This window comes from Phodopus roborovskii, unplaced genomic scaffold (genome assembly GCF_943737965.1).
Source record: "Phodopus roborovskii unplaced genomic scaffold, PHOROB, whole genome shotgun sequence".
Classification (NCBI taxonomy): domain Eukaryota; kingdom Metazoa; phylum Chordata; class Mammalia; order Rodentia; family Cricetidae; genus Phodopus; species Phodopus roborovskii.
Window position 1 is genome coordinate 37269919 of NW_026126517.1, and position 144179 is coordinate 37414097.

General features: G+C 43.6%; 1 protein-coding gene across 2 annotated transcripts; it reads left to right on the forward strand.

Moving 5' to 3' along the window:
* Positions 1 to 33026: 33026 nt before the first annotated feature.
* Uaca (uveal autoantigen with coiled-coil domains and ankyrin repeats) lies at positions 33027 to 115448 on the forward strand. 2 transcript variants are annotated; one of them, XM_051197676.1, is made up of 19 exons: positions 33027 to 33163; positions 78073 to 78206; positions 83263 to 83351; positions 85699 to 85763; positions 86514 to 86571; positions 88218 to 88288; positions 88389 to 88495; positions 91302 to 91483; positions 93289 to 93326; positions 96274 to 96345; positions 98152 to 98259; positions 100050 to 100082; positions 101019 to 101117; positions 103680 to 103716; positions 104695 to 104747; positions 106777 to 109494; positions 111014 to 111166; positions 112821 to 112886; positions 115259 to 115448. In XM_051197676.1, exons 1-19 carry the CDS (start codon positions 33080 to 33082, stop codon positions 115328 to 115330), a joined length of 4239 nt encoding a protein of 1412 aa, XP_051053633.1. In that variant the 5' UTR covers positions 33027 to 33079; the 3' UTR covers positions 115331 to 115448. The 2 variants fall into 2 exon arrangements, with proteins under 2 accessions (XP_051053633.1, XP_051053634.1); XM_051197677.1 differs by lacking the exon at positions 33027 to 33163 and adding an exon at positions 74975 to 75418.
* Positions 115449 to 144179: the final 28731 nt, after the last annotated feature.

Consider the following 144179-nt stretch of genomic DNA (forward strand, 5'->3'; position numbering starts at 1 on the left):
GTGCTTATTTTGGAAGCAAGTGACTTTCTCTTTGGTTGTATGTGTGTGTGTGTGTGTGTGTGTGTGTGTGTGTGTGTGTGTATGAGGAGGGGGAAGAGAGAGGGAAAGAGACAGGCAGAGACAGAGATTTTGCTCACTGTAGTCTTTGAGTATGATTGTCCATTACAGCCTGTGAAGCAAGGCCCTGGGAAAAGGCATGAACTGAAAAGGTTGGCCGCTCACATGTTGATCTCCCAAAGCAGAGACCATGGATCATTTAACAAGAAGCCAGAATCTGGGCCAGGTGGGGAAAGGAATACAATCTTCATGCCCTTTCCTTGTTAATCATTCAGATTCCTGGGCCTGACCCTCCCACCTTATGAATGCAAGTCTTAGGAACAGGCTCCAGGAATCTGCACAGTCATGAAGCACCAAGATTCTGTTGCGCTGGTGTGAGCCCCCTGACCAGGTGCTTCGGGAGCTGGAGGCCTCCAGGCATTCAACCCCAAGCATATGCATTCAGTGGCTGCTTTACAGCTCTTGTCGGTACATCCAGTCCTTGGTGTTACTGGCACACACATCATTCCCTCTGAAAGACACTTTCCTCTCTCCCCTACTGTGCCTCCACACATGTGTTCCTGGTGTCTGCCTCAGCCCTTAGCCCCTCCTTCCCTCAAGCTGTATCTGGCACTTCCTCCATGGGCCCTTTTGCTCTTGGACTTTCTCCTGGATCCTGTCCTTGACTTTGCCCTTGACGTTCTGTCCCCAGCCCATGGTTTCCACCCCCACATGGTCAAGCTGATGGTGTCAAAACTGACATTTCCAGTGTGGTTGTTCTCCTTGGCCTCCTGCCTAGGCACACTCTGCCTTCCCAAGCTCTCCCCAGCATGAGTTCAGGCATTTCTGTTCTGTGTATCTTCCTCCTTCACTTCTTGTGTCTGAGGGAGGCACCCACTTGGCACTGACCTGGACACCCAAGAGTCACTGCCACCCTTGCCACTCATTAGCTGCATCACCTAGAACAAGCTACTCCTCTCTCAGGGTCTCCATTTTCCTAACTGAAATATGGACACAGTGGCAGTACCCACCTCAATGGGTTGTGAGGAGTATAAAGCCCATAAAGTACCTAGAATGACCGCATGCTGAAAGTGGGTGATGAACGCCAGCCCTGAATAACCCTGAGCCTGACACTAATACTTAGTTGTTGATAATAGTATGTATTAACATGGTCTCTTCCTCCTCCATTGTATCTGCCTTTAACATCCCTTCTACTCTGTAACCCACCCCTCCTCCCTATCACCTCTGCTCTCCCATTCCTCATTTATTTCTTCAACTATTCCAGGTCTGACCTCTCACCCGGATTCCTGAACCCTTTATCACCTTAAGAGACTTCCTAAAGCTTCAACTGAGTGCAAATCAAGATTGACTGATGAAATAGATGACATAGGATGAGTAATTTTTAGATGGACGGGTAGATGGATGGATGGATGGATGGGTGGGTGGGTGGGTGGGTGGATGGATGGATGGGTGGGTGGGTGGGTGGATGAATAGATGACAAGAGTAGGCATTACCAGTGGTCACTGGACTAGTTGTTTCCAGATCCTTAGCATCTTATTCAGAGAACTGAAGAAATCTTTGGGATACTCATTGCTAATTTCATTTTAACAGAATCTAGAATTACCCTGAAAGAGAATCTCAGTGAGGGATTGTATACATCAGTGGCTTTCAACCACTGTAATTATAGTTGTTGCTACTTTATAACTGTAATTTTGCTCCTGGTGTGACTCGTAATGTAAATATCTGATATGCATGATAACTGATATGCAACCCCTGTGAGGGGCCACAGCCCACAGGATGAGAACCACTGGTCTAGATCAAGTTAGCCTGTGGGCACATCTGTGGAAGATTAACTTGATTGTGTTAAGTGAGATAGGACAATCTGCCCATTATGGGTGGCAACATTCCCTGGGCAGAGGATTCTGAACTTTATGAGAGTGAGATTTAACTGAACACTAGTGTTCATACATTGATTCCTTCCTATCTGCTTTTGATTGTGAAGTTTCTGTCACCTTGTCTTTTCTACCAGTGATGGACTACAACCTAGAAGTGTGAGCCAAATAATCCCTTTCTCCTTGAAGGTGTTTTTGTCAGGGTATTTTATCACACCATGAGATGACAAAGACTCAAACATAGCAATGTAGCAAGGGATTTTATTCAAAGGCAAGGTGAAAGCACATACTAGTATAACCTAAGGGAACAGTAGGCTACATACAGAGAGAGAGAGAGAGATCTCAATAAAAAGAAAGCCTCCAAGAAAGCACTACCAATCGAAATTGAAAGATACAATATGACATGTGTCCTTAAAAACTACCATTGATGTTTTTCACAGAAGCAGCATCTCAATGATTTATTATTATATAATATACCAAATCTTGGCAGCTTAAAATTATACTTCAAGTTATTCATATTTGTGGGTTATCTCTCTCTCTCTCTCTCTCTCTCTCTCTCTGTGTGTGTGTGTGTGTGTGTGTGTGTAAATTTATTTTTGTATCCCAGGCTAGCCTACTACTCACAATCTCCCAGCCTTAGCCTCCAAGTGTTCCAGGCTGGCCAGTTTGCTCATGATTCTAGGGGCAGCCTATTGCTGGGCTAAACAATTCTTCTGCTAATGTTGCCTGCCCCCAAGCATTAAGTATCTTTATGGAGTCTGGAGGATGTCAAGTGGTCTCTCATGTGAATGATCTTTATAGCTGTCTGTTGACTGGGCCAGGGGTCTCTAGCAGCTTCTTGGGCTTCTTCCCATGAGACATCCCAATGGGTAAGTGCTTTTCTAGCTTTTTCTTTTTCTCTTCTTTCCTTCATTCGTTCGTTCATTTGTTCGTTCGTTCGTTCCTTCCTTCCTTTCTTTCATATTTACAAAGGACTCATTGGCAAAGCCCATCATCAACATATAAAGGATAACACAAGAACAGGGATTCTCATTGGAAGCCAATATACCCTACTCAGGGTGCTATTTGGTGTATCAAAAACTCCCTGGGTATTTAATGTGAGCCACACCCAATTTGGTGATGCACACAAGGAAACCAAGTAACCAAGCAGAACTGTAAAGACTGGACAGGCTCTGATGTGCTAGGAAGACAGAAGAAGGACTCCCCAAACACATCGAAACCCCTGTCCAGGCAACTATGGATGACACATGCTGGTGTGTCAGTGTGTCCTTGTCTTATCATCTGCTAGACAAAAGCTACATGCAGTTGAAGCTCAGTAAACAACCATTGCTTCTCCATCAATAAGACTCCTTCTAGGCTTTTCTTCAGACTCTAAAACACTAAAAGAAGTGTATGTTCCGTGACCACAAAGAGCTACTTGAGTTTTGTGTTTTTTTTTTTTTTTTTTTTTTTTTTTTTTTTTTTCTGGAAGCCTGGCCAACCCTGAGCTGGAGGCCTTTGCTTGCTGACTCTGATATTTCCTCCCTCCCCACATTCCTGCCACCCACAGCTGCTCCAGTTGAGAGCAAAAGTTCAGAGGTCAAATACTTATGACCCAAACAGCTTCTCCAGAGTGATGGCAAAGAGACAGCTCACCCGGAATAAATAGCCATAGCTCCTGCAATACTGGTCTTGGGCCTTATGACATACACTCAGGTCCCTGTTAGATCACCCCACTAGCCCTTATAGCTGGGCAGGGTGTAACAGACAGGGAAACTAAGGCTGGGAATGGAGATTGACTTCCTCACTGACTGACAAAGTTGGAAGAAGAGCTCTGACTCTCTGATTCCAGATCCTGGCTCAACATCAACAGGAATGCATGCTACCACGTCTAGGAAGGCTGCCCTTCGGGCCCTTCCTGAGTTTTCTGCTCCCCACTGTGCAGTTCCACTGATAGCCACTTTTAAACTTGCTTTCCTGCATGTTTCTGTGCATGCACACATCAAACATCTCAGGTGCTGAATTCTCAGTCCATTCTCTTCAGACAAGTGTGCATTCTCTTTGCAGGGTCAACTTCCATCCTGTGAAAGAGTCAGCCAAGTTCTTCCTGCTGGAAAAAGAGAGGCTCACCATTACTCAAAAGAAAACGTGGAACAGTGGAGAAGTTCAAAGCACCTTCAAAGGCTGCTTTGGAGGAGGCAAGCCACCAAAGCAGGAAAGAATGAAGCCATCCTACCTTTGTGCTGGCAGGCATATATCTGTATGCATGTGTGTGCACGAGTGCATGAGCACATATACATGCAGAGGTCAGAGGTCAGTAGCAGCTATCTTCCTCAGTCTCTTTTTGCATTAATTTTTATTTATTCATTTATTTATTTGTATTTTTTTGAGTCAGCATTTCTCTGTGTAGCTTTGTAGACCACGCTGGCCAGGAACTTATAGAGATCCTCCAGCCTCTGCCTCACGAGTGCTGGGATTAAAGTTGTGCACCAACACCACCCTATGGCATTGTTTTTTGAAACGGGGTAATTCACCAAAACCAGAGCTCACTGATTGGGGTAGGCTGGCAGGCCAGCAAGTCCCAGTGATCCTTCTGTGTCGCCCCTGATCCTGTTGGTGTGTGCCTTTGTGTTTCTCATTTAAACAACTGTGAAGATCAAATCTTGACTGGCTGTCTCTCCAGAGAGTTAACATGGGATCAGTTGCTGGGGACCTATCTCTATGATTCTGCAATTGCTAAACAGTGTGAAAAGTCAGAAAAGAAGTTCCAGAACCATACTGTAGAAATCTCATAGTATGAACAAGGAAGCAACAGAGAAGCCAGAGAAAGTTGGTGGCTCATCTTTAAATTAAAAACTAGAATCAGAGAGGGAAAGCAACTTCCTCACAGTCCATATTGGCACAATAGCAAGCCAGTGCCCTCACCCTGAGACTGTTAGGAGAAGTTTTCCCACTAGCCTGGTCCTAGAGCCGCATCAGCCCCAAATAACACACAGAGACACTGTATTAGATATAAAGCTGTTGGCCTGTTATTAGCATTTCTTATTGACTAGCTCTGTCTTAAATATTAACCCATTTCTATTAATCTAGGTGTTTCCACGTGGTCTTATCTTACTGGAGAGAGGGTCCAGACTTCTCTCGTCTCTACATCTTGACTCTCCTACATCTCCCAGAATCTTCCTTGTCTCCTAGTTCCATCTATCATGCCTTCCTATTTGCCAACAGTGCTTTATTCATTAGCCAATAAGAGAAACATATTTACAGAATGACATCTCCCATCACGAGGCCAGCACTTTCTCAGTTTCATTGCACTCCTTCTTGTTCTTTTATACCGTAATGCATTCCCTCCTCAAACCTGCCTCCTGCCCCGGCAACTCTTGGCCAACCTTGGGAGCTCTCTCCTTGAGAAGGGCTATTAGTTTCTAGATTTAGTGACCAAGTGTCTTGATTTAATTTTTTTAAAGATTTATTTTATTTCAATTATATGTTTTGTATATGTCTCTCTGTGTGCACATGTGTGTGCCTAGTGCCCACAGAGGCCAGAAGATAGTGTCAGATTCCCCTGGAACTGGAGCTCCAAGCTTTTGTGAGTCATATAACATAGGGAATCAAACTCTGGTTCTCAGCAAGAGCACTGAGCACTCTTACCTCCTGAGCCATCTCTCCAGCCCTTGTATATCTCAATTTAATTTGAGCTGCTAAGATAGGATTGGGGGAATCCTCCCTTGCTTCCTAATAAGTATGGTAATTGATGCTTTCTTCTTATAAGGCCATTGGATTGTTCCCCCAAATACCTTCAGAGCAGAAATGTTAGGTGAAAAGTAATCTTGTGCAATAATGAATGAGTCTGGAAAGTCCCATAAAACTTTTCTGTCCCAATCCACCTGGAGTCCTAGATGAAAGGAAGGTCTGGAGACACAGATTCCATGCATTCTGATGGTGAGTGAGTGCAGGAAGGCTGACAGTGCGCACAAATTCCAAGAGCATCTCAAACCCAAGGCTCCAGCAGATGAGCGATTCCTGACAAGGGAATCAATTAGAAGCCTCACTTCTGAGAAGCTGAATTATCACTGTGGCCGCCAGTCCCACTGATGGTCTTTTTCTGATTGTCACATGTGAATACAGAGGTCATTTCCTTACCTTGAATGGTGCAAACAGCAGTAGATACGTGGAGTTCATTGGTTTGAGTCATCTATCACCACCTCCCCCATACCAGTCTTTTGATGTTTATGTCATTCTTTAAGCTGATCTCTGAGTTGAATTTTCCTAACATGAGATAAAAGAGCTTCAGCAATTCTGAGACTGGATGATCAGTTGATACTGGCTGGTCCTTGAACACCAGGCACCTGTCTGTCTCTACATGGCCAGTGCTGAGATTACAAATACATGCCACCATGTCTTGCTTTTTATGTGGGCACTGGGGCTGGACTTCAGGTCCTCATGCTTTTGAGACATTCTGCTGACTGAACCATTTCCCTGGCCAATATTACAACATTTAGAGGAAAAGTTGCCTATCAAAGATGGAATCACTCTGCAATATTTCAAGTGATAGACAACTGGAAAGCTGTCAGAATGATACTGAGAAATGTGTCCATAGCAACAGGAGCTGGTCAACCAAAGAGGTAACCGTTGCAACATCATTACAGGGTGATCCTGTACATTTGTGTATATTTTGTATTATATGTGCACAAACATACATATTTATGCATATATATATGTATATATGCAAGCGTGTAATTTAAAAATTGAATGGAATATTCTGATAATCTAACATGGTATTGACTGTGATTATTTAAATAAGTGTAATGGCAGGTCTTTGAACATTTATTTCTTTCTTTTTCCCCCTGAGACAGGGTTTCTACCCTGGCTGTTCTTGAACTTGTTCATTCTGTATACCAGGCTGGCCTTGAACTCACAGAGATCTGTCTGCCTCTGCCTCTGCCTCCTGAGTGCTGGAATTAAAGGTGTGTGCCGCCAACACCCAGCCATTTCTCTTTTTACTTGTGTATATTTTCTGTGATGAGCAGTAGCACTTTTTAATATAAAGAAGCAACTATTTATGCTTAACTTTTTAATTTTCTTCATTCTACACTGTTCAATCAATACCATTGTGGGAAAAAAAAAACAATTTTACAAAACATACACATTGAAAAAGGAGGGGGTTGACAGTGCTCATTAGACTTCAGTCAAGCTCAAGCATTCTGCAAGGATGGTCTTCCTCAGAGCACCAGGGGGCTGGAAGAGAACAGGAACAGCAGCGGGAGAAGAAACCTTCAGCTTTGCAGGTATGCGCTCCAAAAATGCCCTGGCCACCTGCACACTGGCCACCTGCATGCTCACCACCTGCACACCCTCCCAGCTACATCCTGTCTTATTTTGACTTTTACTCCTCAGACATCATTTCACAGGAATGTCTCTTTAACCACAGCACCCACATAAAAATCCTACAAAAACTCCATTTTAACTTAGTCCCAGCTGACTTAGCCTGGGAAGCACACTGGTTCCCCATCAAATGGAGCAGAGGTAGCTGATTGGCTTGATCAGCTAGGAGGTAAACTCCATCCCCTACCACCTACCCCATGAAGCTAGGCAGCAAGTGATTACATATCTGCACCTTTGTTAGATTCCCACTGTGGACTGGTTGTTGGGCTTAGATCCCGGTGTGCTTTGTCTCTCTCTACTCAAGGAAAAGCACCAAATATTTGTGTATATTTTTAAAATGACCAAAGGCTGTAGATTAACATTGTATGTAGGTAACTACCTACCCTCAGCAGTGGGAGGTAGATTGCACTATCATGGCCCCTCTTCTTTGAAAGCTGATTTTCTTTTTTGTTTATCTTTCCTCTCAGAACATACACACACACACACACATACACACACACACACACACACACACACACACACACACACACACACACACACGTAGCTCTCTCATCCTTCTCCACGCTCAGCAGTTTGTGTGGGCTTCCACATTCCCATTGGTTGGCCCCTGGGAAATGCCTTGATGTGCTGTTATTTTTCCTTTTATGTTGAGGTCTCCTGGGGTTCCCTTGACTCTTGCAGTTGGTTAGAGTCCAAGCATGGACTCATCTGCCTGTGACCAGAGGCAGAGCAGTAGGATAAGGTTGGTGGGAATTGGGGAGAGGGGGCTTTTCCACATTTTAAAAGATAATATAATAACATGGTTGAGGTTGACATAGACATTCTTCAGAGAAAGCATGGCTGTGAGACAGAGAGAAAAAAGCAGATCCCACCATCCCACCAACTGGAGGCTGGTAGGGGACTCTGCTTTCCCTGACTCCAAGACCAGACACCCTTCCAGACTGAGAAAGGCTAAGTTGTGGACTGGATCATGGGTTGGAAGCTGCCTGCCAGGAGGAAGTTAGAAAAGTGCCTATATGAACAAAATTGGGGTTCCTTTAACATCAGAGGGACATGGTTGTGATGGGAAAGGCAGGTAATGCCATCCTGTCTCTTCCTAGGAGATGTCCCTGTGAGACTTCCCCAGGGCCCTGTTTGATGACATCCACCTTGCCCAGCTCCTTGTCAATCACATATTCATGAATCAGAGATGCCCTGGGTCCAAAGTGTGGAAACACAGGCACAGAGCAACATCTCCTACAAGGAAGTAGAAGAAGCTGGAAAGCGCATGTGACTCACACTTCGGGGCTTTTTCTCTTCAGTTGGTTGTGAGAAGACAGATGATTGCCCAGGTGTTTCCTGGGTTCTGTTCCTGCTGCCTGCAAATGTTGTCCCTAAGGATCTGACTTCATAACAGCTGGGGTCTGCCAGCCTCAGGAGCAAAGAAGACCCTCACTGTCTCAAGTGGGGTCACCTGCATATGTGTCTCAACTGATTCCTGCTGAGGGTTCACAGGCAGGGCAGTCATGGAGACTGCCTCACCTCCCATCCCCAGGACCAACAACAGTGCAGCAACAGCTGGCTGAGATGTTTGGAAGGATGTTTCTATTCAATAGCACAGTCCGGATTTAAGATCTTGAGACTTCCTGAGAGGCCACCCCTTTAGAGCTTTAATCCTTCCTCCCAGTGTCCTTCCTGCCACCTGTAGTCTAAACTTAGTGACAAGCATGTCTTCTCCAACCACTTTGGCAAGCCATCTTGCTGCTAATGAGCAAGCACACGATCCCTCATCAGGGATGCCTTGAGAGGGCAAGTTTGCGTGGGAGCCCATGACAATAATCTTCCTGTGAGTTTTAATTCTATAAATAATATACAGTTGGAAAAATGTATCTCTATATGTTCATATATATATATATATATATATATATATATATATATATATATATATGAAAATAAATAGCATCCTCCCCCCTCTTACTGAAAGGCCTCACTGCCAATGTTTTCATCCAGGCTTCTGTATATTTGTATTTAAATACAGTTTTTAATTCTTACAGCAATAAAAGTTTACCAATAAAAACATTAGATAGAAATGAACAAGAGAGATTCTAAAACCCAGAAGTAACAGTTAACATTTTACAAGGTTTATTTTCAATAGTTATAGTCTTTCTTTCTTCTTTTCTTTTTTTCTTTCTTTTTTCTTTCTTTCTTTATTCTTTCCTTTCTCCTTTTTTTTTTTTTTCCTATTGAATTGAAATCATGCCTTTCTCCCTCCCTCCTCCTCAACCTCCATTCATTTTGGGAAATAATAAGTCACTACATTTCAATTCCAAACCGTTTCTGTCATTTCTCAACACAATATTCCATGGTTTCAATGAACTGTAACTTTGCTATTCTTTTGTTGTGGGCAGTTAGATTAGAATGATTGCATTTCCCACCCACTCCCCAGTGGTGTACATTCTTATCCTTGACTATATTTAGAATTACTTCCTTAAGATTGGTGTGTGGGGTTGGGACTGTAGCTCAATTGATAGAATGCTTTCCTAAAGCCCTGAACCCCAGGCTCAACCCTCAGCACCTCATAAACTATGTGCACTCAGGAGGCAGGTAGATCAAAAGTTCAGAGTCCTGCAAGATGACTTAGTATGTAAGGGCCCTTGTCACCAAGAGGGTGCTTGTCAGCAAGCCTGACCACTGAGTTCCATCCCTGGGTCCTACACGACTGAAAGAGAGAACCACTTCCTGAAAATTGTCTAACTTCTATGTGCACATTATGTACACACATGTAAATACACATACACTAAATGGTAATATAATATTTTTTAAAGCTTAAGTTCATCCTTGGTTATATAAAATGTTTGAGGCCAATCTGGCTAAATAAAAAAAAAAATTAAAGATTGATTTCTAAAAAAAAAAAAAAAAAGATTGATTTCTAGATATAGGATTGATAATGTGGTAAAAGGCAATGAATATTTTTAATCACTATTGTCCTTTATATGAAATATTTCCAAAAGAGCTTGAGACATTTTACATGCTTCCTTCCCTGAGGTTTAAGGAGTGGATGGATAGCATTCTTGATGTGAGTGAACACGAATTCAAAGATAGAAAAGAAATTGGGATGAGAGGAGAGCTAAGGTCTAAAGTGATAAGTCAGAAGCGAGAAGGTAAGGTTCTTCCTCCTGCAGAGGAAGATTCTTTAAGCCAGGGTTATGGGAATGCCAGCCTCTTGGGGCTCTTCCCCAGATTTAGTGGGGAAACAACCCCCTCCTCTTTGTCTCTTCCTGAGCAGCTAACTCCTTCTACCCACATCTCTGAGGACACAGGATGGGAGCAGTTATACGAGTCAGCCCTTGAGATAGAATGGCTTGCCTTAATCACTGTCACCATCTGAAATATGGGAGCAGAGCAAAACACACTAGGAGCAGGGGACCTGCAGGATCCTGTAGCTAAGTCACAACAAAGCCTCCAGAAGGAAAGCAACTTGTCTAAGAAGTGACTCACAGGGAGTTTGTGTTCTCCTCTCCATCCTTGTGTGATGATAAATACAAATGACTGGGTGTAATTTGAAGGTACAAACCTTCCAGACATGATTCTTTGTGTACACGTGTTCTGTGTTGTATGCCCTCTCTAAGTGTCGAGGGTGTGGCTGGTGCTGCACAGCAGCCTACAGCACTTAGACAATTGCAAAAATCTGACACAGAAGGCTTTGGTTCCTGCCTCTCAGGTATTACCAGGGTGAACTGTTTCTCACGTCTTTACTGATTTTCTGGATGCAGTCAAAAGAAATTAATTAACTGGAGGTCTCCACCCACCTGGGCTCCAATTGTGTGCTCCCAAATCTCAAAGTATTGTGACCCACTAGAGAGAGAACTGTAGCATCTAGATATGAAATTGGAGGTGTCCCCCACCCCCCTCTCCTGTGTGGGTGTATAATGACACCCAAAGACTGGGAGTCCTTCTGCATTTATTTACAGTGAAGCACAGGTTCCTAATGCTGCTTGTGTTGGCTCTGAACTCCTTAAGATGGACATTTTCATCCAATCATACTGAATCTTCCCCAAGATCAGGGATGTCCACTTACATGCTTTCATATTTTTTATTTCGTTTTTGTCTTTTGAGACAGGGTTTGTCTGTGTAGCCGAGGCTGTCCTGAAATTCGATCTAGAGATCAAGGGGGCCTCTGTCTCCCAAGTGCTGGGATCAAAACGGCATGAGCCACAACCAGGCTAGCATTGCTTTTATTTATTTATTTATTTATTTATTTATTTATTTATTTATTTTGGTGGAGAAGTGTATTTTTGAGCCAAATTTCATATTATAGCCAAGCTTTGGCCTCCTGGGCACTGGGACTATAGGGGTGAGTCACCACTCCCAACCCACTTCTGTGGGTTTGTATATTCAGTGCCAATGGATTGATGAGTTAAAGACCATAACTGAACACCAAGCACTAGCCATGTGCAGTCTGTAGATTCAGACCCCGGGGAGATACAAAGAGCTAGTGGAATGGTTACCCTCCACATCCTGTGATCTAGTTACAGACACCTGGCAGTGCCTTTAGAACACAAAGCACATTCACAGGGTTTAGCAAAATCTAATGGATTGCATCTATGTTGGAAGAGAGTAAAGGAGATTAATTTCAAATGAGTTGAATGGGCACTAACTGTTGTGGGTAGTGTTGCTAAAATTCCTTCCTAGGGGGAGACATAAGTGACATCTACCCCTTCTCATAAAGTCTCCACAGCAAACTAAGGCACTATTCTGCCACGCTCCCTCTAGGGAAGGAGTGGGTTTATTGAGCTTCCTTACAGAGCATGGGTGAAGGGTTACTTAAAGAATGTAACCACCACACCTGGAAAGCTTTACCCAACAGGGGTGGGGGTAGCTTCATAGAAGAAGCCCCCAGTCCCCCAATCTTCCCAGCCTACATACTCCAGTCTCTTCCTCCTTGAGACCACATGTTATTAAGGCAGAGCTGCCTATGCTGGACATCGGAAGTGGCTATACACTCAGGTGAGGTCTCATGACCTCTCACCCCCATGAGGGGGATATGGAGAGTCATCAAGACAGCTGGGATGATCCTTTTGAAGGTGATACAGCTGAATTTCCCAAGATGGTGGTTGTTTGCCTTGGAGGACAGTCACTCAAGACAGGTTATAAAAAGAAAGTTAACCACGCACCTGAACTGAAAAGCTTCCAGGTAAGGGTCACATTGTGAGTCTGAAATATCACTAAGACTTTTTCCAGCCCCTGGACAGTGCTCTGAAAAGCAATGAGTGGATGAAGGAAGACGTTTATAGAATAAAACCCTCCTTTTAAATTTTTTAATTGAATGTATCTACTGCTCTTGCAGAGGACCCAGTTTGAGATCCCAGCACCCACATGATGGTTCACAAACATCTTGAACTCCTGCTCCAAGAGTATTTGATGCCCTCTTCTGGTCTTTGGGGACACTGCATTCATGTGGCATACATGTACATGTAGGCAAAGCATTCCTGCACACATAAAATAAAATAAACAAATCTTTTTAAAAAAGAATTACTTCCACCAGTGGTGGCACACACCTTTAATCCCAGAACCTGGGAAGCAGAGGCAGGCTGATCTCTGTGAGTTCGAGACCAGCCTGGTCTGTAAGAGCTAGTTCCAAGACAGCCTCCAAAGCCACAGAGAAACCCTGTCTCGAAAAACAAAAACAAACAAAAATAATTACTTCAAAATAAACCCAATGATTAGGATGGCCTTTTACCTTAACACCTTAATCATGTTTACATATTAATGTTTTAGATCTTATTGTATGATTAGAAATTCATTACTTAGTAACATCTACACCAAAGGCAGAGATTACTCTATTTCCAAAGATACGAACAAAAGACATCAGGGCTATCAATATACTCCCTAAGACAGCAGCTATCTTGAAGAACTCCTTCTGTTTCTGTTTCTTGTTATAACAGAGCGTCTGATGCCTGGCAATGAAGAAAAACCTTGTAACCACAGGGTCTCAGAAGCGCAGCACCAACATGGTGAGTGCTTTCTTGATTGTCATGACATGGGAAAGAATGAGAAAGGAAATGGCTATTCATGAAAAGGGCATGTATACAAGGAGGAAGCCAGAGAGATGTGGGGGTGGTGTTGGGTTCTCTTATTACAACACACACTCATGATCCAGGAAAAGATCCAGGATTAACCTTAAAGACTCAGTCATGTCTGACTGGTCCTGACTTTTTAAAGGTTCTCTTAACCTCAATACTGCACTGGGGCCAAACTTCCCTCAGCACAACCACACTGGGGCCAAGTGTCCTTTGGTACTAACATACTGGGAGCCAAGCTTTCTGGCACACACAGCTTTGGGGAGACAAACCATAGTAGTGGAGAAATGAGATCAAGTGATATTAATATCAGCCTGCACACTACCGAATCTCACCATTCTATTGCTCTGAAGAGACACCATGACCAAGGCAACTCATAAAAGGAGGCATTTAATTGGGGGATTGCTCACAGTTTTAGAGGATCAGCCCATGATCATCATGATGGGAAGCAGGCGGGCATGGTGCTGGAGCATCAGCTGAGAGATTTACATCCTGATCCACGGGCAGCAGGCCAAAAGATAGAGACTGAGCCTGCAATGGACTCTTGAAATCTCAAAGCTCAACCCCTAGTGACACCTGTCCTCCAAAAAGCCACACCTCCTACCCCTTCCCAAGCAATTCCACTAACTGGAGATGAAGCATTCAAACATATGAGACTATGAAGGCCATTTTCATTCAAACCACCACGTGGCAGATGAGTGGCAGAAAGCCTGTGCCAAACACTTCTGGGAGGAAAAAGATCCATGGGTCACAGTGACCAAGGAAAGCTTCCCACACTCCCACCCTCTCTTTTTTCCTCCCTACCTCCCAAATAGTTGTATTCAAGCCTGCAAATGGCCAAAGTGCAAAAGGTGCCTCTCCCTCTGTCCTCCCCTTGCTGAAGAGCCCTCAGAGGACTGACTGAGGAGTGCTCTGGGCATGGAGGAGCAGAGTTGTATGAGGCTGACTAAAGAAAAGGTGATCGTTGACTTCTGTCCAGATCACTTGCCCTGAGTATTGGCTGCCATCTGGCCTCTGTGACCTTGGAGCTGTTGGTTTTTCCTCTTCCTCTCTCTGCTGCTCTCAAACCTCTGTCCTAGGCTGTGTCCTGCCCATTTCCTGTACTTGGCCTGTGCATTCCTATGGCTCACCATCCCTTCTACTGATATCCAATCCTTTATCTTCAGCCCCAGACCCACTCATCTTCCTGGATGCCGGATGTAGCTCAGGTTTCTCTAGTCTAACAGTCCAAACAAAACCTTTCCTGTCTTACAAACACGTTGATCTGTGAGGGTTCACTTTTAGTCAAAGAACATTATCCATTATCGATAGGGGTGTAGTTCAGTAGTAGGGAACTTGCCCAAGCCTGTGTGAAAGCCTGGATTCCATGCCCAGTGCTGTAACAAAAACAAAAACCCCATGACATTATTCACTCATGTATTCAAGTTTAAAACTGGGAAGTCAGCCTTGACTTTGCATCTTTCACTACTCTATCTGAATGGAGCGTTCCAATTTAATATCTGTGGCTGTGATAAAATATCCTAACAAACAACTTACGGGATGAAGGACTTGTTTGGCTTACAGATTTAAGTTATGGTTTATTACTAAAGGAAAGTCAAGGAAGGAATGCAAAGTGTCACTTCCACAGTCAAGGGTAGAGAGTAAATGCAGCTCCCAGAAAGCTTTGTTCTCACTTATACTGTCCAGTAACTCCTGCCTAGGGAATGGGGCCACCCACAATGGGCTGGTCTTCCACAGACATGCCAAGAGGCCAACCTGGTCTATATATTTCCTTAATTGAGGCTCTCCTCTCTAGTGATTCTACACTATGTCAAGTTAACACAGCACAAAGGCCATCAGAGTCTATCAATTATACCTCAGAATCTCTTAAGTCCACCTCCACTTGAGTTCCTGTGAGGTAACCTTTAACCAGCATGACTACAGCAATAGAATACCACTTTTTGTTTGTCAACATTAAAAAAAAAACACTAACAAAACTGGAAAATTAGTGATTTTGTAACATAAAGTGCCACCCCACATTCTGGCTCTGGTATTTTTAGGAAAGACTGATGTCCTCTCAGATCCATTTATTCATGGACTATGTCATGGGGCTCTAACAAGTAACCATGAGGCAGTGATCGTGTATCAATCCACACATCACATAGTAATAAAACTGAATTTATTTCTCGTGTGTAGGAAAACAATTAAGTAGAAATAGAAATTTTAGTATTTTCTTCCTTGTTTCAAACAGTTGTTTTAGTGACTCTAGGGGACATTACTTTACTTTGTGGACCACTAGTCCCTTCTATAAATTGTCCCCTAAAAAATATGTTCAGGCTAGAGAGAGCTCAGTGGATAAAACCTTCCATTGTAAGCATGAGTACCTTAGTTTGTTCCCTGAGTCAATGTTTTAAAAATAAAAGCCAGGCATGGTGGTGTGCCTGTAATCCCAGAATAGGGGAGGCAGAGGCAGAATAATTCTAAGGGCTCCTTGTCCGCCAGCTTAGCTCTCAAGAAACAAAGTGGATAATTACTGAGGAACCACACCTGAGGTTGTCATCTGGCCTCCATAACCAGGCACATGAGCATGAGAAACACAGAGGGGGGGGGGGAGAGAGAAATATGTTTGGCTCTAACTCTTACTGTGCATGCCCTTGTGTGGAAAACAGCATCATTGTGGATATTGTGGATGTAACTAATTAAGCCTTGGAACCTGTGAGTGTGCCCTTGTGTGGAAAGAGGGTCATTGTGGATGTAACTAGTTAGGGTGAGGTCATACTTGAGTAGGGTGAGTCCATAACTCACTCTGACTGGTCTCTTAATGAGGAGCCGTGTGGGTATGTTTAGAAAAACTAGTGTTTGGAGACCTACAGCAAGAAGGCAGGCAAGAGATGACCTTGCCTAGGCTGGAGCTTAGCGATACATCTAGAAGAACTGGGGAACCTCAGAGGCTATGAGAGGCCTCGGAGGAGTCTCTCCTCAGGCTGGTAGAGGGAATGCAGCTTTGCCGCCACCTGAGTTTCAGACCTTTGGTCTGGGAGATGGCCTTTGCTTAGCACATTGATTGTGACTATCATTATGGCAGCTGTAGCTATCCCATGTAGGAGGGGTCCAGAAAATGAGTGGAGAGAGAGTTCAGAGAGACAGCAGGAGGACCAAAAGGTTGAGGTGATCCATGTGCCTGGAAAGGAGAGAGCTCAGAAAGACAAAGGCTTCAGATGACGACAGAGGGAGCTGGAGGATGTGAGCAAAAGCCTTGGAATGTGTTGCCTAGGCTCTGAGCTGACCTAGGAAACACCTGTCACTGTGGAGGTATCCCAAGGAGAGCCAAATGCCTCTGGGTAAGGCATGCAGGGCAGGGTAGCTGACATTTCTCCAGGTACCTATCCCTTCTGCTTTTCTGAGCTTCAATTCCCTTCTCTGGTACCTGAGTCTTTCTGGTCCCCCCCCACCCCCCCACCCCCCCCCCTAGTCATTTTGGTGACTCTCTGCCTAAAATTTGACTTCACTGGAGTCTCTATCACAAGGCCCTTCAAATGAAGGTTTAATTAATTGCCAGAGCTCCCTTAATGGCACACAAAGCAGCTGTTGAAACTACTGGTATTGCTAAGTAAAAAGAAAGGACAATTCCATTTTTTATATGCACAATAAACTGTACATGCAGAGTATTCCTGTTAGATTATAGCCCCTTCTCCCCAGAACAAAAGCCAAAGAAATAAACTATTGAGGCTAACTTGCTTCTCAACATATGCACTACATACTCAAATTAAATACTCATATTACCTATTTGCATTATTTTATTTTTAAAGTCTTTACATGTCTGTATTCATTGGTAGAAGGGAGAAGCCATGGCAAGAGTGTGGAGATTGAAGGACAACTTGAAGGTATCAGTGTTCTCCTTCCACCATGTATGCCCAAGGGATTGAACTCAGGTAGTCAGGCTTGGCAGCAAGCAACTTTACCCATGGAGCCATCTCACTAACTAACCCTCAAATTACTTAGAACATTAAATACTAATTCTTCTGGTGGGGATGCCATGGCCAGTTTCACATAGTGCATAGCATGAACTCACTGGAGCTTGGGGGAAGAGATGCATCAAAGGTGGAGTCAGATGTGGGAGCTGGATGGGAAGGGAAGATGACTGCGTTCTCTGAAGGGGAGCCCCATTGGGCCAGGCTTTGTCTGCTGTACTTACAGAAGAGATCTCTGCTATAAAGTTCACTTGGAAGACTAGGTCTGTCTTCATCTGTTCAGCTGATATTTATGGTGTGTTAGCTTTATGCCGTTCCCTACCAGGAAAACAGTAAAATAAAGGGAAACACTTAAAAATAAAAATGTCATCATGAAAACCATATAGAATTTGTGTTCCAAGCATTTGCACATCATTCATTGCATTTGATAGGCAGACTGATGGCTCACCTAGGAAGAGGTGGCCTTACATGACAATAAAAGTCTTTTAAACATGACTGAATCTGAGTCCCTGGTGTGGAAATTATCTTAGATAATCCAGGTGGACTAACCATACTTTTTAACTATACTAACCTTACATTCTAACCATACTTTTCTGTAACAGAGAACCTTTATGGCTGAGTTCAGAATCAGAGGGAGACACCACAATGGAGATGTGCCACAAGATGGTTTTCCAGGATAGGAGGAGCCATAAGCTAAGGAATATGACCTTGCCTCCAGAAATTGGGAAAAAGTGACCATTTCACCACACCTTGAATTCAGCTGTGTGAACCTGTGTGAGACTTCTGATTTACAGAGTTGAGTTATTTTGGGCACTAAATTTTTGGTAATTTATTTAGCTGTGGTGGAAAGAATGCTTCATGTTTGCCTGTCAGGTTGAATAAAACAAAATCTCTGTCTTGAAGAGCTTATATCTTACCAGGGCCTTTTCAAGTGGCAATATTTGTTCATTTGTTTGTTAAAGTGTGTGTGTGTGTGTGTGTGTGTGTGTGTGTGTGTGTGTCCAAGTTTATGTCTGTACACCACGTGCATGCAGGTGCCTGAGGAGACCAATAGAAGACGTCAGATCCCCTGGAACTAAAATGACAGGCAGTTGTGATTTGCCAGGTATGAGTTCTGGTAACCAAACCTGAAACCCCTGCAAGAACACTAAGTGCTCTTAACATCTGAGCCCTCTCTCCAGCCCCTAGTTGGAGATGTGTAAAGAATATAGTAGAATTGCTAAGGGGAGGGTGTTTACAAAGAGCTATGTTCATAAAATTCACCTGGGACATTCTGCTCATATCTCCCATCTTGGAAAAATCACACCAGCATCATTGCTCATACTTCTTCATTCCCTGTTCCAGTATGATTCTTTGAAGCACTCACCTAATCATAGCCTGGATTCTTCTAGAATTTCCTCTTAAAGTTAAGCTTAGCTTGCCTTTTGTGTCCACTGCTCCATCAATATTACCTCCCTGGTCTGGGTGGCAAATGACCTCCAGTGAAAGCTATAGTGGTTGTCAGTCCTTACCCAGCACACAGAGAGCAGCATGGATACAGCTGGCCACACTTTTCCTTGATGGAGGATCCCAGCCCCTTCATTTGACTTCCAGGACCCATTCCTTAGTTCTCCTCCTTTATTTCTCCACCTGCTTTGTACGTTTCTTGTCTTTTCCTTGGTGTCTTTTATTTACATTTCCTTCACTGGTAACCTCATGAAGTCTTGTACCAATTGTATGCTGATGACCTCTAAATTTATCAGTCCATTTCAGACTTCATCTATGGCTTCAAGAAGAATAGCTCTAACCTGCTACATACAAGGACGAGGTAAATATGGGAGTCCAGTCATCCTGGCTCCTCTCTAACACCTGCTCCACCTAGAATCTTCCCCATCCACAATTCTTTCATTTTAGCTCATTAGATTTACCATTGGCTTCCCCCCCTCCCCAAAAAACTGGGTTTTACTGTGTAGTTTTGTAGATCAGGCTGGCCTCGAACTCATAGAGATCTGCCTGCCTCTGTCTCATCAGTGCTGTGATTAAAGGTGTATGCCGCCACCACCCAGTCATTAGAACTTCGACTATCTTCTGTGTCCAGAATTCAATCACGTCTACTGCAGTAACTCTGTCTTTGGTTCTTTTGCTGTGATAAAGACAATACATAACAAAAGCAACTGGGGGTTTATTTTATCTTGTACTTCCAGTCATAGTCCTTCATCAAAGCAAGTCAGGACAGGGACCTGGAATCAGGAACTAAAGCAGAGACCATGGAGGGGTGCTGCTAACTAATTTGGCCCCCACCCAGTGATTGCTCAGCCTGCTTTCTTATACAGCTCAGAGCACATGTCTAGAGACAGCACTGTGCAAAGTGGGCTGGGCGCTCTCACAATTGTTAATCAAGAAAATGCTCCGGAGGCTTGCACACAAGCCAGTCTGGTGGGAAATTTTCTCAGCTGACGTCTCTTCTTCCACAATGATTATAGCTTGTGACAAGTTGACCAAAACAAAACAAAACACCTAACCAGCACACCAATCTAATCACCAATACCCCCTTACAAAGCCCTGATGCCCCCACCAAGTGCATACTGTATCCCACTCGGCAGGCTTTTCGTGATCTAGACACCAGCCCCACCTTGCATCTCCCAAGGCTACTCCCCCATGCTCATTCTGCTCCAGTTCACTAGCATGACTTAATTACTGTTTGTGCTCTACTGAACATGCTTAGGATTGTGTCAGAAGGAGGCATGACAGTGCTGTGAGCATCACTTTGGTGCTCTGATGTGGCAGGGATGAGAACAAAGGCTAGGCCAACGTGGGACGCAATGAAAAGTGGGTATTTGAAGAGGAAGAGAAGGGCCAGGGAAAGCCCTACTCCCTTGGCTACAGTGGTGAACTTTAAGTATTCCAGACAGTATTAGGTGCAGAGTAAGAACTCAGTAAATGTTTAGTGAGTTAATGAATAAAGTTTTGGTCACAAATTCTCAAATGGCCCAATTTTCTCTATTTTGAAGAACGCAGTTTGTAATGTTACTTGCTTGTTTGTTTATTAATATGTAGGGTTTTAATTGAAGTGAAAACAGACTGTAGTGAGAAAGCTCAGCAGCTAAGGGTGCTCGCTTGAAGCCTGAGGGGCCAAGTTCATTCCCTGTGGCCCACAGAGTGGAAGGAGAGAACCAACCCTCTTCAGCCGTACTCTGACCTCCTCGTGCATGCCATGGTGTGGTGCACCCCTGCCCCCACCACACATGCAAGTAAATAGAAAGAAGAAGATTGTAATGTTCATGTGACAGCAGGGACACTGATACTAGGAAGTAGTAGAGAGGACAGGTTTAAAAGGAAACACAGCTAAAGTTTTAAGTCCAGAATCTTGTTGTGACATGAATCATACATGAAACTGGGAGGACACTGTTCTAAAAGTTCACCTTCCAGTCACCCATGGCTCTATGAATGCTCCTCTCCCTAAGCTGGGAGCCGGACCATCAACGACTCTTTGTTTAGATGGAATTAAGCTAAGTCTCTTTGAGCGAATTGTTTTTATACAGAAAACGCAGCCGCTTACATGGTTGGCTAAATTGACAGCAGTGTCTCAGGCTCCTACACAGGAAAGCTGTGACAGCCATCGTTCAAGAACATGGGCCTGGAGTCATACACACACACACACACACACACACACACACACACACACACACACACACACACACACACGTGCACACGCACACCCACACTCACACACATTACACACTGGAAGCCATCAGTCTGAAAATCTCTATATTGAATCTTTGTTCAGCTGTTGTCTTGTTTACATGACCTTCTCAGGACTTTGTGGGTAAGGAAAATGAAAGAGCAGGACTGAAATATGATTGGCTACCATACCCCTTCCCTACTCTAATATCAGCGATGCATTCAAACACTTTCATTCACACCCGATGTTCCCTTTTTTGTTTCATTAACTCCCTCTGTGAAAGTTGGGTGTGTGTGTGACTGGAGACAGCGGTTCTATAATCTCAAACTTACCCTCTCATCCTCACTAGATACCCCAGAAAACTTCCCTGGTGGTCTTATGTCTCATCCTGGGTTCTTTTATTGCTGGGCTGGAGCTGACTCATAGAGAAGTTTCCAAGAATTTTAGTGAAATGGTTGAGGTCACCTCCAGGATGGAAGTACTTACACCCTGGAAACTGGCAATGACTGAGGTGACTCAGGCCTCTTCCCACTCAGCTGCAAAAAGCCAGTTGTTAAACAACTTACAAGCACACTTCTGGTTGAGTCTTCTAGCACCAGGTTTGATGACGTTGGAGTTCTCTTTTCAATAGGGGATAGATTTCTGCCTGAATATTAACGTATAGCATATCATGTGTATGTGCAAGTTGTTTGGTTTACATCTTAGGTCTGCATTTTCACGTATGTATAAACTATTTCCAGGCATGAATATTGCTTCCAGTTGGGTTTGGCGCCCATTTACACTCTTGGTGCTCAACGGCATGACCTGATTCATAATTGCTAACTCTCCATCCTTCTCCTGGACAACTCTAATGTGATATAATTTAGCAGTGTAAGCTCCTGGTCCATTACTTAATAAAACTGGGATATTATTATAGAATATACTACCCATTTAGTTGCTGGGAGTATTCAAATAATGCTTGTAAAGAATTTAGCACAGTGCTTGACACTTATCAATGTTTTAATAAATGTTAGTTACAGTGTTTGTAGTGTAGGGGGCACAGAATGATGGAATATAGTATGCTATCCACAAATATTACAATCAGTCCCTTCTAGCTTTTGAATGCAAATAAACTGTGCACCTGATGGCTCAGCTGTTGGGAGCCTGGTGTGTACTGCCCCTGGAAAGACACCAGCCAAGAAATTGTTTCCTTTCTAGGAAGAACACTAGCTATTTCTGAAACCAGGCATAGCTCCCTGATATTCAGGGACTCTGAGCCTTTACATCAGATCTCCCCACCTCTTTTCAAGTTTTCCTAAGTTGTTGTTCCCAGTGATGCAGTGGCTCATGAGAAACCTCTTCCTTCTATGTGCCAGCCTGTTCATACCAGTACCTGTAGCTTTCACCTTCATCCCCTAAACATGCCAAAGCTTCTAAAGGCTTACTCCCTTCCTCGCCTTCTTAAGGACTTGACTCCTACAGATGACTGTTGCTGTTTCCCAAGCTGCCCCACTGAGGGACCATTCTCTTCCCAGCCTGTAGAGAAGTCATAATAGCTCCCACCTCTGAATGGCAAACTTCCCACAGATGCTCCACCACTCTCTAGATACTCTTGAGTTTTTCTGCTCCCTCCATACCACAATCTCTACCTTCCCATTTTCCATTCTCTCTAAAATCTACTCTAACCAACCTTCCCTCCCCTAAATGGTTGCTAACTTTTACCAAGGCTGTTAGTAACACCTGCAAAATGAATCTTATTGGCTGCTCTCCATCTTTTGGAGGTATCTGACAGCCTTGATTTTTGAAAACCCACCTTCTCTTGGCTGCTGCTCATTCCGTTCTTTGGTCTGTAGTTGCTCTCCAGTCATTCTCTGCGAGCCTCTTTTGCTGGTACCTTCTCTCTGCTTGATTTCTAAACAACACAGAACCTACACCACAGCCCAGGGTCTTCCCCCATGAAATATCTCTCCTGCTTCCACGGTTTTGAGGGCTACTCCTATGTTCTGTCCATGAATCTTAAATCTATATCTCCAACCCCACCTTTCCAATGATTTGCTGCACTTCCTTCTTACGGCCTCACTCAGCAGCTCAGTGGTCAGCCTGGGCCAATATGGCTGAAGAGAATGCTCATTCTTCAGCTCAAAACATCATCATTCCCACCCACTCAGGGTCACTATCTACCTGTTTGCCTGATGGTTCCTGTTGAGGCTCTATCAGTGTCTTACACATCAGCTGTGACAAACCTATAATCACTGTAGGAATGGATGGATGCCCAACAAAGACATTTCTTATAGCTGAGGCTGCCTCTCACAATGCTCCCTGTCCTGCATGTAAAGCCTCCCCTTGCATGACATTTATTTCAGAATGCTGCATCATAACTGCTGAGAACCGGTTGTCTTTCTCTTCTGATGTGACAACTGTCACATGTAGTTTTGTTTATTAGGAGTCTGAATATCATCTTCCAAACTCAAAAGCTGCAGTTATGGGTTCTCCAATTTGGAACATGCTCTCTCTTCCCTTGTTTTTTGTCTTCTTTTTTTTTTTTAAATGACAATTATGGTAATGAAATATGATTCCAGTCTTCTGTTGGGGGGAGAAATCTGACTTAGGGGAGACAGAAAGGAGGGATGTTGGTCCTGTTATAATTAGATAGAAAAAGGAACTTCTGGTATCCTATTGAATAGTAGGCAGACTGTAGATAATGATGTACTGTGTGTTGTTTTTTTTTAATATAGAAGAAAGGATTTTGAATCATTGAATAAATCAATGATAGATATTTGAAAAGAGGTTTACCTGGTTTGAAGATTGCACATGTATATAGAAACATACCACAGCTCTCCTTAACTATACACTGTATTCATATAGTAGTCAACAATTGAAAATTTGAAATGGGAATTAAATAGAACCATTGAAAACAGGGAGCAGTCTGCTACTTGTTGTAGATGCGGACTTGGACCAGTGTGACGCTGATGGGAGTTTTCTGGTTGGAAGGGTTTATGTGACAGTGTGAGCAATCTTCACTGTAGTCAGTGATGTTCTGAGATCCACATTTGGGGATTTCCCAAGATGACTCTAGTTACAGATTGATTTGCTACTAAGATGACTCTAGTTACAGGTTGATTTGCTACTAAGAACACACCCACCTGAGGGTGAGGGGTCTAGACTCATTTGCATTTTTGACTTGACTTGTCCCTGGAAAGTCATGAGCCAATAACCTGACAGATTCCAGGCATCTCTTGTTCTCTCAGTCCCCTGTCCCAGAGGTGAGAGAAGGTGTATCTTTTAGTTAGCTTTAGAATGCTATGCCTTGATCTTGGATAAATGCAAGGCTACACCCTTCTGAAGTTCAAAGGAACGATGCTTAATTGCTGTTTAGCCCAAGGATGGTTTTGAAGTTTATGGCGCATAATAGATACATACTTCTTCTTGGCATAATGAAATTAAATTGTAACTCGTTTGAAGTCCAGGGTGTGTTGGTGTCATAGTTTATTTGTTATTCTTGTATATATTCACTTGTGGCAACAGCAATAGGAAAAATGTAATCAGTTCATTGTAGCTGAATATTTGTTGATATTTATGCTAAACAAACATAAGTGATATAAAGAATTTACCATGATTAAGTCATGAAAGCAGATAGCAGACAAAACTCTCAGAATAAAACATCCATTGAGAAGCAGTACTGATGTCCCCAGTGTAAGGTGGAACAATGAACAGAAGTGTGACATGGAGCAAGGTCCCAGATGCAAGGCTATTACCTTGATTTAGAATTACCTCCCCTGAAGCACGGGAAGCAACAATTACTTAGCAATTGTATTTTATTTTATATTTTAATTTTCAATGAAAAACATTGTATTACTGTAGACAGGTTTATAGAAGAGGTACACGGGGGGGGGGGGGGAGATAATCACTAACCATTCTCTTCCAGAGAGCAAAAGTCTGTCTTTTCATAATCAAACTAAACATCATCAGTGAATCATGTATCATACAAAAAATAATTTTTTAAGATTAATCTTTGTGTGTGTGTGTATGCTCATGCATGCTTGTGCACATAGGGAGACAAGAGGTCAGTGCGAATGTGTTCCTCCATCATTCTTGCTTTATTATTTGAACCTGGAACTCAGCCGCACTGACTGACCAGCAAGCCCCAGGGATGCCTTGCTCTGCCTCCCAGTGATGGAATTACAAGGGTGTCCCATTGCGCCAGCTTTCACATGGGTGCTGGGTCCTCATGCTTGTCCAGCAAGCCTTTTGTCAACTCTGCCATCTTCTCTGTTCCCAGCATTAATCTTTTGCAATATACATTTTGTCTAGACTTAATATTTTACATAAAAAACAAGATGTATATACAGATGTCTTCATTTATCAGCATATTCCATGAAAGAAGTCAAAATAGCACATTAGAACAGCCATGCGATGGTGGTGCACATCTTTAATCTACAAAGGGAGTTGCAGGACAGCCAGGACACAGAGCAACCCTGTCTTGAAAAACCAAACAACCAAACAACAACAACATATGAAGTCTTACATGTGATCTCATAAAGTATTCTTTCATGTATAGTAAATGATACAGTGTATGACAATGTTTACATATGGTTTTCATCAGAACATGGGTTCATGTGGTGCCTGCCCACAGAACTTAATACAGTCAACAGTGAATTCAGTTTAAGTGACTAGAAGACTGTAAGGTCATTGTCGATTGTGAATGCTAATTAGGTTGTTTCTTAAATGTGTTAGAAAGTGAGAGGAAACTTGATATATATATATTTTTAACAGTGTCTTGCTATGTAGCCCAGGCTAGCCTTGAACTTGTGATCCTCTTGCCCCATCCTCCCGTGAGCTATGATTGTAGACTTATACCACCATATCCATCTTTAGTTTGCCATATTCATTGTCTTTACATTTATTTTATTTGTGTGAGTGTGTGTGTGTTGCGTGTATATGCATGTGTGTGGGTATGTTTCTGCCATAGTATTCCTGTGTAGGTCAGAGGACATCTTGTAGGAGACTCTCTTTTTCCTATCATGTGGGTTTCAGGAATCAAACTCAGTTGTCAGGCTTGGCAGTGAGTGCCTTCACTGGCTGAACCATCCACCAGGCATAGCTTGACTTATTCTTCCTGTAGTGTTCTTCATTGGTTGGTGGAGCAGCAAGTGGCATGGAATTGGCTGCACTATGTGCTGGTAATTTAATCATCCAGTCAGGAATAGTTTTTGAAAAGTACCAGAACTTTAAGAGGTCCCTTGGAGATCTGGAAGGGAAAAACAAAAACAAACCCACAAAAACATAGTCAGAATAGGTAAATTTACTACTTTAAGATCTGTGGAGACAGACTTCGCCAGCTTTTCCAATTCAAAATTAAAACCCTTTTCTATTATCTCATAAAGCTCCCTGCTGGGCTTATCCTGATAGCCCAGCTAAGATAAGAAAACTTCAAGGTCCAGAAACACTTCCTTAGATTCATATGAGTACTGATCCCTGAACCGAATTCCTGGGTTATCTTCACTCTGGGTTACATCACCTTGCTTTGAAAGGGGTAATGAAGAGCTTCAGCTTTGAGCCTGGACTCACAGGGCCATAAGTCATCTCCTTAAAGGGAAGACTGAGGCATTTCTGGAGCTTTAAGTTCACAAGACTGATAACAAAGGTTCATTTTCACAACTGAAACCGCTTGGATTTTCTTACTGAATTCAATGAATTAAGCCTGTCTCTGCTGCTGTTCTCAGGTATATGGCCAGCATATTCTCTCTCTCTCTCTCTCTCTCTCTCTCTCTCTCTCTGTGTGTGTGTGTGTGTGTGTGTGTGTGTGTGTGTCTGTCTGTCTGTCTGTCTTTGATCTGGACTGTGACACTCCCCTCTCCCCCTTTGCTACCTCTTTCCATAGTGAAACTAATGACAGGCTGTGTCACAAATCAATGACAGTTTGTAAATGTGGAGGAGCCAAGGGTGACAGACAGGAAGCAGACCTTTCTGTGAGATAACTGGTAAACAGAAGCCATCATTACACTAAATACCAGAAGCCTCAGCAGGCAGGGGAGAGAAGAGAGGCTGGTTCTGAGGCTAGAGAAATGGCTCAGTGGGTAAAATGCTTGCCTGAATATGCTACTCAGAACCTATGTAACGAATGAATGAATGAATGAATGAATGAATGAATGAATGAATACTGGGCAGTGCCTTTCCATAGCCCCAGCATTAGGGAGGCATGCCCTGCTGGACAGTCTACTTGGTGAGTTTTAGACTACTAAGAGACTTTGTCTCAAGACAGCGACTGATAGCTGTGCTCTGGCCTCCACGTACACCTGCATACATACCCCTGCTCACCCATGAGCTCCTTCATGCGTCTTTATTTTTCAAAAAGTTGTTTCTGTAAGATGGAATCCATAGGCCTAGACTAGAAGTTTTAGTGCAAACTCACACAAGGGTCAGAGGTTATATGGGACAGGAGCCATCTCCTTGGCACACATTCTAAGTTTTCCAAGATGGAGTCACCTCCAAACACAGATGGTTTTACAATTAAGGCCAAAGACTAGCCATTTATTATTTTTTTTAAAGCTCACATATGCAGTGGATTTTAGTTTTGAATGTAGTGAGGGAGGAGGGTATGAGGACTGCCTTGGGGCTCTCATCCTGGGGCAGAGATCTGCATCAGGTTTCCTTCTTCATGACCCCGTGCCTGGGGGCCTTTGCCAGCAATCTGACCTGGCATCAGAACTAGGAGAGGATGAATGCTGTCCTGGCCATTGGGGCTGGACATAGGGTTGTTGACTGATGCCTTTGGACAGGATCACTGAGACAGTCGGCCACTGGGATGTGTGATGCCTGAGGCTTGCTTGGAGGACAATGGTCCTGTTTGGAGAGGCATGTTTGGGATGTAAAGGTTAGGTTTACTATGTTTGTTGTTTATTCCCCTCCTCCTGAGAGACCATCTCTGTCTTCATCATCATCTGGGCATCTTTCACTTATACACTCTTCCTGGGGTTGTTTGTTTGTTTGTTTTGTTTTTTGTTTGCAGGTCCCCTGGCTATTCTGGTGTTCTGCTTCTCATGCATGCCTCTTCAAGAGATGGATATCCACCTTAGGTTGTTCTCTCCTTGCAGGGTTATCTTCTAATTGTTTCCCTCTCTGAACATGGGCCACATCTGCAACCCTGCTGTACCTTTTAGGAAGTAGAAGCCTGATTGAGCTATGTAGGATGGCTCTGTTCCCTTGTCTAGTACACCCATTTCTTGACAGGAGGTCAAAGAAATAGGATAGTAAAGCAGTGTGAACCCTTTGTAGTGCTGAGATGTCTTTGTTAGCTTGTTGCTTATGTAGATATACCACCACCACCACCATCACCACCATCACCACCACCATGTGTGTATACTGTGGCATACTAAAACTTTTTTTTCCCCTGAGATACAGTTTTTCTGAGTAGTCCTGGATGTCCTGGAATTCATTCTGCAAACCAGGCTGACCTTAGATTCAGAGATCAGCCTGCCTCTGCCTCCTGAGTGCTGGAATTAAAGGTGTGCACCACTATTACCTGGCAACAAAAACACTTTTTAAAGTGCATTACTAATGGGGCTAGAGAGATGACTTTGTGGTTAAGAAGACTTGCAGCTTTTCCAGAGGGCCCAAGTTCAATTCCCAGCACCTGTGTTGTACAGCTCACACCATCTGTAGCTGCAGCTAGCCCTCTTCTAGCTTCCTTGGGAACATGCATACATACCTACACATAACTAAAAAAATAAAAATCAAGTGTGTTGTCCTTTCTGTTTGCGTATGTTGCTCAAAAGAAAAACAAAAGCAAAACTTAAAACTGGTTTCTGTAGACTCAGCTTGGTAAGAAAGAAAATTTATTTAAGTGTTCTCCAAAGAGATGGTAAAACGATTTTTTGTAAAGTGAGACTAATGAACCAAATCAAACTAAGCTTGTCTGGCTAAATGTTGATAGATGACTTGACTTCACACAGGGTGCTTTTAGATTGGCACAGAATGCTGGGCCACACATTCCCTGTGTGTTCTCTACTTAGTTGCTCTGAAATGAGAATGAGCAGACATCAGCTATCAAGTTTCTGGACTGGAAGAATCCAAAAAGGCGACTGGACATAGACACCATGTGGACATCATGCAGACAGTTCATAAAAATAACTTGCCCAACATTTTTGGAGCCTGATGCAAACTATACTTGTGGCTGTGGCTGTTTCCTTTGCTTTATCCAGTAACAAACAAAAAGAAGCCAGTCACCCAGGCTACAATAACTCGGATGACCCAGGAGATACCAATACAGAGTAAGGCCACAATTAACTTGACAGCCAGTTATGCAGGAGAAACATGCTACTGAAGGCAACACATACAAGATCCAGTCAGGGGACCAGAATGAAGGGGACAGGGCACACATCTCAAGTCCCTTCCATAGGGGTTGAGTATTTGAGCAGCAACATAGCCCCTGAACTATCCCAACTGTGTTTAACAGCTGACAGGGTCCCAATTAAACAGCACCTGGAAACTCAGAAAGAACAACCACAATTCACTCGAAAAGCACAAACAACAGATAAATCCATTCAGAAGTATTTATTGAATGTCCATCACAATAGCATTCCAGAACACTCAAATATACAACTGTTGGGCCTGGGGAGAAGACTCAGTAAAGTACCCATGTAGAAAGCCAGACAGGACAGGCTGTGAGCTGTGTAATTCCAGCTCTGGAAGGTGCAGATGGGCAGATTCCCAGAGCTTTCTAATTTGGCTGAGTCACAGAGCTGCAGGTTCAGTTAAAGACCCTTCCTTGAAACAAACAAACAAACAAACAAAACAAAAAAACATGAAGAAAGGTAACCTGATGTTAACACTGCACTTCTCCTACACCCATGTATGTACACAAACACACACAAATGCATATTAAAAATGATGTTATTTCTTATGTTAAGGAATGAAGGTCAACAGCAGTGATGTAGGAGAGTTACAGTGACTATGCAGAAGGGTGGGGTCAGCAGAGGAGTGAACTGCACCCAGGTATGCAACCAGGGAAGCTATTGTTAGAGGACCATACTTTGGAAGGACTCCTGCTTTATTTTTTAAAATCACCTTTTAATTGAAGCACAGCCCAGTGATCTGGGTGTGGTGGAGCATCACATCTGTAATCCCAGTGCTCAGGAGACGGGCAGGAAGATGGTGAGTTCCTGGCCAGTCTGGCCTACATATCACAATTGGCCTCAAAACAAACAAGCAAGCTAAGAAACTAACACCCAAGAGTGCACAAGTCCCTGAATTGTGACGAATTGAATACACTGTGTGACAATCGCTTATGTAAGGGGGTGCAGCCCTTCAGAGCACTCCTGTATCTTCAGTCCTTTCCAACCACTCTCAGAGAAGAGAATGTTGCCAAGCGAATGCAGACAGGTTCCTTAGAAGAGTGCTTAGTCTTTGTGAAGATGTAGACACTGGTAGTCATGGGCCCTGACTGAAGAATGGGCCCAGGCTAGTTTGCGTCCAGAGCTGGGTGAGGAATCTTAGTCTGTGCTGTAAAGCCTTGGGTGCCAAGTGGTCAGATTCTATTCACAAGCTTCGGAAGGGTTCCTGTCTGTATTTCCAGTTAGTCTTTGTTTCTTCTCCTTCTCCTCTTTTTTTTCTAGCTCCTTTCTCTCCTGCTCCCATCACGCCTTCTTTAACACTGTCTTGCCATGTGCCTGGCCTTGAGCTCACACTTCTCCAGCCTTAGTTGTCTGTGGCAGACATTTGAATATTTGAATACATGGTCCCCGTTTGGTGGCAGTTTGAGGAGGATTAAGGGGCATGGTCTTTCTGGAGGAAGCACATTGTTGGGGGAATGGTTAGAGGTTTCAAGACTCTAGCCATCTGAAACAGCTCTTTGCTTCCTGTTGTTGTTCCAGATGTGAGTTCTCAGTTGCTGCTCCAGACTTCATGTCTGCCTGCTGCCTGATACCTCTGCTATACCTTCAAGGACTCCAGCCCTCTGGAACCATAAGCCCCTGATAAACTCTTCTCCTGTAAGTTGCCATAGCTATAATGTTTTATCAGCAACAAAAAAGTAACTAAGGCACCATCCCCAGTGCTGGGATACAAGCACATACCACCACTGGGATATCCCACCAGAGGAGTTTCCAGCAAAGGTTCCTGTGTAAGCCTTTTTGTTGGTGGTTACTTTTACAGTTTTTTGTTTGTTTGTTTGTTTTTCCTGTGGCAAAACAAGATGAGGAAGAAAGAGTTTATTTGGCTTACAGGTTATAGTCCATCATCTAGGGAGGTCAAGGCAGGAACTAAAGATAAAATCCAGGGGCGAAAACTGAACCAGAGGCCATGGAGGAGCTCTGCTCACTGGCTTACTTTCAGGCTCATGTATTCTACCTTTCTTATACAGCCCAGGCCCACCTGCCTAGGTATGATCCTGCCCACCATCGGCCAGGCCCTCCTATGTCAACTAGGAACCAAGAAAATGCCCTGCAGACATGCTCACATGCTAGTGTCATGGGGGCAGTTCCTCAGCTGAGGTTGCCTCTTCCCAGGTATGTCAAACTGACAACCAAGATGAGCCATCAGTTAGTCACTTGTTGTGATGGACAAGGTGAGAACCGGGAACTGGGACAATGTCTGGGAAGCTCTTCTGGAGTCCAGCATGAGATAATGCTGGCTTTCTCTACAGCAGTGAAGACAGGAACCCGCCACCCACAGACAGTTGGATGGAAGATGGCTAAGTCAGAACAGCTGTGGATCTTTCCAGAGAGGGGAGGCAAGAGTCCCTAAGTCTAACCAAGAGAAAACTAACCATCTTCTCAGGTGCTTGTTACTGACTTCTGCTGAGGACTAAGGGGCTCTGAGTACTGAATCTTCAGGAGAGCTCTGAAGATTTTCTCAGGCTTTTGGAACAAAATCTGGAACCATTCTGAGGGAAAGCAGAAGGAAGAAACCACCCTTGGAGAGAAAAAGGGCCTGTGTGAGAATCACAGGATGTTTGTCTTTTCATGTGGATGTATGTGAGAATAAACATTAGGCTGGGGAAATTTCATTCCAAGGAAAATTCTTGAAGCTGTCCTGTTAACAGGACATCACTGGGAGTTGGTCACCAGTATTTTCAGCCTCCCCTTAGATGGCTTTGAGTAATTCAGACTTCTGAGTTGGATGAGATGATGATGCCTTGTGATACGTCTGTGCATCTACAAAAAGGACAGGACACTCTTAAAATGTAATATTTTACATTTATTCTTTGAGATTTTCACATATAATATGTTCCAGTTGCATTTACCTCAACTCCTCTTGGACAGTTTCTTTTATCACGTTGGCTACATTTGAAGTTTATCGATCCCTTTCCATCTTTCTCTCCACAGCAGCACATTAACACATACCTTGAATTATTCTATTAAGTGTAAGTGTGCATCACCCACGGAGGCTAGAAGAGGGTATCGAGCTCTTGGGATTGGGGAATAAAGATGTTCGTGAGGTCCTGAGAATCGAACCCAGCTCCTCCACAAGCACAGCCAGTACTCTTAACTGCTAAGCCATCTCTCCAACCACAAGACATTCCCATCTGCCTAAACAGCTCCTTTTTCTTACAAGCTTGTTTGTCCCAGAGTTTCCCATGTGTTTGGCTGTGAGATTTGTGGTCCCAGGGTTCGTGTCCTCATAAAGATCCTGAATGGGAAGTTGCTTGAAAGGTGGTTTGTGTGTTCCCCCTGATGGGAGGAACAAAAAATTTACCCCGATAAGGGGCTCGCGAATGGGAAGACGAGGGAGCCTAGGGAGATAAGAGCCGGTCTAGGCTGGATCTCTCTAACTTTAGACCACCCAAGTGTGCAGGTACCACAGGCCAGGAGCCGGCGTGCGCCTCTGCTCACCCAGCAGCCCAACTCCAAGCGAGGCAGGGCTGAAGTTCCCTAACTTTTCCTCCAGAGGGGAGAGGAAGGGTGTTATGAAGTTTAAAAGGGAAGTCCCGCCCCCTTCCCGGTTTCCAATAGGTCGGGGCCGACCCCACCCTAGCCAGGCACCGAGTCTGATTGGCTACCGGAGGGACCGCGTTGAGCGAGGCCCCCAGGGCCCCAGGTGGCAGGTGGGGCGGGCCCCGCGAGCTTCAGGGCGTCCGCTGCTCCGGCCCTCGCGCTCGCAGACAAGCAGCCTGTGGCGACCGGGACTCTGAGAACTGTGGCCATGAAGAGCCTCAAGTCCCGGCTGTGGAAGCAGGACGCGCCCGGCCCCACGTCGCCCTCATCGCCCACCGCGGTGGCCAGCACGGTGAGCAGCGGGGACCCTGGGGACCCTTCCTGCTGCGCCCCTCACCGGGGAGCTGAGCTTCTCGGAGGAGCGCCAGGCTCCCTTCTCACTTTGGCTTTTGCGGGGTACCCCTTTCCCATCTCTTTCCGCGGCGGGGACCCCCTCTCTGCTCTCCCGTGGGGCCACCCTGTTCTTCGCGTGTCCCCGTCGTGCTCCGTGCCCGCGATGCCGGGATCCAGGTGGCACCAGTCTCACACCCGGTGCCGCTCCGTGCGGACTCCGGACCCGCCTGGCTCCGCGGCTTCTAGCCCTTGCAAGAGTTGGGAGAGACGTTGTGTGTCCTCCGCTGAGGCTGTCACAGGGGAAGTCTGGTTCTCAGCCAGGCTGGGCGAGAATAGGGATCTCGAATGCAGACAAAGCCCCGCTTGTGTTTAACCCTGGGGATGGCGAAGTCAGGAAGGTCCTGTTGGCAGAGTAAATCCCTCCTGTGGGGCAGGTGGGTGCGGGAAATGGGTGCCAAACTGAAGCCTGGCTAGTGTGCGGGCGGAGGAAAATGGAACTGTGTGACTTCTCCGTGAGTTGGCAGAGACAACAGAAATCTTGGGAAACATCCTGACTGCAGATGTTGGAACTTGGATAATTTGGCAGGTTAGAAAGGCCGTATCATCAAAATTCTGTTATTAAGGGCGTTCTATTTAAAAAGTCTTACAGAGTCAAACTGTCCGCTTACCTGGTGATCGTAATTAAAAATGGATCTTTATAATTTTATACAGATGTCACCGAGGGATTGTATGCTTTTTATGAGAATACAAATTAATCTGTGCCGGGTTTTTGATTAATTCAGATCAGTCAGTGTCTTTCTAAAGGATTACCCTTACTTCAGTTGGACTTAAACGGGAGAAAACTAGACTTAAAAAAGTATAGGAAAATGATTGGGGTCTGGGTGTGGTGTTGCCTGTCTGTGATCCCAGCACTTGGGAGGCAGAGTCAGGAGGATCACTAGTTCAAGGGTAGTCTGGACTATACAAGGAGTTGGAATCCAGCCTGGATTATATGAGAACCTGACTCAAAAACAAACAAACAAGGGGAGGGGGGATAATTGATTCAGACGGCTTGGGCTTTGATGTTTGATCACACCTGGATATGTTTTGAAAATTCACAGGAAGGGGTTTTTGGGTTTTTTTTTTTTTTTTTTTTTTTTTTGCTTGACTTAAAAAATATTTGGCAGACAAACGTAGTGTATTGGAGGTAGCCATGGTTACAGATCGGCCTTTTTCCCTGTGCTAGCAGAAGATCCCTTTTTTTCTCCAGCCTTACAGCTGTATTTCTCCCAGGTTGGTTTGCACCAAGGATTTATGTTCCCACTTGGAGGTTTGTGTCCCTTCTTTTCACTCCGGTTTTCCGGAAGCCCAGAGGTTGTAGCTGCTGCTGGTGTTCTCACTGTGCATCCTGGCTAAAAACACTTGGAACATGAATCTCTTGAGTTTGTCTTTAGCATGCAATAAACTGAGCATTCTGCCATTTCTTAATGTCATAAAAACTAAATGCATGGTGTGAAAACTTCTCTCTGAAGCAATACACATTTCTCAGTTTGTTAACTAAGGCACAGAATCTATTTTGTAGGAGTTTTAAAATGAAAGTAGCTGGATGTGGTCCACTTAGTAGAAGCCAGCCAAGCGTCGATCGGTAGGATAATGTGGGTGAACAGGGAGGACAGCTTTTCAGGCTATATAACCCAGAATCTGATTTGATCTCGTGTGTGTGTGTGTGTGTGTGTGTGTGTGCGCGCGCATACACAGGCTGCACAGGCGCGAGCTCGCACGCTCACTCTTCATCTTCATCTCTCCTTTTACCCATAAGCCTCTCTGAATAGATCCAGCACATGCCTTAATGTTTACCAGGAACAACATTGTTTTCAACAGATTGTCAGTCTGTCATCTTTCCTTTCGCCCCACCTTCCTTAGAAGCCACTGAGGTTATTATTTGCCTTCATGCCCCTCCAGAGGAAGTGCATCCCAGCTGTTATGAACACACACAACACAGACACCCACACACCCACACACACTTTATAGAAAAAGCAGAGCTATGTCTGATAGGTAAGATACAGTATCTCAGGGTGCTTTAATTTTTTAATTACACTTTGTTTGTTTGTGTATGTATTTGCTTGTGTATTGGCACATTTGTGCCATAGTGTGTATGTAGGGATCAAGGGACAACTAATTGTCTGCCCTCTACTTCCATGTGGGTCCTGGGGATTGAACTCAGGTCATGCTTGGTGGCAAACCCCTTTATGGACTGAGTCTCACAGACCTTCAGGATACTTTAGATCTGTATTTCCCTGATGAGTGAACTTGATCCTCTGTAACTAAGGTTGTGTCCTTCTGAGCCCTTGTATCTTTGCTAGGAACAGTTTGTTTATTGTGTGTGGAGTTGATTTTTGTGTGTTTTTCTTGTCGAGGAAACCCAGACCTTTCACACAAACATCTAAGATGAATTCTTAGCTATTTGTTGTGATTCTTGATGTCATTAGTATTCCCTATGTAGAAAGTGGTTGTTTGTACACAATTTAACCTTTGATTTTGTGACTTTTTGTTACATGTTGGTCTTTTCAAGCTACAATGTTGAACAACAGAACCCTCTCAAATTTCTTTTAGTGTGCTTTTTTTTTTCTTTCTTTCAAGACAGTGTTTCTCTGTATTGCTTTGGAGCCTGTCCTGGAGCTAGCTCTGTAGACCAGGCTGGCCTTGAACTCACTGAGATCCGCCTGCCTCTGCCTTCTGAGTGCTGGGATTAAAGGTGTGGGCCACCAACGCCCAGCTTTAGTGTGCATTTTTTTTTTTTTATTTCTTTGTTTTGTACATTTCTTTAGGCAGTGTCTCACTTTGTAGCCCTGGCTGCCCTGTTACTCACTACAGAGACCAGGCTATTCTCACAGACCCTCCTGCCTCTGTCTCTCTCGAATTCAGGGATTAGAGGTGTGGGCCACTCTGCCTAGCTCAGTTTCATTTTTTTAAACATTTATTCCCTGTAATGTAAGAGGATGTACAGCTTAGTTTCCTTTCTCTCCCTTTCCAAGTTTCAAATCTCCTAATGTGAGCCTTAAAACACTCATTTAATTTTCACGGAAATCATCGTAATTTACTATGAACAACTTCAATATGTTTATATCATAGCTGTCTTGGCTTATATCGCAGCTTAATCAGCTGAGCCACAGACTGGGAGATGTAGACATGGGAGTATTTTATGATGGTGTGTGTAGCACACACCGTCATCACCTGCAAAGTTATGGTTATATGTAGAAGCAAGTTTAAGTGGTCTGAACAGCAGCAGTTAGTTAGATCAAGGTGGGGGGGGGAGGTAGAGCTCAGTGAATGAGGATGTGTTTATACACATCTAAATAAGTGCCCTTCACAGACGTAAACATTGGTGGTATATATTTGATTTTTTTTTGTTTGTTTGTTTTTCAAGACAGGGTTTCTCTGCATATCCCTGGCTGTCATGGAACTGAGGCTGTAGAACAGGCAGAGATCCTCCTGCCTCTGCCTCCCCAGTGCTAGCATTAAAGGCATACACCACTATACCTGGCTGCTAGTATATATTTGAAGGCTGATCATCTACTGCTCAAATTTGGAGATAGCTGCATCTATTAATCCCAAATTTGGAAATCTTTGTGTTATATTTGTTTGCTTTGAGATGAGGTCCCACATGATATCCCAGGCTGGCTGGGAACTCACTGTATATACCAGGCAGGCCTCCAATTCATGAAGGTCCCCCTGCCTTCAGCCTCACAAATGTTGAATGAACAGGTGTGAGCTGCCACCCCTGAATACATTTATTCCTAATTGCTAAATTGTAGCTTTATATTCCCAGTGGGATCATTAAATGACTGGAAGTATTAGATCAGATCTTTATCAGTTATATGATGCATGGTAATAGTAGGCTTGCTTGTTTTCATGGAGTTAAGATTAGGACATTTGAGCAATAAAATGAAGGGGTTGTATTTCAGGATAAAGTAGAGGTGCTGCAAACAAATATTGTAAGCAGTTTTTGGCAGGGCTCTCCCCTTTAAGTCACACCTATGCTTATTGTTGTAACTTATTTAAGCTCCTTTAAAAAAATTGTGTGTGTGTGTGTGTGTGTGTGTGTGTGTGTGTGTGTGTGTGTGTGTGTGTGTGTTGCCTGTAGATGCCAGAAGAGGGTGTCAAATCCCCTGGAACTGGAGTTATGAGCATCTCACGTAGGTGCTGGGATTGGAAGTTGGGTGCTGGGATGGGAAGTTGGGTCCCCTGCAAGACCATCAAGTGCTCTCACCTGCTGAGCTGCAGCCTGGTTTATTAAGTTCTTGAATGTAGCCATCATTTTGTTTGCTCTTTCTCTACTTGTTCCATAGAACAGTGGATTTTATAAGTTAATGAAACCTCTACTGAAGCATCTTGTTAATCTCCACACCTGACAAAAATACTGATGTTTCTAAAGGATTAAAGTTTCAAATAGAGCAACTGGGGGAAAAACAAACAAGCAAAATCCCAAACCCACTTTTTGTTCCCACCAGGGACATTATATACTACATGTTAGAATGTGTAAAGGTTTAAGCATGAGTCTGTTTTAGTTGTTCTGAGAATGAAAGCAAGTTTTAGCTCCAGGATTTGAGTGTGTTTCATAGGATGCTAATGTTATCACAGCAGTGACTGGGGGATCATGTGAATAATTAAGAGCACAAATTGTTACGCTTATTCTAAACTTGGGATACGTTACTAAGCACAGTTTACTGTTGTTATTGAAGAGCCCAATCCTTAATTAAAAACGTTTACCTAATTAATGCTTTGTTTAGACAGCTTCTTATTGTTATCCTGTGTTCTTTTCTTGTGGCCCTAGGAGGGAGGTTACACATGAAGAGACTTCTTTTATAGAGATGGCTCAGTTAGAAAAATGCTTGCTTTACAGGCATGAGGACCCAGAGTCCCAGAACCTGGTGGGGAAAGCTGGTGTGGTGCCATGCTTATAATCCCAGCGCAGAGAGGCGGAGGCTGGAGATCCCTGGGCAGTGCTGACTTGCAGTGCTAGCTTACTTAGGAACTCTAGGCCAGTGAGAGACCCTGTCTCAGAACAAGGGGGACTGTTGCTTCTGAGGAATGACATTCTAGGTTGCCCTCTGACTTTCATATGTGATGCTAAGTGTGTGCACCCACAGAGTTCTCTTTTTATACTTCAACTTCAGCCTTAAGGCTGCATTGGGTTCGCTTGGAAATGGAAGTACATCCAAACTTATACTATCTTTTCCCTACAGTGTTCAAGCTTTTTAAAATTTTATTTTTAAGATTTACTTTTAATTATATGTGTGCCTGTGTGTGTGTGTATGTATGTATGTATGTATCTATATATGTATGTATTCTTTGAAAATTTCATACATGTATACAATGTATCTTAGTTGCATTCACTTCTCATCCCTTCAACTCTGCCCACAACTTCCCAATATCTCTCCCTCCTTCAATATGTCTCCCAACCCACTTCATATCTTTTCCCCACATAGTCCATAGACTTGAGTGATAGGATTTTAATTACCTTATTAGGCATCATATACTCCCTCCCCCAATATTAGTTTAGAAACTGGAATAGTCACGTTATTTTATTTATTTATTTTGGTTTTTCAAGACAAGCTTTGAACTCACAGAGATTTACCTTCCTTTGCCTCCCAAGTGCTGGGATTAAAGGCATATGCAACCACCACCTGACTTATTTTATTTTTTAAATTTATACATTAGTGTGTGTTCGCATTATGTGAGGGTACATGTGTGAGTGTGTGTGCTCATGCATGTGGAGGACAGAGGACAACTTCAGTTGTCATCTTCAGGAATACACCTTTGAGACAAGGACTCTTATTAGCTGAGTACATCAATTAAACTAGCTCTGTTAGCTAACAAGTCCCAGCAATCCTGCTGCCTCCACTTTCCTAGGGCTGGGATTATAAGCAAATGCTATTCTGCCTTTCTGTATAGATCCAGGAGCTCAAATTTAGTTTCTCAGGCTTGCAAGGTAAGCACTTAACCACATAGTCCTCTCTTCAGCCTCACAGGTGCCTTAACTAGTCTTAAAACTATGGAAAACGTAAATTGGGCTCAACAATGGGTTAATAATTATACCCTCTTTGGAGAACTAGACAATTCCAAGGCAGGGGTAGAGAAAGCAAGGCCTGTAATCACTTTTCATACTGTATGGAAGAATGCTATCAAAGATTGGACTTTGAAACCACAGTGAAGAGGCCCTCCTCCCTAGCAGGAATGGGGCTTTTTAAACATCAGTAAAGATAATGCCAATGGACTGCACTCTACTAATGATTGAGAATAGAAATCATTTGGAAGAATAGAAACCTTTGGAAGATGTTTGGGCATGGATGCATTCTCTTAAGCTTGGGAAAAGGAAGACTTCCTTCCTTGTGTGAACTGTATCTCAGCATAACAGAATCACTGGAAGGGAAAGCTCTGACAATAGATGAAGAAGGGCTGCGCTAGTACATCACAGGATCTGTTCTAGCTAATGAAGGGGCAATGGGGTTCATATCTGTGGGTTTTATAGCTCTGAATGAGTTAATGGATTGAGACTCTGGACAGAGTGAACCTTAGAGGTGGCCAATGTCTCAATAAGGAAAGACAGACTTCATTTATTCATGGTCCTTGCCACATTAGAGCTCTTATAAGAAGAGTCACCCCCAAACACAGAAGCCCTTCACATTCATAACCAGTGCTTTTAGAAATACAGAAGAACCCAGGAAGTAGTCACCAAAGTCTGGTTGTAGGAAGCTCTAAGATGATACAGTGTGTTTAAAAGCAGGAAGAGACGGAGAAGGAACCTAGAGCTCTCAGGAGAGTGAAGGGTTTAGAAGCCATTAACCATTCAAAATTGGGGACTCTTCTGATTCCCTGGATAAATAGCTGTAAAATATACAAGCTACTAAAACAATTGTGGAAACAGAACCAGCAGTTATAAACTCAACATGGAATTATTCAATAGATTTTAGTGTGATGGCTATGGGACTGTTTATGAAGAATATCTCCCAGTGGAATATTTAGAAGAGCACTGACAGATGAAATGATATGAAGTCTGGGACTTGCTTTAGAATGTCCTAGGGTGGTGAGAGGGGATACAGTCGAAATAGGATTGGTCATGAGTTCATAACTGTAGCTTGGTGCTCACAATGCATTTGCTTTAATAGTCTTACTGAATTTAGCCAGTGTCTTAAATGTTAGGTCTCAAAGAAACCCAGGACAAGCCTCACTCAGTTCCTGTGGCTCCTTCCAGCACTTCTCACCTCATCCCCTACCCCAAACCTTTCCCTCCCAGAGCCTGGGTTTCTGCTTCCTGTTCCTCCTAGCCTCTCTTTCCTGTGTATCTCAGCCATTTTGGTTATGCTCTGTCTGTCCTCTTGGTCTGTTTGCTCCCATCTCTCCAGTCTCACTCCCCACCTCATGACCTAGTTCAGTCTGCTGGCCATTTTCAGTCTGGACCCTCCAGGTGCCTTTGGCTAAATTCTCCCTCATATCTACAGTAAACCTTCTCCCCAACCGTACCTTGGGGCAGTTATGTCCTCATTTTTCCTTCACCAAAATTTCTATAATAAATATCTAATCACAGCCTCCAAGAATTTGAAGAGAATTAGATCTAAAACCCTAACAAGAAATAGAATGAGAACCGTGATAGAGGTCTGTATAAATGAGGAGCGCAGAAGGTGGCTTAGCAGTGAGGTGCCCTGTAAGCATGAAGACCTGAGTTTGATTTCCAACCCTGGTGTTATAGTCCATGCACTAGGAGGCAGAGCCAAGGGGAGCTCTGGGGCAAGCTGACCAGCCAGCACAGCCTGCTTGGTGAGTCCAAGACCTCTGAGAGCCTCCTTTTCAAGCAAGTAGGTGGAAGACCTGAGGAAGGTCAACTGAGGTGGTCATCTGCTTTCTGCACGTGCACATATGAAAATCTGCACACACTCTCACACACAGTCTGTGCACAAGAGGTCTGTCTAGATTGCTGTAGGACCACAGATGGGAGTAGGTTGGGGTCAGAGGAAAGATAGGAAGCTTAACAATTAGAATGGCCTTCAAGGCACAAAAACAGTGTTTGTGTGTGTATGTGTGTGTGTGTAAAAGGCATACATGTATTTTTTGGAGATGACATATTTTGACTGTGTTGATCAATTGTTGAGACTGACATTTTCTTTCTAGTCTTTCCTTTTCATATGTGTGCAGTGGATAATCACTGTCAATGTGACTGGGTTAGAATCACCTAGGAGATTGGTGAGGCACACCTCTGGTGTGCTCATGAAGGCATTTCAGAGAGGATTGAGAAAACCCAAGTGAATGTGGATGGCACCATCCCATGGCTGGGGTCTGGACAGAATAAGGTAGGTGAGGAACCCAGTAGAGAATCCTCCTCTCTGTGTGTGCTGCTTTGTTTCTGTCAACCTGACACAAGCAAAAGTCATCTGAGCTGAGGGAACCTCCAATGAGAAATGCCTCCTTCAGAGTGGCTTGTGGGCAGGTCTGTGGGGGCATCTTCTTGATTAATAATTGATGCAGGAGCACCCAGCCTGCTATGGGCAGGACCACCCCTGGGCAGGTGGTCCTGGGCTGTACAAGAAAACAAGAACAAGCCATGGGGAACAGGCCAGTGAATAGTGTTCTTCTGTGGTCCCTGCTTCAGCTCTTGTCTCCAGGTTCCTGTAGCTAGGTTCCTGCTTGAGTTACTGCCCTGACTTTCCCCAGTGATGGGCTGTAGTCTGGAAGTATAAGCCAAGTGAGCCTTTTTCTTCCCAAAGTTACGTATAGTCGTGGAGTTTAACCACAACAGTAGAAAGCCAACTGAGATGCTGTGCTTCCTGGTGGAGGCCTCCTCTTCTTCCTCCCCCACCCTCTCTCCTTCTCCACACATGCCATGCAGATGCCCTAGCCACTGAGCTACATTTAGCCCCACAGGAATGCTTTGTAAACCAGTGAGAGTATAACATTCTTCCTTCTTTATTTGGCTGCTTCTTGGTTTTCTCATTGCAGGGGAACTACTCAGCAGAGGGTGGGGTGTTTTGAAAGTGACTCTGGGGGATCCTCTGAGGGAGGTTCTGCTAAAGCATGTACACTACTGAGTTTAGGAGGGTCCTTAACAAAACACTTGCTGCTGCTTTACGGAGGGTTTAGGCTGAGTCTCTAACTATGTAGGGAAAATGGAAAATGGAAGCTAATAACTGTTTTGCCAAGTAGTTGGGAGGATGAAGTGAGATAAGGTATGATCAGTGCTTTACCATAATTGTGACTCCTGTCCTGTGGCTGCCTCCTTGAGAGACCTTGTCACAGTTATATGTTGTGGTTTAATAAGGATCAAGAGAAACAAATAGGCCAAATAGATGTTTATTCAGGGAGAAATAACTTACAACATAGACAGATGAACACTAGCAGGTTCCTGGTCCCAAGGATGCCTCCAGATGCTCTCCTGTCTCTGTGCTGCAAGCAAGAGAGTGCTCCTGGGCTCCTCCTCAGACCTAGTTCCTCTAGGTAACTTCTGCCCCTGTCTCCACCCCCAATGGTTGTGGTCAATGCCACAGATCTGGACGAAGTGAATATCTCACTACAGTCATCAGCTGCACCAACTTGGCTCTGTTGCCTTCCCATTTGTGCATCCACAACAGATTTTTCAACCTTTGCATTTCTAAAGAATATAAGCACTTGTAAGTTCCTATTTAGCCTAGATTTGGAAAATTCATCCACATCTGCCTCTGGTAGGTGACCCAAGAGAGATGACTGCAGTCTCTATTTGTCAATGATAGGAAAGCAATATTTCTCCTAGCTTGAGCACCAGGAGATGAGAGGCTCTCCATTTTGTGGAGGAGCTCTATCAATATAAAGTAGCAGGTGTGTGATATGAAGCTACTGACCCGGTAGGCAGTGTGTGATACAGTGCAAGCTACTGACAAATAGGGATTGTATGACACTGTGCAAACTATTGACCCAGTAGGGATTGTGGGATACAGTGCAAGCTCCTGGCCTAGTAGGGAATGTGTAATACAGTGCAAGCTACTGGCTTAGAAGGGATTGTGGGATAGAGTGCAAGCTACTGATCCAGGGTGAGCCGAGGCATGGGGAGTTTGGAGTCAGCCAGTTGTCTATCTTGAACTGAACTGTTCACTGACTCTCAGTGCACTTTCAATGCTATCAAATGCCACTTTTATCTACTTAGTTATGTCCCTCTCCCCAGAAGAAAGCCACACACCCATTAAGCAGTCTCTTCCCACTTTCTCTTCCCCTGTCCCCTGGCAACCACCCATCTGCTGAGTGAGCTGCTTAATCTGAAGCTTAAAGGAGGTGGGTGGAAATCATCCAGGAAAGGGCAAAAAGCATTCAGAGGGAGAGGCAGGGTCATAGAGAGGAGAAGTAGAGTGGAGGGAGGAAGCTGGTGCCTAGAACGGCAGCTCAGCATTGTTGAATCCTAGAATAATATCTGGGAGGTTGGGTGGGAAGTAGGCATGAAGAGGAAGTCAAATGTCTTAAAAATGTCATCTTTAAGATTGTTGCACTAGGGTCTGAAAAGATGGATAAGTTGCTAAGAGAGCACTGGCTGTTCAGTTCCCATCACTCATATGACAGCTCACAAATGTCTATAACTCCAAACTCAGGAGAACTGACAGATCTTCTGGCTCCATGGGCATCTTTCCTAGCATGCGTGTGGTGCACAGGCATACATGCAGGCAAAATACCCATACACATGAATATTTATCTATATATTGCATGTCTATCTATCTATCATCCATCCATCTATCTATCCATACAAACATACATATGTATACACACATTTATATATATATATATGTATACATATATATATTATATATACACATATATTTAAAATAGAGAGTTGGGCTTGCACTGTGAATGCAGAGGTGTGAGTTCAAGTGTGGTTTCTTGGAAGCTCTGGTGGGAACAGATTTGAGAAGCTCAAGCTTGAAGCAATCCTAGCCCCTGCAACAGTGCAGGCTGGAGCTACCAAAGGCCCAGAGCATGCAGAGACAAGCACCCAAGACCCACACAAGTAACCTGCCAAAGTCATCCAGTCAACAGATTGTCAGAGTCCCACACACTCCTAGCCTGAGAGATCCCCACAAATGCTGTGTTTAAAGCTAGTCTGTGACTACCTGGTAATTATGCTTTTAGCGAGGTAGAGACCTCTGCTTGTCTATCTCCAAGCATTAGCTGCCCTGGTGGTTGTTTAAATATTCTTATCTATAGTCAGTTGGGATGAATGGCTCAGCGTGCTGTTGGAGTTTGGAAAATACCCCTGGCAGCTGAACTAAACAATCACTGTCAGCACAGATTTTTAGCAGATATGTGACTGATTTCTCTTGTTTTTTCTTTCTTTCTTTCTTTCTTTTTTTTTTTGATGGAAAAATTGAAACACGATTCAAGAGATTAACATAGTGAACTAGGATGAGCCTACCCATTAGATTCAGAAGCTGATGTTTGATCATATTTTCTCTTAAATTTTGTTTTGCATCGTGTGTGTGTGTGTGTGTGTGTGTGTGTGTGTGTGTGTGTGTGTGTGTATACTTGAAGGAGGTAGTTCTCTCCTTCCACATGAGTTTAAGGGATTAAACTCAAGTCATCAAGCTTGGCACCAAGTGCTTTACATGCTGAGCCATCTCAAAGCCCTGGCTATATTTTCCCTACATTTGAATATGTATACAAAATATACAGCGTTTATATACTGATATCTGATATCTTTCACTGGTCCATTTGACAGAAAGTTGTAGATTATATTTCAGCTTAAATACTACAGCACATGTCACTTAAGAAAGGACAGCTTTAGTTGGAGAAATGGCTCATCAGTTAAGAGCACTGGGTGTTCTTCTAGGAGACCTGGGTTTAATTCCCAACACTCACATGGCAGTTCAGAATTCCTGAAACTTCAGTTTCAGGGGATCTGGTGCCCTCTTCTAGGTTTTGTGAGCATTGCATACATATAGTGTAAAGGCATATATGCAGACAGACCCATACACCCATATACATAAAGCAAAATCTTTAAGAAGAAACAGAACAGGATATCCTAAATATCTCCAGTGTAATGTATTGTGTGAATCTACAACTCAAAGATAAGGAAGTGGAAGGGTGATCTAAATAAGAACCTAAAGACATAGTGAATTTTCTTCTCTTGGGCTATGGTTGAGTTTGGCCATGTTAAGGCATGATAAGATATTTCTGTCATACTCCTGAAACACTCATGCTAATTAGTAATATGTTTTTATATTGTTTGCCTTAATATAAATACCAGGATGCCCATTTTGACAGGACACTTTGTGTTGGCCATTAGGTGAAAGGGTGCTGCTGATGTCCCCGAAGCTACAGGGGACATGATTACTGATAGGGACTAGTGAAGGGAGGGTGTTGGTGTCAAGTATCCAGCCTCATGCTATGTGTGAGTTTGGTGCTGGTTCCTGTTGGGCCTTTTTTTGTTTTTTTCTAATCTCATGCTCCAGACCCCATTCCCGCTCACCCTGAGTGATCTGAAGCTTCAGGTAGAATCTCCAGGAGACTGTTGCCTGAGAACCATATAAACACCACTCTCAGAGGCTCTGTTCCTTCGCTCCATGATCAGTAAATGCTTTCCCGTGTGTGGGCTGATTGTGTTGTGTGTGTCTATGTGTGGTTGGATGTCCTTCCATGAGGTTACACACCTTGTGTTTTGGTTCAGGTCTCTCACTGGACTTGGAACTCACTTATCCAGTAGCAAATTACCTGCCCTCCCGAGATGTACATGGCACTACCTGGCTTTTTTTGTTTTCAAGATTTATTTACATTTGTGTGTGTGTGTGTGTTGCCTCGGGAATATAAACAAAAAATTTTGGTGTATGTCTAAATGTCTAAAGCTTTTTTTTTTTTTTGAGTCTTTTTTTCTTTAAAATTAGGCTCATTTAAGGGTATAGTGTTATTTTCAAATAGCTACAACAAACTATTAAAATATTCAGAATAGCTCACATGATTTTGGAAAGCAGAATATACATTTTCTAGTTTAAATTTTAGCCAACAATAGCTCATTTTCTGTTGGTTTAAGTGGGAATTTTAGAAAAATAAATTTTTCTATAAATTGATCTAAATTATTCTATTACGGTGCTCTTTTAAAGATTTACTTTATGTGTATGAACATATACCCCATGAGTGCCTGGGAGATAGGGTGGTGATGAGCCGCCATGTAGGTGCTAGGAATCGAGCCCAGGTTCTCTACAAAACCAACAGAGCTCTTAACTGCTGAGCCATCTCCTTAGCCTCTACTTTGCCTTTTTTGTTTGTTTCTTTGTGGAAATTTTGCTTTGGGTTCTAGCGCTGCACCTAAAACACTTGGATCTGGAACAAAGCACTTTACCTCCATGAGCTTCAAATGTTTATCTGGTATGTGACCAGAAATTTTAAGGTCTGCAAAAGAAAATGTTTTGGAAGCTGAGCAACAATATGTAGAGAGATTTAAGCATTGGCCGCTAATCTGTCAACTATTGGTTTTTTTGTCAGGTATGTCTGAAGCCTTAGTTCTGGAAGTAGAAAATGGTCTCACCCTGAGGTAAAGAGTGAAGTTCATGGCCTAGACCCCCAAGGAAAGGGTCTCCAGGATTTCAATCATTATTCATGTTGGTTCCACGAGATGAAAATAGTATAATTTTTGTTTCTCTGAAGAGAAGATTTGAGTGGTTAGCCGAACAAAGCACGCTTGACATGGAACAATCTTCATAAAGGTGACAAAGGGCACATTTTTCCTTCAGCTAACTTTCAGCACAGAATGGAGCACTATATTTGATGAAGGGTTTTATACTTAGGACCGTCTGAGTGTCACATTCCATGGTGTCATTCATAGTTGTCAATGTGTTCTTTCAACTGGTTGACTGACACTAATGGGTACAATCCAGGCTCATTTTATTGAGAATGAGTCATTTGAGCGTCTTGAGATTTTCCAGTGTTCAAGTTATAGTTACTGTGAGAGTAGTAATTCCAGCAAAGATTGCTCAGTGGGTGAGGCACTTGCTGCCAAGCATGAGGACCTGTATTGGGTCCCCAGCACCCAGGTGAAAAATGCTGAGCAGTGTGCTTGTAACTGAGGCAGAGATGGCGGGATCCCCGAGGCGCACTGGCCAGCCAGCCTAACTGAATCAATGAGCTTTAGGTTCAGCAAGGGACCCCATCTCAAAAACTAAAGGTGGAGGGCCATAGAGGAAAGACACCCAATGTCACCGCAATCTCCACCCACATGCACACATATGCATAGACCCCTAAATATTCACACACCCACACTAATAACCACAAACATAGCACCACACACCCACACAGGTAAAACATTTAGCAAAAGTCAGTTCTTATAGCTTTTTGTTTCTTTTAAAATCTGGGCTCCTTATTGCCTACTCCCATGTTCTCCTGTTCCTGGGGACTATTGTTACTCAGCCCCCTTGTAGACCTTGCAGACTGCCTCTCTCTGGATATCTCTGGATATTGGTGTTTTTTTTTTTTTTCTCTCTCATTGGCAGCTCTGTCTGACCGTGAAACTCCTGACAGCTGTAATGGTATTTATGGTCTACTATTATATAATGTCTTTGTGCAGCATGTATATACCATCCACTGTATGCCAGGAGTCTGTGGTGGCTTGAATAGGCATGGCCCCCAGAGGCTCATATGTTTGAATGTTTGGTCATTAGAAGTGGGGTTACTTGACAGGGATTAGAAGGCGTGGTCTTGTTAGAGAAAGCGTGTTACTAGGGGTGAACTTTGGCCTCAAATGCTCAAGCCAGGTCCAGTGTGTCTCTTCTTGCTACCTGCCAATCCAGATATAGAGTTCTTGGCTACTTTTCCAGTACCATGTGTAACCCCCAGTGCTGGGATGCACATCTGTAACCCCAGCATCAGAAATTCTAAAGCACCCTTGGCTACATAGAGCTAAATTCCAGGAAGACCCTGCTTTAAAGAAAGAAATGAGTGGATAAATAAGTATATGTATGCATGTTCCTATTTGCCCCAGCATCCTTTTAAATTTAGATCAATTTATTCCTTTCCCATTCTTAAAACAACCCTACATTCTACCTCTTTAATGTATTTGTTAAATGTTTACAGTCTTAAGATTTAAAGGGACCTTACAATTTTCTAGTGCTGTGGCTAGGTGACCTTTGTGACTTTTGACTGTAGCCTCCAGGGTGTGATCCAAAGGTGACTGGCAGAATTCCAGACTTTCATCCCTATGGCCTAGGACCTGGAATGCTCTAAGGAAATGTGCTCATGGCTATGCAGTGATGTAGGGCCACACTACTGCAGACATAGTGAAGGTTCCCAGTCATTTCCTTCCCAGTGAGAGGCTCTTAGCTCTGCTCAGATAAAGGTTTATGGACTGGGCTGATAGACTGGTACTTTCAAGCCATGAAACTGCAGACTAACTGGTTTAGAGGCTTACTGCTCCATGTGACAGTTGCCTGAAACTCTGTACGCTGCAACAATCAACAGCAGCAGTCAGTGCCTGCTAGCATTTCTGCTCTTAGCTTTGGTTGCTGGGACCCTTAAGGGCAGGCACCCCCCACCCCCATCCTCCAATGCAGGATCTTTGGCTTTTAAGACTTTGCAGCCTCTTGGAGCCTTCCAGTGGCTGAGGCCTGCAGTCGCTCCTCACCTCTGCCTTTGGCAGTCTTAACTCTGGGTGCTTGCATTTTCTTTGTATTCTACTGTCCTGTATTGTACCTGCCATCTTTGCCCAGGTTGACCCCTGTGGCAGCCACTGTCTCTGTGGCTCATTTGCATAGTGTTACTAGTTAGGCCTGCACTGTTTAGGATAGTAATCACAAACAGACAAGAAGTAATCATTCCACAGAAACCTTTTTTTGGGGGTGGAATGTTGTGATATCTAGGGCAGCATGGGAGGGTGTCTCCTGCTAATCCCCGCTCCCCCCAAGTAAAAAGAGAGTGAAATGGGAAGCACAGCATGGGTGGGGCATGCAAATGAAGTGCTAATGGTACCAATCACTGGCCTCTGCTGAGTAAGTCAGAAAATGCTCTCCCCCCTCTCCCCCCAGCTTGAGGGAGAATTGTTTCAGGGTTATCTGTAGTTCACAAAGGCCTGCTTTGCCTGGTGTTGCCTTTCCAGGCTTCTTGGGTGGTCTGGACCAGTTGTGACTTGGGTGTGGTCTCCTGGAGGAGGAGTCACAACTTCATTTGCTGTGGTCCTTACTGCAGGAATACTCTTCATGACATCAGAGTGCCCCAATCAGCCAGGGAAGTATGGGTCTGATGCTATCTAAAAGTCTGGTTGGCTCATGCTGGGCAGTTTTGCTCATTCATAGAAAACCAACCAAACAAACAAAAAAATAGGAGGAAAAAAAAAAAAAAGCCATTATAGGGAGCTTACAATAAAGACTTAATGAGAGCCCATTATAAAACTAACATTCTCAGCTTCCCCCCTCCCCCTATCCAATTTTTGTCCCCAACCCTCTGAGCTGAGTATCTCTGGTCTATCACAACAATGTTAATGTAGCCTAAAGGGATATTAGCCAGGTGGGTCTCTTCTAACTATACCAGCCCTTTAAAAAGCAATTCAGGGGATGGAGAGATGGCCCTGTGGTTTAAAGCACTTGCTGCTCTTCCAGAGGACCTGGCTTTGGTTCCCAGCATCCTTGTCAGGTGAATCACAAGTGTCTGTAACTCCAGCTCCAGGGGATCCCTCTTTTGGCCAGCTCGGACACTTGACACATGTGCACATTTGTACACAGACATGCTCGTGTACACATGACAATAAAATAAAAGGGGTTGTGGAAACGGCTCAGCAATTAAGACTGCTTACTCTTCTTGCAGAGGACCCTTAGTTCAAGCACATTCATGACTCTCCCCAACCCCCAGTAATTCCAGTTCTAGTAGATCTTGGTCCCCTCTTGCCTCAGGCACCTACACACACATAAACACATGCACATGCATACATGTACACAAAAATAAATGAATCCTTTTTCCATGTAAAAGGCAGGCTGGTCTTCCCTGCCTCAAAATAGACCAGCAAGTCAGAGAGCTGTGAAGGGCAGAAAGGAGTTGAACTGTTCTTAAGGGCTTTACAGTGGCAGGAGCATGGGACAGGGAATGAATGTGGCCCTCAAGTGGCTGAGAGAGTTTCCTGGATCACAGTAAAGAAGCAAAGACCTTGGTTCTACAGCTGTGGGGCCTCTGTTCTGCCAGTGACCAAGTGAGCCCTGGTGGATTCTTCTGGACAGGCATTCTTCCTCACTGCATCTTTTTAGCCTTCGGGAGACCAGACCTGAGCAGAGAGTGTAGTCGGTCCCACCCAGAGTCTGACCTGCAGACTTCATTACATATTTGTAGTGATTTGTTGCACAGCATGAAAATTAATATGGGGAACTTTTATGTGAGTATATAGGGAGGTCTGTAAAGAAATAGAAATCTTTTAAGTGAAAAAAAAAACCGGGGTAAAAGAAGGTATAGTTATAATTAAGAGTCAGGAAAATATTTCCCATGGGCAAAGGCCTGAACAGACCCACAGATGATCAGAGAGGGTGTGGCAGGGTTAGAAAAACATAAAGATTTTCTATTTCTTTGTTATAGTGCATTTATAATTAAAATAGATTTCTGTTAGTATAATAAACATTTATATAATGCTGAAAATGCGTGAAACACTTGCTAGAGGTACATATGACTTAATTTTTTAAATTATCAATAAGATAATTGGTGTCAAAATCTGTAGGTAATAAAAACCTTGCATTCTAGAACATGGGCCAGTTATTCGTCTTCCAATGAGATATCTTTAAACACATTTTAGTACATTAAATAATTTTTATTTTATATGTATGTATGTATATATGTATGTATCTTATATGTATGTATATGCTCCTGTGTGACAGTCCATGTGACACATGTCAGAATGCAACTTACACAAATTGGGTCTCTCCTTCTACCATGTGGGTCTTGGAGATTGAATTCAGGTCCTCAGGCTTGGCTGCAAGCACCTTTATCCACTGAGCTGTCTCTCCAGCCCCTGATGACATGGCTTTACCCCCCAGTGTTGGTAAAGAAGGTACACAGGCCTGTACCTATTTTAAAAAGAGGGCATGTAGGGGTGTGAGTGTCAGCTGGCAAAGTTCATTTCAGGTTGGCCCTTTCATGGTGGGGTTAAAGGATCCGTATCTCTTGTCACTGTAGCTTAAGGTCCACTCCATTGCTCACGGTGTTTTCCCTGTGTCCAGCAGAGGGTGTGGAATGGGAGGTTGCTCTGCATTGATTGCATTCTAGCTGCACATTATGGGTGAGGCTGAGTCAGGAAGAGGAAGGAATTGCACTTAGGACCTATTACAGACTCTTTAGGGTGTGGTAGTGTGTACACCCAATAAATTTCATTGTCTCACTTAAGCACTAAGGCTGTCCTGCAGTTTAGTTTGGTTCCTTTGGCTCTAATTTGGGAGATATACTTGTGCTTTCTTCTGACTGCTTAGAACTGAGGATGCTCCTTAAGAGGACCATGCTCAGGGAAGCAATGCTATTGTGCTCAGTTTTGCATGAGACTTACTAATTAAAACATTTCTGGGGCAGGAAAAATGGCTTAGTGGTTAAGGACACTTGCTGTTCATCCAGAGACCTAGAATTCATGTTTTAGTTCCCACAACAAGTGGCTCACAGCCCTCTGTCACTCCAGGGGATCCAACACCCTCTTCTGGCCTCCCCAGGTTACCACCCCCCCACACACACACAGAGAAGACAGGGGAGAAAGAGAGAGAGAGAGAGAGGGGAGAGAGAGAGAATAAAGCTTAAATAAAGCAGTCTACAATTTGAGTTTGTATAATTACTTCTTAATGGTGAGATTTAGGTAAATATTAGTGAAAAGGATATTAGCAACCAGAAGGTTTTAAACAAAATGTGGCATGCTTTGGATTAGGCTTAAGAAAACATTACACTTGAACTCTGTGAGTTTAAGGCCAGCCTGGTCTACAGAGTGAGTTCCAGGACAGGCTCCAAAGCTAGAGAAACCCTATCTCAAAAAACCAAAAAGCGCAGCTGTTTAGAGCCCTTATTGTTCTTGCAGAGGACCTGGGTTCTATTCCCAGCACCCACATGTGGCTCACAGCTATCCATAACCCTAGTTCCAGCAGACCCTCCATTTCTACCAGGGACATACATGGTGCACATACACGCAGGCAAAAAACATCTAAACGTTTTTATAAAAAGAAAGGGAAACATTTGACAGTATGTAGAATTAACCTGTGGAGCTAAGGGAGAAATAGGGGATCAGTTAGCCATCAGTGTAGTCCAAGGGCAGACACCAGAAGACGACATGAGCTATTGCCATGCTTGCTTACTGTTGTTTGATAATATGTTAGTTTTTTTCTAGGCTATTTTTAAAATGTTCATTTGCATATTTCCATATATTTTCACTTGAAGTAATGAAAACAGTTGAGATGGTGATTAAAAATAATATACATACAAGTTTATTTAAAAACTCATTTCTCATCATTGGTGCGAAGTCTAAAGGAACAGAAAGCAACTCTCTAATTTAATGTATATTATATGCTAATATAAATACATTATAACACTGCTTCCTGAGTCTCCCAGGATACTGAACCCTATGGTGTAGCTATGGATCTACTGTTTCAGAATGGTAATAATATAAAAATACACAACTGTTTGGAAACAGATTTGATCATTATTAAATGTGTTCCTTAAACTGGATATTGAAAAGGAAAAAAAAAAAAAAGTAAGTCTAGGCACATGGTAGCTCAACGCCTATAATTACCCAGAGGCAGAGGTGGGAAGATCTTGTGAATTGGAGGACATCCTGGTCTATATAGTGAGTTCCAGGTCAGCCATGGCTACATTAGTGAGATCCAGCCTTTAAAATATACATACATACATACATACATACATACATACATACATACATATATTAAAACGCTGAATAGAAAATAATAACATGGTGGATATGAAATCTAGCCATACCTCTTGACAACACCGGAATGTTATTAGTGAATATGTAAGAATGAGTATGCTAAAACTCCTGTTACACAGAGTACCCAGTGCCTCACAATCAATCAGCTGAGATCATGACACTGTCACCATCAGTCAAGAGGTTACGGCATTTATGTACTGCTGTCATGATACTCATATCAATATAGGTAACTGCAAGTTTACATTAAAATAACAAAGATATTAAACTGTAGGCTTCATAATTTTTCAGGTGCAGAAAATAGCAGTTTGAAAATAGATTGACTTCTTTGGCATTCTCTGCTCCTCTTTGTATACACTATTTTGTTCTAATTATGTAGTAGAATATAGAATAGTTTGATAGGAGCAAGAAGCTGACCAGGATGCTGAGCCACTTTATATCACACTCAAGCTCTTCAATTTTATCTGCAGATTCCCTCCCGATCAGGATGTTAGTTACTTTCCGTGTCCCAAAGCACGAAAGGGAAGGTTTCAGTCTGAGCTGTTGGACTGTGTTCACTTGCGCATCTCTGAGAAATGCGAGGAAGTGTGTGCTCCCAGCTCTGAGCTGCCTGAGGGGGACAGCGAGCACTTACTCAGCAGCTGTCTTCCTGACCACTAAACTCACTTCTTGTTTCACTGTTTTTTGAGACCTGGTCTCTCTGTCACCCAGGTACTCCTGGACCTCGCCATCTAGCCTAGGTTGGCCTTGCACTAGTGTCAGTCCTGCCTCACCCCCAAGTGATGGTTTCACAGGTGTGTGCTGCCAGGCTTGTGTGGAGCCAAACTTACAGTCTGTAGTTTGGATAGAGACAGGGTGAGGGGTTCACAGTAAGAGTGGAGGAACACATGTGCCTTCAAGTTAAGCAGGGAGCGTGGCAGGAGCTGGGGACAGCCCTACAAGGCCTCTTCTGAGCCGCCTCGTCTCAGCTCTCTGGCCACCCTATAGCTCCAGACTTAGGGCTCAATGCCATGGTGGCTCCTACCATTAGCTTTCTGCAAGATTGTTTGTGTCTAAGGTGAATCCTGTTCTTACATTAATTGATTAGTTACTTTTTCCTTCCTAGTTAAGGAGCCTGGACAGAGCATTGCTCACTGTAGATAGTAAGGAAAACCCAGAGAGTCTAAGGAGAATGGACCTCTTGTCCCACACCTTACAGTGGGGAACCGGATGTTGTATTGTTTTGTGGAGTGCTTGTATATTAAAATTGAGGTCCTAACTGCCCTTTCAGTGTGCCAGGCTCTGTGATCTTATTCCTAGTCCGGATGAAAAGGAAACTGGAGCCAAGTGAAACGGAATTGGAGAAACTACTTGGCAAATCTGTATTTTAAGATCTGAATTTTGAAGAGATTTGCTTATATGATAAAAGGAAGGTGGAGAGAAACTGGAAGAGGCTTCCAAGTAGAGACCAGGAAGACAGGACACGCTGGTGTTCTTTGGTAAGATAAGGCATGTAGCAATACATAGATTAGTAGTTATGGGTTAATAATTGAGAGATAGCTAGCCAATAAGAAGCCCTAGCCATCGGCCAACAGTTTTATAAGTAATATAGCATCTGTGTGTTTCTTTGGGGCTGACAGCTGTGGGACCACACTGGGAAAAAAAAAAAAAAAAACTGCAGCTACAAAGAACAACAGAGAATTTGCTTCTAAGCTTTTGAGAAAAATCAGTCCTGCTTGTAGTTTTCAGTTTTCTCTGCTTCTCATATATTTGAAAACGTTTTAAGTGTTTTACTAGGAGACACGCAGTGGTCGCCAGGGGAAGGCTGTTGGCCCCTTTAATAAATTCATCCTTGTTTTGTTTAATCAGAGACTCAGGCCTGGCTGTGTTTTGAAGTGCAGCATCTCACTGAATTTGCTGATACGTTAAACTTCATCTTATTAATATGTAATGAGAACCGAATACCTGGCCAGTGGGTGGTACTTCTGTCTAGAGTCTCCCAGCTGGAAGCAAGATCAGCAGTGAGGTTGAATCACAACCTGGTAACAAGTGAGAGTCAAGTCTGTACAGTGGCCCTGAATTGGAAGTGAGGTCTCTCCTCCATTGTCCTTTGTCTCTACATGGCTGGTATCAGAGTCCCTGAAAATTGTCTTGACTGTCCCTCTCTTCCTATCCAGGTGCAGTCAGTTGTGTGCGTGCTGTTGTGCTGTTGGTCTTCTTGGTTAAATGATAATTCAGGAAGTCCATTGTCAGGTCAGAGTCCCTCCATCTGCACAGAGAGTGCCGACTTCGCTCTATCACAGAGGTCCTTGTTCAGGTTGGAAGGGCAGTGTGAAAGGTGATGGATTCTTCCCATGAAGCTGTTGGCACCTCCTCACACAGCCGTCAGCAGCATGTGTTCTCCTGTGACGATTTAAAGGGCGTGCATTTCTTACATTTCTGACTCTTCTGCCATGTCTTCAGAAGCTAGGGAGGTCTCAGAGGAGTCAGTGCTGAGACTGAATTATCTGTTTTTCCATGGGAGGGGCCCGCACATTTACCACAGACCAGATGATTCCCTAGAACACCCCACTTCTATCAGTAATAAATATGAGCTCCATTTAAAAAGCCAATGTCCTTTAACAGAACAGGGGAAATTTCTCAGATATTCTATGCATCACTCTGTATCTTATGGGGAAAAATAATTACTGATTGAAGTCATTAAATTGGCTAAAAATTCATCAGATAGAGATGTGTTATCCTAGCAACACTTTAATGAAAGAATTTTGTGGGAGACTTGTAGCTTTTTGAAACTGAGGGCTTTAGGCCTCCTTTCTCAGACACATCCTCTTGTATGTGTATATGATATGAATGCTTGTGTCTGGGTACATGGTGCGTGTGTCGGGTACACCTGCATATGTATGCATGCAGAGGACCAAAGCTGGTATTGGCATCTTCTCTGATCATTCCCCACTTTATTTACTCTCCATGAACCTGAAAGTTACCAGCTTTAGTCAGCTTGTGCTGGGGGCAAGCCCCTCCTGTCCCCAGTGCTGGGATTATAGGTAGAAGCCATGCCTCTTTGGGTTTTTACTTGGGTTCTGAGGATTGGAACTCTGGACCTTATGCTTACACAGCAAGTGCTTTATCCACTGAGCCATCTCCCTTTCTCAGGAGTAATGGTTTAAACAAGCAGAAGGAAAGTTATTCGGGGCCACACTTACTGTCTGCTTGGGAATGTATACTATATAGAGAAAATATGAAATATATAGGAATCATACCTTGAGGCAGCTCTGGGTATGCCTCAGTTTAATGCAGGCCACATATCTTCTTCCATGATGCTCCGAGGCAGAGCATCCAGCTGGGTATTGGTGCTCGTGCTGACTCGCGGCAGAGCAGTGTATCTGAAGGGAGCACTCCAGTACAGCACAGCTATAAACCACTGTTCGCAGTGGGATGTTTTATCATAAGAGACATACTGTGTGCACCACTCAGACAGGTAAATAGTGATGGTAGAGGGTGTGTGTTTAGGTTCTCTGCTCCGAAAGATTCTTCTCTGCAGTCTGCAGATGGGACTTTTTCCCATGGGGGTATGGGTAGACTGGACTTGTGTCATTTTCTGCCAGCCTTCATGGACACTACCTAGCCTGGGAAGAAATACAAAGCATAACATTTGGAATATTATAGCATTTATCTGAAGGAATCAGGTTTAAGTTCAGTACCTGTGGGTTTTAGTTGATTCGGCGGTTCAACAAATATTTAAATTCTGGGGCCGAGGGTGGTGAGCAGGACATGACAGACAAGTGGGGAGGATGGAAACACAGTGCAGGCTTCAGCTCGGTGGGGCAAGCCTCTCTGAAAGGTGCTCCACACCTGTAAGAGGGAGGCTAGCTTTAGTCTGTGAAGCCAGAATAAAATGAGTCTGAAAAGGATGAGTTAGTTGGCAGTGAGTTAGAGATGAACTGCAGACAGGAAGGGAACTCAGGAACTCTGTGCAGGAGCACAGTGCTTTTGAAAATCTCACTGTGAAAGACTGTGGGGCTGCAGGGATGGCTCAGTGGTTAAGAACACTTGCTACTCTTGCAGAGGACCCGAGTTTGGTTCCCAGCACCCACATGGTGGATTGCAACTGTCTATAATTCCAGGGGATCTGATGCATTTTCTGGCATTTGAAGGTACTGCATAAACTCGCACAGACACACACACACACACACACACACACCTACACACACACCTACACATAGACACAGACATACATACATATTCACACACACACACACATACACACACACACTTAGAGACAGAGAGAGATTGGGCAGGGCGATTGAAGGGTTGGAGGATACCAAGCTTTAAGCTCACACTTAGAGGTCAAGAAGCCCAACCATAAAGAAGCACTGGGGTCATGTGAAGGGTTTTGGTCTTAAGAGTGGTAAGAGGCCATTACAAGATTTTGAGGCCTGTGAATTTACACTCGAGAAAGAGGTCCTTCTATTTGGGTGTGGGATCTGGGCAGTAACCCTTTGTGCTGCCTAGTGATCCCCTATTCCATCTAGTGTGCCTTTCCCCCATGTCATGTTGGAGCAGCTGAAATACAGATATATTCCCTGCAGTTCTTCTAACTAGTTCCATTTTATAGACCTGGACACTGGTGCCCTGAGGATTCAGTGATTTGACCTGAGTCAATGACAGTGGTTTAACTGAGAATTTGATACAGGTACTGCCAAATTTGTGTTGCAAAATAAGAATATTCACTCAAAAACTATCTATTGCACACAGCCTGTCTAATGTATGCACCTGGATAATTCATGCAGATGTCCTTTAGCAACATAACTAGTCCTTTCTTGGATCATTTTGATTTCTCCTAGTGGCCACCAGAGGGAGCCAGAGAGATTGATATTTTGATAAAACTGACATTTTCAAGTAGGTAATATTTATCTATCAGCACTTCTGTCATATTAAGATTAATTACTTAAGTGAACTAGGTCCCATTTTGAGTCAAAGGTTTAATGTGTATCTAGATATTGAAAACTCTGGAAAAATTGGTAACAAAAATATAACATTAATGTGATCTTTAAAAAAGATTTATTTTTAATTGTGTGTATGTAGGTAAATGTAGGTATGTGCATGTGAGCAGAGTTCTCACAGAGGCCAGAGTCATGAGTTCCTTCTGGAGCTGGAATTGCAAGCAGTTGTAAGCTGCCTGAGGTGGGTACTGGGAACTGAACTCGGGTCCTCTGTAATAGCTTACACATTCTTAATGGCTGGGACATCTCTCCAGCCCCTTCTGTTGTGCTTTAAATGGCAATTTTCCTTTTTCCCTTTCTTGCCCTTCACCATCTGATTTGGAATATATGTTAGTATTTGCTTGTTTTCCCTCCTGTGAGCACACTGCGGTATAACAAAACAACCCTTATGTGTAGTTTGGAGATGGAGTTTGAAGGCTTCCAGATGACTTATGGGAGTATTTGAAATGCCTGAGATGCATCACCCATTATTTTGATTTATCATTAGTTTCCTCAGAATTGATTTTCATTTTGAAAAGTTATATGCTGAGGATGTCACTTACGTGAATCTGCAGAGCCTGAATCACTGTGTCATAAACTGTAGATTTATTGAGTAGAGAAAAAAGATATATTGTTTTAGAGTCTTGGCTGTTGCATCTATAAGAACCATCAGAGTATTATTTTTTTAAAAAAATGTGATGGGACTGGAGAGATGGCTCAGTGGGTAAGAGCACTGGCTGCTCTTCCAGAGGTGCTGAGTTAATTCCAAGAACCACACACATGGTGGCTTATAACCATCTATGGTGGGATCTGATGCCCTCTTTTGGAGTAAAGTCATACATGCAGATAGAGCACTCATATATAAAATAAATAAATATATCTTTTTAAAAATCTATGATGAATAATATGTTTATTCAACAGAATTCAGCCTTAGAGCTGAGTTTTAGGGTATGAACAATCTCCTGTATTTATCATTATCACACTTACTAAATGTCATAAATACAAGTAACTCCTTTGTGTGTCTGTCCATGGTGTGCTTGTGTGTGGGGGGGCACATGTGTGCTTGGAAAGGCTAAAGGTTGACTTGGGTGTCTTCCCCAGCCCCTCTTCATTTGCTGAGGCAAGGTCTTTTGCCAAAGGTTTACCATCAGCTCACCTGGCTAACCGGCTTGCCCTGGGATCTGTAGTCTTTAGGCGGGTAACCAATCCATCCACCTGCTTGTTTGTCAACTACTTTATCCCCTGAGTCATCTTTCCAGCTCCCACGTAGCCACTTTTATGGAGCAATTAGTAAATCTTTACCCTGTTTTGACAGCATGACATAGGAAAAAGGAACTTGAGGACTAGCTGGGTCAGAGTTTTAGCTGGCATCTGGCAGCTGTGCAATGCTGACGGTCACTGAACTGTGGTGAGATTCTTTTCTTGGAACCAGCTGAGAACTTGGTTACAGTTGAGAACTATGTGAGGCACTGCCTCGGTAAACACTGATGGTTTATTGTCCTTTCCTGTCTTTGTGATTAAAAACAAAACAAAACAAACAAACAAACAAACAAAAACACTGACTAAAGCAACTTGAGGGAAAAGAGGTTGATACTGTCCTTATGGTGGGAAATTCAGGAAGATACTGAGAGCTGGAAGTAGCTAGTCTGTTCCATCCACAGTCAGAAGAGAGAGAGTGATGGATGCTTGCATGCTAGCTTCATCCCTACATAGTCTAGGATGCTGCTCAGGGGAATGGTGCCACCCACAGTGGGCAAGTCTTCTTACCTCAATCATCATAATCCAGAAGCTTCCCAAAAGACATGCCCTGAGGCCCGTCTCCCAACTTCTGTCCTTAATGACTGACACTAACCATCTAGGCCATCTTGGATTACTTTTGATGAGGGCCTCACTTCCAGCAACCAATTGAACCGATTTACCCTTTAAAGAACCTGCATTTACCCAGTCTTCCCTTTCTCTTTGGCTTCATCTATTTTGGTGCTGAAGAAAGCAGTAGCCCCAAATCCTGGAGAGTTCTCACCATATTCTGGCTCATGTAGGCTTTTGGTGTTGTGCAGAATGGCTAAGGCCCTATGATGTGGGTGCTGGAGAAAGGTTGCCCATCTGTGAAGGACTGAGCGGGTGAGCATTACCTTTGTACCCTTGGGGAAAGAGGGAGGAGTACTTTTTCCTTACAATTTCATCCCTGTAATACATTATTACAAATGACTTAAAATGTGTCTGTTTCCCTTCTTTTAAGATAGTGAAAGGGTTGGGTGTGGGTGGGGCTGAGAGAGAGCTTGGTGGGTAGGAGCAAGCGCTGCTGTGTGTGACTGAGGACCTGAGTCTGGTGCCTAGCACCCATGTTGTAGTGCTCCTAGTTGCCTGCAACTCTGTCACAAGGAAACCCGATGCCCTCTCCTGGCCTCCACAGGAAACTTAAAACAGCCACTTTATTTGCTGCTGAGTGTGTAGGTCATTGTTTGGACTGGACTCTGTTACCTGGTTGTTGTCTGGGCAACTCTTGTGGCTACTACAGGAGTGCAGTGGGACCACTAGGACTAGGTGACTTAACATGGTGGCACTGATACTTTTGACACTTTGAAGTGCTGCTTGGCTGGGTAACTTACATGGCTGGGTGGCTGCTAAGCTTCTTTTCTTTCATGATCTCCCATCGTCAAGGAGCCATCCTTGTCTGGTGAGCTGGTGGTAGTCTTACATGGCAACAGTGGCAGCCGCAGGTGTCGTGAGGCCTGACTTCAGAGTTGTGCAGGTTGCTTCTGCTGCATTCTGTTGGCCAGGTAAAACAAGTTCCCAGGCCAGCTCACCCTCAGTGGATGAGGAAGTGTATGCCAGACCCTGGAGGGAGGAGTGGGGAAGTCACTCTTCAAATGGATTAGCTTACCCAAGTGGGAGGAACAATTGTGTGTCACAGTCCACCACTGTAAATATCTCATTTACTAGGGAGAAAAGAGCAATAGAGCCCAAGCTGAGGGGCTTGTTTCAAAGTTCGGCAATTGTGTGTGCACTTTTGAAGAAGAGAGCTGTACTTTTAAGATAGGTATAAATATACAGCAGGCCATGAACTTTAATTTTCTTAAGTATTTTTGTGAATGTGTGTATGTATTCATGTGTACACATGTGTGGAAGTGTGTGTGCATGTGTGTTCATGTGCATGTGGAAATCAGAGGTGAGCGTAAAGGTGCTGTCTTCAGTTTTCTACCTTATTTTATTTTAGTGTTTTGAAAAGGTCTCTTTCTGAATCTGTTGTTTGCTAGTTAGCGAGGCCTGCTGGCCAGCAAAACCAAGGATTCCTCTGCCCCTGCCTCCCCAGCATGGGGATTACAGACTCAGCACCCAGCTTTTTTTTTTTTTTTTTTCTTTTTTTTATGTGGATCTAAGGATCTGAACTCAGGTCTTCATGCTTGCCCAACAAACACTTTACTGGCAAAGCTGTCTTTCCAGCCCTGTCACATACATTTAAATATGTGAAGCATATGCTAAGGCTCACTGGGATGAATCCTCTGCAAAACAACTACGTTAAACATTTGTGTAGAAATATTATTGACTTAATGTATGAGGAGAAAAAAAACATTTTCTTACAACCATTTCTTTTCCTGTGATGCTTTTAATATTTCTCATTTTAAATAAAAACATTGACAGTAATTGTAAAGTTTGCTTTTAGCTTTATTCTTCTTGTTTTTTAAGAATTTATTTTTAATTATGTTTGTGTGTATATTTCTGAAAGAGGGTATGTGCATGTGAGTGCAATGCTCATGGAGTCCAGAAGGGGGCATCCAGTTCTTTATAGCTGCAGTTTCAGGTGGTTGAGAGCTGCCTGTCTTGGGAGCTGGCAACTGAACTTGGGTCTTCTGCAAGAGCAGGGCAGGATCTTAACTGCTGATCCATCTTTTGAGTTCTTGGGATTGTATTTGTATTTCATTGATATTTCTTTGCAAACTGTAGCAAAAAATAGCAGTGAAAGATCTAGATATGGAAATAGCTTTTTTTATTTTTACTGTGATTCAGCTTGAGGCTCTTTAGCTAGTGTATAGGTTTTGCTTTTTATTTGGTGTTTCCTAAAACTGGCCAGTATTTGACAATGGCAAAACATTTTTTAAAATGATCCATATATCTTTGTCTGGTGTGTGTGGGAGCAGAAAGCTTTCAAAGTCCCTCTTTGGTTTTTATCTCTATATTTAAAAAATACTCATAGTATTTAGGCATTTTAAAAACTCTAGTCTGAATACATTTTCTAAAACTATTCAGGAGTTTACTTTTTTCAGTTAACAATTGCTAAACATTTTAAAAGGGACAGAATGAAATCTGACCAGCCCAAGAACTCTGTCCTGTGCACCATAGTTAGTTGTGTTTAAGATGCATGAGGGTATCTGCCTGGAAATTTTTGGTGCATTTTCTTTTTTGGAGAGGTGAAGTAAGAAAACAAACAAACAGGCACTTATTTGAATTGCAGAGATGCTGTGCTGGCTAATTTTATGTCACTTCACACAAGCTAGGGTCATCAGAAAAGAGGGAGCATCAACTGAGAAATGCCTCCAGAATATCTAGCTGTAGGCAAGCCTGTAGGGCATTTTCCTTATTGGTGATTAATGGAGGAGGGCTCAGCCCATTGTGGTACCACCTCTGGGCTGGTGGTCCTTAGATATAAGACCAAGCAGGTTGAGCAAGCCACAGCAGCAAACCAATAAGCAGCACCCCCACCCCCACCCCATGGCCTCTGCATCAGCTCCTTCCTCCAGGTTTCTGCCCTGTTTTGAGTTCCTGTCCTGACTTCCTTCGTTGATGAACAGTGGTATGGAAGCTTATGCCGAATAAACCTTCTCTCCCCAAGTTGTTTTGGTCATGGTGCTGTATCACAGCAACAGTAACTCTACCTAAAACAGGCACCTTCCAGTCTTGATTGGTCTCCCCTTCCATCTCTATTTTGAACCAATGGCCTCACACACCCTAACTGAGTGCTCTAGGCTAAGCTAGTCTCCCGCCTTCTTCCTATTTTTTGTTTTGGAGTATAGTCTAAGTTGCCCTGGGTGGCCTTAAATTCACTCCGTAGCCTATGTTGGCCTTGAACTTGTGATCCTCCTGGCTCAGCCTCCAAGGAGCTATGTTTACAGGGCTGTGCACCAGCCTGGCTGCTCTATATTTTTAATGAGCTTTTTTGAATGCTCAAACAGTGCTAATAAAGGAGCACACGCCTGCCTTAGTTAGGGCAGGACAGTCTGGTATGTAAGCAGCAGCCTAGAATAGAATCGAGCTGGGAGGCCAGGGACTCTTGGCAGAGCATTGCCTTTTCTTGCTTCTAGTTCTTTAAAAAGGTTTTCTCCCAGATTTTATGGCCACTTGAGATCCTGAAGTCAAGTTTATTATTTAAATATTTTTTGTCTTTGACATTTTGTCTCTAATTCTATGTACATGTGCAAAGGTGGGTTGGTGCACATGTACATGTGTGTACACATGCATTCACATTTATTCTTCTTGTGTGGGGGATAGAGGCTGATGTCAAATGTCTTCCTTAGTTGCCTTCTGTGCAAGCTAGTTTTAGATCAACTTATCAGAGAAGAGGGAACCACCATTGATAAAATATCTCCATAATATGATTGGCTGGTAGGCAATTCTGTGGGGTATTGTCTTGATTGATTATTGATGTGGGAGGCCCCATCCCACAGGGGGTGGTGCACCCCTGGGCAGGTGGTCCTAGATACTATTAGAACCAACAGGCTGAGCAGGCCACAGGAGCCAGCCAGTAAGCAGCACCCCCCCCCCCGGGGGGGGGGGGGCTCTGTGTCAATCAGTTCATCACGTTTGAGTTCCTACACCGACTTTCCTCAGTGATGGACTATGATGTGAAACTCTAAGCTAAAATAAACCCTTTCTCCCCAAGTTACTTTTGGTCACAGTGCTTTATCACAGCAATAGAGATCTCAACTAGGATGCTGTCTACCCTGCCTTTAAGGCAGGGTCTCTCACTGAAGCTGAAGGTCACTGATTTGACTGACTGGCCTGTGCTGGGACCTGGGATGACAGGCATGCTGCCTTCCTTGGTGTCTTACCTGGCTGCTGGGGCCCTGAAGGAAGATCCTCATGATTGCATGCAAGCACTTCCCCCACTGAGCCATTCGCAGCCTGTTCTAGACACTAGAAGTAGGCAGAGAAAGTCAGTAAAGTGGGACGAAATCTCCTAGTGCCTTCATCAGAGGGGAGATGAATACTCTCCCTTCCCTCTGTTCCAGTGAGACCTAGTGGCATGCTTTCTGAGCATACAGTGGTGGGGTAGATAGCGAGTTAGTTATGGGGCTCAGGTAGACAAGCAGGGGCACGGAAATAATCATGGGGAAGAGTCGGCCTGAGGCACAGAGGCTGGCTGTACAGCACTTGTTTTCTTAGCTCATTCTTCTCTTCCTCTTTGGTTATGTCAGCTGTTATATAAGAGGGGGACTGGATGACCTGGGCTGAATGGAACCCAGGAAATCTTACTAACCACCACCAGCCCAGTGAGCTGTGGAGCAGGTCTGATGTGCAGCCTAAGCTGTGAGGAATGCCCACACCTGTGAGCTTTGCTCTCTGGCTGCTTGTTTCTAAGCAGGGGTGGAACCTGCGCTGGGTTTTATTAATGAGGCGTATTGGTAATAACAGGGTTCTGTAGAAGCCTGTTGTGCTGCGTTTTAATCAGACTCTTGGAATTTGCCTATACTCACACATTATTTAGCATGCTCATATAGTTTTCCACTGGGGAAGATTTAATTTAGTTGTGTCTATAGTTTTCTCCCCTCAGAAAGGCTTTTGTCTTGAGATTGTGAGCTGCTGATTTTAATTAAAATATTTATTTATTTATAGAAAGGGTCTTACTATGTAGCTCTAGGGGGCCCAGAACTCAGAGGTTTGCCTGCTTCTGTCTCATGCATGCTAGGAATAAAGGCATGTGCGACTGTGCCACATTTGTTTGCATGATGGAGGGACTGGGGCATGCATGTATCATGGAGCATGTGGAGGGCAGAGGACAGCATGCAGGAGCTTCTTCTCCTCTTCCACCATTGGATCCTGGGGAGCAAACTCAAGTTGTTGGGTTTGGTAGTCTCTTTACCTGTTGAACCGTCTCGCTGGCCCAAATTGTTATTTTTTCTTAAGTGTAGTTGAAAATTTTGTTTGTATTTTTAGGTTTGAAGTAGATTATGATATCTGGCAGTTTCTAGTAATGACTTGGCTTTATAAACATTGCAGTGGTTATTCAATATAAAGTCTTGGAAGTGTAAAAAACTTTGGTGTGTAGTACAGGTGCATATATGTAATGTATGATGTGTGCACGCTTGTGTATGATGTATGTGTATTGTGTGGTGTAATGTATGTATATGTGTGTAGTGTATGTGCATGTGTGTGTGGTGTGTGCATGTGTGTGTGGTGTGTGCATGTGTGTGTGGTGTATGCACTGAACCTGGAGCTAGGCTGACAATAGCAAGCCTCACCTGTGCTTCTATCTGCCTCCACTCCACCCCCACAGTGTTACGGTTTTAGGCATGTGAGGTCACACCTATTTTATGTGGTACTGGGGATTCAAACCCAGGTCCTCATGCCCTCAATATCCTCCCCTATGCCCCCTCCTCAGCCAGAGGATGAAATGTTTTTAAACATGTCCACAGAGTCTCTTAAAGGCTGTCACCCCAGTCTCTGATGACATTCCTTTGGAAATGCTAAAACTAGGAATCCATGTTTTTGATCTGGGGGCGTCTGCCTTGGCCTCCAGTATGTATCTCCCCTGTAATACCATCAGCTTTCTTTGGAATATACCAGGGTCCTTCCAGCAGTGGTTCACTGTCTGGGATGGAAACCCTCATGGCTGGTCCCCATCACTCACAGCTCCCTCTCTGCTCTCCTGCAAGCTTCACTGCTGCCTTTCCTGATCACCAGGCTTGACTCCTGCTGGCTCATCACCTCATCTTCCCCATGCTTACTTGACAGTATCCTGGTTTCCCCTTTGTCCTTCTCCATTAGAGCATCTCATTCTAATTGGAGGGAGATTTGGGCTTAGCATTCCCAGGACTATCCCTTTGAACAGTACATATTTCAGACAGTACATACTACTTATACAAATGTTAGTGTTTTCTTTCTTTTGCTGTAAAGAACATCACATCTAGATGAAGATGATGATTGATGATGATGATTTTGAGACAGGTTCTCACTATGTTGCTTGGCTAGCCTGCAACTATGTAGATCAGGTTGGCCTCAAATGCACAAAGAGCTGTCTGCCTTTGCCTTCTGAGTGCTGGGATTATCAAAGGCATGTGTCTACACAAGGCTTAAATATATAAGACCTATTTGTATTTCTACATCAGAATATTTTTTTTTTCATTTGCTCAGAGAAGTGGATATAACTCAGCTAGTAGAAAGAATACTGACCAAAAAGTTGTAAAGGCTTCTAAGTGTTTGTAGCCTTAGAGCAGATGGGATCCTCTGGGGAGAACAGAGGGCCTGAAGGATGGTTGACAGTCTCCATAGAAACTGGAAAGGATAGGGCTGGGAGAGCTTCCTGGAGGGTACACCCCAGGATATGAGCCTGCCCTTTCAACTCTTTACTCTGATTATTTATCTATACACCTGGCACTTCTATATTAAATGAGCTAGTGTGTTCAAAGGGTGACCACTCTGGGCTGCTCTGGCAGACTGACCAAGTAGAGGAAGGGATTGTGGGAAAATGGTTGGTAACCAGCCTGTCAGGAACACAGCTGACAGCCTTGGAATGGCAGTTGGCATCTGTCTTAGTCTGTTTCTCTGTGGCTATAGCAGAATACCCGAGACATGGTGATTTATAAAACAAAAGAATTTCCTTTTGACTCACTTCTAGAGGCAAGGGAGTTCAAGAACATGGAGTCAGGATATTTTTCACTTCTGGGCAGGGCATCCTAACACGGAAGACGCTCAAGTGCACAGGTGTGGTGCCCTTACCTCTTAACCCAGTCCTTCAAGAAAAGCTTAGTCCCTGTCACAGTGAAGATCAAGTTCAGGGTAAATAGTTAAGCCTGTTTAAATCACAGTGTCTTAGAGGTGGGGGTCTCTGGGCTCTCAACCTGGGAGAGTGACAACTACCTCCCAAGTAAGAGTTCAGCTAGGGGACATCCAAGTGTCACCTGCTTGGCATGTGGGAAACTCTGCATGCATCTGATCATAGAAGTGTTCTGTGAGGTTGAGTGGTGGAGGAGGTTAGCTTTGCAGGTCTCACAGAGTAGGGCTTTAAAGTGAGGGCCATTTGTTTTAATCTGATTGTTAAAATGGATGCTTGGCACCTGTGAATGTGCGTGAGTATGCTGTGGCATTCGTGGGGAGCAGGGCAGTGAGAAAAGCTTACAGGAGTCATTCTGGGAGCAAACCAGACTGTCAGTCAGCCTTGACAGACAGTGTCTTCACCAGCCGAGCCCTCTCACTGGCCCTTTAAGGCCTTCTTATTTCTTTACATCTATAAGCTTTTTCTCAGGACTTTCTATCTTAAATAGTAAGTGAGTTCACAGCCAATGTTGAAATCACACAGATTTTTTTTTTTTTTTTAAAAGTCTGGATTAGACTGTAACAAAGCACAAAGTATTTACTAATGGTCATTTCTGATGTCAGGTATGCTGGCTCCCTTTCTCTGTGACAAAACACCTGACGCTGTCAACTTATGAGTATTCTATGACCAGATACCTGGGGGACTCTCCACAGACCAAAGAATGTTTCAGAAACCAACAGTTGTGTATCCTGTAATTTGACTCAACTCGACACTATTTACTTGAGACAGTACTAGATCCTGCAGGGAAAGATAACTGGCTTAGGCATTTGGGCTCAGATTTGGAGTTTTGTGTCATGGCTGGCCCTATCACTTTAACGTGGTGATGAGGCAGGTGCTGTTTTGGTAGGGGTGAGTGGTGGAGGAGGGCACTCATCTTGGTACATCCAGAAACGAGAGGGGTGTTGGGGAAGAGAAAGAGGACCAGGATTATCAGTGCCTTTAAAGAGGCTTCCCTCATGATCCCTTTCCTCCATTGACCTGCCTGAAGTGTCCCCTGCCTCTAGAAATACCCGTATATATTCATTAGTGGATGAATCAAATCATGAGGCCAGAGCCCTTGGGATCCAGTCACCTCTCAAAAGTCCCACTCCAAGGACTACTGTGCTGTGGCCCAAGCATCTAAGCACATAAGCCTTTATGGACATTTCAGTACCAAACTGTAGTGGGGAGATTATTTTCATTTGTAAGCATGAGTATAACTTAGGTCTTTCGCTGCTGTTTTGTTTTTGAAACGGCGTCTCACTGTAGCTCTGATTGTCCTGGAACTCACTATATAGATCAGGCTGGTTTTAAACTCACAGAGCTCTGCCTCTGCCTTTAAAGGTGTGCATGACTACACCTGGCCAAACACACATTACTCTAAATTTTTAAAAATTTTACATAATTTCTGAAAAGGTTATGGATTAACAATTGGTATGAGTGAGGTGCCCATGTTAAGGCCGGGGAGTTGCTTCCTTGGTGTTGGTTTAGCACTTGTGTTAGTCATTTTCTCTTTTGCTGTAATAAAATGCCAGGAGCTAAAGTGACTTGTGGAAGGAAGGGTTTATTGGGCTCACAGCTCCAGAGGGACAGTCCATGATGGCAGGGGAAACGTGGCAGCAGGCAGCTGGAGCCGGGAGCTGAGAGATCACATTCCCATCCACCCACACTTAGAAAGCCCAGGGTGTGAACTGGAAGTGGGGCGAGGCTATACACACTAAAAGCCTGCCCCCAGGGACTTGCTTCCTTCAGCAAGGATCCCATTCCAAATGGTCTATAACCTCCCCAAACAACACTGCCAACTGGGGACAAAATTTTCAAATGCCCAAACTTTTGGGGGCCGTTCCTCATTCAAGCCACTACAGGGTTTAAAGCTGTCATCCAGTTAGACCCACCTAGTGAAATAGCTGTTCTGTGTTAGAATGTTGTATTTATTCTTTAGAAATAGCTGTAATTTGACTTTACCATAGGTATTTTGGATTGCTGCATTTGGAGTTGATTATCTCCTTTTCAAGCCAGTGTAGTAACTAACCAGGGAACTATCTTTGCTGGAGGATGGCTCATTTGGGAAAACTCTTGCCTTATAATCACAAAGACCTGACCTTAACCCCCAGAGCCGTTGAAGAAATGCTGGGTGGTGTGGCATGGACCTGTAATCCCAACCCTAGAGAGTCAGCAAGAGGAGGGTCCCTGGGGTTCCCTGGCCAGCCAGTCTAGGAGGTAGATAGGTAGTGTTCCCGAGGATGACCTGGAGGCTATCCTCCAGCTTCCAGACACAAGTATACACGTGCATCTGCATATGTACAAACACATACACAAACACATATGTAAATACACCTAAAGTTTAAAAACAAGTGCATTCATTATCTGATGCTTCTCAACAGAGATGGATTGCTTGCTTTCCGGAGTGTCTTGGGGTTTGTCTTGCTGTGATAAAGACCATGACCAAAAGCAACTTGGGGAGGAAAGGGTTTATTTCAGTGTACAGTACACATCACAGTCCAGCTCTGTGTCTTGTGACCTTTCTTTAAATCCACACAGCCTGAGACTAGTGGTTTCTAGTCCCCCACCTCCCACCCCCAGTACAGTGGTGCCATCTTAGAACCCAGGTGTCTTAATTAGGATTGTTGCAATGAAACACAATGACATAAAGCAAGTTGGGGAGGAAAGGATTTATTTCCCTCACTGCTCCATATAACAGCTCATCATCAAAAGTAGTCAGGGCAGGAACTCAAGCAGGGTGGGAACCAGAGGCAGGAGCTGATGCAGAGGCAATGAATGATACTGCTCACTGGCTTCCTCCCTGTGGCTTTTCTCAGCCTGCTTTCTTATAGAACCCAGGTGTACCAGCCTAGAAGGTGGCACCACCCACAATGAGCTGGGCTTTCCCAAGCCAATTATCAGCTGAGAAAATGCATCACAGGCTTGCCTGCAGGCCACTCTGGTGGGGCATTTTCTCAGTTGATGTTACTTGCTCCAAAATGACTCTATTTTGTGTCAAGCTGACCTAAAACTAGTCAGCACAAGAAGGCTTGTATTTGCTCCTGCATGGCTTGCGTTAAGGGTCTGAATGCTACTTGCCAAGCAAGATACTCAGGTGTTCATAGCAGGTGGTTCATAAAGGACTGCAGGGGGAAGGTGGGCTGTTGCTTCTGCTGGTGGTGATGCAGTAGAGGGCCTACCTGATAACCCGGGTCATGCAATTTAAGATGTTCTCCATCCAAAAAAAAAAGAAAAAAAGAAAAGAAAGGAAAAAAAAGTTCTCCATCAGGTGGGCTGAACCATGTGTGAGCAGGAATGTCAGAGGTGGAAAGGTGGAACAGCTGACTCAGCAGCATCCCCTCACCCCGCCAACCCCCCACACCCCCACCCAACCCTGCCAGAGAACCTGCACGAAGCTTTAATAGTTACTATCAGGTGACGGCCACCCTCACCTGCCTTGGTGTTTTAAAAAGCTGTAAGTTTCTGTTAATTGTTTTAATGGTATCATAAGATAGCACATTTATTTTGGAAATTTTTGCTGGGCTGAAAATCCTAGCTAATATGAAATCAATCCACTATAAACTGTAGCACAGAATCATGGCATTGTTGAGTGTAGGGTTGAGTGATTGTGTTCACAGCATCCAGGAGCTGATCTATAGAACTTCTTCAGCCTACAGGACTGAAATGGGGACTCCCCTTTTCTTTCCTTTTCTTGATTTATTTACTTATTTTATGAGTGCTCTATCTGCATGTACAATTTTATGCCAGAAGAGGGCATCCGATCCCACTATAGATGGCTGTGAGCCATCTATAGTGTGGTTGCTGGGAATAGAACTCAAGACCACTGGAAGAGCAGCTCTTTGAGCACTGAGCCACTTCTCCAGCCTGGAATTCCACCTTTTCAGGCACTGTCAGCGACAACGCCCATTCTGTATTTTTGGTTGTTTCTATGAATTTAACTACTTGAGATTCCTATGAAGGTGACATTATACAGTGTGTGTGTGTGTGTGTGTGTGTGTGTGTGTGTGTGTGTGTGTGTGTGAGAGAGAGAGAGAGAGAGAGAGAGAGAGAGAGAGAGAGAAGGAGTCGGGGGAGGGGGAGACAGAAATAGAAGGAGGAGGTTAACTTATTTTACTTAGCACAGGGTTCCCATGGGATATGATTGCCTTCATTATTAAGAACTGCATACTATTCCATTGTTTATTCATCAAGTATTATCTGGGTTGCTTCTGCTCTCTGCTGTTGGGAGGAATGTTGCAGAGGGCATGGGGATTCTTTGGAATGGATGCCCAAGGGTAGAGGCTTATGCTCTCTAACATCTAATTTTTCTTTTTTTTTGATAGTAGTTACTTTAATGAGTATAAGATCACATCTTAACAATCATTGCTGAGAAAACTGGTTATCTACCCACAAAAGAATGAAGTTAGCCTCTTCTATTACATCCAGTTAAAGCCAGCTGCCTTCACATGCTTACAGACCTAGACTGAGGCCTTATTACTGTAAAATCAGAAGAAACACAGGAGAAGCAGTCGCCATGGTGGAATTCTTACATAGGACACCAAAGCAAAAACTACCCCAGAGTTACCTCCAGTGTGAACACTTCCACCCAGCCCAAGAAGCAGTCAGTCCAGTGAAAAGGCAGGATAATTATCTACTCATAAAGGGCAAGATGTGGAAGATAAATGTATTTTCAAATCTTTTGTTGTATTTTTATTTTGTATGCATGTGTGTGCATGCCACAGTTCACATGTGGAGGTCAGATGACAACTTACAGAGATCTGGTCTCTCCTCTGTCACGTGGGTTCTGGGATTGGACTCAGATGTTTCTCTGCTGAGCCATTTTGTCAGCCCAATTGTCTCTGTAGTCATGGAAGGCTGTCAAAGCTTACCAAATAGTATTTCTGCATCAGTTGTCCTCTGCCCAGGTCTCTTGGTGTATGATGTTGATTGATTTTCATATCATGATCCCTCCTGGAGTTCTACAGATGGGTTCTGTCAGTATTTCATTTTTTTTCATATGTCCTTTTGAATTTGATATGCGCTGATTATTTTGATTATGTTCAAAGCATGTAATAAACATATGATTGTATCAGAACACGATATAATATGTAGTTTTTTAAAAATAGGGCTTGAAAATTATACACAAACATTATCATGCCTGCACCTTCCATTTTTTTTTTAAATACTTGCTTAATGCTCTTAAGTATCCAGTCAGTAGTCACGCTCCTAAAAGAATCTGTTTGCTCAGGCACTGATGTTCACTGCTTGTGTGTTTGGCTGTTAAAAGTCCCTTGTCCCTTTTAATCTATCCGCTTCCATTTTTCTTTCTTGCTGGTTTTTTTTTTTTTTTTTTTTGTAGATTTTATTTTATGTGTATGAAGTTTTGCCTGCACATATGTATTTGTATATAGTGTCCATGGAAGCCAGAAGAGGGTTCAGATTCCTAAGGAGCTACAATTGTGAGCTGCCATGCTGCCGTGTGGGTGCTGGGAATTGAACACGGTCCTCTGTAAGAGCAGCAAGTGCTATTAACCACTGAGCCATCTCTCCAGCCCATTCTTGCTGGGTTTTTTGTTTGTTTTGTTTTGTTTTGTTTTTGTTTTTGTTTTTAAGAAACCATAATTTTCTCTGTGCTAAATTTTTCTTTTTTTAATTTTTATTTCTGCACATCATGCAATACATCTATGGTTTATTATATTCCTCTTTCCCATTATGTTTCTTGTAAATTATTAGATCCAAAGATTTTTGTTTTTATGTTTTTGCTTAGACCTCTTCAAAGGTGGTGGTGGTATGCTCGGCCACTAGATGATGTAGTCACCTTTGTGTGATATCAGCAGTCAAGAAGGCTCCTGGCCCAGAGACACTGAGTAAAGACTGAAAAGAAAGTTTCTTTTCTGTCCCCAATTCCTTTCTAAGGATAATCTTAAGGGCTCCTTTGGGAGAATGTCTGCCTGTTGTGCAAGGAGCTCCGAGTTAGACACTCAGTGCCCTACTAACTGGGTATAAAGTGCTCCATTGGTGCATACAGCAGGGGGTTGCAAGCTGAGCTCTGAGGGGAGGTTGGTCCAGCCCTGAAGCTCCTTAAACTACTGCTGACAGTGCTACTAGCCCTGACACCCACAGCTTCCCCCCTAGTTAATGGGGAGTGTGGGAGAGAGCAGACTCGGGGACTGAAATTCTTCCTACCCAGCGGCTACCAGATTACTTGTTTAAAAGTCAGTTTCGTGACTTCAAGACAGAGAACAAAGACTCTGCTGTGTAGTAGGGGTCATGGGGTGGGGTGGGGGGTGGTGGATGTAAAGTATAAAGGCAGACATGTCTAGCCGCAGTGTGAAGAAGGGTCCCTCAGAACCAGATAGAGGAATGGGGTGGAGTGATGGGAGCATGCTCAGGTAGAGGGGTCTGTGAGGCCTCTGGGGACATGACACTTTGAGAGTCATCCAAGTGGAAGCTAGGGAATATCCTACCAGATCCAGAGGCAGCAGAGCCAGGACTCTGGTTCTTAGGGAGCCTCTGTGGAGAGGGTATGAATTAGGGCTGGGATGGTGGCTTCTGGTGCAGCCATCTGCATGAAGGCACAAGCCATCTCCTGAGCTGAGAGTTCCTCATGTGACTTCGGAGAGTCTGTCTAGCCTCCCCTCTTCTTTTATTTATTTATTTTTTCTGCCTTTGTTGGCCTATTTCTAGGGGAACAAGAAAAAGTGCTTGATTTGTTACCCCAGAAGAAGAATGACTAGGCTGGATGGAGTTCTCTGAGGTCATGTGATCCCTTGGTATCTCATGTGGTCTGGGAGGAAAGCACCTCATTGTTTTCAAAACAATTCATCAGGGTGTGTGACCATATATGCTTTATAATTAGAATATGGGCCTCACGGTTTACATTGCAACTGGAGGGAACCAGTTCCTTGTTGGAGTTCATGCAGCGTTTTCAATAGGCAGCTTGATCTATGGTGGAACAGTCACCTCCTTCCTCTAAGCCTTGCTTGGAATGTATCACATTCCCACCAAGCAGTTTTCCTGAGTAAGTCTTTTTAGCAAATATATAAATTATTCTCATGCATGCATGAGCACACACACACACAGATGCACGCATACACACATGCACGCACACAGGCACGCATGCACATACACACACATACCAAAAGCAATGTGGAAAACCTTGGTATTGTAGGGAGTATGAGTACAGAGGGATTGTTGCCTTTCTCTCTCCATACTCCCCACATAGCTGTGCTTTTTACAATGAAGCTTGGTTTGGGGGATAGGTTTGCTTCCTTCAGTCTTAATCAGTTTATTTCACTGTGATTTGCTTTTATCCACGAATCGAGATCATTCGTCTTTCCACTGATGTAGTATGTACTCAGGCTAACAGGCAGGGCACTTAGCTTGGAAATGCAGAGCACTGAGTTAAATTTAAATTTTTAAATTAAAATTTGTGGCACAGTCTTCTCCATGATACTGTCTTGGTAGTGCCCTTGTCCCTTCTTGTGTGACATGTGAGGAGACAGACTGGCAGACTGTAAACTGAAACCTGGTTGTATGCAGAACAGGCCTGCCAGGGGTCCTAAAATTCAAAGTGGGGTGATTGTGAGAGTGTGTGTGTGTGTGTGTGTGTGTGCGTGTGTGTGTGTTTCCTTAAATGAAAGCATGACATATTTGCTTTAAATAGGATTGTGTATCCTGTTTGTCTAGGCTAGTGAAACTCCATGACAGATGACCCTGAGATTGAAACCAGCTTTAAATACTGTTTTTCTTTTTGTTGAATAACCAGATTTGTCTGTGCACCTCCTGGTCACATCGGCACACACTTGCACTAATTTGTACTGACGTGGTCAGCACGTTTCACAATGTGCTTGAGTCATTTCCCCAGGAGACTTGGGTTTGATTACTCAGAGGGAAGGCATGCATTGACAACAAGTTCCTGGCCCCTTTCTATCACCCAGCTGTCAGGTCCTATGGAATCTAAAATAGAACTGTGCTAATGGTTCCAGGCCACACACTGTTTACCGGTCACTTCGGAGGCAGCCATTCTCATGTACAGTGGCATCTGGGCTGCTGGGTGGATGAAGCAGGATGTGGGGTTTCTCCCAATGGGGTCCCTGAAAGGGGACGGCTCTGAAAGCCAGCTCACAAGAAAGGAAGAAAGAGGAGGAGTTACGTACCTGACTCTGGGCAGCTCTGCATCCAGTGCCTGGCAGCAAGGGGAGCCGTTTTTCAGCCTTAGGAAGGCGGAGAAGGATCCGGAAGATGAAGAAAGTAAATCTGCAGATTCAAGCTACGTGCAGCCCAGCATGTGAGGAGCCAGGTCCCTTGCAAGGAGTCTGCAGAGATTTGTAACTTAATGCAACACGAACCGGAAGCCTGGCTATGATGAACTGTTGGCTCTCTTGCGCTCCTAAGCACACAGTAGGTATCTTGTGGAACAGAGATGTGCCCACAGGCTTCCCGTGTGTCCTGTCTTATTGGCAGCACAGCCAGTCTCTGTGCTGATGATTTTTCTTTCTGCTTTTCCACAGTATCTACAGCAGCTGACAAAGCTTTTGCTTTTCGGGCTTTAAAAGGACAGGACAGAATGTTAGTATCTGGGCAGTGGAACTGTTAACTGACATTGAGCCAGACTGAAATGGTGCTTGAGGAAGTTGGGCTTAAAATTACTCACTGGCATGAGACTTTAATCACATTGAATTATCTTTCTTCTTCCTTTTGTGAAAGCCTTCCTTTGGAGTTTGCAATGGTCTGTGGGCTATGCAGTGCGTTTTTCTACCCAGCAAGTTTCCTTGGGGATCAGGGCCATTTTAAGTCTAAAGATAAACTAATCAGTTTAGGGCAGGTATTTGTGTGGTAAGCATGACCTAATCCTTTGGACATTTGACAGCCCAGTGTCTCTTCTGTCTGAATTCGCTGCTGCTCTCCTAACCAAGCGCTAGATTGTTTTGCTCTGTCTGCAGAGAGAGAAGTGATGCCTAAGCTGTAGTTTAGGTTTTACATCAGGAGGTAGGCTTCAGTCACATGTTTGGACTTTTGAAGTTAGAGGAGATGGGCTGATCAACCTCAGTACATCATTTCTGAAGTCTGTAGGTGCTGAAACCAGGGTCCGTTAAACTAAATCTCAAGAGTGAGTCAGAAATTGAAGTTTTACATCTGTCTTCACAGTCAGATATTTCATTTTTTCTTTCAAGTACTTCATGAGTCAATTGGTAGATTTACGATAGAAGTTTAGGAAGTTAGTGATTTTTTTTTTCCTTGTTAAACATTGTGGGCAGAGGGTTGACTGACTTTGCCAATTATGTGAAAATGCGTAGGTCTTGTAGAGTTACAGAAATAACACTGATTTAGCATGAAATTTAGCAGTAAGTTAACATAATATTTTATTACATTTTTAAAAAAGCTTTATGTGTGCATGCATGAGAGTGTGCACATGTCTTACATAGCTCTTGTGCCCCAGAGGACAACTTATGGATGTCAGTCTTCCCCTTTACCATGTAGATGTAGGGATCAAACTCAGGTTATCAGACTTGGTGGCAAGGACCTTTAGTCTCTGAGCCATCTCTCGAGCCTCAATGTGATATTTTAAAGGTTAAATCTTTTGTGCTTAAAAACACTTATCTTGTCACACAATATTAACTCTTTCTTGGTCCTCCTTTGTAAATGTTATACCATACCTACACTAGATGTTCACATATGTGTAAGCATAGATGCTTATATTTTCTTTAAAAATAATTTATTTTTATTTTATGTGCATTGGTGTTTTGTCTAGATGTGTGTCTGTGTGTGTGTGTGGGGGGGGGGTGGTCGTCACATCCTCTGGAACTGAACAGTTGTGAGCCACAATGTAGTTGCTGGGTATTGAACCTGGGTCCTCTGGAAGAGCAGCCAGTGTTCTTAACTGCTGAGCCATCACTCTAGCCCCAGGTGTTTATATTTTCATTCCTTGTTCTGGCACATCTATGTACTAAGAAGAGATTCAAGTTACTGACCTCACAGTACGCTCTCTGCTCAAAGCTGATATAGTCTTTATGTGATTGAAATATATATTGTATGCTACTTCCTCCTGGGTTTGAAATCACCTTCATCTTTCCTTTAATTATATGTGTGCTGGGTTTTTGAAACAATACAAAAACCTGCTGGCAATGGTGGTATGTGCTTTGGTAGACTGAGACAGGAGGATGGCCTCAGTTTGAGGCTAACATGGACTCTATAGGGAGAGCCTGTCTGTTTAAAGCAATGGCTTTAGAGTCTTTCTTCTGTAGTTTTTTTTTTTTTTTTTTTTTTTTTTTGCATAAAGAATTTTTTTATCCTAATGTGTAGGCATTCATTCCTTATTCTATTGAATATTGTATGTACATAGTTATATTCTCACAATGCCATTGAAATAGGAGACAGTATAGTGTTTTACAGTGCACACAACATTCCACTGCACATAAGGGTGCTGGGAGATGATAACTAGGAGTAGCTGGGGAAAGTTGAGCCCTAGGGGGACAGGGAGCAGTCAGAGCCAAGGTCTGGCTACACGACTCAAGTCATCTAATGCTGGGAGTGGGACTCCTCTCTTCTGTTACAAGGATCTCATAATTGTCACCCTCTGGGTGGCTTGAGGCAGGTATTCAGTAACTGTTTGTTTTCTTTGCCCCAAAGACAGTTAACAGGATATTGAACACTCAAAACATACTTTTTCTCCTAAGTTTAAGGTAAATAGACTTCTCACAACTCATGTGTTCAGGAAGGTTTTATATACCTTTAATCCCAGCAAGAAGAAGGCAGAAGCAGGTGGATCCCTGTGAGTTCAAGGCCAGCCTGGTCTACATAGTAAGTTCTAGGCCAGCCAGGGTTACATAGAGGAAACCCTGTCTCCAATAAATTAGTAAGTAAACAAGTAAATAAATAAATAAATAAATAAATAAATAAATAATCTGCTATTCTGGTAAAACACAGAAGTTTGGTATAGAGCTTGAAATAGAACAACACTCTTCAGGGCCTTCTCCCCCTTTCTTCCCTTCCTTCTTTGAGAGAGCTACTAATATAGTATGTTATGTTTCCTTTGTCTCCTTTTTTTCTTGTAGCATTCAGCAGAGTGGAATAAATATGATGACCGATTGATGAAGGCTGCTGAAAGGGGGGATGTGGAGAAAGTGTCTTCCATCCTTGCCAAAAAGGGTGTCCATCCAGGCAAGCTAGATGTGGAAGGGAGATCGGCGTGAGTATTGCCCTGTCACTAAGGCCTGGGTGAGCCTTGGGATCCAAATGCTGCTGTGTCTTTAAGGAGCCAAGTAGAAGAAGCAGTTTAAAGTAGCTTGTTCTGACCTCTGGAGTTCCCCAGCTGGGAGGAGGACCCCAACTTTCTGCCTTTCACAAATTCTGTAAAGGACACTGCCCTTTCTCCCAAGCCTCAATCTGAGTTTTTAATTTAGATCATTAGTTTCAACAAGACTGAGTGGAGCAGCGAGGATATCTGCAATACGTGGTGTGCCTTGGGTAGACACGCTGGGAGAGCCCACCCGCTGCATGTTTGTGAACTGACTCCCAGCATGCTGTGTGGCTCTAAGCAAATGTCTCCCCCACCCACCCAGACCTGCAGCATTTCCCTCTGGTTGAGGAGCAGAAGCAGCTGGGTTAAAGGGTAGATCCTGACTCTGTTAAGACTCTAATTAAAGCCTCTGCAGCCTTAGCTGGGAGCCCTTCCAGCAGCACAGGTGAAAAGTCCCATTTCCTAAAATCCTGTCTTAGCCTTTCGGGAGATTTTCTTTTCTTTCAAAAACTTATAATTGGAAGCTGATGCTAAATATAGACGTGAATATTAGGAAGTTAATCATTAATGTTTGATGTAGATTATGACTTTGGAATGTATAATATTTCAGTAGAGCAAAGTGTGACTGCAAATTCAGAAGGTTTTAGCAGCAATAAAGCGTTCATAGTCAGTTTTATCCAGCAGGATTCTGGTTTTTGTTTGTTTGCTTGCTTGTTTTCACTGAGACAGGGTCTGTCCATGTAGCTTTAGCTGGCTTCACCAAAATGTAGACCAGGCTAGCCTTGAACTCATGGAGACCTGCTGTCTCAGCCTCTTGAGTGTTGGGATTAAAGGTGTGTGCCACCACAAACTTTAACTACAGGGAATAAGTTATTGTTATTTTTAGTTCTTTTCCTATTTTTTTTTTAATTTTATGCTGTTTGATGTGGCTCATGGTACAGATTGTAAAATGTAATCTCTACAAGCAGTGTCTTTCTAGTCTCGCCTTTCACCAGTGCTAAGATGTTAATAGGTGAAGCCGGTAGAGCTACCATATTCCTTGCAGTATTTGAAATGGTTGCTTGAGAGTCTGCTGGGCTCTCTCTGAGGTTATCTGTACTGACACAGCCATATAGAATCAGTGGCACCTGGGAAACCTTGAGTCCTGTCAGTCTTCCAGGTCTTTGTAGGAAGGAGCCTTCATGGTACTCACAGGGCGAAATTTTTTTTTATTAATATGTGTGAACTACGTATTCTTTCTTAACGAAAATATTTTATATTTAGTGTGTGTTACAGATGTATGTTTTATATTATCTAGTGGCAAAACAATTTTAATTTGAAATACGTTATTTTCAACTTTGAAATTGTAAAAGACAGTTTTATTTTGAAAATTTTTTGATTTTAGTTTTTACTTTTGAAAATATTTATTTTTATGAGTATATTCATGTGTGTATGTACCTGCGTGTGTGTGTGTGTGTGTGTGTGTGTGTGTGTATGTGCACCACAGGGATGCAGGAGCCCACAGAGGTAGAAAAGTCATTGGATTCCCTGAAATTGGAGGTATAGACAGTTGTTAGCCACCGTGTGTGCTGAGAAGTAAGCTGAGTCTTCTACAGGAGCAACCGGTATTCATAATTAAAAAGCCATCTCTCTAGTCCCAAGGTTTTGAAATTTTGCTAAGGAAAAAAAAAAAAGAGCAACAAGTACTTGAATTCACTGTGGTTCCAAAAAAGAACTAGAGATGCGGTGATGGTGGTAGATGCCACGTTCAGTAGACAAGAATGTCAATTCACTTAACAGTGGTGGTGCATACTTTTAATCACAGCACTTAGGAGGCAGGGGCAGGTGGATCTCTGTGAGTTTGAGGCCAGTCTGGTCTATGGAGTGAGTTCAGGACAGCCAGAGCTGTTTGTTACACAGAGAAACCCTGTCTCAGAAAACAAAACAAGAAAACCAAAAACCAAAAAATAAAGAATATCCATGTCAGATAGCACACAACCTCCTGTAACTCCAACTCCCGGGGACCCAGCATTCTCTTCTGGCCTCCAGATACCCTCAAGCACATGGGCAAACACACACAGACATACACACATGAACACATATAGATATACACATACAGATATATACACAGGCACACACACACTTATATACAGATATACACACATACACACACATACAGATATACATGTACAGACATATCCATACAGATGTACAGACACACACACACTACATATACGTAAAAAGAAGAGGTTTTCTTATTTGCAAAGGAGTATTTCTGTAAAGCGCTTTCTCATACTTCATGTACAGCTCTGTGCATATGTTTCTGTGATTGACATGTCTTCTTCTTTAAGCATGCCTGCTATTTATAGTTCAGCAGCACTTGTGGATTAGCAGGGACTCCTGGCCTCTCTTGCACTGTCTGTGCTGTGTTGGCTGTTTTGAAGACCATGGTCTTGCAAAGCTTGTGAGCTGAGGAGTGAAAACAAAGGATCCCACCCACACTGGTGTTTCCTAAGGGTATCCTCAGGGGCTAAGGACCTTAGTATGCAGGAGGCCCTGCCGCCTCTGAAGTGTGTTTCAGTCTAATTGACTGCTTCCATCTCTCAGGGAGAGTGAACGATGCCCATGACCCAAATGTGTTTGTTCCGTTAAAATGGAAAACAAATTTGTTTCTTAACATCTCTTCTCTGTCTAAACTGAATGTAGCCCTGCTGTCCTTAGGAAAGCTTGGTCTCTAGTTTGCATCTCACCTGCCATGGTATTACTAGAGTAACACGATGATGACCTACTATCTGGAAGTGAGTTTCAAGCTACTCCAGATTTTGTCTCTCAGCTTTTTCCTTAACAGACATTTGAGAGCCTAACTTCTGGCACTTGTGTCTGGGGATACAACAAAGTAAAACATGATCAACTTTGCTTTTATTGAGTTTGCAGTTGAGTGAGGAGAGAACCACAGGCCACAGAGAGAATCATTATTGGACTTAAGTGGGATGAAGTGTTCATTCTATAGAGAATAGTGAAGACAGCCATGGGTACCAGGAGAGCGAAGGCTTCAGAGTGGGGAGCATGAACTCCTCTGCAATGGCCGGGGAGGGGCCTCCTGATGAGAGTGAGCCCACCTGTGGGCTTACATTACACTCTGACTTCCTCCTCCTGCCAGTCAGGACCTCCTTCCTATGTCAGTTTCCACTCATGTCCTTTCCCCCAAACATCCAGTCTACTCACCTGTTCGAATTTGAATGAATTCTAGTCAGTTAGTCAAATGCTAGATGAGGAAAGAAAGAATGGGGCATTTTGTTAGCTGGTGTCTTAAGTACTTAAATGATTAGAGTTAGCTTGTCTTTTTAACAAAAGACTTTATGTGTGTCCGTGTATGTACACATACACGCATGCAAATGGGAGGCCAGGAGCCCAAAAGAATGGATGCCGGCAAGCCCTCTTAGCTGCTGAGCCCTCTCTCTAGCCCCAAAGTTAGCATCTTAACAAGCTTGACTTGCCTTTTTAGGGAGCTTGATCAATGAGGCCTGCTGATGTGAAGCTTCAGTCACTGGGTGGAATTCAGTGTTTACATTAGTCACTGTTGGAGGGAGAAAGTGTGGGTTAGGCTGATAATTCTGGAGAGAGAGAATCTTGTGTTCTGCTTTGGTCTTAAACCTTTTCTGTGACTTTATTTCTTGCGCAGTTAAGTCCAACAAAATAACCTCATAAAAATGTTTCAGTGTGGGTGCGGGGAAAATTGCGTAGTAAATGAATGCTTGCCACCCAAACATGAAGACCAGAATTCTCATCCCTGGGCTCATGGAAACGCTGGGTGTGTGTGGCAGCCTGCCTGTCATTTCCTGAGCTTTGGCTGAGAAAGTGGAGACAGGTGGTCCCTGGGCAGGTTGGCTGGTCGGACCAGCCTTCTCAGCAAATCCTGGGCTCAAATGAAAGACCCTGCCTCAGTGAGTAAGGCAGAGCCTTGTAGACTGAAGTTTCTATCCTGCCTGGTGCCAGAGCCATTTAGTCCCAAATAAACACATAAGGGCTTATAATTAATTATAAACTGGCTGATGGCTCAGGCTTTTTATTGGCTAGCTCTCTCTCAATGATTAACACATTTTTATTAGTCTGTGTATCTCCACATGGTCTTGGCTTACTGGTGATGCCAAGACCTCTTGGTTCCTTGACAGCTACATGATGCCTCCCTGACTCTACCTAATACCTTTCTCTATCCCTGTTTGGATTTCCCACCTGGCTAAATCTTGCCTGTCCATTGGTCAAAACAGCTCTATTCATCAACCAATAAGAGAAACATATATTCTCAGGACACAGCCCCCATCAGAACCTGATCAAGAGAGACTCCCAAAGTCAGCCTTGGGCACACATGGAAATGCACACCACAGTACATGCCAAGAAAAGGCAAAAGGAAAAGTTCTGGTGTGCTTTATTCAATTCCAAGCACCAGGGGTTTTGATAGAAATAATAAATTACAGGGTTAATGATATTACATAAATAACATTTTCTTTTGTTAAAGCTGTGAATATTAAAATATTTCATGCTCAGGAGGTATTTCTAGAATGACTTAGCTTGTTTTATGAACCAAATTTTTAAGCATTTCAAATTTGGTAACTAAAAACATTCTATCTATAAAAATGATTTAATAGAGCAAAGTCTTTGTAACAGTGTGTATGTGTGTGTGTGTGTGTGCATGTGTGTACACACGTACTTGAGTATGCACATATGTATATTAAATTAAAAATGATGTTGGTAGAACATTTTTTTTAATGTGCATGGGTGTTTTGTTTGCATGTATGTCTGTGTACCACAATGTATGCCTGGTACCCAAGGAGGCCAGAAGAGGGTATTGGATCCCCTGGGACTATAATTACAGATAGTTTGAGTTGCCATATAGAGCCTAGGAATTGAACCCAGGTCCTCTGGAAGAGCAACCAGTGCCCTTAACCACTGAACCATCTCTAGCTCCACAAACTTTTATATCATCTTTGTTAGTTTCCATGCATAACAGATGTTCTCTCCAATTTAGCTTCCATGTTGTGGCATCCAAAGGGAACCTGGAGTGTCTTAATGCCATCCTTACACATGGAATTGATGTTGCAACCAGTGACAGTGCAGGTATGCTTCCTCCATGAAGAGGGTATGAGCATTGCCCATTACTAACCCTACCCTCCCTACTACCTCCCTCCCTACCACTGTCCTCCCTCCCTACCACTATCCTCCCTCCCTCCCTCCCTCTCGATTCCTTCTCTTTCTTGATATGGATTGAACCCAGGGCTGTGCATATGCTGGCCATGAATTCTACAGTAATTATACCCCCAGCTCCTCCTCACATTCTAAACCAGACTTAACTATAACTTAAACAGCAAGATCCTGAAGTTCCTGTTTTAGTTTATTTACTTGCTTACTATTTGCTTTTAGATTTATTGGACATGTATGTATTGCCTATCTGGCTGCATGTATATGCACCATGTGATTGCAGTGCCTGTAGAGGCCAGAAGTGGGTGTGAGATCCCCCTAGAGCTGGCTGTGAGCATCCCGATGTGGGTGCTGGGAACTGAACCCATGTCCTCTGCAAGAGCAGCAAGTACATGGGCACCATCTCTCCAGCCCCAAGTTTCTGAGCTGAGGAACATTTACTTGTGAGTGTCACCATGGGAAAGGGGCTTTAGGGTGGAAGGGCAATAGACCTGTCACCTAGCGCTGGTCCTAAAAGGCCCGATTTTAGAGACTTTCCAGGGCTGTTTCCTTTAGAGTCCTACCCTGTGCTGTATCCTCTCTGTGGCGAGGTCATTTGACATTTGGTTGATGTCTTCTGTGCTGGAGAGACGACAGTGTAGATGATAGTGTCAGTGACAGCCGGTATTTCTGTAACATCTGGGTGGCTGCTCTGCATTCACTGAGCACTTTACACAGTCACCACGTTAATTCATCTTGTCCTCACCTCAGCCAGCAAGGGTGGGAGCCCCTGAGCTGTCAGGAACTTGCCCCAGGCCCTGAAAGAGACAGACCTCTAGGGAGCCTGTCCTGGGTTTGCCTGGTAGTATGACATGTGATGTTTATAGACAGTTGGAATCTATTTTTTTGTCTCTTTCTTACCTCTGTCTCTCTTTGAGTCTCAGTGCTGAGTTTGCACATTCAAGGGAAACATGCAAGTATTTGAACACAGCTGTTGGTTTTCCTTCAATGAGAGCATTAGATTTTGATTAATTAGGATAACCATAGTTAGTTTTCTGGGACTGACTTTTGTTTTTTATTTATTGTTTGTGTCGGTAAGTGTGTAAGTTAGCACTCACACGCCCCAGTACACATGTGGGGGTCAGAAGCAGGAGCTGATTCTCTCTTCTACCCTGTGGATGCTGAGGATGGAACTCAGGCCATCAGCTGCTGAGTGGCAAATGGCATTACCCACTGAGCCCTCTTGGTAGTCCTCTGAACTACATCTGCAGCTTGTGAACTGGAATGTGAAATAGTCTCGTCTGACAGACTAGAGGATGTATGGGTGCAGTTGACTACGCTCTGTCAGGCCTGCTTACAGACCAAGGCTCTGTGTTTTGTATAAGCTCTGGCTGAGCAGACCTGGGCAGACATGTGGCTTACCTAAACTCGCATAAAACTATATACAGATGGAAAGCCCATATATTTGTCATTCCAGGATAATCAGAATGTAATCTCTTTTCTAGCCAATGTGCTTGCAAAAGTAAGGGTATGTTAAGATACGTGTGACATTGAAAAAAACTGAAAAGCATTACAGGTTGGACATTGGCATAGCCTGGTGAAGCCCCTATGCTTTACACCATCTAAGGGAGATGAATGTGTAAAGAAATGCACTTAGGAGGGGCACCGAGATAGCTTAGTTTGATCCCCACATGGATCCACATGGTGAAAAGAGAGAACTGACTCCCATCGTTGTCCTCTGACACCTACACACTTGCTGTGGTACATGGGTACCTCCACCCACAAATAATGAGAGAGGGGTGGGGGCGTATCCAATGTTCTTTGCAGGATCATCCTCTCACACTGAAGGCAATGCTCTTAACCATTGACACATCTTCAACCTCCCTCCCTCCCTTTCCTTTCCTCCCTTTCTCCCTTTCTCCCTTTCTCCCTCTCTCTCTCTCTCTCTCTCTCTCTCTCTCTCTCTCTCTCTCTCTCTCTCTCACACACACACACACACACACACGCCTTCCCTGTGCTACTGTGTACTACTGTGTCTCAGCCACTGCCCCCAGTGCTGGAGGTTAGGTGACACAAGAGGAAGGATTTCATACCCTTTGGGAGCTTGCAGGATTCTTTTTTCTTGCTTCCTCCATAGTTTTTGAGTGCATGTACTAAATTACTAAAATGTCTTAGGAACTGTAACCTGTCAACCAACTGGGCAGAAAAATGTCATATTTCTATGAAAATTCCTGTATGAAGAAAATAATCCTCCACACAGACTTGAAGTGTTTGCTTTTGTTTGTAGGGAGGAATGCACTTCACCTGGCAGCTAAGTATGGACACGCACTGTGCCTGCAAAAACTTCTCCAGGTAGACGTGGTGGAAACTCTCTTGCTTCATTATGAGTCCGTAAAGCTTGAGTGTGTTCTTGGTGTCTTTAGAGTTTGAGATCACAGAGTGGCAGGCTAACTGTTCACTGGTAATTTTTCCATCCTTTGGGAAGGAATGTGAACAATAAGGAACAAAAATGTGAGGGAAGTGAATCACATAACTCAGTGTATTAAAAATAAACAACAAAGGCCTGACCTTCCTGTTGATGTTAGCAGGAGACCAGAGTTTTCTGTCGTTCAGAATGTGGACTGAGAGGGGTTATAGCATAGGGTTTGTGTGTTTCTGTGTCTCCACACAGATGACTATATGGCATGATAATAATGTCATGAGTGTTTATCAGGCAGCCTCTGGATTGGGCTAGCCACTTAACTGAATGAAGGTTTTGGCCAAAGTGTCCAGCCCTGAGTTGACTCTTAGAACTGATTTGTTCTCCTGATTCAGTAGTTATATTAACTCTAGCTGGAAGAGAAAAGCCCAAACAATAACATCTTTTCAATACTCCGCATTATTATAAGGGCATATGTTTCCTGTTTGGTAAAATACTGTTCAGTTCACAGTTATGTGCCATTATTTTATTTGTTGCACGTCAAAATATTTAGTAGATTGTCTGCACGTCTTCCTTTGATAAGTGGAATATTTTAAGATGAAATAACAACTGTTCATTCAAGTGTGGATTTTGAATATTAAGACAAAGTCCTCCCACGCCATCACCTTGCTCTGTCTCCACAGTACAACTGTCCCACTGAGCATGTGGACCTGCAGGGAAGAACTGCCCTCCATGATGCAGGTGAGCAGAGACCCCCTCCCAGACGCAATGGCTTCTGAAAACATAGGACCCTTGAAAGTAATTAATGAATTTGGATAATTTGTGGAGAAAAAGTACTAAAGAATTTGTGTGCTTAATATTAAAATTTATGTGCTGGGCAGCGGTAAAATTTATATGCTGGGGTGTGGTGGTGCACACCTCTAATCCTAGCACTTGGGAGGCAGAGGCAGGCAGATTTCTGAGTTTGAGGCCACCCTTGTCTGCAGAGAGAGTTCCAGGACAATCAAGGCTGCACAGAGAAACCCTCTCTCAAAAACAAAACAAAATTGAAATCTACAAATTGCAGCTGTAGAAGATTCATTCAGAAATTGAGTGCTTGCTGTTCATGCAGAGGACCTGAGTTCATTTCCCAGTATCCATGTTGGGTAGCTTCCAAATACGTGTAACAACAATGTTCAGGGAATCTGGCGTCTTCTTCTGGCCTCAAAAGGGAAGGGACTTCATGAATGTGCTCATCATTCTCCCATCCCCACACACATACACATGCAATTAAAAGTAAAGTAAAAATAAAAAATAAAATCTTGAAGAAAAAGAAGATTTATTCAGCCAATATTTATAGGCTGATCAGTTTGATAGATAGGAAAGGTGTGAGGAGGATTGTTACAGGTGCCTATTGGCCAGGAGGAGAGGGAGAGGAGGAAGGGGGAGAGGGAAGTGAGAGGGGGGAAGAGGGACAGAGAGAGGAGAGAGAGAGGAGGAAAGGAGGAGAGGGAGAGATAAAGAGAGAGAGAGAGAGAAGAGGTACTTGGGGGAGAAGTGGGAAGCCCATACATAACTGTGCAAGCAGTTATAATTGGCCATAGCATGTTGATCTCTGAAGTGATTGCTGAGCCATTTTTTATTGGGGTTGTTGGCACTAGATTTTATCTATGTCTTGTACAATACTTTCAAAAGTTATTAACTAGAAACCTCATATTTCAAGAATTATTCTCAGTGTCTAGGGTATGTTCATCGTTATTCTGGTGTCATTAAAATTAGGGTTAGAATTTAAATAATTTTGAAAACATAGGATCACAAGTTGTCTTCTCTAGGCTTTAAAACTCTATAATCTCCAAGAAGGGTAAGGAGAGAAGACATTTGCCTTTGTCTTTTCAATATATAGGGAATTTTTGTATAACTTGTAATTTCTTTCAGCTTTAAAGGTGATTTAGTTGGTATTTTTTTATTTGTGTGTGTTTGTGTAAGTGAATGTCACATGTGTGCAGGCCCATGGAGGCCAGAAGAGGCGTCACACTGCAGGGAACAAGTGTTCTTAAACACTGAGCCATCTCTATTCCCTTCCAGTTATTTTTAATAGTTTAATTTCAGCTTCTCTTCCTTTTCCATTTTTGATACTTTTACAACATTTTAATTTCTCATTCATCTCCTTTTCCTCTCTTATTTGTATTCAGAATGACATAGTTTGCAAAGCAAATAAATAATTAACAATTGTACAGAGATCCTCTTTGATCCATTCTAAGATAGAAAATGGGTGTCTGTCGTGCTAAGCTGAGAGTGAATGATGTGTAGCTTGGTAGCCTGAAATGGGGAGACCTTAGGTTGCCTCACATGAGCCCAGGAAAGTGCTGAGTGTCAGCAGATGCTCACTGTCCCTTTGTTTCTTGAAGCGATGGCAGACTGCCCTTCTAGCATCCAGCTGCTTTGCGACCATGGAGCCTCCGTGAATGCCAAAGATATAGTAAGTTGGTTGGTTTGTTCCCATTTCAACCCCTGCATTGTGACACTCAGGTTCTGGAAGACTCATTGCTTTAAGGTCTCTTTGTTTTTCTTGTTGTTAGGATGGACGGACACCTCTTGTTCTGGCAACACAGATGTGTAGGCCGACAATTTGTCAATTGCTGATAGACAGAGGGGCAGATATCAATTCCAGAGACAAGCAAAACAGGTAAATCTTTTATGGTGGCTCCTTGTAGCAGCAGGAGGTCTGTGACACTGTTGCCATAACTTGGTCTTCCCACCCCACTTTCTGTCCTTGGATATCCTAGGGAACATATTTGGGTCAGAATCCTACCCTGTCTATTTAAAACTTTCTAAAAGTCTTTAATGTAATGGGTACAAATAAAGATGATTTAAAATTATCTGCAGTCTGTGTCATTGGATACCATGGATTTGACATGAGCCACTTTGGGTTTTCCTTGAGGTTTCTCCTTAGCAGGCTCAGTGAGTAATATTGCCTCCAGGTCTGAGTCCACTTTGCCCTTAAATATTTGTTCTCGTTTCCTATCAGTTTCTGGGAGAGAGCTCTCTGACCAAAAGCACCTTGTGGGAGGGAAGGATGACTTCATTTTAGTTTACAGGACAGTCTGTCATTGAGGAATCCAAGCCAGGAACTTAAGCAGGAACTTGAAGCAGAGACCATGGAGAAACAAGGCTTGCTGGCTGACTCTCAGGCATATGCTCAACTAGGTCAAACCCACCTGCCTAGGGATGGTGCTGCCGATGGTAGACTGGGCCCTCCTACATTAGTTAATAATCCCCACAGATATGCCTGCAGGTCCATCTGGTCTGGGTAACTCCTCAACTGAGGCTTCTTTTCTCAAATGACTCTAGGCTGGCTCAGTTGTGAATCAGAGCTAACTAGGACAGAGTCCCTTCACTGATACTCCTGTATTTAATGCTATTTCAGTTGACATGATCTAGTAATTGTCTCTTGATCAGTTATGTCACAATGCTTGCCTACACTAGAAGTATGATGCTTTTGGTCACTAAGTCTCTATTGACAAATAACTGGAAAATTTTGCTCTAATTGGAGTTTGTTACAATAGTTTACAACCAAAATTTCTGAGCTTTTGTAATTATTAACAAATGCCTTTTTGCTTAATTTTATTCTTCTAAACATGCATCCTATTGTTTGTAACTCATTAGAAGTGGAGAGGTATAATGAAATTTCCTTTAGGTGTCAAGAGTTTTTCCCTTGAATTTTTCTTATTTAGATATTTCTTTTTGAAATATCTCTTAAAATTCTCATGGTATATATTCCTTGCACATGATACTCTGTTATGTAAGGGCATCTCCATATAAGCATATTCTGTCTGTTGGTCGCATTCTGCCATGGCTTCCTGCCCTCCCCCATCTTCTAGACCCTTTCTTTTCACATACTTCAAAGAAGGACATTCTGAAGTCAGTCACCAGTGTATCAAGAAAGTGGCATCTCTGCATTTCTGCAGATATTACACTCTGGTTCCAAGAATGACTAAGGAGATTTGGTTTTAAAGTTAAATTTAGGATTTGAGAAGGGTGACCACACTGACCCCATTAAAATGCTTGATATTTTTATCGCTCTTATAGCACTCAAAAGCACTTTGCTTTTGTTGCACATTCACCCCAAATTGAGGCAAGGTGCTGTGTACTTGTATAAGCTTGTTAGTTTTTAGAAATACAGTTTTTGACACTGTTTTTCCTCTTGTTTTTCCTCTTGTTTTTATCTTTATAGAGTTTTTAATCTAAGAAAACTATTAATCTCTTACATATAGACATTTATAATAGCAACCACGGAAGGAGCATGGCTATAGAAGAGAGCATGTGTAGAAAAACAGGGCCAGGATATCTAGTATTCACAATTGAAGCAGGAGTCAGATATGACTTCAATAGATACAGAACCAGACATTTTGTTAGATGTGGATCAGTCAGTATTTCATCATGTGTCAGCTCCATCAGTGGTAAGCACAGATTTGATAAGATGGTGTCCAGGATCCTACTGACTGTCCCTGAGAACTTAGTTCTATTGCCACATGACTGTTCTGTGTAGACACAGTCTGTGAGGCTCTTGTGCTGATGGTGGATACAGAGGAGAAAGAGATCCATGATTAGCGAGGGTGTCCTTCTGAAAGGCCTATGTGTGAGGAAGCAAGGGTCTTTCATCCTAACAGTGCTGTTTTATTTATTTGTTTACTTACTTACTTATGATTGGGTCTCATGTATCCCAGACTAGCCTCACACTTGACATGAAGCTAAGGATGACCTTGGTCTTTTGATCTCTTGGGTGCTGGGATTACAGGCACATACAACCCTGTCCTATAGGTACTGAGGACTCAAACTCAGGGCCTTGTGCAAGCTGGGCAAGTACCCTGCAACAAGGCTATGTCCTCAGCAAGGTGCCCTTAAACAGGACATCAAGAGCAGAATCTGTTTCCCTCCACTGGGAGAGGGGTTTGTAGGGAAAGTTTGTATGACGTGTGTTAGTTCACCAGAAGCATTTGAACAGTTGGGTTTTGAGCAGATTGGGTGACAACTATAGTAGGGAAGATTTTTGAAGGGAAGACTTATTTTTAGGGCATTGAAGAACTGGAATAAACTAGGTTAATTTAGTGGTTGACATAGTTAAGATGTGTAAGATATGGAAGGACAGGTGTGGTGCGCATGCTTGTAAACCCAGCACTGGGGTGGAGGCAGCAGGATCCAGAGTCCAGGATCATTCTCACTACACAGTGAGTTCGAGGCTGACAACCAGCAGAAAAGGGGTACATTTTTCTCTCTGCTACTACTAAACACAAAACAACAAGATTTTTGTTTTAGAAATTTGATGAATAAAAGTACAGAAAGATAAAGTAATACCTGAATCTATATGAAATGTAATTTCTTGAGGTTGGATCTGCCCTTTGAAAGGGGGACTTTCCTAGCAGGGTACTTCTGGAATATTCCATGGAATTTCCACAATTCCACAAGGTTTTGAATTTTCTATCTGCTTTCAGAACAGCTCTCATGCTGGGTTGTGAATACGGCTGCAGAGATGCTGTAGAAGTCCTGGTTAAAAATGGGGCCGATGTGTCATTGCTGGATGCCCTTGGCCATGACAGTTCTTACTATGCGAGAATTGGTGACAATCTGGACATCCTGAATCTACTGAAGACAGCGTCAGAAAACACCAACAAAGGTGCCAGCAGGTTTCTATAAGGGACATAATTTTTAAAAATGTTTTAAAGTTTTTTTAATTATGGTTTGTACATGTGAGTGTAACTATCTGTGGAGGCCAGTGGAGAACGCCAGATCCCCCAGAACAAGAGCAGTTGTGTGCCATGTGGGTGCTTGGAGCTGAGCTCCCATTTCAAGGCAGTTGGGCTACACTATTTTCTGATTAATCCTGACCACTGTGTGTTAACTAAAGCTGAGGAAGAGGAAGGAGTGGGCACATAAAAAAACTGCCTGTGCTAATGTTTTATTAAGGAGGAGGGAGGTGATCAACTTTTATACTTACCAAGGTTTTGATTTCTTTGCTTTGAGATATGTAGCCCTCCCTAGCCACCGTGGAACTTACGTAAGCTTGACTGGCTCCATGGAGATCCTAAGGTGGTGGTGGTGGTTTTTATTTCTTTAAAATTATGTGTATATATCTGTGTCTGGGGTGGGGAAGGGAGAGGTATGTACATTAGTGCGGTTGTCCACAGAGGCTAATGAGGGTGTCAGATCCCTTGGAGCTGCAGTTACAGGCAGTTGTGGGCTACCAGTGTGGATGCTGGGATCTGAAGATGGTTCCTCTGTAAGAGCTAAGTGTTCTTAACTACCAAGCCATCCTTCTAGCCCAGGCTGTCAGAGAATTAGAAAAAAAGGAAAAAGAAAAAAAAATTGCTCTTTTAAAGAAAGTATCAGTATACTTAAAATATTCATCTGGCAGGTACCAAATGCATGTCTGTTTCTTAGGGGAAAGCTAGAATCTATAGAACAACCCAGCTGCTGAGCTTCCATGAATGTTTCTACCCATTCTAGTCTGTCTCTGTCTCTTGTTTTTTTTTTTTTTTTTTTGCTTTTTCAAGACAGAGTTTCTCTGTATTGTTTTGGAGCCTGTCCTGGAACTCACTCTGTAGACCAGGCTGGCCTCAAACTCACAGAGATTCACCTGCATCTGCCTCCCGAGTCCTGGAACTAAAGGTGTGCACCACCAATGCCCGGCTGTTTCTCAGCTGTAAAGTGGCATGAAGGCCGCCTGAGTTCTGAACTGGACCTTAGCTTTCTTGTATAACGCATTTGGAAGACTGTTCCTGCATAAATATTTTTACAGCATAATTTTTATTGATGCATAGAATTCCATTTATTTAAATTAAATAACAAAGCAGCTTTAGATAGGTGGTGCTTAAGTTATTTAGCTTTTTACTAGTGTGTATATAAATATTTTTACATATTTTATAATCGCCTAGATCAGTCCCTGGAGGGCTAGAGGGAAGGCTCAGCAGTTAAGAGCATTTGCTGCTCTTCCAGATGACCTGAATTCAGTTCCGGACTCACAAATGCCTATAATTCCAACTTCAGGGGATCTGATGGCCTCTTGGGCACTGTATTCACATGCCCTACCCCACATAGTTATAAATAAAATTAAATAAATCTTTAAAAAGATTGTTCCTTACAATTTGAATTATTAAATTACAGGATATGCCTATTTATTTAAATTTTGCATATGTTGATAAGTTAACTTTCTACTTATCTGAATATCGTCATTTTTAAAAGCTTTGCTAATTTGGTAGGCAAAACAGACTACTTCACTGCTGTTTTAAACATAAGTTTTGGGAATAAACTAAAACGTAGCAGGCTTTAAAGGAAAACGAAAGCTGTAAAGGAAAACTAGACGTTGTCTCAATGGTACAGTTGGGGGATGCCTTCTGCCTCAGTGACCGGGTGGTGCAGTTGGGGGATGCCTTCTGCCTAAATTAATGCCTTGTCTCATGGGTTTTCTCTTTAAATCCTTAGGGAGAGAACTTTGGAGGAAAGGACCGCCTTTGCAACAGGTGTGCCTTTATTTTAATTTTTAAAAAAAATTTTATCCTACCCTGATGTCTTCCTTAAAATTGGTTAGTGGTTCCACATGGGGGTCTTGAGTTTAACCACATGTTGTCTGCCTCAGGGGGTCAGTGCCCAAGGAGTCAGTCTCAGGGCATGAAGTCCTGTTAAAAATACTGTGTCACTCAACTTGAGACAAGGGACTTCAATTACAGTGAAGGTTTCCAGTAGGATGTCATGACCTAAATGGGGCCTCAAGCATCCTTATTGAGATTCTTCAACAGATTTTGGCATGAATAACAGAGTTGATCATACTGTTATAGAAGAGTCTCTCAATGAACTAAGACATGAAGAAAAACGGGGATTTGTTTTTGTGTTTGGAGACAAGCATCTTGCTATGTAGCCATGTAGCCTAGGCTGTCCTTGGTCTTGCTGTTCTCCTGACCCAGCCTCCCCTGAGTGCTGGATAACAGGCATGTACCAAAACACCCTGCTGAAAACACTTCAAAACTGGTTATATGTTGAGATTTCAATACCACTATTGAAGGTTTCATTTCTTTTCCGTGTCTTTTCTGTATGCATTTAATTGAGGGCTGGTTTAATTAAAAATAAATAGCATGATACCCAAATCACTTTACTTGGTACTAATTTTAGCAAATCTCACATGACCCCCTCCCACTTCCTGTCCCAGTTTGAGTGAAAGTCTTAACACAGTCTTCTCATCTCTCCAAGTTAGAGTGGGGTTTGGTTCACGAGACCCGGCTCCAAAGCTAGTGCTGGCAGACCCTCTCCTGCTGGCGGCTCCCTTCCAGGCCCCTGCTTTGCTCTTGTGGGGGGGCCTCTGGCCACTTCCAAATTCTGAGGAGGAAGGAACCAGGTACTTTCCTAGCATCTTCATGCTCATCGCACCATCCCTCTACCTCCCCCACCATCTGAAGGCTGCGCTGCAGCTGCAGTGTGACCTCCATTCACTTCATCAGAGCGCAGTACACACTCATGCATGGCTCTTGTCTGTTGATAATGTTTCTCTCTGGAGCAACTGCTTTCAGTCTTCCCTGCTTCCCAGAAAAGCTGGAGTGGAGTTCTCAAATGCATGTCTATTTAAGATAAAGTGTTATTGATTATCAGTATGGGAACGAAACTCCGTCCATGGTGTAGGAATTACCTAAGTGAATGCAAGGAGTCAGTATTTTGCTGGGAACAGTAAAATAAATGGAACTCCAAATCCTGTGTTTTCATAGTTTGTTGGATATATTTATAGGAATCAGTTGTCGATTGGACAGGTTCTTTGTTGAGTGTGTCTAGTGCCAGAGAACCAAATGTAGTTGGCAGAGGCAGACTGGCTCGACTGAATGCATCCAGGGTGCCTGCCAGTTGTCATGCTAAGTGCTGAGGGAGGTGTGGTGTGCTGAGTCCCTGCCCTCATGGAGCTCACTGGTTAGTAACAGAGAAGCACAGTAAGCAGAGGAGGACACAGCAGATTGTGGCAGATCTGGGAGGAAGAGCTGTGAGGAGGGGTAAAGATGCAAAGAGCTTGAGCTGTGAGAGAGGCCTCCCTGAGAAATCCCAAGCCCATGCCGAGGGTGCAAATCAGGGCCAGTGTGACAGCAGTGGTGTGTATAAGGTGTGAAGAGGCCAGGTGCCTGGTCAGGACTTTGGATGTATCTTGTCAGAAGACTTCTGACTAGCAGGAGGCAGGCTAGAAGTCCCCAGTCAGAGTGCAGTACCGCCTCAGGGAGCCAGAGGTGGCTGAAAGGTCCTGAGTCTTAAGGGATAGAATCCACGTAGCTTGTGTGAGCCTGGCAGGGTGAGAGCAGATGATCTGAGGGTTAGGGAGGGAAGGAGGAAGAGATGGTTCAATGGAGAGATGTCAGGTGGCGTTGGCTGAATGAAGCTGGGAAGATAGTTCAGACCAGATTATGGCTACAAGGCCTCTGTAATGGAACTGTTTTCTAATTCTCCAACCAGACTTATGGTCAAATGATGGTTTAAAGTTTGATTAGCCAAAATTCAAACCAGTAATGTGAAATACAAAAAACAAAACAAAAACACCTTGGAGAATTGAACTTAGTAGCTTTAAAAAATGAAAACAGTCCAAGAACAGAGAAATCGCTTTTCTGGATTAGCTGTTGTGCCTACTTAAAGATGGATGCTGGTGAACAGTGAGCAGATTATTTGTCCTCTTGCCAGCCGCTGTGCTGGTTTGTTAAAGCAGAGCTCTAAGCTGGAATAGAGTTTCAAAGCTGCAAGTGTACAGAAGTAGGCGCGTACCCAGCACGGTTCTGTGGAGTTCCTTGTGCAGCTTAGCTGCACCATTGTCTGCCTTCTCCCTTCACTGGCTTCTTGAGGCTTTGTTCCAGCCATGCTCAGAGAAATAAAGAAACCCACACTGTCTTTCAAACTTAGCTTGATTTCCTCTCACTCCACCAATGTTTTTAAATGAGTTTCTTCCTTTGGGTGGTAGGTAGCCATTTGCAGAAGGACTTTTTTTTTTTCCCGTGCCTTACTTATTTTCCATTTTAAACGTTTGTGTCTTTAGTTAATATGCATCCTTAGCAGCTAAGTTTAAAACCCTGATTTACTTAATGCATGTACCTCTGAAGTGTTCATTTGAGGGGTTTAAGTGGAAATACTGCCACCTTGTGGTGTGGATGGGGAAATGTAACATTGGAAGACCTGAAAGCCACCTTTAAGACAGGGTTCTTAACCTGGGAGTTGAACATGTTTCACATGGATGGCATGTCAGATATTTATATTACAATTCACACAGTAGCAACATTAATTACAGTTATGAAATATGAATGAAAATAATTTTGTGGTTGGGGGGTCACCACAACATGAGGGTATTAAAGGCTTGCAGCATCAGGAAAGTTAAGAACCACTACATTAAGAGAAAGTGTACTTTTATGTTACTTCATATATTCTAACCCGTGTTCTCTTAATGTTTTACCAAAGCGGAACTTGATGTCGCACACTCAAGAAGAAGGAAATATGAAGTCAAGTCAGAGGGAGCATCTCAGCTTTCAGGTAAAAAGGGAAAAGCAAGCATATATTGCCTGCCTTAAAACAGCATTGTGGGGCCTATGAGAGGGCTCAACACATATGGGAACTGCTGCTAAGTGTGGTGTTCTGAGTTCAATCCCTGGGTCCCGAGTAGTGAAGGAAAAGGTCCACCTTCAGCAAGTGACTTCCGCATATGTGCCTTGGTATTTTCTCTCTCCCCCACCACCCCACACCCATTAAATAAATTAAGTGAAATAAATAAATGTAATTCAAGAAGGACAATGATTTGAATGTTATGTATAGTGGGAAGAGAATAAACAAGATAATGGTGAGGTGGGTGAGGCATTAGGAAAGCTTGCTGCGTTCTCTGCCCAGTTTCTCACCAGTCCCTCAGGAATTGACGTTTCTTATGAATGTTATATAATTAAATCCTATAATGCTGAAAACAAATATGCATGATTTAATATATCATCATCATATAAATCGTGTATTTATGTTCATTTTAGAAAATTAAGAGTCACTAATATCAAGGAGATAAAGCCTGAGCTTAAAGTTGTATTTATTTTGGTTAAGAAAAATAATTCCACTCAACTAAATACTGTTTCACTTCATGTTTGTTCAAGTCATCAGGAGAAATTATTACATGGTTTATATTGGAGAAGGAACCTTAATTAGTTTCCATGATTGAACCACTGCTGAACCAAATGGTATGATAGAATGAGAGCATTTTATTTGGGCTTTAACTTCGTTGTGCAGCACTAAGAAAGTAGAGTGCAGCTGGATATGGTGGTTTATGCCTGTAATACCAGCCAGGGCACAAAGATTGCCATGAGTTCAAGGCTAACCTGGGCTAACCTCCAAAAAAGGGCTTGGGAGCAGGTGGAGAGGTGGCTCAATGGTTAAGACCTCATACCGCTTTTGCAGGGACCCTGAGTTCAGTTCTCAGCACTCATGAAAAGTGACTCACAACCTCCTGTACCTCCAGCTCTCTGGGACCCAGTGCCTTCTTCTGGCCTCTGGGGGGAACTGCACTCATCAGGTGGGAGTGGGGGGGGTGCTCCTGGACACACATAAAGTTAAAAACTTAAAACATGTGAACTGAGCCCTCATGTAGGAGATTATAATGTTTTATCAGAGCCACCATGTAAGTATCAGTTTGGGCAAAGAAACTGGAATGTCCTTATAAGTTTTAGAATTCTTAATCAAAATCTTAATCTTAATCAAAAGCCATAAGTGGCTTTCAGTTTTCATTTATCACAGTGACAATTATGTGCTTGTTTTACTTGTACTTATCAGCTACAATAGCAGTGATATTACTGTTGGTTTTTAGATTTCTCAATCATGTGAGAGTTGTTGAAACTATTATGTTGTAAGCGAGATATGTGGCTTGTGGCAGGGCATGTACAGAACCCTGGGCTTGGAACCCAGCATACCAACAAAATAAAATGCACAGAAAACTTGAAAAAAAAAAAGAAAATATTTTTAAGTTTTATTTATTGTGTGTGTGTGTGTGTGTGTGCGCGCGCGCACACACATTTGAATGTGGGTGCCCATGGAGACCAGAAGACCTCATATTTCCCGGATCTGGAGTTGTAGGTATTGTCTACCCCACATGGGTGCTGAGAACCTAATTCAAGTCCTCTACAAGAACAGAAAACACTCAACTGTTGAACCATCTCTTCAGCCCTCAAAAAAAAAAAAAGTATCATTTAAAATTAAAACTTTTCTCTTCTCGATACATATCCATATGTGACAGCAATGTACTTTCAAAGTCTTCCTGTGTCATTGCTCTGTTATGTTGATTTATTGTTATTTTTTTTATTATTAAAGGACCTAGAGATTGAAAATGAAGATTTGAGGGAGAGGTTGAGGAAAATTCAGCAAGAGCAAAGAATACTCTTGGATAAAGTCAATGGTTTACAGTTACAGCTGAATGAGGTAAATAGTTTCTGATAAGTTTCTGTACCCCAATATTAAGTCTCTCTGCCAATGCAATAAATTAGATCAGCCCAAATTAAAGTCCAGGTTTTAATCTGAGCAAAGCATTCCTGGGTGGTCCCAGGGGAGAAGAAGAAACCATGAGGGAGAACCACATGGCAGGTGGTAGTAGGTGTGGCCTTGAGCATCTTGGATAGGAGCTGACCCTTGGCGAGCTCTCTCGGGCAGGGTCTGAAGAGGGCAGTTCCAGGGGAGAGCTCCAACAGTCTGAATTTAAAAAAGAAAATCCAAAGCTATTTTACCACCTGTAACAATCATCCATAGTCGATCTTTGCCTGTGGCCCAACTCTTCACATAAAAATAAAATGCACAGAAAACTGTGCATTAAAAGGAGGTCAAATTGGGTGGTAGTTCTTGTTGGGGATCCTAATCTTGCTGGGGCCAAACCCTTCCCTTCAAACATTTAATATTATACATATGAAGTAGCATAGCTGACAGTGGGCATTTCGATGAGAGGACAGATGACCATGGGCTGCTGCACCTGAGGGGCCTTCTTGTGGGAGGTCATGCCTCATAGAGTTTTGAAAGAAAGCCAGATGGGGTGAGGAGGTAGTTCAGGACCATTGTTCCAAACGGAATCCCAGAAACAGTGACATGTGGGTGCATCCTCTAGTATTTACGAAGTTGGATGTGTGGTCCAGAGAGGTGGACTCAGCAGTTAGAGCATGGGCTGCTCTTGCAGAGGGCCTGGGTTCAGTTCTCAACATCCACACACAGCTGCCTACAACCATCTCTAACTCCAGCTCCAGGGGAACTGACATCTACTTCTAACCTCCACAGGCACTGCACTCATGTGCACATATGCTCACATACACACACAGACAATATGGATGTATAAGAAATTTCAAATATAAGAAATGTCCCTAAGTCATTATTTTTAGGAGGGAAGGAGAAAATACTTGCAGTCCACTTTAGCTGAGTCGCTCTTTGAGTGCGTGTCTCATCCAGGATGAGTTGTCATGGTGAAGTCTCAAGTGATGCTTCTGTTCATGTGGAAGAGGTACGCCATGGTTGTCCTTTCAGAGCCAAAGGTCTCTATTCCTGTAGTGGATTTTAGATGTTGAACTGAGGAGCACTTAGCTGTTAGGCCAATCTTGTCATCTTGCATTGAAGCCGATTTGTCACACTCACGTGTACAGCTCCTGAGTTCTGCATTCATTTCTGAATTGAGGAAAAACCAAAGTGTTAGATATCCTCAGAGAGCTCCAGCCCCAGAATGTGGATACAAAGCAGACACTGGAGAAACACAGAAACAATGGATTGTGCAGGGAAAGGAAATCCAAAACTAAAACTCCAGATCGTCCATCCACTGTTAATATTATCCATAAGACAAGAGGATGTTTTATCTATGAGTTAAAAATAGGATATTTTGAAGAAGGAACAGTCTGATTCCAAAAATAAAACTGGAAAACTGTCCCATAATCTAGGGAAAGGTAAGGACTTGGCAAGTATGAACAGTTGGAGATGAGAGAGCATCTGAGTTAACAGGTCTCCCAGAAAGAGAGATGAGAGCAACAAGTCAGCCCAAGGACCGAAGATTGTTGACGGAGGAGGAAGAATGAATGACAGCTCATAGGACAGGCAGACGTGTTGCCCAGAGACATGCCTCCTTACATCCTTGTCCCCAATCGTAAAGACATGCACCACACATTCTGAAGATATTTTCTAAGCTCATGCTCTTCAAGGAAAATGTTCAAGATTTAAAATGCATTTCTTCTTCTTAACCTTAGGAAGTAATGGTTGCCGATGATCTGGAAAGTGAGGTAGGGTGCTACGTTTTATTTTAAAGCCTACAGATGTCTTGTAAATGGAGGGTGATACTAACATGAAGAAGCAAGGTGGACATGAACACTATTTCTGGACTCTGTATAGTATAGACTTTATACATAGTATAGACTATAGATGTCACATATAGACCTTTAAGTAATATGGACTTTATAGATTTTGCACATAAATATACACTTATATACAGAACTCTACATAGTGTGGCCTTTGGGTCTGGCTAATAACAGCATAATGTTTTCATCTGCATATTTTTACAACAACATCTTAATTACTAAAGTAAAAATTTTAAAGGGAAAACAGAAGCTGTGTATGTCTGGAAGACTGTTTTGAATGTAGTTTTCCTGAAGCTTATTAAGGAAACAAACAATTCCAATTATAAAGAAGATGTCTGAAAATAATGATTTAAAACAACGAAATTTTAAATGTTTTAACAATATTGCTTGTAGAGATGTATTTTGTTGGTATATTTCTATAAATTAGAAACTCTGCTAACCCTCCATGGAGGGATACTCCCTTAACCTAGAGACAGGAGAGAAGTCCTAGTCCCTACTTCAAATGACTTGACAGATTTACATGATCCCACCTGGATGGCATTGCCCTACATGTGGAATTGGGGTGGGGGGATGGGAGGGGAGGGTGGTCAAGGTGCATCTGAGAGGGGGAAAGAGGGAGGGAGGGAGGGAGGGAGAGAGGGAGGGAGAGGGAACTGGGATCGACATGTAAAATTAAAAATAAATAATAATAATAATAAAAGAAAATATAATAAGAAAAAAATATTTTAAAAAGTAGTTAAAATCCACCAGATTGAAGAATCCCTCCAGCCAGTTCCCACAGTATTCCCAGTTCACATTTTCAAAGCAGTCGTTTACCCCATCTTAAACACAGGGCCAATTTATGTTTCCTTCCCATTTCAGAGAGAAAAGCTGAAGTCCCTTTTGGCAGCTAAGGAAAAACAACACGAAGAAAGCTTAAGAACCATTGAGGCTCTGAAAAGTAGATTTAAGTATTTTGAGGTAGGTAAATATTAAATTATTCATTTTACAGTGGGGAGTGGGAAGGGGCCTGGTGTCAGAACTGAACTTGAATTATAAATCCCCTCTTTACTTAAAGTTCCTGCGCTTGTGGCCACTTTGGCAGAGCTGGGGTAGCTTTCCCTAACTTGGTAGACTTTGTAGGTTAGGTGAGAGCATTTTTGTTTTGGTTTGTTTTTTGTTTGTTTGGTTGGTTGGTTGGTTTGGTTTTTCCAGACAGGGTTTTTCTGTGTAGCTTTGGAGCCTGTCTTGGAACTAGCTCTGTAGACAAGGCTGAACTCGAACTCACAGAGATCCATCTGCCTCTGCCTCCTAAGTGCTGGAATTAAAGGCGTGTGCCACCACCGCCATGCAACATGCGTGCATTGATACTCGTGTAATCCCCCTGTGAAGACTTCATTTTTGTCTGTACTTGGAGAGTTTTGGACAGAGGTTTCCCAGGCAGGGGCTCACATACGGTAGGAAATGACAGAGGTAGGGCTTGAACCAGGTATCTTTGGGCTTCGCTGCTGGACTCCTCACTACCTTAGGGTGCTTACATGATCATCAGAGCCTGACACCTGAGATTTGGATGCTATTTATTTTTTTATTCTAGGAGGTAGATTGAAGATGTCTCAGAAAATCACATTTAGACAAGTGTGTCAAATTTAGAACTTTCAATAAGGCTATGATATAAACTAAAGGAAATTAAGTTTTTTTCCTTATCTTAAAACCAGTGTGTATTTTTTATAAAAATTGTGCTTTATGTGTATGGGTGTTTTGCCTGCATGCATGCCTGTGTACCACATACCAGGGGCCCATGGAGGCCGGAAGAGAGCTCTGGATTTCCTGGGACTGGAGTTACACATAGTTGTGAGCTGCCATGTGGGTGCTGGGAATCAGAGCTGGGCCCTCTGGAAGAGCAGTGAATGCTCTTAACTGCTATATTTATTTATTTTTTAAATAAAAATTATAGTTAAGCTAAAAGTAGGTAGTGTAATCTAAGTGTTAATGAACACATGACCAAGTCTTTTATTTCTTTTGCATAATTTATGTGTTATTTCCTCCTTCAGTGGGTGTGATCATGTTATATGTCCTGTTTAGTCACTTTCCTACAAGAACAATGGGGACATTTTCCTCAGTCAGTGTATATTCATTGTGATGAATTCTTATACAGGCAAATTTTTTTAGAGCAAACAGAAAATCCCAGGGCCTACTTACATGTACTTATGAAGCTAGTTATTTAGTCAAGGACTCATCATTTACAGCAAATCTCCATATCCATGTTCCTAAACTCTGCATCCATAAATTAAAGGACAGTAAATAAAAAGTGACAGGAAAAGTTCCCTATTGAACATGTACAGATGCATCTCTTCTTGTTATTTTCCCAAAGTTGTCCCACACACCAGCTATTTCCATGGCATTTACCTTCTGCTGGACATTGTGTATAATCTAGAGGTTAGTTAGAATATGTGGGAGGGTGTACATCATACAAGCCATGCTCTGCACTATGTCATGCGAGGGTTCTCAGAATATCTGACTCTTGATACCTGTGGACACACTGGTGCAATTTGAGTGTCTATAATATTACTAAGGATTGCATGTCAAAAATTATGTGGAGGCATTTATCATGTTTAAAACTGGGGGAAACCTGGGCACTTTAGAATGAAGCTAGTTTTATGTTGTAATTGAGAAATTAAGAAAAGATTAGAATTCCTGTTTATATTGTGTCCTACCCCTCTCCTCCATGTATATGTAATTCCCTGTAGTGATTGATTATAGACTCTAGTATTAAATGCTGTGTAGCATGAACAGCTTACCAACACTTACATGTGCTACACCCTGCATTTGGAGCATTGACGTCAGAGGTGAGTTGGTTTAGTTTTGAAACAGCAGGCTGTAGGTAACATTAACTTACATGTCAAACACTGGGCTGTGTTTGCCACGCCCCCTGAGCTGACACACCCTACCCTGGGAGTATGGTATTTTTGCCTCTGCACTAGTCTGTGGACATCCTCACTTGGGAAAAGGGACAGCCCGAGTGCAGTTTAACTGAGGGTATCTGAAGCATCCCTTTGCCTTTTCCTCACTGGTGGCAATGCGCAGGCCTTTGTCCGGGTTTAACTTGGCAACAGCATCAGTCTACACGTCAACAGCTCTGAGAAGGGATTCCAATACCCCTGAGTCAGTCCCAGCTGTGGGAAGGGAAATGCGTCCTTGCTGTGACTGTAGCCACTCCCTTCCTTCCCAGGCACACAGCAATAGCAAATGGGAGGCATTGAGGTTTCGGTTCACTTGCCGCTCGCTCATTCTTCTTGTGTTTAAAGCAGTGCAGTTTTTTTTTCCTTGAAGCTCTTGACTGAGTTTGTTAGTGTGCTCCCACTGCCCCTACTGTTGGTAGCTCTCTGTCCCTTTTAGGCTCAGGTGGAGCAACACTGCAGAGGAGCAAGGCATAGCCAAAGGTGTTTTCAAGGACGGGACCCTTTAGAACTAAAATAGATAGAGCATTTGACAAGTCGGGACCATGTATACCTAAAACATCTTAATTTGTACTTCTGATTTCAGAGTGATCATTCAGTACCCGGGAGTTACTCCAGTAACCGTAAGTATGAGTGCATGGGCAAACAGGGATGGCTGTACCTCCCTGTATACAGTGCTGTTACTGCCCAATGTCAGCAGCTGTTTCTATGTTACACGCTAGCAGATGGAGGGGTTGCCTCAGATAACACTTGGCTTCTAAAGTGAAACGTGGCAGGCACAGAGGTCCCGCATGCAGTACCCAGGAGCCCAGAAGGGGGTTTGAAGACCCTGGAGATAAAGTTTATAGATGGTTGTGAACAGCCATGGGGGTACTGGGAATCGAACCTGGATCCTCTGGAAAAGCAGTCAGTTCTTTGAAACATTAAGCATCTGTCCAGATCAGGATTTATTTATTTTATTTACTTTTTAATGGAAAGAAACAAATGTAGTTTTCTGATGGGGAGAAATTGATCTCAGTGCAAATAAGTATTTCACATGTTCATAGCAATTATTTATTATTTTAGGATTACTCATAATGCATCTCCTCTTTTTATTCCCTAGTTTGATAGAGTTTCTCTAGAAAACCTATCTTTTTGCTTCTCTTGCTAAGTAATCCTATTTAACCTAACAGTCTTACAGATTTCTTTTTTAAAAGTATTAATTTTATTTTAAAATATGTGTCTCTCTGTGAATAAGTATGCCCATAGAGGAAAAAAGGGGGGCATTAGATCCCCTGGAGCTGGAGTTACAGGTAGCTCTGAGCCACTTGATATGAGTACTGGGGACTGAACTCATGTCCTCTGAAAGAGTAGCAGATGCTCCTGCCCACTGAGTCATCTCTCCAGAAAGTCTTCCGTGTTTTTGAAAACCACCCTTAGTACCTGCTGTTCAGTACCCTGTAGATGCTTTCCTTGTACTGACAGAAATAATTCGGAAAAAAATATGGCTACTTAAGAGCAAGAATAGCTTTATATTGTACTGCTTTTGTTTTGGTTATCTGATAAAGGACAAGAATATTTAAAATATCATTTAAAACCAATCATTTATTGGTTTTAATTAGGAAAAGAAGACATGCTTCATAAACAAGGTCAAATGTACCCGACGGACTCTCAGGTGAGACTTTTGTTATTTAACTTAAAAACCTATCTAAAGGGGCCAGCTATGATGGTGCTCGCTGTTGTGGGTGAATCCCTGGGAGTTAGAGGCTAACATGGTTCACATAGCAACTTCCAGGCCAGCCTGGAACATAGTGAGACCCTGTCTAAAAAGAAAAACAACAATAATAAATATCCCATTTTAAAAAAGGAAACACTTGGGTCTGTCTAAAATGAAGAAACCTCTGTATGTCTACTAAGTATGTTAGCTCTGAGTAAGGTTTTCATGCTCAAAGTTGGTCTTGCTTTTTAGAGTTTAATAAAAGTAAAACTACATATTGTTGTTTCTGGGGTCCTCTAGAGAGTTTGTGGTGACAGTGCCTTAACCAACAGGTTGGACTGTCTGCCCTGTCCTCTGATCCTCAGCCTTCATTGGGTGTGTTAGCGCTTCTGTGTGCCATGTAGGAGGGTGCCAGTGTGAATCACTCAAAAGCAGTAGTTGGTCAGTGAATGTATTTTTTCCTTGCAATTAAACAGTTATCCTCTGTTTGAAGTTGACTTCAAAACAGAGAAAGTTTCCAAGAGGTAGAAGATTGGCTAAGTTCTTACCTATTTACCTGGCATGTGTGAAGCCCTAGGTCCCAACCCCAGTGCTGCAGAAACCTGGCATGTTGGTGCATGGCTGTGAGGGGGTTGGAGGGAGAGGAGCAGAAGTCAAAGGTCAGATGCAGAGTTTTTGTGAGGCCAGCCTTGGCTACTGATACTGTCTCAATAAAAGAATAGTAGTGAAAGAGTATCCAATGGAGATCCATGAGTCTTCAGTGAGGGGACTGGCTAGGGCCCCCAGTGATTGCAATAATATATAAATATCATGGAAGTTGTGACTCTGTTGTATCTACAACTTCTTGGCAAATTATACTAGTTTTAGTGTAAAGATAATTGAAAGCTAGTCTAGAGACAGGCCAAGGCCAGGAAAGTATTTTATGTTGGCAATTTCTTACTCTTGAAAAAAAAGCAAGGCAGTTTTAATGTACTCCAATAGATTAAAACAAAACATTCTGCCCATTGAAATAATAGGATATCCTCGTGGCCCATTGATATTTATTGATGAATTAGTACTTATATAAAGACCATTGTTGCTACATGAGAAAAGTAAAAATATTTATACTGAGTCTCTCATGATTATATACCCTGATAGTTGAACTGTTTCTCTCAGAAGTTCAATTATTCTTCTTTTTGTGTCAGCATTAATCATGGGAACAAGGTATCCATCAAGTTTTATATTAAGATTATATGCTAGAATTTATATTTATCTTCCTGCTAGAAGGAAAATACATGCCTTTTTTTTTTTTAAGTTGATTGACATTTCCCTGACAATTCTCATACAGTGTGGGCTTATTTGGTAGAATTAACAGTGAGAGTGCTCAGATGGCACATATATTTTGTTAGAAATTTAATAACACCTGGATCAGCCAGGTGGCTTAGCTGGTAAAGGCACCTGCCTACAAGCCTGATGACCTGAGTTCGAACTTGGGACCCACATCATGAAAGATAGAAGCAACTCACAATTTGTCCTCTTCACGTATATGTACCTCACAAAACAAGTAAACAAACAAATAATACATAATGAATAATATATAATTCTATGAGGTTATTTACATATATAAGATTCAATAGTTGGGCATTGTGATGGCTTGTTTTAGAACCTCAAGTCTAGGCAGATAACATAATGGAATAGTAAGCATGTTTTCCTAGAACTGGGGTTCTTATAGAATGGAGGCATGCTGAGTTGAGAAAGGAACCCAGATTCTTTAGAAATTCACCTAAAAACTGTCAATGCTTAAGCATATTGAAGAAATTCTACCCAGGATGGTTTTTCTTATTATAAAATGGATCCTTTATTTTTTTCCTATACCCATCTCTCCCATATTCTTCCTGAAAAACCTTTGACTGCTGATGATATAGATGGTTTGGAGCCTTCTATAAAACCGAAGTCTCCACAGTGTCTTCTTTAGGCTCTGTGGTTGACGTCTGTTTTTCCTTTGCAGTGTGCATCCCCAGGCATACCCACCCATATGCAAAGCAGGTCTATGTTAAGACCCCTGGAGCTCTCTTTACCCAGTCAGACCTCATACTCTGAAAATGAGATTTTAAAGAAAGAGTTAGAAGCCATGCGAACTTTCTGTGACTCGGCTAAGCAAGACCGGCTGAAGCTCCAAAACGAACTGGCTCATAAGGCAGCAGAATGCAAAGCCTTAGCTCTGGAGTGTGAGAGAGTCAAGGAGGACTCGGATGAGCAGATCAAGCAGCTGGAAGATGCCCTCAAAGACGTGCAGAAGAGGATGTATGAGTCCGAAGGGAAAGTCAAACAAATGCAGGCCCACTTCCTGGCCCTGAAAGAGCACCTGACCAGCGAAGCAGCCACAGGGAGCCACCGAGTCGCCGAGGAACTGAAGGAGCAGCTGAAAGACATGAAAGCCAAGTATGAAGGGGCTTCAGCAGAAGTGGGGAAGCTGAGGAACCAAATCAAACAGAGCGAGATGCTGGTAGAAGAGTTCAGGAGAGACGAAGGTAGGCTGGTGGAGGAAAACAAGAGATTGCAGAAGGAATGCAGCACGTGTGAAGTAGAGAAGGAGAGGAAAGGAAGAAGGGTCGTGGAGTTGGAGGGCCAGCTGAAAGAGCTGGTGGCAAAGCTGGCGCTTTCCATCCCCACAGAGAAGTTTGAAAGCATGAAGAGCTCCTTGTCCAGTGAAGTCGATGAGAAAGTGAAACGGCTAGCAGAGGTGGGGCGGGACTATGAAAACTCTCTGGGGGAAATCCGGCAGCTGAAGAGGGAGCTGGAGAGTGCCAGGGCCAAGCTCACCCAGCACATCAGGCCAGAGGAACACCAGCAGCTCAAGAGTAGGCTGGAGCAGAAGTCGGGAGAGTTGGGAAAGAAGGTCACAGAGCTAACCCTCAAAAACCAGACGCTGCAGAAAGAGGTGGAAAGGGTCCATGTGGACAACAAGCGTCTCAGCCAGCAGGTGCACAGCCTCACGGTGGAGATGGAAACGTGCTACGTGCCTTTAAAGGCCAACGAGGAGATGAAGAAGTCCCATGATGTCAGCGTGGAGGATCTGAATAAGAAGCTTTCAGAGGTGACACAGAGATACACTGAGAAGAAGCTGGAAGCTGAGAGACTGCTGGTGGAGAAAGACAGGCTAGCCAAGAACGTCAGCCGCCTGGAAGCTATGTTTGTAGCTCCCGAAAAACATGAAAAGGAGCTAATGGATCTGAAATCCAATATTGCTGAACTCAAAAAGCAGCTGTCTGAACTTAATAAAAAATGTGCGGAGGATCAGGAGAAAATGCATGTACTCATGTCTGAAAACACTAGCTTGAAAAAGACTCTGAATAGCCAGTATGTGCCCACCAAAACCTACGAGGAGGTAAAGGCCTCGCTGAGCTGCTCATTGGAGAAAACCAACAAAGCCTTGCTTGATGCCAAAAAAAGGTTTGAAGACATGAGCCAGGAATGTTCAAAAATGAGAGGCGAGAATGAGGTATTGAGAAGGAACCTGGAGAACGTTCAGAATCAAATGAAGGTTGACTGTGTGAGCCTCGAAGAGCACTCAAGAAAGATGAACACTGTGAGTCAGAGCCTGAAGGAGGCGCAGGATGCTAACACCGCTGTTCTGGCCGACTACCGCCGCGGCCAGGAGGAGATCCTCACACTGCATGCTGAGATTAAGGCCCAGAAAAAGGAGCTTGACACCATCCAGGAATGCATCAAGCTGAAATATGCTCCACTGTCCCGCTTGGAAGAATGTGAACGCAAGTTCAAGGCCACAGAAAAAGGACTGAGGGAGCAGTTATCGGAGCAGACACACAAGTGTCGCGTCAGGGATGAAGAAGTCAAGAAAGGCAAGCAAGAGAACGAGCGGCTGAGGCAGGATCTTGATGCCCTTCAGAAAGAGTTGAAGGGTAAGAATGTGGTAGTGGAAGAGGCCAGGGAAGCGGAAAGGGTGCTAAGTGGGAAAACAGAAGAACTCAGCAAACAACTGAAGGACCTGTCCCAAAGATACACCAGTGTGAAGAACGAGAAAGAGAAGCTGGCAGAAGAAAAGGCCAAACAAGCCTCCGAGGTTCTTGCAGCCCAAAATCTTCTGCAAAAACAGCCTGTCCCGTTGGAGCAGGTAGAGGCTTTGAAAATCTCTCTCAACAACACAATCGAGCACCTACGGGAAGAGCTGAGGGATAAACAGAGGTGTCTGGAGAAAGAGCAGCAGACAGTGAGCAAGCTTCAGCAGCTGCTGGAGAATCAGAAGAACTCCTCTGTGCCCCTGGCAGATCATCTGCAGATAAAAGAGGCCTTCGAGAAAGAGGTCGGAATGATGAAAGCCAGCCTGAGAGAAAAGGAAGAGGAAAGCCAGAACAAAACCAAGGAAGTCTCCAAACTCCAGACAGAGGTTCAGAATACCAAGCAGGCACTGAAGAATCTTGAGACCAGAGAGGTTGTCGACATGTCGAAATACAAAGCCACGAAGAACGATTTGGAGACCCAGATTTCCAACTTAAATGACAAACTGGCCAGCCTGAACAAGAAGTACGACCAAGTGTGTGAGGAGAAGTTCTCTGCCAAAGACACGAAGGAACTGCTCCATCTCAGCATTGAGCAGGAGATCAAGGACCAGAAGGAGCGATGTGACAAGTCCCTGACAACAATCATGGAGCTACAGCAGAGGATTCAGGAGTCTGCCCAGCAGATTGAAGCAAAGGATAACAAGGTAGGCATGGTGCAGATGGAGTGGCTGTGTGGAGGAAACCCTAGCGTAGGGCTATGTGGTAGCCTTAGCTATGATTTCTTAGCACGGTGACCCACAGATAGGTCTATAAAACCATTAGTGAAGCACCACCCTTCCAACTGATTACGGGTGTGTCAAAAACCTCTGAATTGGAAAAGCGCTAAAATGAAAGGCTTTCTTCTTTCTGTGCACTCAGCTGACAGTTAAGGGAAAGGGGGAGAGTAAGGTTCTCTTCCTTGGAGTGACGAGTCAGAATCTGTGGGCTTCTGGTTTCGAGAAGTCAGGGTCACTGGGAGCATCCACACTCCATCTGCCTGCTCACCCATACCCGTGCACTGAGCCCACACCACTGTGCATTCTGCTCACAGGTTTCTACAGACCTGGCCTGGGATGTTCTGTCCTTTTTGTTATGCTGTGTGTCCTGTGTACCCTTTAACACCCCATCTTTACCCTGAAGTTCACACTGGTCAGTCTAGCCTATAGCCGAAAGTTCCTCCAAAACACAGGCTTTACTAAATTAAAACATTTTAGAAGCAAAATTTATAATTTATCCCTCCCTCTAGGTTTCCTTCCTTATGGTCCAATTTTACAGAACAGCTACATAATAATATTTTTGAAACTGGTAGATGTCTAGTTTGTACCATGGAAATGAAATAGGAAGACTGATCACAGCTTAATGCATTCACTAAGTAATTATGAAGTGGCCTCTACCCACTGGGGAAATATAGAATGAGTAAAAGCAGGCTCAGAGCCAACCCTCCTCAGCAGCATGTCTTCCCATAAGATCCAGCATTTAAATCCACTCAGCTTATATGCAAAGTCGTTAGGATGCAGTAACACATCATTGTGATAGCTAATGCCTGCATCTACTTACACACATTGCCAGTTAGTAAACAGTGCAACTCCGGGGACTGCAGAGATGGCTTAGCAGTTAAGAGCACTTGCTGGCTGCTCTTCCAGAAGACTTAGCACCGATGTTGGGCAGCTGACAGCCTCCTGAAATTCCAGCTCTGGGAGAACATGTTGCCATCTGCTGGCCTCTCTGGGCACTGCACATACACAAATACACAAATTAAAAATAAATCTTTTAAAAACTGTTTGATGGGAAGAAAAACTTAATTCTGTGTGTGCATGAGCCAAGCTCTTTCACTTTTCATGCTCCATCGAATACAACCCCTTTCCAGTGTTCAAAGCATCACCTGGGGGATCATTCAGGTGCCTCGGAGGCCCTTTCGTACTCCTAGAATAATACTAAGTTCATGGTCCAGTCCTAGAATGTGCAGGGTGTCTATTAATTCGGTGTTGCCTTTGGGAGAAATTTACTGAAGGGAATCCAGTCTGAGGACTATAAGGAGAGCACGTTGTGTGCTTTGTCGGTAGAGTCTTGGCAGCACCACGCCTGCTGTTTACTGTTGTGTCTCAAGTGAGGAGTAATTGTGTGCAGAGATGTTCACCAGAAGTGATGGCTTGTGTTTTCCTACACCCCCCCCTCTCTCAAAAGATAACTGAACTTCTGAATGATGTGGAAAGGCTGAAGCAGGCGCTCAATGGTCTTTCCCAGCTCACCTATACCAGCGGCAGCCCCACCAGGCGGCAGAGCCAGCTGGTGGATACTCTGCAGCACCGAGTGAGAGATCTGCAGCAGCAGCTGGCTGTGAGTGTCGGGGCACTGAGGGGCGGGGCCAGCTGAGTGTGTGTGTATGTGTGTGTGTGAGTGTGTGTGTGTGTGAGTGAAGCTTCCATGTAGCTGTTGTCACACTCAAGTGTGTAATCTTTGTTTAATGTTACCATTACTTATGGGATGGTAGTGTCATTTATTTTATGCCTACTAGATGCCAATACAATAAGCATTCTGTATTTTCTTTCTAAATGGTGCCTGCACCACCATTCTACAAAGCAGGGTAGTTTAAGGAGATGTGCTGGCTCATGGCTTTGGAGGGGCTGCATCTGGTGTGGACCTTGTGGCTGTGTCACAACATGGTAGAAATTATCACACAGAACAAGAGTGGGAAGGGCCAAACTCACCTCTCACAAGGACTCTGCACTGGCAGGAAGAATCCTGTGATAATGACATCAATAATGCCATCATCAACATTAGACCTACCCTATGGCCACTGCTGACCGGGAACTATTTCTAACAAGTGAGGTGTGGAGCACATCCAAACAGCTCTTTCCCTGGCAGGAAAGTCAATTAGGAACCGGTTCTAAAGAAGGGAAGACCTTGGCCTGAATTACTATTTTGGTGGATGAAAGGAAGGCAGAGGATCTTTCAGGCCGCAAAAATAGTGTGGAAAGACCCACTGAGGTGGAATCTAGCCACCATGGCCAGAGTGTGACAAAAGGCAGGCCTAGTGGGGCATGGCCATGCATGTAAGCCACCATCCTAGAGGCAGAGGGTGGGGGTGGCTCAGCAGTAACACACTTGGTGCACACGCCTGACAACCCAAGGAAGGCATACAAAGGCGGGAGGAACGAACTGCTGCTCAGAGCCGTCCTCTACCTCCATGTGTGCCCATGCTCTCATTCATGTTCTCCCTGCCCTCCTCCCACACTAAAACAACAACAACAATAACACCAACACAGTTGCTTTTAGATCTGAGCTTGAGAGATGGCTCAGCAGTGAGAAAGTTAGAAGCATCCGCTGCTCTTGCAGAGGACTCAAGTTCAGTTCCTAGCACCCACTCTGAGCCAGAGCAGCTCACAACCACCCATAACTCCAGCTCCAAGGGATCTGATGCCTCTGGCCTCTGTGGGCACGGCACTCACACATGCACACTTAAAATAACAAAAATCAATATCAAAATAGCCTAAGTTTTTTCTATTTGAGACTGAGTTGTGGAGGACTTGGAAGAGTAAGCTGGTAGGTTTGGATTTTCTCAAATGTAGAAGGAGGCAACCCCTGAGGTCTCTGAGCCAGCACACTGATGAAAGGGGAAGATCTAGCCCAGCCCTGGAGACATGACAAAGGGGACACTGGAAACAAGGGAATGGGAAGCTTTTGCAATGTCCCGAGTCATAAGTTGGCAAGTTCATAGCAGTAGAGGTAAACTGAGGCAGCAAACCCCTATGGCCTAGGGTAAGTGTCATTGCTCTCCCAGGAATATTCCTGTGCATTATGGGAAAATCTTACACTAGTTCCATCATATGTAATTCAGCATCTGTGGTTTGTTCTGAGAGTGGCAGGAGGGAGCCCTTTAGTAATCCACCAGTCTGCAGCAGGAGGCCTCGGGGCAGTGTTTCCACGAGCCTCTTGGTCTTGCAGATGTTGGTGCTGGTGTTCTCATCTGTCTACTTCCCCCTGGTTCTAGGATGCTGACAGACAGCACCAGGAAGTCATTGCTATCTACCGGACACACCTTCTCAGTGCTGCACAGGTAAGAACTCCTGTGTCTTTGGAAATATATTCATTTTAGAGAAAAATAAAATACTGTTTTTATTTTTTGAATAAACTTACACGAATATAATTGACATTTGAAGTTGTTCTAGCCCATATGCTTATTTAAAAATAATTGTGTTTCTTTTAATCATGGCTTGCATATCTCCCAGAACAATTTACAAGGCTATACAGCAACACAACATCTTAAATTTAGTGTTGTCTCCATCTGCTTGTCACTCATCTTCTAGACAGTTTGGCAACACACGATGGCAGCTCACATTAACAGTGTTGCTAGCTGGGATAATGCCTTGACATCGCACGTGTCTGTCAGCGGGAAGAGGGAGAGTAGAGGGGACTGCATATGTTTCCCGGAGGTTTAGGGGGGTTCTTTGAAGTAGAGAAAACTTAGTCTGAAAAGGACAAAGGGGATATGCATAGAATTGTAATAATTAAGGAAAATTGGCCTGTTATGAGATAATTGATATTTATTTATGGAGCTTTAAACTTGGTGAAGCAAAAGATTGTAAATCCTCTTCCTTAGTGATGTCCTGAGAAAGCCTTTAAAAAAATCATGCTAAGAGAATGTTTAGGGTGTGAAAGATGGGCTGTTACTTCTCTGTGGCAGCCATGTGAATAGCGTCTCCCGAGTTCTCAGAATAGATTGCTCAGGAAGAGGTACTGAAAGAGACAAATGTTGGAATGACGGGTGAGGGCTAATAGGAATTATTTGGATTTGAAAAGTGTCAGGCCACACTGTTCTGTTTAAAAAAAAAAAAAAAAGAAGAAGAAGAAGAAGAAGAAGGGTAGAAGATGGGTGCTGAGGGCAAATTTCAAAGAAACATGATTTTTTAAAAAAGAGAGAAAGCGTAAACATACTGTCTGACATCAAATTCTTATACCAATAGTCTACTTTTTCTATAGGGAGGGAGAGGGAACTGAAAAGGAGGGCTGGTATATGGAGGGTGCTTCCCTGCTACTTTTTGAGTGGGTCAGACATTTGCTGAGATCTGAAAGGTTATTTCAGTTATTAGCGCTATCATTGGGCGTTTATGAGGGGAATTAGAAAAGCTCAGATGGCTCAGTACATAAACACACTTGCAGATCAGATCCCAGAACCCACATAAAGAGTCAGGCATGGCTGCCTGAGTGCCTGCAACCCCAACTCCCAGGATAATGGAGACAGGAGGATCACTGGGGCTGCCACCAGCCTAGCTCCAGGTCCAGTGAGACACCCTGTCTCAAGGGAATAAGGCAGGGTTAGTGACAGAGCCGGACACCTAATGCCCTCTGTTTCCTTTAAAATGTAAATGACTGACACACTCAACTTTGCAACAAGGGAGATGCCAGTGTATAAGAGGTAACTTTTAGCTATAGTGTCAGCCAAGTGTTTGGAAAGTGGGTTCTTTTATGCTCTTTTGGGTGGAAGTGTAAATTGTTATTTGTAATACTTTTATTGAGCTGACTTTGTTGTTATTGTGGTTTTGTTTTTTGAGTCAGGTCTCATACAGCTCAGGCTTCCCTTGAATTCCTGATCCTCCTCCTCCTACTTTCGGAGTGCTGGCATTATAGTTGTTCCCCAGTGTTAAACCCACCTTTTGAGCCAGCTATTTCTTTTTCAAGTGTCTGGCTATAAAGATTGTGTGTGTGTGTGTGTGTGTGTATGTGGTGTGTGTGTGTGTGTGTGTGTGTGTGTGTGTTTTAAATGCCTGACATTAGGGAAGAAATGTAAATGTGATGTCCATATACTGGGATATTACATAAGAAAAATTAACAGCTGACACTGGGTGAATAGGCGAGCTGCAAAAATGTGTCATCTTGCTTATGTAAAAATTATAAGTATGGAAATTATTTTTCCTCAGTTGCTTTTCTCCTTAAAGGGGAAGGGGGCAGGGAGATGGCTAAGTGGGCAAGGCACTTTTTCATGCTAGCTTGAGAACCAGAGTTCAGATACCCAGCACCATAGAAATGCCGAGTGGGTATGTCAGCAAGCTGGCTAGAAAGACTCACCAGCCAATGGCAAGCTGTGGTTTAAAGTGGCAGCCTCTACCTCTGTGTAGAAGGTAGAGAATATGTGAGGACGCACATGTGCTACATACTTGTAGCTTACTGATTATAATGTACCCAGCCCTACTCAGCAGAGACCATTGCTACCATTGGTTCTTTTTGCTCTTAAGTGTTAAGAGTCCCTCTTGTGCACTGACTCCTTGTGGCCTGATGCCTTTATTCCGATGGGTGAGTTCCTATGGTGTACTCTTAGCATGGTGAGGGGTTCACTGTGAAACAGCCAGATGTGCCCTAGTATAAAGGCTTCCCCTTCAGAGGTCAAGAAAGATGACATTCGCTGTTTCTTCCCATCCTCCTCCTCTCCAGGGACACATGGATGAAGACGTACAAGCTGCCTTACTACAGATCATACAGATGCGACAGGGCCTTGTGTGCTAGTGTCAGCTGACCCAGAGCCTGTCCTGCTGGTGCTATGCATTCTGGGTGCAACAACGTGGCTCTTCTGGGTCTTACTCTGATAGTATCAGTAAAATAAAATATATTTTGTTCTGTTGAATTTTATTTTATTTTTATGGGGCAAGCATGTCACTGAGTTTTTCAGTTGGTTCAAACCTTAGATTTTTGTGTATTTTCATTTCACACAGTGGCAAAGGGCATGCCTTGCCACTTCAGCTACATCTTTTCTATTTATACTTTTTAAAACTATATCTTACCTAATAAAATATGAGCCATTTGAATGGGTCCATATGAAAAGAGGCTGAAATAAGCACTTAAAAATTGATTTTTGGAGAAACTGATTTAGCTGATAGCTAATTTTAAATGGATGAAAATATCTTCCAGGGACTGAGGAGATGACTGAGTCAGTAAAGTGCTTTCCAGGCAACCATGAGGACCTGAGTTCAATCCCCAGGATCCAGTTTCCTACCTCCCAGGTGCAACAGTGTGCACCTATAATCCCAGCTCTGAGAGGCAGAGAGCGCAGAGTCTGAGACCGTCCAATCAGATCAGCCAGCTGCGGTTCAGAGACCCTGTCTCAAAAAGTAAAATGGAGAGTGGTTGATGAAGATGCCAGATGTTTATCTCTGGCTGCCACATGCACACGCACACATGTGCACACACATACTTACAGAGAAATCATTTTTCCCCTCATGTTGTCTTTAAAACTTACACACTGGAGGAGTGGACTATGCGACTAGCCAAGGTGCATCTTTCTTGAGCCGCATAACAAGTGTCTTTGGCTTTGTTTTTCTTCTTACACTTACACCTTTTAAGGTAGACTTCTCTTCATGAATGTTTTACAGCGCTAAGTTACACTTAGATCAAGAATAGGTAGGCGCTGAATATTTGAGGCGTTTATAAGAAGATGGCTTCATGGTCTCCATGGCAGAGCTTTAGCCTTTTGTCACTTGCAGTTGTTGCCATGGTCTTTCAAATGAGAACAAAGAGAAATGGTGTGCAGATTTTTCCAAAGTGTCAAAAATTTGACTTTCTCTCCGTTACTTTGACATTTGTGACTGTTGTAATCAAGCACTCATTATACATGCATCTTCCAAATGTTTCAGACTTACTTAGAGGCATGTCATCTGAATGGGATTAATAATGGGAAACACAAGTTTCTTGCAAAATTAGTATCAGAGAATTGATTTGGGGAAACATCGTCAAGTTTTAGACAACAGTGTCACAATGCAGGAAGCTGCCAGAATAAAGACAGCAAGAAGTTAATGGAATTGGACATATTTATGGTAAATTATCTAACCAGTTATTTCACTAACTACATCTTACTACAGAGAATTTATATGTCTTTATTTTGATTAATATTTTGTTTACTGTTCACACTAAAAAGCACTAATATGACATTTAGCAAGTAATTGCACAAATGGATCATTTCATTTGAGCTTGTATGTGTGTGTGTTGCATATATACATGTATAGAGATACATGAACACATATGTATATATGTTCATGTGTGTATGGGTGCTTTGCATGTACATGCACCATCATATGCATACATAGAGGCCCTAAGTTGATGTTGAGTATCTTCCTCATTGCTCATCACTTTCTTTATTGCAGCAGGGACTCTCAGTTGAACCCAGAGCTTGGCGATAGGCTAGATTAGTGAGCCAGCTTGCCCTGGGAATCCCTCAGTGTCTCTGGCTCCCTCATGCTGGGGTTACAGGTGGCCACCAGTCCTGTCTGGCTTTTATAAGTTAGTTCTGGGGATCCAAACTCTGCTTTTGACACACACATGGCAAGTGCTGTATTCACTGAAGCCATCTCCCTAGCCCCTGAGTTTCCATCCATCACAAATTGTGCCTTAATAATCCTTGAGCATCCTGAACCAGTTTTTAAAAATCCTATCTCCAGTTAATAGAATTAATTGCCACTCACACCAAGGATATGCCATTGTATTTCTTTTTTGAAAAAGCATTAAAAAAAAAAAAAGAAAAATACAAGGCTACATAAGGGACCTCCATGCAAGCAGGTAATGACTTTTAAGCATACTCACCCCATACGCTGATACCCCCCTCACCGGCCCCCCTTGTTGCTCTGAATAGCGTGACTTCTGCTTTCATATAATCTGTATTCATATGGTTTATGTCTCTGTAAAGTTTGGGAACCACAATGAGGAAAAAAAAAAAAAAAAAAAAAAAACAAACGTGATACCTATCTTTCTGAGACTGACCTTATTAGCATAACGTCTTCAGTTGCATTCATTTCCCTACAAATGCCATGGCTTCATTCTTTACCAGTCAGCATTTTCCACATTTATTCAGTGTGTAAACAATGAAAAGTCAGAACTGATTTCTTTTTAATTCTCGAGGTAGACACAGAAAGTTTTACATGATTTAAATCTGGTTCCTTAGTTGTTATATTTAGTGTTTGTTTGTTTTGGCCATGATTTCTCTTTTCAGAGTTTTGGGCTACCTATTGAAGTCTAACAGAGTGATGTTCTGAACTGAATACCTATGTTCAGAGCTGTGTTTTCCTTAGTTGGGGGAATAACATTACGCATATTTTATTTTGTGTTTTAAGTTTTGTTCTTTTAAATTTTGGTGTGTATGTGCACATGAGCGTAGGTGCTCATAGAGGCCAGGATGAGGCATCAGATCCCCCTGGAGCTGGAGTTTCAGATGGTTCTGCACCTCCTGACACAGGTTCTGGAAACCAGTTTTTTGTGTGCCCTGCAAGAGTAGTATGTGTTCTCCATCACTGAGCCTTCTCCCCTGCCCCTCCATATTTTATTTTGTCTTTACCTGAAACTGGTTGTTTTTTTTTTTTTAAGAATTGCTCTGAGTATCCTTATAGAAGACTGGACAGCTAAGAAGTCTGTTTCTTATTTTTGGAGAATTCAGGGTGAAAGCTGTCAGAGTCTAAATATGGAAGATGATAGTCGTTTTGGTTGGCTGTCTGAAACCCTTTTAAGCCAATCCTTTTGTCAGCCACTGACCTGTTGAGGTGCCAGGCTGAGACTGTATTTTAAAGCATTGATGACTAAAGCCTTTTGATAAGAGTAGACAATAGATCATGGCAGATGCTTGTCTTTACTATTTGTGTTCAGACCTGAGGAGACCAATTGTCACCTACAGATCTACAAGTTCTCTGGGAGGGTCACTGAATTCTAACAGAGGTCTAATCCTTTCTTCTTTAGTCCTTAGAGGGTTTTTTTTTTTTTTTTTTTTTTTTTTTTTAATCATTCTGGCATCATCAGGCAAGCTCACTCTTTTTGACCTTCAGCCAGTATTAAGAATTATCTATTAAAACAGGGCCAGCAAGGGGCTGGAGAAGAGTATTTGGCTGTTCTTGCAGAGTGCCTTGGTTTGGTTTCTGGAACATTCTCCATGTGAGGCAGCTCACATCTGCCTATAACTCCAGTTCTAGGGTATTCAGTGTCCTCTTTGGGTCTCTGCAAGCTCCAGGCATGCATGTGGTACACATACATATATAAAAATACTCACATATATACAAACATAAAAGTATATATTTGTGGCTCAGCAGGTGAGGGCACCACCACCAAACCTGACAACCTGAGTTTGATCCCTGGTGCCCATGTGGTGGAAGGAAAGAACCGACTCCCTCAAGTTGTCCTCTGACCTCCATACACTTATAAAAATGGGGTGTGTGCCCTACACTACACACCTCAACCCCCAAAATATTACCTATTGACAGCCTGTGATGCTATGAGTGTGTCTGTGTGTGTGCAGGAATTTTTTAGCAGGGCCTGTAGAAAGATGTTAAGGCATTGGATAGTGCCCACAGAACCATCTCTCTGACCCTATACTCACCTTTTCCTTAAGTGACTATATAGATTTAAAAGAGAAAAGATGAAATGAAGCCAGGACAGCAACTGCTCTCTCACAAGTCTCCCTGGGCAGTGGGAAGGCTGTAGTTAGCATAATTGGGCATGTGGCATCCCTCTAGGTATTAGAGAGCATTCTCGTTATTTATGCCTGCTTGAACAAACACCACCAATGAATGGATTCAACCAAAGGAAGATAACAGAAAAGTCATATGTAAATGAAAAAGAGGGAGACTTTTTGAGGGTTGTTTTCCTAGCTATGTAGACATATGATTTGGTCACATATAGTATGTATACATAATTATATATGAATTTATACTCAATGAAATAGAGGAGAAGACATCAAGAAGACAGTGTCCCCAGAATTGTCATCTGCTATCTAATAGGCATGATTTTTATTTATTTTATGCAGGTTTGCAGATTTATTCTGTATGCTAGCAGACCTGGGAATATCCTGAATTCTGGAAAGAGTTTAGAGAGGTTATTGCCTTCTTAATAATTTAGAGCGTCTATTGCTGTGCCAAGTCAGAAGATTAACATTTAATAGAAAAAATTATATATCTATAATTCAGTCACGGCTATTAGATCAGATGGATTTTACATTAAGTGAAAAAGATGTCGAGCATTTAAGGGCCATTAAACCACAGGACTCCTTTATTAGGTTTTAAGGCCTCTGAGCCAGGGCCCTGCTGCGAGGAGTATTTATTTTACATATACAGAATGCATTAAGGATGGGGAAAGGGCACACGTTTTCAAAGAAAACAGGCCATGAAAAATTGTGATTTTCCACACTGTGAGCAGCTGCTGTACAGAGTCGGTCTTAGTTTATAATAATTCATTTTATGCATCATTAAGTAGCTTTCTCAGAGATGAGGAGCATAGGGTGAAGGCCATTTCCCTGTGGTACCTGTAAGAAGGCTGAGTGACAGTGTCTCCTGTTGGGATAAGACTTTGAAAAATCATATTCCCGAGTCCTGAGAGGAAACTGAAGGTTACAGTGAGACTACATCTCCACAAGTCCTTTAAGAACCCTAAAAACAGAGGAGAGAGGCTAGCAAACATCTCTCTAGTATATGTGTGCGTGCGTGCACCTCTCCATGCATATGTGGGGGCCAGAGCTTGACTGGGTATCTTCCTCCATTGTTCTCAACCTTAGTTTCTGAGTCAAGTTCTCTCAACTGAATCTGGAGCTCACGGGTCCCCCTACCCCCAGCCTGGCTGGCCAGCAAGCCCTGAAGATCTGGGGTTGCCAGCATGTGCCATCATGCCTGGTTCTTAATGTGGGTGCTGGGAATTGGCACTCGTGTCCTTGTGCTCACAAGAAGTACTTTGCCAAAGGAGCTGTGTCACCCACCTACTGCTGTTTCTAAACCTTTTCCTCATAGCACCTCCATTGTCAGTGAGGGACTAGAATTTGGCCCATGAGAAGAATTGCATGCCAGTGAGAAGAAAGTCTAAGCCATCATCTTTATCACATACAGGCTCAGAGAACATTTTATATCGTAGGAACAAAAAACGCAAGTTATATCTGACATTACTCTGACACCATTCCCACCTCCCCAAACTGGGCACCAGGTTCACATAAGAGACTCCGAGACGATGCGGGAGGGAAGTTGGTCTCATCAGTAACCTTTTTTCCTCTACAATGTCCAAATAAATTTTGTGCTTCCCCCTCCCCCCCCCCTTTCCCTCTTGCTTGCTATTCTGAGCTTTTTTTAATTGCCTGAAGTGGGACCTTATGGGCTGTTTAGGCATTTTCCTCAGGATTTAAAAATGAAGCCAATTTATATTCTCAGTCTTCTTGCTAAAAATCTGTTAAGCCACAATAAAAAGGACTGCTACTTAAAAAAAAGAAAAAGAAAGAAAGACCTCTTTGTCATTGCCATAGTCACTGGTTCCTTGGTGTGCAAGATCCCCGTATGCACAATTACAAAGGTAGGTAAAATGGAGAGCACTAATCTGTCACTGGTGAAAGACACAAGAGCTAAAGACCCCTGCTTCAGTCTGAAACTGTGAGACACTCTCTCTAGCCTGGAGGACCAACCTCCCCCCCCCTTTTTTTTTTAAAGTAAATTGTTCCAGTTGGCCCTAATCCCTAAGCAGTTTAGTTCCTTTAAAACCATCTTTATTCATTCACACCAATTGACACTTTAAAAAAAAAAAATCCCCAGCGACTATTCATCTGCGTCTAAATATATCTGTCAGAGCCGAATGTGTTTAAGGGGATTTACCATCTGCTTGTTCAAAATACTATTTATTGTCAATATTTTTGGTGTACCGGCGTCAGGCTTGTTATTGTAATATGCATAGCCACTTCACAGCAGCAGAGCCCCAAACCCATCACAGCATCGGGAGGACCTGGAGGAGGGCTTTCCTTCAGCTCTGCTCCGCCGTCTGACATGGCTGCTGCAGCTATGAGCACCAGGAAGAATTCCTTAATAAGCTCTTGCTCTCCTTCCAGACCCTTTTGGGCAATCACACCCTCCATGTTCTCCTGGCGAGTAGTTACCAGGACAACAGAGACTTTGAGGAAGGTTTAATTGTGACTTGATGTCGAACCAGAATAAAGCTCTAGTGGCTTTTTGTGTGTATTCTAGGTCCCCAAACAAATGCCAGTGTGCCTGTTTTATTAGGTTAAGGAGGCTTGCAAGTTCCCCCCCCCCTCCATATGAGAGAGTAAAAGGTGGAGATAATCCATACTGTAGAGCGCAGGGAAGCAAGCAGTGACTTTGACCCAGAAAACACTTGGTTAAACACATCCTGTCTTGATTGCTTTGCTGGAACTGACCTCAGTTTGAACTTCCTTGTACCAAACAGGAGGATGAGAACACGTGAATGCGTGCACCACATGCGGCACCCATTAAGAACTAGGAATGCTTGTTCCTAGCTTCTGGCCCTGTGGGTCCAGCATACCAGTTGGCATCTCAAGCTGGAGTACCTACTTCTGAGGGCACATGCTATGGATGGCACAGCTTGCCGAAGTGCTTCCATTGGCCTTGCCAGAAAGAAGGCCCATCAGTGAAGAGCACTTGTTACTCTTCCAAAGGATGCCACTTCAGGTTCCAGTACCCATGTTTGTGGCTCACAACCGAATGTAAATAGCGCCAGGGAAATGGCGCCCTCTTCTGGCTTCTATGTGTACCTGCATGCATGTGGCAGGCACATGAATAAAAATAAATATAAAATAATGAAGCTGCTGGACAGTGCCTTTGGAACAACATGCATGGCTGCACATTCGTGGGTTCTGAGGATTGAACTTGGGTCCCTGTGCAGTATCCTATATAGGTGTCTGCACTGTGAATCTAGTAGGGTGCACTAGGAGACACTGTGTTTTTTACTTTATTCCTGGCCCACAGATGTTTCGAACAAATTCCTAAAGTCCAGTGTTGTGGGTATTTTTTTAACCTTCCCTTCTGCTTTTTCCATTTCCAGGACTCTCCCCTTCCGGCCTCATCTGTGCTCAAAAACATAAGTTAGCTCGGCCAAACTTAAGTCGGGCTCCACAGGCCTGTCCGGGCCCCTCCCTGTGCATATCCTGATAACTCCCATTTTAACCAAGAGTGCTGCAAGGTCAGCCTGGAAGGAAACTCTCACTCCAGATTCCTCCTCTTCATTTCCCAGGTGAGGTCTGATAATTCAGGAAGAATCTGTTTTAACCTAGTTGGCTGGCATCCGGCTTGATCCCTAAGTCTCCGCTCAAGAGTTCTCGGTTACCTGACTCCCGCCCTGATTCTTTGCTAAAAGTTCCCACTGGTTCAGGCTATTCATGCGGAACCCCATCTCCTTCCAGACCCTGTGGTTCTGCACAGAACCTTCCCTTGCTTGAATGAGTATCATTGACACCTTTTTCTTCAGTGTGCTCAGACATACCTTAAATTCCCCATTTGTGTACCACAATGCCAAGGCCCCAAATACCATGTCCCCTAGTTTCCCTCCATTCAGAGAGAGAAATCCATACCATTTTCTGAGACAGGAATTAAAATGCCGTGTGTTCAAATTAATCCATACAGTTCTAAATTATCACTAACATGTTAACAATTGTAAATAAAATTTCCCTTTAGATATGTCTAGCCATCAATGATAGGATGATTTGAAATAACTCTGCCCTGTGATTCTGGGGAAGATGAAGAGCCACCTGCCCACCACAGAGATTGAAACTGTCAAACAGTTGCCTTTCCTCCACTTAGCTGCTTCTGGTGCAGGTGTGTGATGTCAGGCCAGCTTGATCTGTCACCCATTCCTTTAGTATTGACAATGAGACTAAGTAGCAGTAAGAAGCAGGGGTAGGACTGAGGAGATGGCTCTGTGGGTAAAGTGCTGGCTACACAGTGTGGAGACATTTGTTCAAATCCTCAGTATCTACATAAAGCTGGGCACAGTGGGATGCATCTATAATTACACTGTTCCTATGGTGAGATGGGAGGCAGGGACAGGAGAACTCTTGCACGCAAATAGGCCAGTTAGCCGGCCGGGCACATGCAAACAACAACAACAAAACAGAACTGCAGAGATGTGCACTGCACCGGCTGTATGCACAAGGCCATAGAACACACACAGAACGAGGGGGACGCAAAGGCAAAGCAGCAGAGGCAATAGGGGTCCACTTTTCTGATGGGGGGTAATGGGGATCCAGTTTCTGGAACAGAGATGGAGGTGGCTCCAAGAGCATCTCACATCGTACAGTGAGACAACTGTTGTGTTCTCACCAGACACGCTTTCAGTATCTCCTGGAAGCTTGTTTCAGTTGCTCTGGCCCATGCTCGGTACCCCGCTCTCACCCTGCGTGTGCAAACATACTTCTCTGTACTTCTGGGATCAGCGGGATCACTTGCCTGGGTGGGACAGTCAGAATCAGTTCTGTGGCATCTAACGAAGAACTTGGCTGATTTCCCTGGCTTCAAAGCATGGGATATTCCATCTCGTAGAATTTTTCATTGTGGACAAGAAGACAGAGGTGGGGGTTGCCTTGACCTCTGCATTTAAGAACCATGTACAAAAGACTGCCAACTTTTTGTTGAGTTGCAATCTTATCCCGGATTTTATTTTATTTTTTTTTTTTCTTTTAAACTTTTCTTTTACTCAGAGGCTTAAAAATAGTTTGCAGTCAAATCTGTCAGTCTTTCATTGTTTCTGGCATTGGTAGCACATCTTCAACACTCCATACATTTGTATTACATCTTATTATCTACGTGTGATGTGTTCATGCATGTATATGATGCATGGCTATGCAACATGCTTATGCATGTGTGTACGTGTGTAAAGGCCACAGGTTGTACTGGATGTCTGCCTTGCTTGATTTCTGTCCTAGATTGCTCTCTGTTGCTGTGATATAACACTGACCAAAGGCATCTTGAGGAGGAAAGGGTTTATTTGGCTTACATGTCCCAATCACTGTCCATCTTTGAGGGAAGTCATGTCAGGAACTCAAGCAGTAGCAGAGGCAGGTACCATGAAGGAACACTATTTGCTTGCTTGTCCTCCCATGGCTTGCTCAGCCACCTTCCTTATATAGCCCAGGCCCACCTGCCAGACTCTCATCCCACCTGATTGCCACGTGTGTGCCAATACATCTGCTTCAGGCAGATAGATGGTCTGCATGACGCAGGGCTGTCCCACAAGGTTAAGAGAATGACAGGCAGTTGGTCAGTCATTTACTCTTAAAACTGTCTCACAGAGGAGTCAAATGGACTCACAGGTAGGACTTTTCTATAACACATTAGAACATTGTGGCTTGATGGCAGCCATGGGAGAACAAGCTGTAGGATGTTCCCCCACTGACACGGTCAGGTGTGTTTGCGGGAAGCTGAGAACCTTCTAGAATAGCACTGGATTAGAGAAGAAATAAATGTATTGTGGGGAGGAATTCACTTTGGGACAAGTGAGAGGTGTATTTTCTGGTTCAGTGGGCTCACCTGGAATTTGGGTTCCCCCTCCCTTTTTGTGATGCAGAGAATTGAAACCCAGGGCCTTGCTGGGTTTTGTGAAGCAAGTTCCTTCCTCATAGCCAGACCTGGTGGCACAGGCCAATATCTTAGCTATTAGAGGCCTAAGCAGGAGGATTGAAAGCTGAGGCTTCCTTGGGTTACACAGTGAGTTCAAGACCAGCCTGAACAACTTCGTGAGACCTTGTCTCAAAATAAAAATAATGGGGCTCTGGTGAAGCTCAGTGGTAGACACCTGCCCTGAACAGGCCAGGCCTTTTAGCTCAATCCCCTCACAGCACACCCTGTGAGTGTGGATTAGATAATATCAATGGGCTTGACCTTAGCCCAAAAGCCAGGAAGCAGCTTCCTGCCACCTCAGGATGTAGTTAATGATGGGGATTTATAAAGCTTTGCGAAAGGCAAGGCGTCAGCAAGATTTGATTCTGTCTCTGGTTATTGGCGTGACCTTCAAGAGCTTACTTAACCCAGGGTCTGGACCTGAATAGAAAGAGAGATGCTTTAATATCACAAAAACACATCTTAGAACACCCGTGTTATGAGATTCTAATCTTGCCGTGATTATCCATTCGCCACAATATTGAACTAATAATGTTCTCATCCTTTTCTCTGAATTACAAACCTCGGAGTTGCTGTTTCTGCCCCTGAGCTTGGCTGAGATGTAGCCATGATCACACACACCTTGAACCCTGGAGCGTCTGCAGAGGGGCAACTGCAGAGTAGAGTGCAGCAGCTCTGGAGGTCAGAGCCCTGCACCCTGGCACCGCCTCCATGACAGTGATGGGAAGACAGGCTTCATAGAAGGGGAGACTAAAGAGACAGAGGGCCAAATGCATGCTAGAAGTAGGCTTCTGAGCTCCAAGTGGCTCACCTCACTTCTGCCCACTGCCTTACTTCCCTCTCAGAGCCTGTTTAGTAGAGGGAACTAAGAATTTCAGATCCATGAATATTTAAGAAAGAAGTATTCATTGACAATGATTAGTAAACAGCTAATGGGAAGATTGACTTTAAGATCCGCGCAGCCAAGTCTTAGGAGTAGGTCAGTACATAGCCCTTAGTTACTACTGGACATCAGAATCAGGGGAGCCTTGCCATTCTGGTGGCTCTGGGCTGTGTGGCTGAGGCACTACTACTTAGTTACAAAGGAGTCGGGGACAGCGGATGCTGGGGGTTATCAGCAGGGTCCCATAAGATGGGAAATCCCAATTAGAAAAACAAACTCAGGTCTGGAAAGCCAAAAGTAAATAAACACACTTATCTTTGAAAGCCTTTAAGTAAACAGTTGTGAAGTGTGGGCTGTGGTATTGAGAAATAGACTTAACAATTGGAGCTGCCTAGGTAGATGGCTGCAGGCTCTCAGAGTCCCACTGCAGGATTTAGTTGCATCCAGGTTCTGAGGGCTGTGCCATTTGGGGGGGGGGGGTCTCGGTGAGAAGGGATCCTGAGACAGCACAGTGATTCTAAAACTGATCAACTGGGCTGGTCCCCATGTCTTTGTCCTGCTCTGAGAAGAGCAGTAGTGACGTGGGCCGTGCTCTCCGTCGCTCCCTTTTTTCATGCAGTCACCTGCCATTTTCCTCTTTGCTTATTCTCACCCCTCATGCCCCGATCTTGGTGTAGAAGCATGGACTAATGGTCAGTAGAAGGTTACTAGAGGGTCATGGTAGCCACTACTGTGCCAGATCCAAATTTGCAATGAGAGATGATGCTTGTTATAGGATTTTCCTCAACCAACAATGTCCCTTATGTCCACATTTACATTTCAAAACATGCAAAAACAAAACCCCACCATGTCACCCTCACCCAATATCCTATCCTCAAGAAGGCAGACAACCTAATGTCTCCTAAAAGCTGTGACCAAATCTGAGTTATGTGCAAGTTCTCTGGGACTGGCCAGCCCTTCTCTGGTTCTGCCATGTGCTTTCTCAGAATTCTTGATTGTAAAATCTCAGAGACTTGATTGTAAAATCAAAAACTCTAGAAGGGGGATATAATGATAGAAACAATAAGGAAAATTAGTTAATATTCATAAACATAATGGACAGCCAGTCCAGTTGTAATGCTTTCAACGGACTCAAGGCTACACTTCCAACCTTTCTCATCCATACCTGTTAGAACTCACTTTGTCTTCAGCTAGATCCACAACTGGATTCTTTAACCAGGGAAAATGACCCTGGCCTTTATTGAAAGGGGACATTAGCTCCCAAAGTCCTTCCCTGTATAGAATTGTCACATCAGAGGTGTGCTTGGCTTGTTTCGTATCAGCTTGTAAAAGTGGACTAGTAAAGACTAATGGACTATTCTAGAGGAATGGTTCTCCCATCTATGAGACTGTCCAAGTCTGAAAACATGGGGCTGACCAGAATCCACTGAGCTCCTAGACACTCTGGTACCCACGCTGAAGCATCTTCAGGTGGACACCTCTCCTCCTCCTGAGCCACACACCATGTGAAGATCCTGGGTGGGATTCATCCAGGAGCATCTGTCTCTGCTCCACCAGGAGTCTTACCAGATTGCCCTTTGTAAGTGAGGATCTGCCACCATCATTCTCTTCTCCATGTTCCTGCCATTGTCTCCCCGCGCCTACCCTCACGGTGTTTGCACTGACGCCCAAGTTCTCTAATGTGTAGAATAAAAAATCTGAACACTGCCTGCCTCTTTGGGTACCTTGCTCAGCCCTTGTTTAACTACACAAGGCCACCAGCCATATTAAGTGCTGTCCCCTCAAACTCCTTTCCCAATCTCCTTTCTCATGTCATCTGTCTTTCCAAACGTCCCTGCCTGGGCCCTTAAAGAATTACTTTCTCCATACCTCTCCCAAATACAAATGGATCTGTCCCCTTAGGTACTCACCTGCTGCCTCTGCTGGTTATTCTCTGCACTAAGCTAGACGAGGGAAATTAACGAGCATTACACGTGTGTGTATTGCAGTGGCCATGGGGTGTATGGGTGCCTACAGGTGCTGGCAGGGAATTAAGGGAGCTCAGGCTTTGGCCTTGGCTTGCCTATGCCTAGGAGAGCATGAAGCACACTGTGATTGTCCCAGTGACTCCAGGCACTGCTTCTCTCCACCAAGAACAAAGAGCTAGCGAAAGCCAGCCTCAGACCCTATTCAAGGACTCACCTTAGGAAGCAACCATATCTCTCTCTCTCTGTACCTTCAAGCCTCTGCACCCCAAGTGGCCCCAGTAAAGGGGGCCCACGGAGGTGCGATTTCTCCAGTTGCCTCTTAAGAAGTGGGGAATACATTTCTGTGGGCCACAGTGAAGCCACCTCTTCTTGAACCTTGTCCTATCTGGTGACTTCCTGCCAGGTGTTTCCTCAGAGGACAACTCCTTTTACAAAGCCCCTTTCTCATTCTGACCTGAGCCCTGTCTTCCTGAGGCTTTTGTCCTAAGCCTGACAGTGGTACACAAAGGTGCCTTTATCAGCTCCTCTCCCCCTCCTCTCCCTCCTGTTTCTTTCTCTTTTCCCTCCCTCTATCCCCAACCTCTCTTTGCCCTTCCCTCTCCTCCCTTCCCCTCCTCTCCTCTCTCTTTTTCCCCTCTCCTCCTGTTTATTCAGATAGTCTCATTCCATTTTGAATTCTTGCTAGGCACATTACAGACGAAGGCCCCTAGCTCTGTGTTGGCATGGTTAAGGAGCTCTGTGTTGGAGAAGTGTTCAGTCATAGGTGGTTTAAAAGAAATTACACGGGGAACTTCACGTGTCTTTCTCCCTCAAATTTCTTCATGCTGACCGAAGCCTGTCTTCTTCCAAGTCTTCTCAGTTTTGGAAGGGTTATGTTAGTGTCTTAGATATCGCAAATGGGCAGGAGGTGGCAGGAGAGAGCCATGGTGGCCTCAGCAGGACTGTGAAGACTGGGAATCATGGGGACCAGGTGGTAAGGATAATGGGGAGCCAGGGCAGGTCCTACCCTGGATGTGAACAGCAAGGAGAGAAGAGAGGACGCAGACACACCGACAAGGCTACCGGAAAGGAGTGTTCAGGTGCAGCGGGAAAGGGGAAGCTGCATGAGGTATCTGGGGAAAGATTCATGAGCCCCACAGAGCAATGCAGCCCCAGACTTAGCTGTCATCAAAGCCAGACCCAGGTCATGAGCAGTGAAAGGGCAATGGTTGGTCAGCAACAGAACCTGGACATAAGACTTCACCGTGCGTGTGCGTGTGTGTGTGTGTGTGTGTGTGTGTGTGTGTGTGTGTGTGTAACCAAGAGGTCAAGATGGATATCTCCCTTTATTGTTTCCCACCTTTACTTTGGGGCTCACTGACTCAGTTGGCTGACAAGGGAGCTGAACTGGAGCCTCCTGTGGCCACCTCCCTGGTTCATGGATGACAGGCATGCGCCGCTCCCCCTGGCAGCACACATTTTACTACATTTACCTCTTAATGACAAAGAGCTATTCTAAATTTTAAGCTGAAAATTATACTGCTGATCCCAATTATACAGTAAGAAAAACTGCAGAATATGTGTGTGTTTATGTGTATGAATGAATGAATGAATGAATGAATGAATATTCAGACCATACGCTCTATATAAGGAGAAAAAGAAAATGATCAAAAGTTAACAATGCTTATGGGCCCCAGAGCTTGTGCTAATTGCATAATTAGAAAATACAATAGCTACATCCAGGGTGTTCAACTTCTGTGGATTAGGGCACAATATACAGATGGCTAAGGCCTTTGCTTTATACTCAGAAATCTGAACAGACTTGAAGGAAGGTGCTCATTAGACAAGTGGTCTGGGCATTCTGTGGCCCCTGAGTTATTTCTGGCACCCTGCTGGTATAGGTGGACACAAAGATAAACTCCCTGTTGGAATCTGTTCATTCTACTACCTGTTAGCTAGCAGAGACTGGGATAAAACATCTGCCCAGGACACAGGAAGGGTCAAGCAGTGGATATCACTGGAGGACCACAAAGTAAAGGTCAGCACTGTGCTTTGAATGCTGGAAGGTGGATCTTAGGGGAGGCAATTTGGAGAGGCCTTAGTGAATGATAATTAGGCCATCGCCCACAGGGTATCACCTTTAGAAGAGATTAACACAGTTCTTTTGGGACCCTGGGTTGTTCTACCACTGGGCTGATATAAGAAAGAACAAGTTCAGTCTTACTGGTTTCCTGCTTCTGCATGTGACCTCTGCTATAAACACCAGTTCTCCCTGTTTCTCTCCCCGTTTCTCAGGGAGCCTGTAGCAGGGTACCAACACCATGCTGTGTGAAGACCTCAGCCCCTGGATTATAAGCCTCAAATATTGCATTACTTATAAGTAACCCAGACCTTGCCTTTCTGTTGCAGCAGTACAGAATGAACTAGTACAGTTTGCACAAAGAAGCAGGAAGTCCTCTCATTTCAGCATCCCGTGGGGAGGCATGCTTGGGCTTGTCTCGTCAAGATGGTCCCTAAAGGATCCTAGGGTTTGGGCAGGCACAGCTCCTCCTCCTGGAGTTAAGAAGCCCTCCATTCCACAAGAACCTGAGCAGAGCTGGCCCTTATAGCCCAGAAAAGATGCATGGGCAGTCTCCAGATGGTTCCTCAAAGACAGAACAATGCCAGCATGATTCAGCTACGGCCCATCATTTGAACCTGTTGAGACTGATTCCAATTGTGTCTCCCCCAGCTTGCTGTCCCTCACAGCTTTGTGCCATGTATTCATTCCACAAACTTGTTATTATTATCTCCAGCTGAAAGCCCTAGAAGCCGGCAGTGCGGGCTGGCTTGGATCTGTTGAACCGTAGTCCTTTCAAGCAGGTATGAATGTCCCCGCAGTTACAATCAGCTCACATGCCCTTCCTTAGCCAGCCCCGTGGGGATCCAGCCCTGTCCCAGTCTTCTCCCTCTGCCCAGGCAGACCTGACCCATGAGCAGGCCTTCCAGATTGCCCTACCTACTGTCAGCTGCCTCCAGGCCCGTGCCTCTCACCCCTTCCCTCTTGCTCGGTGCTCAGCCATTCCTCCTCTAAGACGGCCACCATCGCCTAACTGGTCTCCAAGCTTCTACTTTCTCTCTCTTCGGCTCCATCCTTCATTCTCTAACCAGTGCAGTCTTTTAAACAGGCATGGGACTGAGGCAGCACTCGGCGATGAAGAGGGACAAACTACTGATTCACGATAAGGAAGAGAAGCTGCAGGCACAAGAGCAGGTAGTGTACGATTCCATTTATTTGAATTGTCTTGAAATAGCAGCTATGAAGAGACAGACAGCAGATTGGTGACTGCCTCTGGCTGGGGTTAGGAATGGTGGCTGAGTACAAACGCACAAGGGATTCTTTGGGGTAAGAGAAATAGTCTAAAACTGGATTATTGCGATCACTGCAAAATTCTATAGATTTGTTTAAAAATCACTGAATTGTACTTAAAAAAGAATGTGACATGTCTGCATGGGTAGAGTGTTCTGGTGTAGTCTCCAAAGTTCCAGCGTAATCTACTGTTTGGTGCATGAGGTCATCGTGGGCAGATTTATGGACGGGACTAATGTACTAATTCTGGGCTGGAGGGAAGAAGTTTTTAGCCAGAGCTGCTAGGTATTTACTGTGAACAAGATCCGACTGTGTTGCCACACTCCGTGCTTTTCCTGAGCCTTGTGTCTGCCTGGAAGACTGCACTTAGGGTCTTACTGCAGCACCCAGTGAGATGTGTCCCAGTCACTCTTCCAGTGGCACTCCAGGTGCGCTGGGTTGCATGTGTTGTCCACAGCTTGCCAAGAACATGCCATGCCCCCATTTACCTGCCAACTCTACTTCATGTTCTGGCCAGAACTCCATTCCTTCTCCTCTGGATTGGGAGCTCTTGAGGGAGAGTCTGTTTTACTCCTTCGCATTCCCAGGACTCACAGCAGTGCTGAGTCTCATTCATTCATTCATTCATTCATTCACCCTACAATCATTTGTTTAGACCAATGGTTCTTGAGTCTTGTCACTACTGACATGCTGGGCTAAGCCAGTCTGTCCTGTGTGTGGATGGGTGTGGGTCTTCATGCATGATGGAAAGCAGTGTAGCATAACCAGTTTCTATCAGCTGGACACCGACACTTCTGTTGTGATAGCCCAAAGTGGTCTCCAGACATTGTCCAAAGTTCCTTGGCAAAGTATGTAGTATGCAGGGATGGTGTAACACTGTCCCATGTTGACCATTGCTGCTGTTAGGCCTTTTCTCCACTGAGTTCTGTGCTGATCTTCATTCAACTGTGGGGAAAAACGGTTGGGACTGAGAACAAAGCCCTAGAGTGACTCCTAGTTACCTTTCAAGAGCTTGCCAGCCTAGGAACCCAAGGCCTTGCTGGCTGCCAGTGTTTCTGGCTGATGACCCTACTCAGCCAGGAAGCCTGTTGGGCCTCTAAGCTAGTGTTGATTTCTGCTTAACTCTGCCTGTCTTCACCTTTTGTGCTCTCATCCATTTGCCTGACAAAGGGGACAGGTGGGAGGTGTAGGCCTCTGCTTCTTCCATCACCCCACATTCTGCCCCAGCACTGGCTTGCCCTTTCCTCCTTCTTTGCTTTGTGTGGAACCTACTCTAACAAAGCCCTCTCTTTTGTTCTCAGGAATTTGCAAGCCACAGCACATTCTGGGGTTTGGCCTCTCCATCACTCATCTTATAGGCTGAGGGTGGGGAACTTGGTTCTCTGTCTCTTATGACTGTATCTCTCACCCTTCATCCTTTTAAAAACCTGGTCCCCTGAAGCATCATGGGAAAACACAGGATTCCTGCAATTGCTTCTGTAAGATGACTTACTTCTGTCTTCTCATAATTGGAAGATGTCACCCATCCTTCTGGAACCATCTTCCTTTTCTAAAGTTCCCAGCTCTGCTTCTCCTGAACCTCTTTCTAGAGTCTATAAATAGCAGTCATGTTAGCATTAAATATCTGCGTCCTAGCGAGGTAGATTCAAACACAGACTGTCTGGCTCCCCAGCCTGGAGGAATTGCATGGATGTTTGTTGGGATAATTTCCTTGCCGGGTGGGGGGGTGGGGGTGGGAGGGGGCTAGGCAATACATCCTATCTACTTCCCTTCTTCAAAAGACACTAACGACAAAGAGCTATGACTCAACCGAAGTTCACTTGTTTATTAGCATTACTAGCAGATCAGTGGGGGAGGGGTCATGGGCAGCATGGGTGGCCCTAAAGCTGCCACACTGGGAATTATGCACCCAGCAGGGATGATAATTCCTGCATGGTGGCAAAGATGTGGCCATCCCTAGTCCTCCCCAGCCTGTATACTTCTAGCCCCTTCCTGAGGCCGTGTGTAATTAGGGCAGAATTGTGTATAACTGGTTAGAAGAAGAGCTACATGCTCTCTGCCCCCCCCCCTTCTGTGAGGGAAGGTCAACCACTGACAAGCCCAAACGGGATGATCTTTTGCAAGTGGGCAAAGCTGAACTCATGAAGGTGGCAGCTGTTTGGCTTGGAGTATTTTCCTGTACACTAGTCTACTACTGTGTCTCTGTGTTTCTAGAATTTGCTTTCAAGGCTATCACATGTCTTTGTTTGAATCTCCCCAGACATATATCCCAAGAAAATAATTTGGGCACAAGAATGTTTGGGGCGGTGATATGGGGGTTGCTGGAGAGATGACTCAATCGATACTGTGCTTGCTATGCAAGCATGGGGACCTGAGTTTGATCCCAAAGCCTATGTAAGCCAGATATGATATTGCATACTAGTAATTCCAAAAGTGGAGATAAGGGACCTCTGGGGGCTTGCTGGCCAGCCATCCTAGCTTCCTGGGTATGATCCAGGTCAATGAGAGACTCTGTCTCAAAAAAAAAAAAAAAAAAAAAAAAAAAAAAAAAAGTATGGTTGACCTCTGGCCCTCTCTTCTCTCTTTCTCTCTGTCACACACACACACACACACACACACACACACACACACACACACACACACACCTGCATGGATATGGACATACATACACATATGCAAAGGAAGGGTTTTGGGGAATTGGTCTTAGGAAACAATGGCAAGTGAAGTGAGAAGAAGCTAACACACAGTGTGTGTTACCCTACAGGTTGCTGCCTTGAGCAGCCAAAGCTTAACCCACTGGGGACCTCAGGGAGATTCCTCAGAGACCACTTCAGTGTCCCCCAGTGACATAAGAGGAAATGATTACCCAATTCCCAACTCTGGAAGTCAATGAGAAGCTTCCCGAAGCATTAACTCCAGGCATCTTGCTTAGACTCAATGTGTAGTCTCAGGTGTTCACAGTAGATAACAGAGGAATGTAGTGGACATGGGCCTGGTCTACATATGAATTTGAAGCTGGTTGTATTCAGGGCCAGTTCTGAGAGGCCTTTTGAGCACCTGTGCTCCTGGAGACACTGTCTTCAGATCCCATTGCATCTCTTCCTCATCCTCCGTTAACTCCTGAACTCGCTCCACAGGTGGCTTCTCAGCAGCATTCTTCAACAGGCATCCTAGCCACTAAATTCTAGCTGAGGGTCAGCTTCAGTGATGCCCATCCCTGTTCAGTCCTCTTTGCTGTGACTGCAGCCCTTCCCAGCCACAATGTGCAGTTGTGTCTGACCCTCTCCAAGCCAATCTGGCTTCTTGCCTTGCCTTGACCAAGGCAGTGTATCATCCTGGCTTCGGGGTCCCAGTCTGAGTCAGCTTCACTTATGCTCCCTGAACACCCTCGCCCAGCTGTCTCTCTGTAGAGAAGCTGGGTAGGGGAACTGAGGCACCCGGCCAACAGCCAGCACCATCTGAGGTCTGCTCAGCTAGTCCCAATGAGCTATCCTAACAGTTATTATTTATTTGTGTGTGGATGTGTATAGAAGCTACAATTTGTCAAGGGCATTTCCCTCAGGAGGTCCCCACCTTTTAATTTTGAGAAAGAACCTTGTAGTGAGATATCTACCCCACCCACACCTGTTGCACTGACCACGCCCATTGGGGCTTGGTGACAGGTGCAGGCATCACCTGGGGGGGGGCAGGTCTGGGGTCCTGGGCCCCAGCTCTCCCTTGCTTCCTGGTTGGAGGCAGAGTATCCGGAGGCATCCTTGGGACAGGAACCTGTTGGCGGTCATCTGTTTGTAGTATAAGTGATTTTTCCCTGAATAAACATCTATCAGTCTATTCGTTTCCCCAGATTCTTATTTATCCACAATAGAACCTGGGATTAAAGGCGTGTGCCACCACTGCCTGGCTGAGAAAGGACCTCTTATGTCACCAGTTCATCTGGCTGATCAGCAAGCTCTAAGAATCTGCCTCTCTCTGCCCCCTTGTCACCCCCAGTGTGCTTGGGGTTACAGACGGGTGCCACTGTGTCTGGAAGTCCTTGGGTACATGTAGCAAGTATGTTATGGACTGAGCCACCTCCCCAGCCTTGTGAATTATGACCTGTAGAGTTGTAGCCAATGCAGCATGGCTGTTTGAAGCTCCAATATTTTGGGAGCCTTTGGGATTCAGCGATAACTAACACAGCATAGATGCACAATGAAGGGGCCAATGGCTCATGATCTAGTAGGGTGGCTGCCCACATATTGCCAGATCTCAGGGATGCTTTCCTTCTGTGCAGCTCTTTTCCACACCCACTGTGTGGGGTTCTGTTCCCTTGTCCCTGGGACCATTGATGTTCTTCCCATCTCCTCTCTTTGGAACAGGGAGATGCCAACGCTGTTATCTCTTAAGCTCCCTGTGTTGAGAGAAGCAACTCACAGCCAAAAGAGCAAATGGAGCCCACCCTTCCCCAGAAACATCCATCGCCTGCCGCTGCTCCAGGCAGCATCCCACTGAATAATTCCCTTCTGTGGGAGCTGGCTCACAGTGCATCCATCTTCACAGGCTCATTATTCATCTGATTATTCTCATGCCGGCCCAGTGGGGACTCAGAGTCATCAATAAATCACCACATTTCTGTGGATTATGCTAAATGACCTGGGCAGAATACTGGATGTGCCAGTTGCTATGACCACAAGGGCTACTCATAGCAACTACTCATAGATGATGCTCCCCTAGGGCTGGAAATATGCTCCCTGGACAGTGGTCCACCGCTCTCTTGCCTTCGCCTGCTGTACTGTGATCATGACCCCTGAAGAACAGGAGCTCCCAGATTATCAGACACCTGAGTTCAACCCCTTGTTAGCTGTATGTTATTTGGGCTTTTCATCTCTCTGAGGCTCTTCATCTGTGAAATGGTCAGAAATTTTTGTTTTGGGAACTAAATGAGAAGGTAAATGGAAGGCCTATAAACTGTTAAGCCCCTTTGTACGTGTGTATGTGTGTGCATGTGTGTGTGGGATCACAATGGTCATTCTTTCAGGGTGACCGGAACATGTCAAGGGCACCATGGAGAGAGCTATTGCATGCTGTAGCACATGGGAGTCTAACTTAGTTCCCTTGTGTTTCATATAGGCGTAGTGGCTCCTCAGTTTCACAGCCGGATTGTAAGGCTGGGATCAAAGCACAGTTAGGAGAGCCTTTTGGCAACAATCTCACAGTGCACTGTTACCAAATTGCTCCTCCAAATTCATGCTTTTCTTTGGCTTGTGTTGTTTGCCAATATCCTTGTTTCTTTGGTTTCCAGTGTTATTGAGAGGCTTCCCTGTCATGCATTATTACTTTAACTATGTAAAGGTGTGTTGTATTTGTTTTACCCTACCTGCCTAAGGCATCTGATTGGTCTAATTAAAAGCTGAATGGCCAATAGCTAGGCAGAGGAGGGCTAGGTGAGCTGGTGGCCAGACAGGGAATCTAGGTGTGGGGTGTGTGTGTGTGTGTGTGTGTGTGTGTGTGTGTCTGTCTGTCTGTCTGTCTGTCTGTGCCTGCATGTGCAAGTGAGAGAGAGAGATAGAGAGAGAGAGAGAATGAGGGAGAAAGAAAGGGAGACACTGTGGTCAGCCAGTCAGGCAGCCATCAGACAGACAGACAGACAGATAGGAGGAAGCAGGAAAGTAGGACATACAGAATGACACAGAATGAAAGAAAGGTAAAAATCCTTGAGGCAAAACATATAAGAGAAATAGGTTAATATAAGTATAACACAAAAAATAAGTGACCCAGAGACTGATATTGGGGTTCAAGCTTCAAGCTGAAGATCAGAAAAGCAAAGCAGCCAGGCATTAGCTCTCACTCTGTCCCAGACCGAAGGGTGATCCTGGCTCCACCAAACCTCAGACTGCTGTCTCTCCTTGGTGTGGCTGGAGAAAGAATGCCAGCTCTGAGACCTTGCTCTTGTCAGATATACTTCCCTAATGCTAGGATTAAAAGTGTAGGATCCTAGGTGCTGGGATCAAAGGCATGAACTCTGTTATTCTTCACTCTTGTGGAGGCCATGGTGGCCTTGAACTAACAGAGATCTATCTACCTCTTAATCCTGGGTCTCGGGATTCAAGGTGTGTCACCACTGCCTGATCTCTATAGCTAGTGGCTGACTTCGTTTTCTCAATCCTCAAGGCAAGTTTAATAAATCATAAATAATATGTCCCCACATATAAGTTATATATAACAGCTACTGGGACAAGTCTAAACTAAGGCTGAGCACTCATAACTAACAATAATTTTCCATGCTATGACTTGGGGCTGGTGGTCCAAGAAAGCCCAGTCGTTACACTTTTCCAGAACTTCCTTAAGTCATCGAAGAATTTGGTTCATGGGTTATGATTGTTTTTTGAAACAGAAAGAAATATCATCATTGAATATTCACTATGTCACAGGCCTTTCGGTACAATCCTCATTCACTGGCCCTTCTAGGTGGCTTCAGTTGGCCCTCACAGGGCCTCTGTGAGGTCAGGCATGTCTGCTGTCAGTCACAGGGTGGTAGTCTTAAGTTGTGCTCTGTTCTGTCACTTCACACGGAAGCCAGAGGCTTCTTTTTTGTTTTATTTTTCATTGGAGATGTGCATCAACTTACCCCAATTTTGAACTTTTTAATCACTCCCTGTTTTGAACTTCTCTTGTGGTAATTAAGACTCCTGTAACTTAAACTCATTTGTGAATTCCAGAATCATGTGAAGTTGTTACTGGTCCAGGTAATAGGTGGTGACAAAATAAAATAAAAAAGATGAGCTGATTCATGAAGTAGAAAAATAAAAGATTCTTATTCGATGAAAATTTAATTGAGAACATATTACTATATCTGTGTGTTCCTGAACCAAAGGACCCCCTTCAGTACATCTGTGATCTTTTGATGGCATGCTTGAAAGCATCTGACTATTTTGTTTTAAGACAGTGGGCAGATGGAGCACTCCAGGAAGATGGTTCAGCTGTGGGACTCAAGGAGTACAATAAATAGCACCCTCCAACCTCACCCAAATTCAAAATATAGTGATAAATGAAAACATATGTCATACACAACAAAGGTAGCTACTTATTAACGATGCATCTGATGTTTTGGACTTTCTTATCCAGAATCTCAGATGTTGATGGATAGCACAGACCTAGAACAATTGGCTTGAGAACTGAAATTCTTGGAGGAGCCCAACAGGGATGTGTCCTTAAGACAGCATGCTCTGAGGTGAGGCAGACTGATATATGACCAGTTTCTAACTCACCAATCTAAGTGAGATTGGAAATGTTAGAAAGAATGATGTCTCTTCTTCAGAGAATGACGTGCATGGCTGGGGGGCCGAGCTAATGACACCAAGGTTTAGGAAAGTTATAGGGCTACCTAGATAGGCATATAGAATTTTCTAGAAATTATTTTTAATTGTTGAAGAGGAATATAGTTCCAAATGAGATGTTTAGGTTGATAGACTGCGGGTCAAACAATATAAGAAAGAGAGGAAGAAATTAAATTGGCTTTTCTTCAGCAAGATATTCTTATAAACTGAACAGAAAATGAAGACCAGCTAGGATAGAAGACCCCATTCTCGAGCACTTCCTGGAAATCCTCATGGGAAAAAAAAAAATCTGACTCTGAATTTTATGGGGGATGGGAAACAAAAACCAAAAACAAAACTTGGAGTCCAAAATGGCTCATATCTCAATAACAGAGCCAGTTCATTGGCTTTCACAAAGATCACCAAGGTCACTTGTAGCATAACTTTTATGTTAAAGAATTGACTTTGTTGAATGCTATGTGAGTATAAAAGCAAACGAGGTGTGGGACTAGGTGATTCGTTTTAACTGACCTCCGTGGAACAATAAGGAAAACCAAACAAAATATGTGAAGATCACCGTGGCTGATGGGCTATGGTACAGCAACTGGGATGGTCCATATTGATTGTCAACTGATAAACTGCAGACTCACCTGGGAAAGGAGGGTCTGAGCATGCCCATTAGGAATTAGGTAGATTAGGTTAGCCTCTGGGCAAGCATGTCTTGATCAGATTAATTGAGATACACCTGAAATGTAAGCAGTGCCCTTTCATGAATGGGGTCCTGCTTCAAGAACAGGAAGAAAAGGAACTGAGTGTGAGTATGCTTTCATCCCTTTCTATTTCCTGATTGTTTCTGCCTCATGGCCAGCAGTCTGACTCCTGCCACCAGGACTTCCCATCAGAATGGACTACAGCCTCAAAGTGATCCAAAACAATGGGTTTGCCTGTTAAATTGCATTATTGGAGGTAATTATACCAACAGGAAGATTAAGATGGGTAAATTCAGAATTGGGAACTTTTAAGATATGTTTGCTGACAGGATTTAATTGAATGAAAATAAAACATCTAAAACCAACATTTACACAAGTTTACACAGTTCTATGTAACCTACACATCAAAGGAGAAATCCCAAGAAAATCAAAAAATTATTTTGGACTGCAACCTGGGAATACATCTAAATGTGAGAGACTTGACTAACTCAGTGTTTAGAGAGAGATACTTTAAACTCATCTACTAGAAATGACAAGAGGTCCAAAGTCACCTTTAAAGTCTAAAAATAACACAAAGAAAAAGAGAAAAGCAAAGCTAGACTATGTATAAAAAAATATAACAAAGATGAAAGTGAAAATCCACTTAGAAGAGATGTGATAAATAAAGATGAACTCATAAGGCCATTGTTGAAAGGGTGGACAAAATTGATAAACTCCTACCTAGTGACACTGAGTCTGGAAGTACAGAGCAGGAAAATGGTCAGGGCCAGAAATAAATGAAGGCTACTGCTATAGATACTATAGGCCTTAAAAAGATAGAAGAAAGATGGTATTATTATTAACTTTATAACAACAAACTCATAATCATTGAAAACGTCAAACATTCAAGCTGGCAACGATAAAACAGAAACGGCCTGTATATTAAATAAATTTCATTTGTTCTTTTGTTTAGAGAGAGAGTGTGTCTGTGTGTTTATACATGCACGTGTGTGTACATGCATGGGTGTGTGTTTATGTAAGCCAGAGGTAGAGATTGGTTGCGTGTTCCTCTGTTCCTGTCCTAGTTTGCCTCTGTTGCTGTGGTAAAACAATGACCAAGAGCAACTTAAGAGAAAGGACTTGTTTCAACTTATAACCCACAGTCTACCACTGTGGGAAGCCAAAGAAAGAACTCAAGGTAGGGACCTGGAGGCAGGAACTGAAGCAGAGACCATGGAGGAGGATGCTTACTTGCTAGCTTAGCCTGCTTTCTTCTATAGCCCAGGCCCTCCTGTTTAGGGGTGGCATCACTGACAGTTGTCTGGACCCTCCCTACATCAATTAGCAATTAAGATAAGCCCCCCTACACACCCACAGACCAATCTGACTGAGGCTGTTCTTCTATTGAGGGTCCTACTTCCTACATGTGTCAAATTGACAATCAAGATTAGCCAGCACGCCAGCACACCTGGCACTTTTTTTTTTTTTTTTTTTTTTTTTTAAAGACAGGGTCGGTCTCTTCCACTGCCAAGCGCCCCATTGTCTAGAATGGCTGGCCAGCGAGCTCTGAAATCTGCCTAGTTCTGCCCTGCCCCATCCCTGACGCTAGGGTTTGTGCATGACTTTTATGTGAATCCTAGGGCTCTACACTCAAATCCTTAACCTTGTACAGCAAGTGCTTTACCAATTGAGCCATCTCCCCAGACCCTCATTTGTTATAGTCAAAGAAAGTTTCCACAGAGGAAGCTCCAAGATCAAATAGCTTTATTGGTAAAGTCTACTAGAAAATCCCAAGGATGAAATAAAATGACACCAACTGCTCTTCTTAGTCTTCTCATTATTGGGACCAAATACAGGAGCAACTTAAAGGGGAGGGTTTATTCCGGCTCATGGTTATGGTGACATAGTGGCCATGGCTGGGGAGGAACGACTGTGGTAGTGTGAGGCATCTGGTGACTGAGTCTGAAATCAGGAAGCAGAGAGTGGTGACAGCCAGTGTTCTTTCTCCTGTCCCCTCTGTGTAGTCCTGGACTTAAGCCCATATACATGTAGATCACATTTGCGTACCATAGAACTCAATATTGCCACATGCCAGTTCTTTCCAAATGGCGTTGATGAATCTATGCAACAAAAATCCCAGCAAACTTTTTAAAAACTAGAAATTACAAGCTGATTTGTAAAAATATTGAAATTGCAAAAAAAAAAAAAAAAAAAAAAAAAAAAAGAATCAGGAAGAACAAATATAATTTTGAGAGGGGGGAAAAAATAAAAGAAAAAAGTAGAGGTCTGTTGCTGTGATAAAACACCATGACTAAAAGCAATGCAGGGAGGAAAGGGCTTATTTCAACTTGCCACTGTTAGGTCACACTCCATCACTGAGGGAAGTCAGAGCAGGGACCTGGAGGCAGAAACTAAGCAAAGGCCGTGGAGGAACCCTGCTGTTGCTCCTCGTGCTTGCCTATGCTGCTTTCTTATACACCCCAGGACTATGGGCCCAGGGTTAGCACCATCCACAGTGGGCTGGGCCTTCCCACAATCAAACATTAATCAAGAAAATGCTCCACAGACTTGTCTACAGCCTAATCTTATGGGGATATTTTCTTAATTAGGATCCCTCTACCTTGGTAGGTTTGTGTTAAGTTGACAGAAACCAACCAGGACAAGGTCTTAGGCTATCTGGCTTCAAGACACGCTGCAGAGTTACAGTGAAGGTGACAGCGAGGTGGGTGGATCTGTAGAGCTGAGGAACAGAAGAGAATCCAGAAATGGACCTACACATAGATAAGCGATTGGGTTTTTGTCAAATCAACCAAGAGAATTCAATAGAGAAAGGGTAGTTTTTGACCTAGACACTTCAGATGAAAGCGGGTTATTATATTCAAAGTATGTTCAATGGTATTAAAATTTGTAATGATATCTTAAAGTCAGTCAGGAAAAATAAACCAAACAAGCACCTAATGGGAAAAAAATGAGCAGACTATACACTTCAAAGAAGACTAATAAATAATTGCAGATGTGTCCAAGCTCATTGTCAGGGGAAAGCAATTTTAAATACAAATGAGTGCTCCCTACACATCTGTCAGTATGCCTGAAATGCCAAGCTTGATCGTACCAGTTCCAAAGATGGAAATGTGAAACAGTAAAACCACCAGTTTTGATTTTTGTCTCCGGAAATGGAAGACCCTCATTCCATGACTCAGCAGTTCTCCTTATCTATGCATGCAACACAAGTATGCAGGTGCACTAAGAGACAGATGCAAGGATGCTAACGGCAGCATTATTCAAATAGTCCCAATGGACAGCCCAAATGTTCATCAACAACAGAATGCGAAAAATTAAGTGTGAGCTAGTCATACAAAGAAATCCTCAGTGGAGAAAATGAGTAAGCCACAGCTTCCCATAACAATGTGGATGAAGCTTGCAAACATATTGTTGGGTAAACAAAGCTAGATGTAAAATAAAACAAACCAATTTTACTCGGTTCAAAGACAGTAGACACAACTAAACTGCTGTGTTTACGGATGCATGTCTCATTGATAATAACACTGTAGAGAAAGGAAGAGAGTGGTAACTGTGAAAATCCATGTAGTTGAGCTCTATCAGGGAAGTGGAGCCTGATGAATGAAGGACCAAGTAGAGGAATGAGATCTGTAAGTCAAGAGGGGAAGCTGGGAAAGAATAAGTTTGGGAACGGGTTTAAAAATATAGAGAAAAGCTCTGGTGGAACATCCTGCAAGACTGTTAGGATGGAGTGGACCCTTCAGAGCCTGCTGGGAGATCTGGTACCCAGGCACTGAAGATGCTGTATAGGACTGTGGAGAGCTTCATGTGAAGTGTATCAGTTACTTTTCTGTTGCTGTGATGAAACACCATGACCAAGGCAACTTAGAGAAGAGTTTATTAAGTCTTATGGTTCCATAAGGTTAGAATCCATGATAACGGAGTGGAGACAGCAGGTGACAGGTATGGTGTCTTGAGTAGAAGCTGAGGTCTCACATATTGAACATAAGCACAAGCAGAGAGAATGGGTTTCTAAGGGACACACTTCCTCCAACAAAGCCACACCCCTAAACCTATCCAAACAGCACCACCAACCAGGTATTCAAGCACTTATGACTGAAGGGGTTATGTTTTTCATTCAAACCTTCATGGGAGGTACAAAGTCAGTAGAAGGGTGTGCCTCTACATAGCTACCACAAGTAACTGTGTAGCCGAATGTTCACTTGTGAGCTGTGGTCACTGTTGGTTCAGTATGGAGTGTATTAGAAGGAATAATTGAGTGTAAAACACAGGAGGACAAGGACCAGTCCCCTAACCCAGGGTCTGTGTTAGATGACTTTCCCTGGGGGAGATATGAGTGTTTATCAATCCCAGATAGAGCACCATGTCAGACCAAGGAACCCATCCTACCTAAGTCTACTATGGCAAACCAATGAGATTACTGGTCTTCCTTATAGAAGCAAAGAAAGGGATAACTTACAAGAACCTGGGTAAACTGTATCACTGGAAAGCCCACCCTAGCATGAATGATGACTCATGAAAGCTGTACCCAACCAGAGTCTCAGTCTCCTTGCCATTATTAAGTGGTCTTAGGGCTTGGGCTTACGTACCTTGTATGCTTCAGGAACCTCCTGGGCTCTTCAAGTTATATCTCCCTCAAGAGCCTTAAAAGCTTTCTTCTTTCCTCCAAGTGAGAATATTTTAATTGACATGAAATAGTTATATAATGCTCCATACCTTCGCTTGGCTCTTAAATCCCTCTCCATGATGTTCTCTGAACCTTGGCATGGGAATACAGCAGATGTCTGATTATTTTCTACCATCTAT

What these genes read in the sequence shown, in the direction of transcription:
- Uaca (XM_051197676.1), top strand. Translation starts at nt 33,080, where the DNA reads ATGAAGAGCCTCAAGTCCCGGCTGTGGAAGCAGGACGCGCCCGGCCCC. An exon ending in GCCTGCAAAAACTTCTCCAG is followed by an intron (nt 85,764 to 86,513) that starts GTAGACGTGGTG and finishes CTGTCTCCACAG; the next exon opens with TACAACTGTCCCACTGAGCA. An exon ending in GGGAGCATCTCAGCTTTCAG is followed by an intron (nt 96,346 to 98,151) that starts GTAAAAAGGGAA and finishes TTATTATTAAAG; the next exon opens with GACCTAGAGATTGAAAATGA.